The 144,179-nt window shown below is 37.2% G+C and overlaps 2 protein-coding genes and 1 pseudogene across 8 annotated transcripts; 1 reads left to right on the plus strand and 2 right to left on the minus strand.

Annotated features, from left to right (window-relative positions):
* Window positions 1–30,289: 30,289 nt before the first annotated feature.
* Apoo (apolipoprotein O) lies at window positions 30,290–83,641 on the minus strand. 2 transcript variants are annotated; one of them, XM_027927461.2, is made up of 9 exons: window positions 83,540–83,641; window positions 65,768–65,875; window positions 62,377–62,496; window positions 59,132–59,186; window positions 56,723–56,818; window positions 50,762–50,853; window positions 46,904–46,984; window positions 34,649–34,714; window positions 30,290–30,544 (listed from the first exon to the last, which is right to left on the minus strand). In XM_027927461.2, the coding sequence occupies exons 1-8, from the start codon at window positions 83,546–83,548 to the stop codon at window positions 34,679–34,681; spliced, it is 597 nt and encodes a 198-aa protein (XP_027783262.1). In that variant the 5' UTR covers window positions 83,549–83,641; the 3' UTR covers window positions 30,290–30,544; window positions 34,649–34,678. The 2 variants fall into 2 exon arrangements, with proteins under 2 accessions (XP_027783262.1, XP_027783263.1); XM_027927462.2 differs by lacking the exon at window positions 34,649–34,714.
* CXHXorf58 (chromosome X CXorf58 homolog) lies at window positions 83,155–114,269 on the plus strand. Of its 6 annotated transcripts, none has more exons than XM_027927460.2 (10): window positions 83,155–83,227; window positions 83,334–83,777; window positions 86,291–86,420; window positions 88,065–88,155; window positions 95,026–95,120; window positions 95,541–95,652; window positions 100,682–100,813; window positions 107,706–107,935; window positions 110,505–110,664; window positions 111,339–114,269. In XM_027927460.2, exons 2-10 carry the CDS (start codon window positions 83,384–83,386, stop codon window positions 111,513–111,515), a joined length of 1,521 nt encoding a protein of 506 aa, XP_027783261.2. In that variant the 5' UTR covers window positions 83,155–83,227; window positions 83,334–83,383; the 3' UTR covers window positions 111,516–114,269. The 6 variants fall into 6 exon arrangements, with proteins under 6 accessions (XP_027783261.2, XP_071462313.1, XP_071462317.1 ...); XM_071606212.1 differs by having other exon boundaries at window positions 110,505–110,658; XM_071606216.1 differs by lacking the exon at window positions 83,334–83,777.
* LOC114086174 (translation machinery-associated protein 7-like) lies at window positions 91,504–91,834 on the minus strand (annotated as a pseudogene).
* Window positions 114,270–144,179: the final 29,910 nt, after the last annotated feature.

Consider the following 144,179-nt stretch of genomic DNA (forward strand, 5'->3'; position numbering starts at 1 on the left):
ACAAGATCCAGGAAGGCAGGAATCATGTTACTTTTAGGCTCACCATTCTTTGACGAGTAGGAAGAGGGCTAATATTTTGCACAATTTCTTTTTTAAAGTTAGTTTGATTTGGTTGATTGGTTTGGTTTATTTTTGTTGTTGTTTATTTGGAAGGGTGTGTTAGGGATTGAACCTAGGGCCTCATGCATGCCAGGTAACCATCCTACCACTGAGCTATGTCCCCAACCCTTTTGTGTGTGTGTGTGTGTGTGTGTGTGTGTGTTTGCTGGTGATCAAACCCGGGGCCATGTATGCTAAGCAGGAATTCTATCACTATGCCCAGCAGCTCCTGGTTGATTGGTCTGATAGTGGAAACTGGGTTTCTCATTAGGTTATACAGTAGGCATTTTCCAGGAACAGAATGAGATAAATAAGCTGGGCCAAGATTTTGAAGCAATAAGAATATATTTAGGGACTGGGGTTGTGGAAAAACGGTAGAGTGTTCACCTCACACATGTGAGACCCTGGGTTCAATCCTCAGCACCACATAAAAATAAATAAACATTGGGGCTGGGGATGTGGCTCAAGCGGTAGCGCGCTCGCCTGGCATGCGTGCGGCCCGGGTTCGATCCTCAGCACCACATACAAAGATGTTGTGTCCGCCGAAAACTAAAAAATAAATATTAAAAAAAAAATTCTCTCTCTCTCTCTCTCTGTCTCTCACTCTCTCTAAAAAAATAAATAAATAAACAAAATAAAGATTTTGTGCTCATGTATAATTTAAAATATTTTTTTAAAAAATGAATATATTTAGCTAGTGTGGTGGCCTGTAACCCCAGCTACTCAAAAGGATGAGGCAGTAGGATCATAAGTTCAAGGCCTGCCTGGGAAATTTACTGAGACCCTGTCTCAAAAACCTTAAAAAACATTTTAATGGAGCGAGGGTGTAGCTCTTGCCTAGGCATGTGCAAGGTCCTGGGTTCAATCCCTAAGTGTCCCAAAATATCTGTATAATATACAGTACTCCAGAAATTATATTCTTTGCACCCATTTAACCTATAATTTTATAAATGTTAATTTGAAATATGCGAGGGAAAAACTTTAAAATGAGATGTTTTTATTTGTTTGCTTGTTTTTGTGCTAAGGATTAAACCCAGGGCCTCACATGCATACTAAACATGTACCCTACCACTGAGCTATACCCCAAACTCCAAAATTAACTTTTTTGTTGTTGTTTGGTACTGAGGATTGAGCTCAGGGGTACTCAACCACTGAGCCACATCCCCAGCCCTATTTTGTATTTTATTTAGAGACAGGATCTCACTGAGTTGCTTAGTGCCTCACCTGTTGCTGAGGCTGGCTTTGAACTAGAGATTCTCCTGTCTCGGCCTCCTGAGCCTCTGGGATTACAGGTATGTGCCACCATACTCGGCTCAAAATGAACTTTTAAGTAGACAAAATATATGAGAGGGTACAAAGTTGCTCAAAATTCTTTTATGGCATACGTGAGCAAAACTAGTTGAGTGAAACTGAAATAGAACGATTACTACATTAACATAAGATTCCAATTTCTATTGTTCCTGGGCAGGCAGGCATCAGTCTGAATCTGCTTGGACACATTCAGTGATGGGGAAATTACTATCTACACAGTAGCTCAAAGCATTGTTTGAAAGCTGTATTTGTTAAAAAGTTCAGCAAGCTTAGAGTTGAAAGCTGTCCCTGTTGTTTCCATTCACACAATTGTGTCCTTAATTCTGCCTGCTGGAGATGGAATACCCCCTCATCCACGGAACAGCTTTTGATGACTCAAAGATAAAACACATCAGATATCTAGCCCTTCAATCATTCTTTATTAGGTATAATTTCTTGGGACAGCAACACTCCTCTTTGAAGATCTCAATTCTCTGCACTTAATTAACTCCTACTCTTCCTCAACTCTGAGCTTAATGTCACTTCCTGCACCTACAAGCAATGCATCCATTTTCTTTTCTTTCCCCCTCCCTCCCTCCCTTCCTTCTCTTTCCTTTCCCTTCCTTCCTTCCTTCCTTTCTTTCTTTGTTCCTTTCTTCCTTCCTTCCTTTCTTCTATCCTTCCTTCCTTCCTTCATTTCTTCATTCCTTCATCTCTTCTTGCTTTTTGGTGGACATTGAATCAAGGGGACTTGGATGTGCCAGGCAAGTGTTCTACAACTTAGCCACACCCTCAGCCCCATTGTGTCAATTTTCTACATGGGGAAAAGGGGAAAGCACAGAGTTTAAAAAAATAAATAAAATAAAATAAAAAGCTTTTCCTCAAATAGTTTGACCTTTTTTAAAAAAAAATTCTGAAGAAAGTAATCTCCAAGCATTTCCACCTACATCGTTAGCTGAAATGCATCAGGAGGCATAATTTGATTATGAGAGAGTCTGGGTATTCTAATATTTTCCAGTTTCTCTAATAGAGAAAGTCAGCAGTATAAAGTGAGCAAAGTGATAAAGCATACATTGCAAGAATTATAAACTACAATTTAAGACTATGAGGTAAACCAAATAATCAGCTAACCAAGTACTTATTTATTTATTTTCAGTCATAGATGGACACAATATTTTTTAAATCTTTTTATGTGGTGCTGAGCATGGAACCCAGTGCCTCATACATGCTAGGCAAGCACTCTACCACTGAGTCACAACCCCAGCCCCCACCAAGTACTTATTTTAAAAACAAAACAAATACCACCCAAACCGTTGACACTGGGTAAAGCATGCAACTTTCTATTTGAATTAAAGAAAAAAAAAACCAGTTAAAAATGCCAACTCTCAAAAAGTAAAAAGTAGTACATATAACCAGACATTACTTTGTTGTCAAAATTTTCCAGTGCTTCTCTTTCCACTTCCCACTCCAACTGCCCCAGCTCAAAAATATCAAATGATTGTTACTTGCATGTTTTATAATCAGGATGTAAGTCAGAAATTCTTAAAATACATTTTGAATGTGGATTACACCATTACATTACTTTGTCTATAAAGCAATTTGATTTTTGAAAGTAATTTAATTTTAAAAGTATACATAAATATTCAGTTGATGACATTTAAGACTGTTTTTGTATGGTGAATCAGCATGATGTCTTCATCAAATTAGGTACTTTGTCTGCTTTATGAAACATCGGCAGTTTCATTTCCCGTTAAGGAAGTATTGTCAGAACTTAGATAAACCTTTGCCTTTACTGTTTGATACTGAAAATAAACAGAATATAAAATATACACATGTATATTCAAGGAATTGTATATTTTTCAGGATCATTTAAATGTTGAGAATGGGATTATTTCTTCTGACTAAAAACTTATCTTTTAATAAGTTTATATAGAAGTCTTCTTTTTACAGCTGTTCTGGTGATGCTATTGGATTCATACCTAACTTTTTCCTATTTGTAAAATGGAATCATATCATTATTACACTCCCCACTGTACTCCAACAGTGAAGTCTGGTGTAACTATCAGGGTGATGGCCCTATTTTTCTCAGCATACATTGCATACAACATCCTAACAACTTTCAGAAGAGTTATTCATTATTAGTGACTTCTTTTAGAAAAAGTCCAAAACAAGCTAGGCGCAGTGACACACATCTGTAATTCCAGCTATTGGGAAAGCTGAGACAAGGATTACAAGTTCAAGGCCAGCCTCAGCAACTTAGCAAGACCCTTTCTCAAAATAAAAATAAAATAAAATAAAAAAACTAAAAAGGGACTGGGGATGTATCTCAGTGTCCCTGGGTTCACTTCTCAGTACTGCAAAAAAGAAAAGTCCAAAACAAGACATTGTAAAAAGTCTAACAGATAAGGAAGATGAGGAGAAAAAGAGAATATTTCAAAATAGAATCACATGACTTACAGACAAGGCAAGGAGAAAAAGCAGGAAAAAAACAAAATGTGTCATAAGAAATTATAGAGAAAATGCCCTGAGCACAAGGGGAAAAAGATGAGCAACATAATGAACATTTTTTTGAAGTATCTATATAGGGGTTGGTGTGACAGTAACATTAATGCAGAATCCTGTAGGTAATACAGGGGGACTATATTATGGGTTGCTTGGTTCCTGTATTTTATTTTGTTTTTCTGGGACATTTTGGATTTCTAGTTTCCTGCCTGGAAAGCAAATAAAATTCCAAGTATCATGACATGTAGTGGCTAGAACCTTTGCCTAGCCCACTCTTCCTTTTCCTTTCTTTTGTTGATTTGTAGAACTCCTGTACCATCAGCCTGGTGTTCTAATAAGATGAGCAATAATAATGTTCTCTGTCACTCAGTGACCCCCACAACCCGCAGACTTGGGTCAGGGATGGGTGCACTGGACCACCACAGCTCAGCTAGAAGCTATAGCCTGGGGCCATTGGCTGCCATCTTCCTTGCCTGGAGGGTACCCCTGATGTAAAATGCTTGGAAGAATATAACACCCCTTTATATGCCATTTTGATATAAGGATTACTTTGAGCTAAAGGCACCTGAAAAACAGCAGATGAAAGAAGAACATTCTAACCTCCCTTTTTCTTTTTGAACACAGGAGATAGACCACCCACATGAAAACACCCTCTGTATCAGGAGAAAAAAAACATTCTTCCTCTGGGAGTCAAAGCTGGGAAAAATCTGTACAAACAGACTTTGTTAAAATAATTACCTTTCTTTAGCATTCCCACATAATTTAGTTACTTTTCTACAATTGCCTTTGTTCAACCTAATACAAAAACACATACATTTTTGCAATTTCTTTGGGGCTTTGTTTCCTTATGAGGGCTTCTGTGTCAAGTAAAACTTCTATTGAATTTGTAGATTAAAAAAAAAAAACTTGTGTCTTCTATACTCTTCTCCTGTTAATCTATTTTATGTCAACTCAATTCTCAGACCAAGCTGGAACCCTAAAAAAGGGAAAGAGAGTTGTGATTTCCCTGCACAGCCAAGACCTGTGAGAATCAGAGACAAGCACTGAGCAGTTTGTGATATTTCTCACTCCACAAATTCCTACTGTGTTCTCAGTCCTTTAACCATCAACTCAAGGCTCCACCCCAGGCAAAGGGAACATTCCAGTTCAGAATGTAGCCCCTGCTTATAGATTGCCTCATATTACTCAATAGATCACATGGGTGTAACTTTCTTCCTGTCTGAGTCCTAAACAGCTTGCTAGCAGATCATGTTTTTTTTTTTTTTCCTTCCTCATAACTTGTATAGCACAAGCCTGGCATGTAGTAGGGTATCAGGTGAAACTTGGTCAATTCTATTATTTTATAATGCTGAAAAGTCTAATAAAACCAGAATGTTTTTCTAATTTGTGATTACATAGGTGGCTAATTAAGGAACAAATATTTACTTGCATAACTTAACTTTATCTTGTTCAATCTGTACAACCAACTTGTAAGGTTCAAGTTTATGATCTTGGATGTTTGAACTAAGTTATAAATTGAAACCAAGTATCTCTGACTCCAAATGCCACATAAGAAAACAATTGCCCATAATACCTCCTGTTCATTCCACCCCCAGCAATCAACAAGCAAACTTGTACCATATTATTATATCTGAAATCTCAGGAGTTAAAGGACATTCAAGGATAGGACCTTACATGCTACATAAATGGAGACAAATTCTCCACTTGAATTTTGTCAAATACATTTTCCAAGCAAAATACATGATTCAGCCCAGGAAAAGCTAACTACTGGCACAGACAACACTAGGCCAACCTTAATAACCCTGACTTCGAAGGATACGCCTCTATTGCAGGGTGGAGGTGGGGGGGATGGGGGAGGTAAGAGGAGAGAGGACAAGCCAGTTGTTGAACTGGGACCTTCCAAAACCACAGCTGCAGCCCTAAACAGGACAACTGACCTGGGCCTTTCATTTGCTTTGACTTCATGTGTGCATTTAATTCCAAAGTTGCAAACAACAGGAAATGAACTACAACATTAGCCAGTTAACATCAAAGGTAGAAGGAGACCAGGAGGTAGACTGTTAAAAAGAATTAAAAGGTAAACATTCCAATGAGTCACAAGCATTCAATACTCAGTAGAACCACTAGAAACAAAACTGCGTGGGAACCAATAAACAGATACCCCAAGGAAGAGCAAACCTGCAGCTCTTTGAAAAGTATAGAGTTCTATAAAATAGTAAAAAATACATAAGCCACAGTGGTATCAAACAGTCATAAAATGGAAAAATGATTTTGTTCATGGAAATTAATTTGGGGACACACTGATTTGTAGTGCATATTTTTAAAATATCTTCTTAGTTATAGATGGACACAATATCTTTATTTTTATTAATTTTTTATGTGATGCTGAGGATCGAATTCAGTGCCTCATGCATGCAAGGCAAGCGCTCTACCACTGAGCCACAGCCCCAGCCCTAGCCCTGTAGTGTGTGTGTGTGTGTGTGTGTGTGTGTGTGTGTGTGTGTGTATATTTAGTTGTAGATGGACACAATACTTTTATTTTTATTTTTATGTGGTGCTGAGGATCAAACCCAGTGTCTTCCACATATGAGGTGAACACTCTACCACTGAACTACAGCCCCAGCCCTGTAGTGCATATTTTTACCTATTTGTTTATTTCTTGTAGAGAGAATGATACTTGAGGAATCTTTGCTCTTATGCTTATTGGAGCATAAATGACATGGATTATGTGACACTTCACCTTTGAAATCAAAGTTTATGTATTGTTCTTTAATAAAAATGGTAAATTTAAAATCATTATGATAGGGTACAGAAATCAGTAGCAATCTTTTAATCTGAGGCATAGCTATTCTTAACCTTGGGGTACTTTCCAAATATACTGATGCCTGGGTCCCACTTCCTAACAATGCTCATGTCATTGCTTTTGGGGTGCTACCTGGATACAGGAATTGGAAAAAAATATCACCCCAAGTGATTTGCTTGTGCAGTTATGCTAAGAACCATTGTATTCTGGATTGCTACAAAAGAAAAGCAAGTGCTTGGAAAAAGAAGGATTTTTTTTGGGGGGGGCAGTGCTGGAGATTGAACCCAGGGCTTCACACTCGCTAGTCAAGCACTCTATCACTGAGAGCTACATCCCTACCACCCCCATCCACCTTTTCGTGGAACCCAGGAGTGCTTTACCACTGAGCAACATCCCCAGCCCCTTATATTTTTTTTATTTTGAGACAGTCTCGTTAAGTTACTGAGTCTGGCCTCAAAGTTTCCATCTTCCTGCCTCAGTCTCCAAAGTAGCTGGGATTACAGGTGTGTGCCACCATGTTGACCAGGAATTTCTTGAGGTAGGCAGTGTTCACAGCCCTTATTCTATCCTCTTTAGTCTAGTACCTTTCCTCTACCACAGATGTATCCTCAGAAATTCCAGAAATGTGGGTATCAAATAACACTGTTTAATCTTCCCATTCTTTCAGATGTTTGGGAAAAGTGGTACATAGGAAATGTCCATGGCTGATATCCGACGTGCTGGGTTTGCTCACCTCCATCATTTAGGCTAAGCATTTGGACAAAGAAAATGTTCAAAAATATACTTTAAGAAATTGGACCCCCTTTGTGTGTTCTGACAAATAATCAGAGTATTTTGGTGTGAAGATGTAGCACAGTGGGCTGGGGCTGTAGCTTGTCTAGCATGTGTGAGGCACTGGATTTGATCCTTAGCACTACAAAAAAATAAATAAAATAAAGGCATTCTGTCCATCTACAACTACAAAATTTAAAAAAATGATGTAGCATAACGCTGCTTGATGTGAAACTTTTTGATAGCAAGATCTGGAAAAAATTGCACATAATTTCAGCCATAAAAATATGTTAGGATGAAGATGTAGCTGAGTGATTAAAGCACTTGTCTAGCATGCATGAGGCTCTAGGTTTCAGCTCAAGAATCCCTCCCAGAAAATGATGTTGACTGGGGTGTAGCTCAGGGGTAAAGTGCTTAGCATGCAAGAGACACTAGATTCAATCCTCAGCAACCCCTCAAAACAACAACCACCACCAAAAAACAAAAAACAATGTAAGGTGAGCATTCAGGACTTTGATTTCTATCTAGTTTTATTTTACCTGCCTAATAAGTAAAGAAAGCTTGGAGAAAGGAAAAAGTGGATCTCTGACTCCTCATTATCTCTGAAAATTCATTCTAGTGGAGGAAATGAAGCTTAATGAGAAGAGGCCAAACACACTATAAGGAAGTGAGAATCACAGATTGAAAATGAAGTTAAATTTTGAAGAGCCCAAATCTCAAAATAAAAGCCTCACTGCTGTAACATTGCTCTAACTTCATTTTTAAATTTAGATTCTGCTCCACACTTGGTTTCTACTTGTCTGCCCAAAACATTACTGGTTCCTTGACATACGCTTCTTAATCTGCAAATATTATAATTTACATATCTAGGTTAAAACTGAAAGAAGAAAATAGCATAGGGGTTCCTCAAAAAAAAATAAAAATACAACTACCATATTATCTAGAAATTCCACTTCTAGGTATGTAGCCAGAAGAGTTGAAAGCAGAGTCTCAAAGAGACATCTGCACAGCAATGTTCGTAGTGGCACAATTTACAAGCCAAGAGGAGGAAACAACCCCAAATGTCCATTGCTGTATGAATGGATAAACACAATGTGGTATATCTGTACTATGAATGTTATGCTGCTTTAAAAAGGAAGGAATTCCTAACCCATGCTACAACATGAGTGAACCTTGAGAATATGATGTTAAATAAAATATGCCAGATGAAAAAGACAAATACTGCCTGAACAATACTGAACTATACACTTAAAAAATGTATAGATAGAGCTGGGCATAGTAGTGTACACCTGTAATCTCAGCTGCTGGGGAGGCTCAGGCAGGAGGATCATGAGTTCAAACCCAGCCTCAGGAATTTAGCAAGGCCCTAAGCAACTCAGCGAGATACTGTCTCTAAATAATATTTTTTAAAAGGGCTGGGGATGTAGCTTAGTGGTTAAGCACCCCTGGGTTCAATTGCTGGTACCCCCCCTCCAAAAAAAGTGTATAGATGGGCCAGGTGCAGTGGCAAATGCCTGTAATCCCTGCCACTTGGAAGGCTGAGGAAGGAGGATCTCAAGTTCAAAGTCAGCCTCAGCAACTAGGCCCTAATTGAGACCTGACTCAAAACAAAAAATAAAAATGGCTGAGGGTGTAGCTCAGTGGTAGAGTGCTTACCTAGCATGTGAGGCACTGGGTTCGATTCTCAGCACTGCATATAAATAACTCAAATAAAGGTCCATTGAAAACTAAAAAAAAAAAAAAAAAAAAAAAAAAAAATTAAAAATAAATCTCCAGTACCAAAAAAGGTAAATTTTTTGTTATGTGATTAACCACAGTAATGTAATATATATATATATATATATATATAGAAAAGTTGAAGTTCCAAACTTAGCCTCTAAGGACAAAACAAAAAACTGGGAGTGAAGTGGTGTTCCTTTGATGTTTGAGAGGTTTGCACGCTCCCTTTACTGGGAAACATCCAGTAATAAATTTCAGGTTTGCAAATATCATGGAAAAAAGAGGAAGCCTGCATTAAAGGAAGTCAAAGGGTTTGGGCAGCAGGTGCACCCCATCTAAGTTAGGGACGGGAAGAGTCATGTAATTGCAAATTATGAAACAATGAAAGGCAGAGGACTCACCAACACTCCTAAAAGTTACTCCATTGTGATGTAAGTATTTTGATCTAATTGTATTTGCTTTCATTGTATTAAAAAAAAAGTCTCTCTTTGGTGGGAGCTAAAAACAAAATCTGATTCACATTGAACTTTTTCCCAAAAGTTACACAAAGGGAAGTAATAATGACAACTGTGAGAATTGAAGTGAAAATCAGATCTCAGCCCAACTAGAACAACCAATGGGAACAATAGACAATAACTGTGACTCTAATGAAATTCATTTCTCAGCTAAAGGCACTGGGCTGATGTTTCTTTTATGCTATTCTTAGTAGTAAAGCAAACTTTTTCCCTTTCAGGGAAACAGCTCCCTTCAGTTTGAAACAATAGATACTCATACTGCATTCCATTTTTCTGGATTCTCAGTGTTGCCTAAAATGTCATGACCTCCTTTCTTTCCCCATAAGATATGACCGAGATTTCCCCTCTGTGAGGGGGTCACAGCTCTTTTAAGGACATCAGCAGATAGGATAAGTGTTACAAATATGCCTTACATCAGAAGCAGTACTGAACAAGTGAAGGAAGGCCCAAATTTGGTAAATTTTGCAGTTAAAATCTGCAAAAATTGTCTTGCTGTTTTAATTCACTTGCAGATTAAAATGGGAACTGGTGACAATGGAAGGCAAAGAAAACACCCTATATTCCTATGAGCAGTAACTTCCATCTTGTGGGAAATACCTAATCAGGACCAGTGGTGCCAAGTGATAGAAAATAATTCAAACCAGCCTAAACTGTATAAAGGGTAAACCAGTCCTCTATCTACCAGGCATTCCAGCTTGGGCTGCTTTCTTGTTATATTCCTGGATAATTGTTTAGGGAGTTTAACCCAACTGGCAGTCTCCTGGCTCCTGACTCTTCTCCTCTGATTCTAGAAGCCAGTGTAGTGCTATGGTGCTTGCCAAAGATTACTCTTGCCCTGTCTACTTCTCACTTTCAAACTCATCTAAGCCTGAATTTTCCATATGGCAAAATTGTCCAACACTCCCTTGTAATCCAACTGAATTAATTATTAGTAAGAGAATGAATAATAGTCTTAACCTGGGTGGAAAGGTAGGCATGCAGGCATTCTCCAAGTGTACAATTCAGAATGCATTTGTAAGAGATGGAATACATGGGGGTATTTTGGGTGTGTGTGACAATGGAACATAGAAGTAAAATAATTTGTCAAGGCCACAGAGTCAGTGAAGTGCAGACCTGGGACATGAATCCAGGTCTTCCAGCTCTGCTTCAGCATTCTTTCCTTCAAACCAGATGGTCAGGCACCTTTGGCATTGCATTTCAGAACAGGTGTTACTAAATCCAGGATTATCATGAAAAGCATGTTGAGAGTGAGACTTGTGTCTCATGAGTTCTGCTGAGTTGGAATGTGCTGGCAGAGCCAAGGCTTCAGGAAGCCACAGAGAGGGGCATGGGGGGAGGATCATGGGCTGAACTTTCAACATGAAGGCTGTGAGCAGCACATGATGTTGGTTCACGTCCTGTGCATGTGTCTTCTCTTATTTTCACAGAAGTCTCCCAAGGAAGAAATGAAACCATCTAGAAGGCATCTTTTTAAAAAATATCTTATATTTTTATGTAGTGCTGAGGCTTGAACCCAGCAACTTTCATGTGCTAGGCTAGTGATCTATCGCTGAGCCACAACCCTAGCACCTAGAAGGCATCTTTATACTTTGTTCCAGGACTGAGTTTGTTATGGGTCTTATAGCTTCTTTTTTCCCCTGTTTTTTGTTAGTGCATTTTAATTATACATAGTAGTGGAATTTGTTCTCACATATTTGTACATGCATATAACAATATAATTTGGTCAATTTCATTCCCCACTACCTCCCTTTTCCTCTCCTCCTCCATTCCCTTAGTGCTTTCTGCTACTCTGATTAATTCTCTTCAAATTTTCATGAGATCCCCCAACATTCTCACAACTTCTTGGTGATTTCAGAAATGACAATATAAGAATTGGGATATTAAGTATGGTGGCACATGCCTATAATCTCAGTAACTTGGGAGGATGAGGTAGGAGGATTACAAATTCAAGGGCAGCTTGGGCAACTTAGTGAGACCCTGTCTCAAAATAGAAATTCAAAGGGTTGGGAATGTGGCTATGTGGCAAGGCACCCCTCAGTTTGATCCCCAGTACCAAAAAAAAAAAGAATTGAGGGGCTAAAGATATAGCTCAGTGTTAGAGGGTATGCCTAGCATAGGCAAGGCCCTGGATTCATTCCCTAGCACCAGAAAACACAAAGGCAAAAGTAAAAGAGAAACTTTTTTTTTTTTGGTACTGGGGATTGAACCCAAGGGTATTATTTTACAACTGAGCTATACCCTGAGCCCTTTATTTTGAGACAGGTTATCCCCAGGTTGCTTAGGGTGTCACTAAATTGCTGAGGTTGACCTCAAACCTGTGATCCTCCTGTCTCAGCCTCCTGAGTCACTGGGATTACAGGTGTGCACCACTGTGACTAGCGAGGCTTTTTTTTTCACTTTAACTCTATAACACATATTTTATTTTCTCTTTCATTATACATTTGGTTTGTTTTTAAAAAATATTATGTTTTATTTATAGTTGGATACAATACCTTTATTTTATTTTTATGTGGTGCCAAGGATTGAACCCAGCGACCCGCACGTGCTAGGCGAGCACGCTACTGCTGAGCCACAATCCCAGCCCCTGGTTTGGTTTTTTTTAACATGATAAAATTCACATAAAATTTACTATATTAACCACTTTTAAGAGTACAGTTCTATGATACTAAGTACATTCACATCACCACCATTCACCTCCAGAAACTTTTCATCTTCCCAAACCAAAATTCTGAACCCATTCAACAATTCTCCATCCCCCTTTACTCTCAACCCCTGAAAATCACCATTTCACTTTCTGTCTCTGAATTTGAGTATTCTAAATATGTGTGTGTGTGTCTGTATACATACAGACACACACATAAATGAAGCTACTGAAAATATACTGTAGGGGGTGTTGAATTTTGATTCTGTGGTTTGTACCTAAGGAGCTATTAGTCTTGTCACACATCAAGAGAGGTAATGAGGTAATATAATGTGTGCTGTCCTCTAAGAGTTCATAGCTGATCTGGGAGGCAGATAAAAGTAATTTTAATACAAGGTGACAAATGCTATAATAAAACAGAGAAGCAGATAAAGTCTCCCTAGGAATCATCAGAATGATGTACAAAGGTTGATCTTTGATCAGGTCTTGAAAAACAATGAAGCTAGGGGTACCTGAGCTTGTAATCTCGATAGCGGAGCCCAAACTCTCACAGCTGAAAGGATAACAACAAATTATCCCCAAACCTGGAGGCATACAAACAACCACTTATTATGCTCAAGGATTCTGTGAGCCATCAATTTCATTATGGTGTGGCAGGGACAGTTCTCAATTCTCACAATGCCTCAGCTAGAAGACCTGAAGGCTGGGGGCTACAATTGCTGGAAGGCTCAGTCACATGTCCAATGGGCAATGCCAGCTGCGGGTGGAATGTCTGCATATAGCCTCCTGTGTGGCCTGGCTTTCCTCACCACATGGAGGCTGGGTTTTGAGCATGAGTATATTAAGAGAGGGGAGAGGGGCAGGCACCACACACACAAACAGGTGAAAGATTATGACTTTACCTCAAAAAGCAGGCAATGTCACTTTGTGTGTGTGTGTGTGTGCGTGTGTGTGTGTGTGTGTGGTGCTAGGGATTGAACCCAGGGCCTTGTGCATGTGAGGCAAACACTCTACCAACTGAGCTATATCCCCAACTCGCAATGTCACTTTTGCTCCATATAATCAATTCAAAGGAAGTCACCAAGGTCTGCCTGTATATAAAGGGAGTGGAATTAGACCCCACTTTTTGGTAGGAAGGTTCTGTAAGAACAATGGAACCAGAAATGTTGCTGTGGCCATTTTAGGTCCCAGCACATTTGGTAACATGTGCCTGTGACTGGAACCATCTGAGTGTGCATTGGGATCCCCTTTAGGATAATGGCTGAGTCCATGAGAATACAGCTATAGGAGTATAAAAATGGTAACCTTGGGCCACTACTCCAGCCCTTGCAATGATTAATGTTCAGTAGTGCCAGGTGGTAATGGTTATGTGGCTATCTTTCATTTAGAACTGATTCAGACCTAGTAAACCACAAGGGTTCTTAAATACAATTGGGTTGGGGAGCTGAGAGAGAAAGCAAGCATAATACTAGACTGCCTACTAATTTGAGTATGTGCATATTGAGCAATTAGTTTGATTACAGGAAACTGATACTTGTACCTCCAATCTGGTAAAGGGGTCACACAAACTACAACTTTAATGTGTTAATTTGTGTGTCTGCCTCCCCGCCTCCCCTCACACCAGATTAGATACTGTTTTGAGGACAGGGACTACCTTATTCAGTCTTCTCCAAAAGATTTAGCAACATGGGAAAAACAAGCCAGTTGGCTCACTGGGAAAAGCTTGGGCTTTGGAATCACACATTTAATCTCAACTCCGGCACTTCCCAGTTGTGTGGCCTTAGATAAGGCACTAAATCTTGCCAGACTTTAGTATCTTCACCTCAGAGTTATTAATAGGATTAAATGAAATTACTTTGCCCCACGTCCAGATGATTCTTTTATTTTAGTTGTAGTTGGACACAATGCCTTTATTTTATTATTTTTATGTGGTGCTGAGGATGGAACCCAGCACCTCACATGTGCTAAGCAAGCGCTCTACCGCTGAGCCCTCTAGATGATTCTATTTTTTAATATTTATGTTTTAGAAGTAGTTGGACACAGTACCTTTATTTTATTTATTTTTATGTGGTGCTGAGGATTGAACCCAGGGCCTCACAGGTGCTAGATGAGCACTCTACCACTGTAGCCATAACCCCAGCCCCTCTAGATGATTCTTAATAGATGTTAGTTCTTTTCTTTCCCACTCAAAATATTGGATTCCCAGGAACGTGGACTTTTCCCAGCCCACCATTCTCTATTTAGTTTTTTTTATTTCCCAAGATTTCTTCCTCTCCTTCACTTCCAAGTCTTATCTCAGTCCTGCAGGTCTGCTTCCCTCAATGGATCCCCCAAAGGATTCATTCTACTCCTCTCTCTGGAGGAGCTGGGGAGGCAGGGAAGAGCCAGAGGCTTCTGGGACTGAGAGGGAAATGAGAAGCTGGCATAGCCTGGGGGCAGGTAGGAGGCTGAATTGCTACAGGAAGTTAACTCCTTTTCATTCATTGATCCATCAAATCTTTATGTCATCTCACTAGGTCCCAAGCTCTATTCAAGAACCTGGGGATGTGGCAATGAGGAACAAGGTCTCTAATCTTTGCAGACTTTGGGGATTTTTTTCCTTTTAAATATTTTTTAGTTGTAGATGAACACAACACCTTTATTTTATTTACTTATTTTTATGTGGTGCTGAGGACCGAACCCAGGGCCTCACACATGCTAGGCAAGCACTCTTACCACTGAGCCACAACCCCAGCCCTAACTTTGGGAATTTTTATTACTCAATAGTGTATTGTACACAGTGTAGGGGGAGTTGGTATACATAAAAGATAGAATACTATAGACATACAGGCATGTCAATGTTCATAGCAGCACAATTCACAACAGCAAAGTAATGGAACCAGCCTAGGAGCCTGTCAATAGGTGAATGGATAAAGAATATGTGGTAATATATACAACAGGGTTACTCAACCATAAAGAAGAATGAAATTAAGACATTTGCTGGTAAATAGATGGAAATGGGAGAACACATGCTGAGTGAAATAAGCTAGACTCAGAAAGTCAAAGGTCAAATATTTTCTCATATGTGGAACTAGAGAGAAATAAGAAAATTTAAAAAAGGGGAATCCCATGAAAATAGAAGAGCAGTGGAGTAGAGAAAAGGGATTAAGGAGGAAGGAGGAGGGGCAGGGAAAGGGATGAACTGTGCACAGAAATTGACCAAATTATGCTATGTACGTATATGAATATACCACAGTGAATTTCACCTTTATGAGTATCTATAAAGTGACAATTAAAAAACAATAAATAAGCGGGGTGTGGTGGCACACACCTGTGATCCCAGTGACTTGAGAAGCTGAGGCAGGAGGATCATGAGTTCAAAGTCAGCCTCAGCAACTTAATGAGGCCCTAAGCAACTTAGCAAGACCCTGACTCTAAATAAAACTTAAAAAGGGCTGGGGATGTGGCTCAGTGGTTAAGTTCCTGGGTTCAATGCAATATGTATACAGGGTAAAAATGGGAGTTCATAATCTGCTTGAATCAAATGTATGAAATATGATATGTCAAGAGCTTTGTAATGTTTTGAACAACTAATAAAAAAATGAAAAAAAAATTAAATTTAAAAAAATAAAAAAAAACAAAGAACAAAAACAATAAATAGAAGGAAGACCAATTAGAGGAAAGAGAACAGGGGGAGGTAGTATGAAAGAGAAAGTGGAAATACTGTGGATTAAAATGCAGAAAATTATATTATATGTATGTACAAATATGTAAAAATGAATCCCTCTATTGTGTGCAACATAATGTACTAACAGAAACATTTTTTAAAAATAGACAAATAAATAAAATATATAGTGAAAGCACTACAAGAAAAATAAAAGTATTTTATGCTGTTCAGAACCCACCCAGCAAAAGGTCAGTTTAGGTCAAGACCTAGATGACAAGGAACTAGCCTTGCAAAGGTCCAGGGCTCACTCCTCCCCACACCCCCATTGACATTTCAAGATGGATAATTCTTTGTTATGGGTGTGTCCTGAGCATTGTAGGATGTTTGGCAGCATCCCTGGCTTCTACCCACAAGATACCAGTAGCAGTAGCACCCTCTCCCAAGTTGAGACAAGTACAAATGGACATTCAAGACCAAGAGAAGTTTCTGGAGTATTACAATCTGAGAAGAAGAAGAACTCCTGGGAAATAAAACAGCTAAATGGAGAAGGGTGGGGTGAGGAGAATGCCTGTGTGCCTGGGAATTCAAAATTCTGAGTAGGAAAAAAGGAGCTAACATCTATTGAGCATCATCTAGATTCACACAAAATAATTTCTTTTTTTTTAAACAGATACAACATTTTTATACCTTTATTTTTTTTTACCCATTTTTATGTGGTGCTGAGGATCAAACCCAGTGCCTCGCACATACCAGGCAAATGCTCTACCACTGAGCCACAACCCCAGCCCCCAAAATAATTTTATTTAATCCTATTAATAATTCTGAGATGAAGACACTAAAGTAATTGAGAGCCAGAGACCCACCAAGCCAACTGAGAGCATTCCTAGCAAAAAAGAACAACAAGTATAAGGAAGGAATAAGGCTGTGACCTGTGTGTTGCCCATCCCTGTGGGTGAATTTGTCTACTGTGACAAAGTGGCAACAGATGCTCTGGGAGGAAAGGGGTATAAATGAGGAAGTGGGACTTGCAAGGGGGATGAATACTTCCTGGTTCAACACTTCAGCTGGGGGCTACTTTCCTTATTCACGGTTTGAGCTGAGCCAGAAAGTCAGAGAATAACTCAGGACACACAGGCGGGTGGGCATCATGTGTCTGGGCTCTGATAGGTCCCCTTAATAGGACCTCTTGGTGCCCACCAAACTCAGAGAAGCATTCAAGCAGTCACTTTTTTGTCCATCAAGATTCTATTTTTAGTTGCTTTTAGCAACTATCTGAGTCAGTTGGAAAAAATGTATGCTACTCTACCTCAAAATTTTTTTTTTAATTTTTTATTGTTGGCTGTTCAAAACATTACATAGTTCTTGATATATCATATTTCACACTTTGATTCAAGTGGGTTATGAGCTCCCATTTTTACCCCATCTACCTCAAATTTTTATCCTATCAAATTCATCATCTCTATCATCAACTTCCTAGAAATAGGTTAATGAAATAAGCCACAGAGATAAACAACTGAGCCAGTACCACCCAAACTCCCAGAGTACATTTTGATTAAACTTTGAGGCAATCCTTCATTTTCATTTTAGACACTATATACAATCCTGTATAGGCCAGAAAATGGTGTCAAGGCAGAGTTCAGACAACCAGGGAGCTGCTCAGGCAATGTAGGACACACAGCCTTTGGTTTTTCTGGCTTTTTAAAAAATGTGGTAAAAAACCACTTAAGTTTTTTGTTTTTGGTAGCAGGGGCACTTAGGGTCTCGCTAAATTGGTGAAGCTGGCTTGAACTTGCAATCCTCCTGCCTTAGCCTCCCAAGTGGCTGGGATTATGGGTGTGTGCCATCATGCCCAGCTTAACATAAAATTTACCATCAACTTTTTTTGTGTGCTGGGCATAAAACCCAGGGCTCTGTTCATATTAAGCATGCACTTCTAACCATTTTTAAGGGAATATGTTACTTAAGTATATTTACATTGTTGTGCAACAGATCTCTAAAACTTTATCTTGCTGAAACTCTATGACTAATGAAAAATAATTCTCCTTTGTCCCATCCCCTAACCCCTAGTAAAACATCATTCTACTTTCTGGTTTTGTGAATCTGACTACTTTACCTCACATAAATGGAATTTTGCAGAATTTATGTGACTGGCTGATTTCACTTAGTGTCTTCAGAGTTTATCCATACTGTAGTATGTGGCATGATTCCCTTTTTTTAATATTTATTTTTTAGTTTTAGGTGGACACAATACCTTTATTTATTTATTTTTATGTGGTGCTGAGGATTGAACCCAGTGCCCCACCCATGCTAGGTGAGCACTCTACCACTGAGCCACAAACCCAGCCCTGATTCCCTTTCTTTTTTGTTAAAGGTGGAGAGAGAGAGAGAGAGAGAGAGAATTTTAATATTTTTTTTTTTTTAGTTTTCGGCAGACACAACATCTTTGTATGTGGTGCTGAGGATCGAACCCGGGCCGCACGCATGCCAGGCGAGCGCGCTATCGCTTGAGCCACATCCCCAGCCCCAAGGATACCCCTTTCTTTTAAAGACTGAATAATACTCCATTGTATGGCCATACCATGTTGTCCATCCAATTATCTGATGATGGACATATGGGTTAATTTCACCTCTTGGCTATCGTGAGTAGTTCTGCTATGAACATGAATCTACAAATATGCAGTCTTTTAATATTTTTTAATTTGGTACTGGGATCTAACCCAGGAGCACTTTACTACTGAGCTACATCCCCAGCCTTTTCTTTTTACTTTTAATTTTTTGAGACAAGGTCCCTAAGTAACTGAGGCTGCCCTAGAACTTGTGATCCTTCTATCTCAGCTTCCTGAGCCATTGGGATTATAGTCATGCACCATCGCGCCCAGCATATGCTCATAGTCGCATAATCTTTTTTTCTTTCATAACTTATTTATTACCACTTTGATGTGCAAATCAGAAACCTGAAATCTTTTCTTCTGCATAAGGGTGTTAATGTTTTATCTGGAATTCCAATGTCAAGTACAGAATTTTACACAGATTAACTTTAAAAGGGGTGTAGGTAAGGGAAATGGTAGGGAAATGTCAGTATCTTAAAGGAATGAGTTGATTCCTTTCCAGACGCAATTGACCTTTTGCTCAGTGGATTTCTTTGCCCTGCCTAGCTCAGGCACCTAGGTTCATAAAGGGAAACTATTCACACTGTTCACCCTTTTCCTCCAAGCTTTTTTTAAATTGATTTTTCTTAATATATGACAGCAGAATGCATTACAATTCTTACTACACATATAGAGCACATTTTTTCATATCTCTGGTTGTTTATAAAGTATATTCACACCAATTCATGTCTTCATACATGTTTTGGATAATGATGTCCATCACATTCCACCATCATTAATTACCCCATGCCCCCTCCCTTCCTCTCCCATCCTTCTGCCCTATCTAAAGTGTATCTATTCCTCCCATGCTCCTACTCCCTACCCCACTATGAATCAGCCTCCTTATATTAGAGAATACATTCAGCATTTGTTTTTTGGGGATTGGCTAACTTCACTTAGCATTATCTTCTCTAACTCCATCCATTTATCTTCAAATGCCATGATTTTATTTTCTTGTATTGCTGCGTAATATTCCATTGTGTATATATGCCACATTTTCTTTATCCATTTATCTACTGAAGGGCATCTAGGTTGGTTCCACAGTTTAGCTATTGTGAATTGTGCTGCTATAAACATTGATGTGGCTGTGTCCCTGTAGTATGATGATTTTAAGTCCTTTGGGTAAGACCAAGGAGAGGGATAGCTGGGTCAAATGGTGGTTCCATTCCCAGATTTCCAAGGAATCTCCATACTGCTTTCCATATTCAATGCACCAATTTGCAGTCCCACCAGCTCATAGTCTTTTTTAAGAAAATATTTTTTAGTTGTTGATCGACCTTTATTTTATTTATATATATGTGGTGCTGAGAATCTAACCCCGTGCCTCAAACATGCCAGGCAAGTGCACTACCACTAAGCCCCAGCCCCAGCCCCTGTACATAGTCTTTTAAAAATGTATTAATTAAGATATAATTCATATACCATATAATTCACACATATAAATTAAGTGTACAACATAATATTTTTCAGTACAGAGTTGTGCAACCATCACCCCCAAAAGAAATCCCACTGGAAGTCACTCCCCATGGTCAGTTCATGCGTCAACTTGACTGCAGTTCCCAGGTGTTCAAACACTAATCTAGGTGCTATTGTGAAGGTTGCCTTGTAGGTGTGATTAAAGTCCATGATCAGTTGACTTCAGTTAAGCGGGCCTGATTCAATCAGAGAAAAGGGTCATTAAGAGCAGAACTGAGGTTTTCCTGAAGAAGAAAATTCTGCCTGTGGACTATAGCTTCAGCCTAAGAATTCACTTGCCTCTTCTGACTATTTCAGACTCACTTAGCCAGCCCCACAATTGCCTAAGCCAAGTCCTTGCAATAAACTTCTTGTATGTATCTCCTACTTGATCAGTTTCTTTGGCTGAACTCCCATTGATAAGCTCCCACCCCTAGAGTCCTAAGCAACTATTAATCTGCTTTTTGCCCCTATGGATTTGCCCATTCTAGACATTTAAAATACATGGGATCATACAACATGTGCTCTTTTGTGACTGGCTTTCACTTAGCATATTTTTAAGTGTCACCAATGTAGCATGTATCAATACTTGGTTCCTTTTATGGCTGGATAATATTGCATTGTATGGAAATGTTTTGTCTATCAATACACCAGATGATAGACCTTTAATTATTTCCACTATTTGGCTATTATGAATAATACTGTTATGGACATTTATATGTAAGTTTTTGTGTAGACATAGGTTTCATTTATCAGTATATACCTAGGACTGGCTCTGCTGAGTCACATAGCTCTATGCTTAACATTTTGAGGAACTACCAGACCGTTTACTCCACATTATCGTCAACAGTTGGGTATTTCATTGTGGTTTTTATGCCTATTTTCCTGATGACTAATACTAATGATGGTAAATATGTTTTCATGTGTTTGTCACTTATGTAAATTCTTTTGAAAAATGTTTAAATCCTTTGTCCAGTTTCAAATATATATATATTACTGTTGAGTTGTAAAAGTTCTTTATATATTCTGGATACAAATCTCTTATCAGATATATGACTTGCAAATATTTATTTTCACATATTCTATGGGTTGACTTTTTTCTTCATGGTTAGTTTGTTGTGCTTTTGGTGTTGTATCTAAGAAACCATTGCCCAACCCAAGGTCCAAATTTACTTTTACCAAGATTTACTCCTATGGTGTCTTCTGATAGTCTTATTAGTTCTGTCATTTAGGTATATGATCCCACACAGACTTCTACAAGTCTTACCTATTGGTAGTGCTTCCCCAGGGAAATACCATGGCACTATCAAAAAAAGAAACGAACTATTGTGTTTAAAACAAAATGTACAATGTGTACTCTTCAGCATTCTGATCTCAGTTGAGAACAATATTTGAAATGAGCCAGGGCTCTCTGTAGGACAAATAAATGCTTTCATAAAGATGTCACTTTTGAATGGAGTGCAATCTATGACCTATTTACTTATGAACCAGCCCAAACAGCTTGCTGCCATAGCATGAGGGAAGAAAGACTCTACTGTGAGAATCGGGGGGGGGGGGACCCCAAAACAACAACAACAAAACACCCTAATCACTAATTTGGTCTAAACAAGAGAGCTTAGAGTTTTCTGTGGCTTTCATAAACTATTTACTTTTTGCTCGAGGAAGATGACTAAAAACTTTTTTAATGTCTTGTGACCTGAAAATATTTAATGTAAATATAATAGTCCTTTTATTTGTTTTTCCTGTAAAGTGGAGGGGAAGATGGAACAACATAAAACAAATACCATCTTAACAGGCTGTTTTGGGGGGGGGATCCTCCAGATTCACTAAAATATCTCACAGGATCCAGTATGTACTTGTACTCATGGCTTAGGTTTATTGTCGCAAAGGATATATGACAGGTCCAGCAAGGGAAAAAAACACAGGATTACTATGTTTTCTCCCTCCTGGCCTGGAAGGGGACATATTCAATGTGTCCCCATCTCCAGCAGCAAAACTGGAGCTACACAGGTGCACTATTTCTGCCCAGCAAAGCATATTAGAGATTCAGTACTCAAGGATTTTACTGGGGCTGGCACAATAGTCACCCTCTGCATAGCAACTACCTAATGTCCCAGAATAAAATCAGGTGTTGGCCATAACTCATGCCATTTGCACAATCTATGTTACCTGATATAGCAGAGTTTGGCACCCCAGCCTTATAAGCATAGGAACTGTTGGGAAGTAATTTCCTAAGGGCCAACCCTGCCAGCAGACTGTTCTAAAGATGGCAGGCTCAAGACTGCTGTGTTAAGTATATCTCTTCTGCACAGAGGCCATGCTCTCATGTAAGCTCAAATTTTAGGTTTACTTAAGGAAACACGCAAATTTAGTTTTGTTAATATTCTGAATTTAGTATCATTTCAGAGAGCTGAACTTTTTCTTATCTAGGAACAAAAATTTAAGTATAACACTTCAGCAAATATTGTCCAATGGCATGTGTAAGTTACTAAGACATATGTTTGTCACTTGTATAACTTCTTTTAAAGGACAGTGGCATACTATATTATGCAAATCAATATTAATTCTAAGTTAAACATCCCTGTTAATTAAAGTAGGACATGTTGGCTCTCAAGCAATGGGATTCTTAACCAGACATTCCAATTCCTATCAATATATGAAAGTAATAAGAGATTATTTTATTTTTTATTTTGGGTTCCAGGAAATGAACCCAGGGGTGGGGTGCTTACCACTAAGTCACATTCCCAGCCTTTTTTATATTTGACTTAGAGACAGGGTCTCGCTAAACCGCTTAGGGTCTTGCTAAGTTGCTGAGGCTGGCCTCAAACTTGCAATCCTCCTGCCTTGGCCTCCCAAGTCACTGGGATTACAGGCCAACATGGCCAGCAAGAAATTATTTTCTTTTTTTTTTTTAAAGAGAGAGAGAGAGAGAGATAATTTTTTAATATTTATTTTTTAGTTTTCGGCGGACACAACATCTTTGTTTGTATGTGGTGCTGAGGATAGAACCTGGGCCGCATGCATGCCAGGCGAGCGTGCCACCGCTTGAGCCACATCCCCAGCCCTAGAAATTATTTTCTATATACATAACATTAATGAATATTCATGATTGAATTATAGGAATATATCAAAGGTGCCCCAAAAGCTCATCTCTGGGCTAACCCTTGCTAGACTTGCGGGGGACAAAAGGTACTCCCAAGGAAAAATACAAAGAGCATGACATAAATCCTAACTCAGTAAATCATCCATCCAAGTCAACATCCCCTGTTTTACCAGGCTTGTTTCCTCTGATTAATTTCCCTTACCTAAAAAAAGTTATTGTGCCCCCCAAATTTAAAACTCTTGCCTAGATATATTATATTCAGGTCTTAGACAAACATCCTTGGGTGCTTTTTTCTCATAAGATCAATGCATGAAACCATTACCTATCATTGATATTTAATTTGTACATTATGATGTTGCTGCCCTGTAATTATTCTGTTTCATGCACTTAACTTTTGTCTTCAAATCTGAACTGTGAATGGTATTTCTCTACCCTGCCCATGCTAACAGATCATCTAGACCATGCATTCAGTAGATGCTTAATAAATTTCAGGGGTGAAATTGCAGAATAAGAAGGCTTTTGAAGATGCACCTAAGCCAACCTCCTGTTTTCAGATTTGAAGTCAGAAATAAAGGGACATAAAACCTGACCTTTGTGGCAATCAAACAAATCAAATACCTACAGATACCTTCCAAAGGCTCTGACTGAAACAGAATCATAATGCAATTGTGAACTGTCAATAATTCACTCAGCACACATTGGCAACATATGCACCAGTTACATCAGGTCAGCACTGCCGGAACACTAAGAAGACACTTGCCCTGGCCTCAGAATTATAGTCTATGGAGGAGATAAGGTGTGAACTAACAAGGGGGAAACATCCATGAGGCCACTAGAAATCTAGAAAGTGATCAGGAAGTTCAAGAGTTGGGGGAGATTAAATTCCTTGCTTTTTGTAGAAACTGTTTCTAAATCTTTTCATTATTTTTTATTATATCAATGTTACATGGACACTGAGGTTTTTTTTATTTTTATTTTTTAATTTTGAGTCAAGCTCTCCCCAAACTGTTCTCCTAAGTCTGTTGCAAAAACACAGAAGTCCTATTGTCTCCCTCTCCCCATCCATTTCTTGTATGCTAATTATATCTTTTAAAATTTAAACTTAAATGCTAAGCAAACACTCTACTGAGTGAAGAAGTTAATATTAAGAATCTCATATTTACTTTGTAAACTTTGGTTCCATGTGTCCACAGGCACCCCTCCTGTAATGAAGGCATCTCTCTCTCCATTCCCATTTTTCTTTAATTTTTATTTATTTTGCAGTGCTGGGGATCAAACCTAGTGCCTCATGCATGCTAGACAAGTACTCTGCTATAGTTTATAGTTAACTATAAAGTTCTATATTTAGCTATACATCAAGCCCTATTTAAAAAAATATTTTTAGTTGTAGATGGAAATAATACCTTTATTTATTTTTATGTGGTGCAGAGGATTGAACGTGATAGGCAAGTGTTCCACCACTGAGCTACAATTCCAGCTCAAGTCCCATTTATTTTTAACTGATATATAAAAACATAAAAGTTGTACATATTTATGGGATACCATGTGACATTCTGATATATGTGTCTAATGCTTAAGCCAGGGTAAACATATCTCCTCAAGTATTTATCATTTTTCTTTTTTAACATTCACCATTTAAAAAAATATTTTTTAGTTGTCAATGGACTTTTATTTATTTATATGTGGTGCTGGGAATCAAACCCAGGGCCTCGCACATGCTAGGTAAGTGCTCTACCACTGAGCCACAACCCCAGACCTGATTCACCATTTCTTTATAGTGAAAACATTCAAATTCCTATTTTTTAGTTTTTTGAAATATATGGTACCTGTTATCTCTAGTCACCCTACTGTACAATAGCACACCAGAATTTCTTGCTCCTATCTAACTCTAACTCAATACCCATTGATCAACCTTCCCCCAGGTGCTAAAGCCATCTTAAAAACCCATTTCCTCTTATCTTCCTGGGGTTCCAGGAGAAACTAATGTATATATAATTCAGACACTACCATTACCTGAGTGCTATTTTCTCAAAACTTAGAAGAGATATGAAAGATAAATTTAGATGGCTAATACTTAGAAGCTGATGTTTTCCCTGTAGTGAACAAAACATTTAAGATCATTCTCCTGATGATACACAAATTTGGGGTCACTCCTAGTAAAATCTCAGTATTATATCATCTAAGCATTTGAAGGATTCACTATGACTATTTCTGAGTGTGGGAAGCAGTTTTTCAATTCCATATTTTTCTCCATCATTCACTCATTCATTCATTTGGTGTTGGGGATTGAATCCAAGGATGGCATACCACTGAGCTACACCCACAGCCTATTTATTTATTCATTTATTTACATCCATAGCTTGCTTATTTATTGCTTGCTTATTTATTTGTTTGTTTATTTATTTATTGGTACTGGGGATTGGACCAAGGGGCATTTAACCAATGAGCAACATCCCCAGCCCGTTTTTTAATATTTTGAGACAGGATCTTCAAAGTTGCTTAAGGCTTCACTAAATTGCTGAGGCTGGTTTTGAACTTGTCATCCTCCTGCCTCAGCCTCCTGAGCCACTGGGATTATAGATGTGTGCCACACATCCAGCTTTTTAATTTTTTTTTATTTTTATTTTTTAATTTTGAGTCAAGATCTCCCCAAATTGCTTAGAGCCTCGATAAGTTTCTGAGGCTGGCCTTGAATTTGCATTCCTCCTGCCTCAGCCTGCTGAGTCCCTGGGATTATAGGTGAGCATCACTGCACCTAGCTTTTTTTCTATCTTTGCCTTTTACCTTTTCTTCTGTCTTCTACAATGCCATCAATAGGGCAGCATTGGAGGGGGAGATTTACAAGGTTGTTTTTTTTTTCCTTTTTCCTTCTTTCTTAAGATTCTGGGGATGGAATCAAGAGCCTCATATTTGCTAGGCAAGCACTCTACCACTGAGCTACTCCACCAGTCCTATAAGGACTTTGATTAAGGTTATTTCAGTTTGAGGTAGCCAGGGAGAAGAGTCACTCCCTTGGCTATTCTTTTGTCTTTCAGAGTTCAGCAGCAAAGCACTACACTTGATTAAGAAAATAAAAGCCCCTAAATATGAGACATAGGTGATTTATTCAGTATGTCAAAGGAACAAAATGTGAAGTGAAATGCTTGCTTATAAAAACAAACTTTTCTTTCATCCAGAAATTTCCTTGGCCATAATTTCATAAACATAAATAAGACTGAACTTCAGTCACATCTGGAGTTTGACCTGATTGTACCTTTACTCCTGTGTGCTGGCTAATTACTGATCTGAAACATGAATAGAAGGATATTAGACAGGAGGTTTACAGAGTGAAAACCAATACCTTAACCAAGTTTCTTTCAACCCACGGTGAACAAAATCATTATTTCAAATATTTGCCTTTAATGAAAATTAAGCTTGAAAGAGAATTTAGTTCCACAAATATAATGCTGATCCCCTCAAAATTGTTTTTGCATTAGACTTGGTGAACTAAAAATTGATAACTTTCATACTCATGGTTTATTAGTCAGTTTATACAATAGGAATGAATACTGCTGGCCACAAAGAAAAGTGTTCTCTAAATATTTAGCTTTTCTCAAACGATAAGTGCAAGGTGCATTCATTAAACATGACAATGACAACAAAAGTCCCATCTATTTTCTCAGAAGTCAAGGATTCTAAATTATAGTTTCACACTCATAAAAATCAGTAATACTCACTACATGGCCTAATTTTAACATTCATTGACTTCCTGTTTGACCTCTAGTAAGTCCTATTTTTAACACCTGTATATGCAAAACACACATTTCACCTATGCTTTGGATTTTCTTTGGGGTATTTACATAATTGATTTATTCATTAGGGTTAGGTGCTCTGCATTATGTGGGCCACTACTGGGCTGGGTACCAGCATTGCACTTGGAACAAAAGCTGCTGACCCACAGGCCTAGACACCTCTACCCTAAACTCTGGGTGGTACTGTCAGTCAGCTCAACTGGCTCTGGGTTCTGCTATGTACTACTGCTTAGCTTTTGTCTCAAGGTGTGATAAAGGTGGTAAGATTGGTGAAGGCATTCTTTAGTATTCCTAATCCTTTCTTTCCTCTGGTTGAAGCAGAGGAAAATCTTGATGTTGTTTGTTTGTTTGGTATCAGGTATCGATCCCAGGGGCGCTTAACCACTGAGCTACATTCCCAGCCATTTTTATCTTTTATTTTGAAACATGATCTCACCAAGTTGCTTAGGGCCTTGCTAAATTGCTAAAGCTGGCTTTGAACTTGCAATCCTCCTGACTCGGCCTCCCAAGCCTCTGGGATTGTAGGCATGCACCGCCGCCCCTGAACCAATCTTGATTTTTTACAAAGCACTCTTTCTTGGGAATCTGTCATCACAGAACAAACCAAACCACATTTATCTCTTCAGAGGAGTTTAAGTCAATTTGTAAGGTAGATAACATTCCCTCCAGAGTCCCTGAAGTTCTTCAAATAGAACTACAGAACTATGTTGATTATGTTGCAGATAAAGTAGATGGAGAGTCATGGTTTTTATTATAAGGAGATATGACCATAAAAGATGGAATAAGAAGTATAACAGTAGATAGAAGTATCTTGGGACAGAAAAAGAATAACAAGAATAAAGCTGGCGGCTGGGACTGTAGCTCAGTGGTAGAGTGCTTGCCTATCATGTGGGAGTCACTGGGTTCGATCCTCAGCATCATATAAAAATAATATAAAGGTTATTGTGTCCAAAATTTAAAAAATGCTTAAAAAAAGAATAAAACTGGGCATGATAACCCATGCATGTAGTCCCAGCAACTCAGGAGGCCAGCCTCAGGAATACAGTGATATCCTGGCTAAAAATAAAAAATAAAAAGGGATGGGCATGGTGGCACATTCCTGTAATCCCAGTAGCTCAGAAAGCTGAAGCAGAAGGATTGCAACTTCAAAGCTGGCCTAGGCAACTTAGTGAGGCCCTGTCTCTAAATAAAAATTTAAAAAAGGGCTGGGGATGTGGCTCAGTTGTTGTGCCCCTGGGTTCAATCCCTGGCACCAAAAATTAAAAAAAAATTAAAAATAAAAAATTAAAAGGGCTGGAGATGTAGCCCAGTGTAAAGCACACCTTGGCCCATTCCCTAGCACCCCAAACAAATAAAGTACAAATGTACCGAATTCAGGAATAAGGCAAGAGAGGAGAGAGAGAAAATGGCACTTTGAAAGTATAAAGAATTGGAGAAACACTTTAGGGACTTAAGTACTTATTTTTTTGGTGCATTATATGGGCCACTACTCAGGCCATTGAACTCAGGGCCTTGTGCATGCTGTCTATGCTCCCCCACGGAGCTACATCCTTAGCCTCCAAATATGCATTTGTTTTTTGTTTTGGTACTGGGGATTGAACCCAGGGGTACTTAACCATTGAACCATATCCCCAGCCCTTTTTGTATATTTTATTTAGAGACAGGGTCTCATTAAATTGCTTAGGGCCTTGCTAAGTTGTTGAGGCTGGCTTTGAACTCACAATCCTTCTGCCTTAGCCTCCCAAGCCACTAGGATTACAGGCGTGCACCACCATTCCCAACCCCAAATATGCATATTTTATATTCCCTATAGTTTAATATACATAGGAGGCATGGAAAGTATTAAATATAAAAAGAAAGCTGCACTTGAATACAAACAACCAGGAAAAGATCTTTGGGCCACCATCCATAAATCAAAAATAGTTCAAAGGGTAACTAAGCTATCTGTGTTGGTAGATAATTCCTCTGCTGTACTAAACACAGATCAAACAATAGTAGAGCTTGGTGATACCTAACCCCACCACCAAATGGAGGAGTTAAGAGGTTTCAAAAAAACATTTCAATAGTGACTGAAGGATTAGCAATGAGAAGTAATATTGTATATTAAGGAGGCACTCAAATACCTATTGATTAATCATCTCCAGAGCATGCTGAGGTATAGGCCATTTCTTCTTAATATTCTATAGATCAAGCAACCTCAATGAAGAAACTCATGGAATTTCCACTTTGCAGAGTGACAGAACCCTAAGACAAATGGAGAAAGCATATTTATAATTTAGGCACAGCTTTAATATATTTGTATGATTTGTCCAGTAACACAAAAAAGTAAGATTTCTGGGTGACTAGGATTATCCCATGTACAACTTTGCTTTAGCTCATTGAATTCAGTAACAATACCAGCTGTGTTCCTGCCATTTTGGTTCTATTAAAAGTATTTAATACTAATACATGCATTTCTATTTGTGCATGGCTATCTTCCCAACCATTATCGATTCTGGAAGATCAACAATTAGGAATTATACTGAAGACAAGCATCAAAGGCTTACAGTTTCCAAAACAGTCTAAAATTTGGAAATTTTAAATTCTCTCATATTGCCCTTGCCATCCTTCCTGGCTAGTTGACAACTCAAAAAAAGAGACTCCTGCTGATCCTTGCTCTAGGAATAGAGAAATCCATCTGTGGTGCATTCAAGGGCCACAAAGTGGGAGGACACAAGCTATACAAAGAGCTGATACACATAGCCACATCCCCATTCATCCACTGGCAGAGCACATATACTACTTCATTATGAATTTCACTTCCATTCAAGATCTGGAAGATCTGTATAAACTGGGAGATGACAGTCACAACAAGGGTTACTATTACAGTTTTCTTCTGTTATGTCTTCTAATTAGTACAGGCATACTGTGTTACTTATTGTTCCTTGTGTTGGTTTTTTCTTCTTCCACATTTTTTATTGGTGTTTTGTAGTTGCATATATTGATGGGATCTGTTGTTACATATTCATACATCCATACAATATAACAATATAATTTGGCCAATATCACTCCCCAGCATTTCCTTGTGTTGATTTTTAAAGCACTGTCTCTTACCTAGAGTCCCTCTCCTCGGCCCTCCTTTGGGTTTGGGGAATCAAACTCTGCAGACTGCTATCTGCTACTGTCCAAAGAAGAGTTAATGTTGTCTTTAGCAAACAACATGCATACACACAGAAACATGCACCACGCACACTAACTATGCATATATGTGAATACAAGATATGCTTAAACTATCAATGATATCGGTAAAGAAAGCAGGACACCTTTTTTTTAATTTGGATTTTAATTATGTACATAAATAGTGACATGAGAATAAGAGTTCTAAGGCTTGTACATTATCTCCAGGTAAAAGGATTTCAGCTTAGTCCACTTGTAGTATGGCATTACCCAAGATAATGAAAAGGCCTACTATAGATTTTCCTGAAGAAGAAGGCCAGTTTACTATATTCAATACTGACTTCTCTGCCATTTTTCTGTAGAAATACTGATTTACTGTCTGGAGTTTCCACTGTTTACCTACAACTAAAAGAAAAAAAAAGAAAAACATAAGCAAACTGTGCCAGAAAAAAATGACTCTAAAATTTAATATTTTGAAATTATGAAACCACATAAAATATTATGTTATTATTACATGACCTTAAGGATCACGAGCCAGAGAAAACCGTAATTATTCTCATTTCACAAATGAACACTCAGATTCTCAACTGGCTGTGTCTCTATGCATAATTAAACAGACAAATGGATGAATATGAAGTAGAGGCCTAAATGGCACAGCACACACCATACCTCTCTCTCCCTCTAAAGATCAAACAACTACATTTCCATGTATCTGCTGGAGGAGAGAATATTATCCTCAGTTAGATATATACCTCTCCTCATATCACCTCATCATTGTCTTTCAGAATGAAACATGTGATTTCAAAGACATGTCAAAGCCAAACTGAGTCTTCTCCAGATTGTTTTTTTTCCTTGTATGTAATGAATACAAAGAAGTAACTGGAGATTTATAAATATTTTATTGTTTTTGAAATTCTGGGAATTGAACCATACACATGCTAGGCAAGCACTCTACCACTGCACTACATCCTCAAAACCAATATTTTAGAGGCCAGTGAATATTCACTTGATCATTTAATACAAACCCCCAAAATTGTAAGTTAAACATATAGACCACTAACATCTTTTCTATGTCAATTTATTAATCTGTTTTTGGCTTCTCTAAGAATTTGATACATTTACTACATTGTTAAACTCTAAAAACTGGAAACAACCTATATTAACAAGGATTAAGCAGACCACAATAGTAATCCAGACTAGGAAATCATTAAATAAATAAAAAGGGAATGAGGCCAGGTACAGTGCCATACACCTGTAATCCCAGCCATTCAGGAGGCTGAGGCAGGAGGATTGCAAGTTCAAAGCCAGCCTCGGCAACTTAGAGAGACCCTGTCTCAAAATTTAAAAAAAAAAAAGGGAGGGAGGATATTAAATTTTTTAAAAAGTGGGCTCAGTGGTATGCATTCAAACCCCATTACCAAAGAGAAAAATAAAAACAAAAAAGAAAAAAAGAAGGAATGAGATGGATCTATAACTATGACAATAAACTATGTACATAATATATTAAGTAAAAAAAAGTAGGGTCATTCATTCATTCAACATAGCTAAACATACTACCATCTATGAAGTATTCTTACCAAAAAATGGAACCTAATATGGTTAAGTCTTTGGATCTAATTATCTATTTATGGGAAATAGAAGAAAAGAACCAAGGGGCTGGGGCTGGGGCTCAGTGGTAGAGTTGTGCCTAACATGTGTGAGGCACTGGGTTCGATTCTCAGCACCGCATATAAATAAATAAAATAAAGGTCCATTGATAACTAAACAATAAAGAAAAGAAAAGAGCCAAGAAACAATGGAGTGACAGTAAATGGATGTATTCAATCACAGCCAGAACATGGTAAATTCTAAAGGACAAATAAACCAGGTTTTCAATGAAAAAAATGGTAAAGGATTAATGAGGCAGAGAGAACCATCACAATTTAAAAGTTATACTCCATGTATGTAGAATATGTCAAAATGCACCCTACTGTCATGTATATCTAAAAAGAATTTAAAAAGAAAGTTAATGGGTAATATCAGTACCAACTAAAAAAGAGACTTAAGTCAAGCACAAGGGGCAGACCTTTTTTGAATCCTGGTTCAAACAAACTACAAAAATGTTATTAATGAGTCAGGTGCAGTGGCATATGCCTGTAATCCCAGTGATCTGGGAAGCTAAAGAAGGAAGACAACAAGTTTGAGGCTAGCCTCAGCAACTCAGCAAGACCATGTCACAAAATAAAATATAAAAAAGGGCTGGGCATGTAGCTCAGTGGTAGAGTACCCCTAGATTCAAAATTCCCACTACCAAAACAAAAATTTATTAATGAGACAATCATGGAAATTTGTACACTGATTAGGTATTAGATGGTACTCAGGAATTACTGTTAATTTCTTTACTTGTCATAATACAATTATGATTATGATCTCATTTTGTCAAAAAAAACAAAAGCATGCATGTATGCATATATATGTATTTATATAAACATGCGTACGTACACACATACACATATATTATATATAAACTAAAAAGTACAAAATGATACTAAAATTATGAACCAAAATTACCTCTTGGAAAGGAATAAAGATAAGAAAAGCTTTGAAAATATTTATGTGGGACTGGGGATGCAGCTCAGTGGTACAGCATTTGCCTAGCAAGTGTAAACTGTGGGTTTGATCCCAAAGGAAAAAAATCTGATTAGTTTATAAAAGAAAACGCATACTATTTGCAGAAAATTTTAAAAATACAGAAAGTTACAAAAAACTTAAAATTCATCCCACTACCTGAAAGATACATGCTTTAATTTCCTGCTATATATAAATTGAAAGAGGAACTGGATTTGTTTTCTATGACCCAAAGCAGGATTAGTACCATTGCATAGGAGTCAGAGGAGACTTCACTTAGTAAAAGAAATAGCTTCCTAAACATTAGAACTGTCCAAAGACAGCTGTGCTGTCTGGTGTTTCCTATCAGTAGAGGTGTAAAAGGGAGAACACACAGGGTTATAAGGAATTCTGCTTGAGGCTTAGGTTGGGTCAGTACTCCCTCAAATTTTAAGTTTATATGACTTTCTGGCTCTCTACAAATATGGAAATAGCTTGAAGAAAAAAAACCTAAAATTCATCATTCTCATGAATTTTAAATAGTAACCATAATTTTCAATAAATATAATACAAAAGTTTAAGAAATTTTCTGATTATATGGGCTGGAGATATAGCTCAGTGGTAGAGGCCTGGGGATCAAACCCCAGAACCACACATGTGTGCGCATGTGCATGCACACATAGACACACACACACAAAAAAAATTTCTCATTATAAAAGGAAATTCATATTCATTGCAGAAAATATTAAAAATACAGAAAAGCTGTAAAGAATATAAAAATAATCCTACTACCTGAAAGATGCACACTTAAATTTTTTATGTATCATGGTCTAACAATGTAACATATTACCATTTTCTTTTCTCCACTGAATAATAATTGTACATATACTCCCATGCAAACACATATATTTTTGAAACAGAATAATATTCCTCTTTATGAATATACCATAATTAAACTATTTTCTAGGTTGTTTACAAATTCAATATAATCAAACTATCAGGATATCATAAGAGCTATTGTAAAATTTTTTAATATATACACAAAGTAATAATATAAATAGTGTTTTTGTACTTAGCAGGTGTTTGATAAGTAAATATTGATTAAAAAATGAAAATAGGGACTTAAGATAAAAAATCACACTTATTTTCTGCCTTCATCTGATAAACCTTAAGTTTATCTAGCCTCAGATTATTTAATCTTCAAAGAAAATGATTATGCCTAATAATAAAGAAAGAATAAAGAACTTCCTATGTCACTTAATATTGCTACATAATCTTGAGCTTCCCTACAATAGTAATGTACTTAATAAATGTTTACTGAATTAGTATTAGGTGAATCCAAGTATGCTTATTATAAGAAAGGGCTGTTTGAAAAAATAAACTAAAAAAAATATGGGCATTTTTTGACTGTTTGAAATGGATTTGTAGTTGGGCACTGTGGCACATGCCTACAATCTCAGTGACTTAAGAGGCTAGAGCAGGAGGATTGCAAGTTCAAGGCTATCTCAGCAACTTAGCCAGACTCTGTCTCAAAATAAAAACTAAAAAAAGGATTGGGAATCTACCTCAGTGGTAAAGCATCCCTAGGTTCAATCCCAAGCCAAAAAAAAGAAAGAAAGAAAGAAAGGCAGGCAGGCAATAGATTCATAGATAAATCCCAACTCTGTGGTTCTAGATTGTCCTAAAACAAACAAACAAACAAACAAAAAAAAAAAAAAAAAAAAAAAAAAAACCCAGGTGCTCCTCAGGAACAAATGAAGTTAAGTCATGGCACCTAAGCTCAGAAATTAAAGATGGAAAAAATAAGCCCTATGTTTTCCACATAAGGTAAAAATTGCTATAATATATTAAATTAATTAAAAAGAAATCATTTCAGCTGGCCTGAACAATGCCAAAAATAACCAGAAATTTCTTGTTCTTTACCTGATTAAAATGGGCAGAACATGGAGTTTTCTACTTATTTCCAGGTGAATTCTTCACATTTCCTGGCTTGTAAAACAAAAGTGAAAGCTTTAATGCAGTTTGAAAAGTAATAGAGAAACTCCTCAAAGTGTTTTTTTCAGTATTTGGCTGAATACAAACATTAAGTGTCATTATTTTCTTGAGGGGTATCAAGCCATTTTTTTGAAGGGCTCGAGGAAATCAAAGAGGGCTGAGGAGGACAATGAGATCCCAAATTCTCAGCCGGACTTGCAGTCACTGACCATTAAATATCATAATGCAAAGTGACCCATTTCTCAGTAAACTGAAGGATTACTAGGGCTCCCTGAGGGCCCTGCTGTAGAAAGTAACTTAGGCACAAAGAGCAGTAAATAAAGCTCCATTAATCTCCATTATGCAGATTCAGCCAAACAGTTGATTCTATAAAAAAATCAAATCAATAGTGAAAAGATTTTGTATTTCCTGAAAGATTTAGATTTACTTCATACCACTGAAAGATTTAGATTTACTTCATGCCACTGTCATTGCTGGAGAAGGCTTTATACCTGTGGGAGGGCTTCCTGTAGGTACTCCGTCCCTGCATTAGCCACCATAGGGGCCAATTCACCAAACACACTTAAACTGAAAGGTTTAAAAATAGACCACACCCAGTCTGCCTGGCCACCACCCAAGAACACATAACTAGGTCATATCATCCATGAGAAGTGGTGGAGGAAAGTTTCTAGTGGGAAAGGTTAATATGCTAAATGTTTAAGGCCTTAATTTCTTTCCTATATGTTTTTAAAACTTTAATTCTGAAATCTTGTGAATAAAACCTACTTGACAATAGTCAAGCTTCCTTCCACGAGCTGGCAGTCTGAAAATCTCTAGGCTGCTGCTGAGCATGCAATGGGGCTGTGCCCCTTTGGTCTGGACTTTGCACAGTTCTCCTGGGGGCCTTCTTTCAGAGGTATTCATGGTGAAGCTGGGGTGGGGGTGCATAAGAAAGCAGGAACACCCAACTGACCCTGTAATTTCAGGGTATAGTTTCGAAGCAACTTTGTGGCTTCCTGGAGTGATTGAGAACTGGTCTATAAGTATTGCTTTATATCCACTGTTGCAGCATGATTAACAGTGTCCGCTTTCAATCTCAATAGTATCCTACTTTGGATGATAAATTATATTATCACCTTATCTATACACCATATTCAATTGATGATGGAATTCTGGGGAACAAGGCCATATGCACTGCTTGATGGTTCAACATATAATACTCAGATTTACTTAATGCTCTGAACAGAGCTCTACAGGACCCAGCACCTCTCTGTTTTCTTGTCCTCTCTCTTCCTTCTCCAGAGCCACTCCCAACCCTAGCCCCTACGTGTGCACACACGTGAACACACACGCGTACACACACACCACACCACAGCCCAAGGCCTTTTTGCCATTGTTCAAACTTGCCAACCTCCTTCCTGGACATGACTTTTGTACAATGTATCCCTTGGATACATTGGAGTGGTCAATCTCAATTTTTGCCTGGATAAATGCAATTTGTCCTTTGGGTCAAGGATTTCTTCATGACCTGCCTTTCAACTGAGACCCTTTTATTCACTTTCATAGCAACCATGTCCTTCTTGATTTGTAAAATTACTTCCTTCATGTTTGAATCCTCCATTAATCTATAAGCTTCATGAGGACATACTATCCCTGGGGCCTCCTAGCATAGAGTATTAAAATCTTTGGTGAATAAACAAATGGAGCAGGGTAGAACCTGGAGATATGATGAATATTTTAAAAGTATGGGTATGTGATTCATGAAGAAGACATAAAAAGAGGCTTATGAAGGTGAGGAAGAGAACCATGGCTAACAACTGGGTCTGACATGAAAACAATGTGATTCTATATTCAGTTAAATATATTTAGGTCTCAATTAACATAATGCTTGCCAATACGTCTAATGATATTCTTTGATATTCTACTATCTATTCCCAGTATCTCAATCTCCAAAAATAATATGCTAAATTTAAAGTGTTTTAATCTTTTAGACAATAAGAAAATAAGCACACAGAACATTCTTCTGATTAAGGAAAACAACTCTGCTGCTAGGAAAATTTTCTTGTTTGGTTAATGTATTACTTATAGAACAATAAAACATGAGAGTCAAATATCTACTAAAAACGGATTGAGCCCATCCACCTACCCTATTACAAATCAGACCTCTCCTGGCAGAGACTGCCAATGACCTCACAGAAAATAACATTCTGACTTCAAACAGCAGTTTGTGATTTAGCACAAGCCACAAATCTTTTTTTTTTTCATTTTCAGACAGAAATTGTTTTAAAATATTTTATAATTCATTTTCCATATAATATAATTTTAATACATACTTGGTTTTGGTTTTTAAAAATTATTTTTTAGTTGTAGTTGGATACAATACCTTTATTTTATTTATTTTTATGTGGTGCTGGGGATTGAACCCAGGGCCTCACATGTGCCAGGCAAGTACTCTATTACTGAGCCACACCCCAGCCCCTCTGGTTTTGGTTTTTAAATTTATCTTCTTACTACATCCATGAACATGAATAACAATTTCTGTTAACAAAACTGAACCTTTTTTTAAAAAATCAAAATATTGATTTCTAATTAGTATACACTGCCATATGAAGAGGGTTTGCAAGGCAAATCTTTGAGATATAGCAGCCTACTGAAATATTTTAGTCCCTCATCCACCAGTTGAGTTATTTTCATCAATAACAATTCCTCTGAAATGCAGTTTCTTCACTCATAGAATGGGGATATTAATAGACTCTGCCTGAGCAAAAAGCATTGTACCCAGGTCAAGTACCTACCACATAGCAATTCTAGTTCACTGGAATGTGGTAAGCAGAACAATACTTCTGCAAGATGTCTGTGTCCTCTAATTCTAGAACCTGAGACCACACTACCTTACATGACAAAGGGAAATTGAAGCTGCTTTAGAATTAAGGTTGCTAGTCAGTTGCCCTTAAAAATGGGGAGATTATCTTGAATCCTCTGGGTGGGCCCACTCAAATCTTAAGAGTTAGTAGGGTCTAACAAAGGAGGCACAAGAAGGAGTCAGAGAGAAGGGGCTTGAAAAGGACTTGGTCTGCTGTTGCTAGCCTCAAAAATGGAAGAAGGCTGTGAGGCAATGCTTCTAGAAGCTGGGAGAGCCTCGGCTGCCAGCCTGCAAAACAGACCTTGATTTTATAGCTGCAAGGAACTGAATTCTGTCAACAACATAAATGAGCAGGAAATTCTCCTCTAGGGCCTCCAGAAAGGAATGCGACCCTGCTGACACCTTGATTTATTATTGGACTTCTGACCTACAGAGCTGAGGTGATAAATTTGTATTACATTCAGGCTGAAAATTTATAGCCATTTATTCAGAAGCAATAGGAAACAAAAATAATTATATAAGGCTTCTTGACTGAGGTGTATAAGCCATATGATTCCAGTTTCTCCCAACAGACTATCTTCTCGGACAAATGCAAAATTATGCAGTGTATATAAGTGGTGATTAATGGATATCAAGTGCTAAAGTCCATTCATTTTATATGCTCCTCATCTGGATAAGCTCCTTTAATCCTCAAAACAGCACAGGAGACACTATCCCTATTTCTCAGAGGGCTAAAGTAATTTCCCAAGGTTTCAAGGCTAGGATGACGTAGAGGCCTAGAGGGAGTCTGGTACTTTTGCTCAAGTCTACCCTCTTAGCCACCAGGCCATGTTACATTCTGCCAGCTAATCTTCTCTGGTACCAAAAGCATATACTTTACTCAAGAGATGATTACCCTCCACCCCTCACATTTTCTAGCTTTTTATTTTACTAAGGATATTTTTAAAAAATATATAAAAATCATGGCCTAGTACTTTCATTTATTAGAATTTAGATTTATAAGAAAGGTACAAATTCAGAACAAATTTGGCTTTATGGAGAACCTACCATTTGTCCTAACTTTAAAAAAAAATTATAGTGGTAAGAACATTTAACATGAAATCTACCCTCTTAGCAGATTTTTTTTTCTTTTGCAGTGCTAGAGATTGAACCCAGGGCCTCATGTATGCTGGGCAAGCACACTACTGCTGAGCTTCATCCCCAGCCCTTAATATACTTTTAAATGTATGATACAGGATTGTCCTCTAAAGGCACAGTGTTGTATAGCACATCTCTAGAACTTATTCATCTTGTTTGACTGAAACATTGTACCCATTGATTAGCAACTCCCCATTTCTCCCTCCCCCAGGCCCTGGTAAATATCTTTCTATTATCTGTTTCTATGAGCTTACAATTTTAGATACCTCACAATAGTGGAATCATGCAGTATTTGTCCTCCTATTACTGGTTTATTTCAAATACAAATATTTTAAGATCACATACCTTTCTTTTAGCTAAACTGTCCAGTGTGTTGAGAGAACTGAGGAATTTGGAATAGAGGAAGAAAAAGCAGGGCATGTTTACTCAGGGTGGTGGTTGTTGCTTCCCTTTCATTTTCCTGCTGAGCTAGCAAAGGACTGAATAAAACTATTAAAAGCTCAGCTTTAGAAATTCTGCTCAGTTTTCATGCTGGGAACAGGTTTATGTATCTGTATGTGTTTTCCTGCCCTTTAAATAATTAGTTATTCTTGGCCTTTAACAGTCATTCCAGAATTCTTTGAAAGTAATTTGTTGCATTGTTTAAAAGCCTAGTGACGAACTAAAGTATGACATTTACTGAGACATGGCATTGTTTTTAGCTCATTATAAAACAACTCCAAAAGAGCCATCTGTGATACTAAGGACTGACACCTACAACTAGCCTCCAACTCTGATACTCAGATCTTAGGCTAGACTATTCTGAAAAGTTTTCAGATTAGCAATGGACAATCAATAAGTATTATATCCATGCTTATTTTAAGCTCCTAGAGTAAAAGAGTGAAACCACAATACAGAAGATCAATAAAACAACTTTTGATTATCATCAGAAGAAAACTGAAAAGACAAACCCCAAATTTAGGAAACCTCTGTAAATATGTAGTCAAAAATATTGATATCTAGGAAAAAATAAAGAATTCCTTATAAGTCAATAAGAAAGGGATAAACAACCCATACAAAATAATGGCCAAAAGACATAAACAGGCATTTCAAGAAGAAACTAATAAATATGTGGAAAAATATTCAATCTCATTAGTAACCAAGAACATGTAAATGAAAACCACAATGAGAAATATTAGGAACATTCTGACATGCCAGGTAGTGAGGAAACTATCCCAGACAATTTGAGTCATGTTCAAAAGGACTCAGAGCCAACTACCACTACAAAATGGGACAATTTGAAGTTTAATAAAGATAAGAATTTCAAAGCATTTGAAATCATCAAATATTTCTAAATCTACAAATTCATAATGATACTTAAAAAACTAATTGGTGACCTTCTGAGGATGAGAGGAAAGTGATTCACTATTTTGAATTTGGATTACTTATAAGAGAAAAAATCAAGTATTTATTCTATTTTCCTATATAAACTATGAACTGGGCAACTAAACAGTAGATGGAAGGAAGGGGTTCCTTATCAAAATATTACAGCTAATATGTGAAAATGAAATGATAGAGTAGAACATCACCATTTTCCAACCCCCATGATTCAATGAGTCTTGGTACTGGGTTATCAAAAAGGCAAACCAAAAACAAGACTTATGTGCCTACATAAACCTACAGCCTTGCCAAAGGATCAGAAATGAACCAGCTCAAGCAGCCTCATGATGCAGCTGCCCATTTTCAGGAAATATAGAGAACATGTTAACTGCACCTTAAGTGTATAATCAGCAAAACCCAAACTGCTAAAAACTCTATAGGCTAAACGTGCTATGTTTTTTTAAAATTTGATTTATTTTATTCATTTTAGTTGTTGACAAACTTTTATTTATATATGGTGCTGAGAATCGAACCCAGTGCCTCAGACATTCAAGGCAAGTGCTCTACCACTGAGCCACAACCCCAGCCCCAAACATGCTATGTTTTTTTAAATTTTTGTTTTGGTTTTTTGCAGTACTAGAGTTTCAACCAGGGGCATGCTGCCACTGAGCTATACCCACAGCCCTTTTTATTTTATTTTTTTATTTTCAGACAAAGTCTCGCTAAGTTGCTGAGGCTGGCATTAAACTTTTGATCCTCCTGCTTCAGCCTCCCAAGTCACTAGGATTATAAGCTTGAGTCACTGCACCAGGGTACCAGATTCTTTTAATAATTAAACTGTAATGAAAATTTTAAAAAAGGAGGAAAACCTTTAGATGAAGACCTCAAAAGAAAAGAAGTTAATTAAAAGGCATAGAAGTAAAAACTAATGGGCAAGACTAAAGTGACAGGGATGGGTACTTAAGTAAGAAAGTCCTAAACAAAGACAAAGCTATTACAATAAAAGTCAGGAGAGCAGTGATTTTTGGAGGAAAGGAAAGGTCTTCCTGAAATGAGCTACATGGAGGAATTGTGGGGGGCTGGCAAAGTTCCTTTTTTTATTGCCTTAGACAATGGCTTACAAGGATGTCTACCTTTTAATAATTCACTTAGTTACCCCAAATTTAAAAGCTTAGGAAAGCCCATTATTGGGGCTGAGGGATATGTAGAAGGATATAGGCAGCCAGGACAAAATGGCGAATGAGGAAGTCAGGGGCAGGTGTAGACCAAAGAAACAAGAAGAAGGTCCTCCAATGAGGTCAACATCCTGGTTGGTGAAAAGTGCTCATGGACACAAGTAGGGGACGATCCAATAGACATACTAAAATACACAAGTGGACATGTAGAACACCAATGAACAATAGAGAGAAGAGCATGGACAGGAGAGAAGATTTTTAAAAAAAAAGAAGAATTAGAGAGACCATAAAAAGAACAATCCAAAACTTTTCTTATGGGCCCCAAGCTCTGGGGCCCCTTCTCTTCAGAGAAGTCTGTTGCTGTCACTTGCTATCTCTGTATCCTGTTCTTTAATTCTTTGCTGAATGAAGACAACAAGCCCAAGAACCCTAGACAGTAACAAGGCAACAAGGGAAATTTGAATATAAGCCATATATTAGATAATATATATATCAACAACAAAATGTTAACTTTCTTGAGTATGATAATGGTATTGTGATTATATAAGTAACTCTTCATGTTGTTTGGAAGTACATGCTGAATTAGACATAGGTGGAAAATACAATGATATCTACAACTAACTTTCAAATGGTTCCAAAAAAGAATACATAGTACGTGTATGAGAGCACTATGCAAATGTAACAAATGCTAATTTGTGAATCTAAATGAGCAGCATATTCATTGTACTAGTCCTGTAACTGACCTAGTTTTGAAACTTTTTCAAAATAAAAAATGGGGAATAAAGTAATACCATATGTGCACACACACACACATCCACAATGAAAAACTATTTTAAAGTCACCAGACTGGCAAAAAGTGGAAACAACCATTTGGCATCATGTAGAAAAACTGAAGATGAGCACATCCTAGGAAGCAGCAATCAGAAATACTGGACTAGAAAAACTCACAGATCATAAAGTAGGTACAGAAATGCTCACAGCTGTATGTTGTAAAAACATTATGTTGAAAGTCACCCAACTAGCCATCAACATGGGGTATTTTCCCAGAAATACCCTATGTGTGTACAGTACCCTATGTAAGTTACAGTAGTGAGAAATGAACAAACTAGTGCCATATATAGTCCATAAACATAATGTTAAGGGAATGTTAAGGCAAATAAATACAGAAAGGCTCCTTTGAGATAAACCACACACACACACACACACACACACACACACACACACACACACACATATATATGCATACACAAACACATATTTGGTACATTTATATTATAAAGGCAAAAGACAAGCAAGCTAAACCATGGTGTTTTAGAATATATACATATGTGGTTAAACAAAAAGAAAAGTTTAAAGAGAAACAAGGAAATGAAATTACAAAATTCCAGATAGTTGTTGCCCCTGGGAAGACAGAGGGGCCCCATGGAAGACTGGGAAGGCATTGGCAATTTCCTATTTTCAAAGGTAGATAGATGGTTTTCATATGTGTGGTCATTACATTATTGAATTTTAACCTGTATACATGTTATATATTCTTTAATAGAAAACATAAAAAAAAAAACCTTAGACCATACAATGACAGTATTTCTGGACACCCCTATTTTTGCTTCACAGTTTGAACAGAAGCCATTTTAGCTGAAGCAAATGAAATCTCTTAAATGACCAATGACTGAAACGAAAGACTGAAAGACATTCTCATCAAAACTACTGGTAGAAGACATAGGTCAAACATTTAGAATCAGTTAGAAGGGAAGTGGCTGAGCAGCATAATGCCAGACTTGTTTTTGGGTACTTGAGAGTACTATGATCACATGGGAAATAATACAATTAAGAACTGAAACATCATTCATAATATTTAAAATTTTAGGGCCCTGTTTTAAACATAATGTCCACAAGCTTCTTTGCATATAACCCAAGGGATGTATATCTGTTATATCATTAGAGTAATAAACAATTATAAATTAGAAAATACTTCATTGAGACTATAATTAAACTTGACTTGAAAACCAACTTCCAAACAAGCCAAGAAACAAACAAAAGTCCCCCCTCATGAAGTGTCCCCTAACTCCCTTCAAAGAGCCTTTCCTCTGGCACTTTATCATGTTTTGCCTTGTATTTTGGTTGTACACTTTATCTCTTTTACTAGATTATAGATTATGTATGTGTGTATATATATACACACACACATACATACACTTTTAAATTACTTGATATTCTATGAAGAAAATGTACTCTGCCCAGGGCCTCCAAATATTCCTGTGCCAGGGGAATTTGAATCTTTGTTCTCATTAACAAAATAAAAAAGCCATAAAATCTATGAAACCCAACAAGGCACTGGGGGCGGGGATATGTCACCAAACCCCAAAGGTACTTCCTTATCAAATAATTTCTGAAACCTACGTATATCGATTCTTAGGGCTTTCTGATATTTTTCATTTCAAACTTGTAAATGTTTAACAAGCCATTCAACATAAATTTTATTGCCTTCTACCGAGAACAAACAGCTGTCAGGAAAATTATGCCTTCAGGGTAAACAAATAGGACAACATTTTAAGTTCTCATAGACTCTGAAGAGGACAAAGGTAGAAAAGACTGGAAAGAAAAAAATGCACACCAATCTTGAGCTAATTAGAAATCTTTACCACCCCACTCCCAGCAGACTCGCATAGAAATCTGAGTAGCATTAATCACCACATAATGCTGGCCTGTTTAATTTGTGTTCCAACCACAATCCTGCCAGCACTGGCTGAATTCTCCCAGCAGTCAGAGAAAGCTGCTTGCAAGAGGCCCTCACTTTAGCCTTGATGTGCGTGCACAGCTGCAGGCACTACAGTGAGGCTTAGAGGCTACTGGGGGATCCCCTCTGGCTTTGGTGTGTCATAGTCTGCGGTCACAACACAGCCAGCACTAGGAATTGAGACTGATTTAGTCTCACTTTCCACATTTCTTTCTAGGGCTGTGGATAGTTTTCCTGATATTTTATTTCCTTTCCCATATAAAAATCTGGTGTGGACTTGTTAATGAATTTTTTTTAAATAGGAAAGAAAGTATCCAAAGAAAATGTCAGAGAAATGAAAATAAAACTGTGTTTATTTTTTAAAAGGGATTGCCAGAGTACACTTGATACTAATATAGAACTTCCTACTCGAGAGCTAGCTTAAAAAAGGCTCAAGAAGGCCTCATTCCTTTAGAAACCACCAATGTAAAAATTAATCTTGGGATTTCATTTGGCTGAGTGTGTGTCCAGTGACTCAGGAGGCTGAGGCAGAAGGATAACAAGTTCAAAGCCAGCCTCAGCAACTCAATGAGGCCCCAAGCAACAGCAAGATCTGGTTTCAAAATAAAAGGTCTGGAGATGTAGCTCAGTAGCTGAGCGCCCCTGGGTTCAATCTGATACCAAAACAAACATAAATAAAAATAAAAGGGAATAGGGATGTAGCTGAGTGGTTAAATACACCTGGGTTCAACCCACAGTTCAAAAAAAGGGGGGGGGGATGGGAGAGACTCATTCTTTTACAAACTACGAGTGTAAAAATTAATCTTAATTAATCTTAAGACTTCACTGGGCTGGGTATGGTGATGTACACCTGTAATCCCAGTGACTCTGGAAGCTGAAGCAGGAGGATGGCAAGTTTGAGGTCAGCTTCAGCAATTTAGCAAGGCCCTAGGCAACTTAGTGAAACCCTGTCTCAAAATAAAAAGGGCTGAGGATATTGGCTCTGTGGTTAAGTGCCTCTGGGTTCAATCCCTGCTACCAAAAAAAAAAAAAAAAGTTCACTGGAAGATTATTTATGTATACAATGAATGCTATAATTTACTTTTATTTGTATATGTGTATGAGTATGTGAACCCAGGAGTGTTTTGCCTCTGAGTTATATCTCTAGTCCTTTTTTTAATTTTATTTTATTTTGAGAACGGGTCTCAATAAATTGCCCAGGCTGGCCTTGAACTGTGATCCTCCTGCCTTAGCCTCTCAAGTAGCTAGGATTATAGGTGTATGCCACTGAGCTTAGTCTATAATTTGCTCTGTAATGTTACTTTGCACATTCTAGCTCAAAATTCTGAATTTTGAGACAGCTGTGCTAGGGATTCAATCTTTGCACATGTTAAACATGTGCTTTTATCACTGATCTACATCCCCATGCCACTTATATATACATATATACTTTTTTTGTTTTCTTTCTTCAGTGCTGGGGATCAAACTCGGGGCCTCGTGGTAGGCAAGTGCTCTACTACTGAACTACACTCCTAGTCCCATATATTTTTAAGAGTATTTTCATTTCAAATCATTGGAATCTAAATGAATTTTCTTTAATCTAAGATGCAGAAGATATGTTAATAAAAGAACCTTAATTCTGGGCTGGGGAGGTGGCTAAATAGTAGAGCACTTGCCTAGCACATGTCAAGCACTGGGTTCGATGCTGAGCATCACATAAAAATAAAAGTATTGTGTCCATCTACAACCAAAAACTATTTTTAAAAAAGAACCCTAATTCTGCTAGGTGTGGTGGTGCAGGCCTATAATCCCAGTTACTTGGGAGGCTGAGGCAGGAAAACTGTAAATTTGAGGCTGCCATGGGCAATTTAGCAAGACTCTATTATCAAAACAAATATTTAAAAAGAGATGGTGAGGTAGCTTAGTGGTAGAGCACTTCCCTAGCCAGCATGAAGCCCTGGGTTCCATTCCCAGTACTGCAAAAAAAAAAAAAAAAAGAAAAGAAAGAACCCTAATTCTCCCTTAGCTGGCTAGCTGTGCCTCTGAATGCTTAGAGGAAACATGATACCTTATTGTGTACTCATTCTTCTTTAACAGGAGAAAGGGAGAACATACTAGCAAACACAGGCCACATTCTAGCTATGTAACTGCTAGGAGAGATGAGAGGTAACATATCCTTATGATTATACAACCCTTCCTTCTGCCGTTCATCTACCAGATGGCACAAAGAATGTGGCCTGTAGCTGGTAGCTAGTCCCTAACACACCATGGCTCACACCCTTAGCTGGGTGATCAAAAGACACAGTACGGGCAAAGGAAAGAACAGAGTTTATGATAAGTAAAAAAAAAAAAAAAAAAAAAAAAAAGGTGGGGATTTCAATTATGTCTTTTGGGGGAGCACGGTATATTCTCTTTGAATCCATTTTTTTTTCCAAATTATTTTTTCTTTCTTTTTTTGTCTTCAGTACTATGGATTGAAACTAGGGCCTCACACATGCTAGGCAAGATTCTATTACTTGGCTAAATCCCTAGCTTTTTAAGATTTTATTTTAAGACAGGGTCTCATTAAATTACCCAAGCAGGCCTCAAACTCAAGATCCTTCTGTCTCAGCCTCCTGAAATTAAAGGTGTGTATCACAATGCAGCTCTGAATCCAGTTTTGATAAGACTTTAGGATAAGGTGCTACACTTTGAGCAACAATAAATAGATTAGAGTGGAAATTAGGGTCTAAGGCTGCAGTGGAATGCATTTTATGGTCACCATTGATTTGGTCCTGCTGATAATAACTAAGTGCTCAGAAATTGTATTGTTCCTCCACTAAAAAGTCCGAGCTGGAGATGCAACTAAAAACAAACAGAAAAAGCAAGTAAAACAACAGGGTTATCAAATATTTTACAAAACCATAGAGAAACCACACATTTAAACCAAAAGAAATAAAAATGATGTTTCTTACCTTCTGAAAGTTCTCCTTCCACAAATCTTCTATGACTATGTATCCTCGTAAACCCCAGTCATATAACTTCTCTCCAGTGACCTTGAAATGAAATGGAAAAGATCTATTGCTATTCCATACATGACTGGTGAGGAAGAGAATTCCCTGTTTTCAGGAAGAGCTGCATTTAAGCACATGACCACTACAGGAAGTCTTAGGACATACACATTAAAACTGAGTAACATAAGCAAGTAAAGAGTAAGAATGAAAAAAAAAAAAAAAAAAGAAATAAGAGGAAAAAATTAAAACAAAAAGGTAAGAATGATAGTATAGGAAGAAAAGTAGTCTGGGGCTGGGGTTGTGGCTCAGTGTTAGAGGCCTTGCCTGGCATGTGTTGAGGCCCTGGGTTTGATCCTTAGCTCCACATAAAAATAAATAAATAAAACAAAGTTATTGTGTCCATCTACAACTAAAAATAAAAATAAAAAAAGAAAAATAGTCTGGTTGTATAAGTTATCTTTTTAAATAATTTGCTATAAATTACAGGTATATATATTTTTGTGGTACTAGGAATGGAACTCAGGGCCTCATGCATGTGAGGTAAGTACTCTACCACTGAGTCACATCCCAGCCCACAAAATGTATATATCCTAAACTTTTGAAACTTCAGAGAAAAAAATAAGAGACCACTGTTAATATTGAAAATTTCTGAAAATCACATGCAAAAAGGTGTCTATGTATCCCATCTAGCACCCTGCCTAGTACATTACAACCAAAAAAGTCATATCTGCTAAGTTGAAAGTCAATCACTCATTTTAGGGACTCAGAGGAACAGTAAATGAACCCAGTGAAGATGATCCTAGTTTACCCAGCCCCCCCTAAATATAAAGTTTTTGGATTTGTACAGAGCTTTTGAAAGTAACAAAATCCAGAATTGTTCCTCTAATATCAGAGGCAAGCTCAGGGAGTTCATGACCTTAAAATGCACTTGTCTACCTTTGGCTAGCTGACTTGAATTGCTGGAAACTTTTTTTAAAAGTACTGAGCCTTCAAAAAAAATGTTTCTAGTAATTTGCATTCATTGGTCCTATGAACGTTGATTGCTCTTCTCTATCATACTTCTAATTTCTGAAAATGTTAGCCTCTTCCTAATTTTTGTAATTAATATTTGTATAATAGTGCTTGATTTACAAGCACTTTCACATGACTTATCTCTATCCTGTATAACACCAAGGAGACAAAAGGAGACACTTAGAGGCCAAGTGAATCATCTAAAGTCAAATGCAAGTAAATTCAGTGTGTTTGCAATATGCTGATTCCTTATAAATCATATTCTTTCAGTTGCTCCTACTGTTTTTAAAATATATGATATGATTCTTGGACCCATTGGTAGATGCATTGAACATTTATTACACATATGGGTGGTGCTATTCCTTGTATTTTACATTTCTGAGAAAAAAATAACATTCTCCATGAATCTGAGAATTTTCCTATAGTGCACTTATCTAAGTGCTACTGAACAGAAAATACAATATAAACCATTAAGGGGCTTGTCCAAGATCCAAGTATTCATAAAAAAGAAAACAAACTGTGAAATAGGAACTAAATGACACTGAAACAATATCAGAAAATTGCTTTCAATCACTGATGTTCATTTGGTTGTTTTATTCTGATAATATATGCAATGCTGGGCATGGTGGCACACACATCTCAGCAACATAGCAAGACCCTGTCTCAAAATAAAAAATAAAAAGGGCTGGGGATGTGATTCTGTAATAAAGCACCCCTGTGTTCAACCGCTAGTACCACAAACACACACAAAAAAATACACAATATATATATATAAAACACATTTTTTTTTTAAAGAGAGAAAGAGAATTTTTTAATATTAGTTTTCGGTGGACACAACATTTTTATTTTATTTTTATGTGGTGCTGAGGTTCGAACCCAGCGCCCCACGCATGCCAGGCAAGCACGCTACTGCTTGAACCACATCCCCAGCCCAATAACACAATTTTTTAAAAAAGAAAATAAAAATTTTAAAGTGACCAAACATATTTACAACACAAAGTTGATCACTGTAACCATTTTTATGTGTACAATTCAGTGATAGTAAGTTTATGTGCAATGTTGTACAACCACAACCACTTTCCATTTCCAGAATATTTTCATCATTCCAACAGATCCATAATTTTTTAAAAAATTTTATTAGGTGTTGATGGACCTTTATTTTATTTATTTTTAAGTGGTGCTGAGGATCAAACCCAGTGCCTTACACATGCTAGGAAAGTGCTCTACCACTGAGCCACAACCCCAGCCCCATAAAGTTTTATATCTAGTGAAAATAAAGTTAATATAAAAAAATTTTTTAAAGTATATTGTGACTTATTTTTACTTATTTATTTGTGGTGCTGATGATTGAGCCCAGAACCTTGTGCATGTGAGGCAAGCACTCTACCAATTGAGGTATATTCTCAACCCAAATTAATTGTTTTGTTCAGGTTCATTTTAGGTACAAAAAAAAAGAAAAAAAGACAAAACTACTTCTCACTGACTTTAAAAACAATAAGAATCAACTCAGATTTACATCCTACTATCTTGGTTGTAAACATAAAAGATGTTTTGCAACATGCTGTAACACATTAAGACAAAAAAAAAAAGACCTCCACTCTGGGGGCAGCTATATCTACTTCTCAATCAGCAGCCCAGCCTCTTTCCCCAACCCAGCCATTTACTATTTAAATCATAATAGACTGAGATGATGTTTAATCATTCTTTTAAATCTAAGGCAATCAGAAGTCACTCCCTGTTCCTGAGCTGGGACTGGAGCAGGGGCAAGAACATTACCTACTGCCTCCCAGGACCTTATAAACAATATCAAACCTATGCTGGGAAGATCATACTGGCCCTTCCAATGCCATCAATTTCTCACAGTTGGGGGCCACTGGAATCCCACCTACAACTACAGTCCCATCCAGGAATTTGTCATGCAGAATCCAGGGAGTTCATTATCAATCTATCTAGCTCAGAGCCTAATACTGGTGACTGCACTATTGTCCTCTTCTGGGACTTAGTATCCTTGTGATATGGCAGTTCTGGCAACTGGGTCTCTATCTCCATAATCTGTTCAGGACCTAAAAACCTACAGCCTGCTTTACTCTTACCAGTTTTCCTAGGGACTCCTATGTTTAGAATTCCCTTCTCCGAACAATAACTCCTAAGCCTGGCCTTTATCCTCAGAGTGTCTGATTCAGTTGATATGTGGTGGGGCCTGAGAATCTCCATCTCTAACAAATTCCCAGGGGATGCTAATGCTGCTGGTCCAGGAACCACCCTTGGAGAATGGTTTAGTTTACCCATGTTGTCTACCACTGTGATCTACCTCCTTCCAGGATACAATCAAGCTGAGGTGTGAAGGGCAAGAAAGGAGCAACAGCAGAAGGGACCACATGCCCTCAAGTCCCCAGTGAGAAAATTGAGGCTGGCACTAGGGAGATATGGAGGCCAAAGCACTGCCTGTGCCTGCAAGTCTATTGAAGAGAGGTTATGACCAGACACATCTGAACCGAGTGACCCATAATTATCAATTTAGAATGGGTCTTTAGACTTCTGTGTAAGTATACAGAAATATTGCCTTACATTTTCTTGGCTTAATGTTTAAATTAGCATGCATTATTTGAATACTGGCATCATAAATGGAGAGCCAGTGCTGAGGCACACAATGGAGAAAAACATTTCAATTTGTTGTAGTTCATCTATACGTTCAGCCAAATTTTAATCTGGTGTTTTTGTAACTACAAAATAAAATAAAATTAAGCAGCAAATCCTTATATCACACACAAGAATGAAGGACATCCTAACTTACTGGGTCTATCTCACCTGAGCAAATGCAATGGCTTGTTGTGGGTAATAGATAGAGGCAGCTAATCCCATGAAAGCAGGTGGATACACAAGCTTCTTTATTTTTGAACCTAATAAACAAAAGGTTGTACACACCATCAGATGATTCATTATCTGTCTCACCATTACAATTTACCTTATACATTTAATACTGAACAAGATTGTTTTGACCTTAAATTGAGAGAATGCATTTAGTAACAGTACTTACATGCCTTTCCCACAGCTTTATTAGACTATAATTCACAAAATTCACCCATTTAAAGTTCAAAATTTAATGGCTTTTAGTATGTTCAAAGAGTTGCATAATCATCATCAAAAACAATTTTATTATCCTCAAAAGAAACTCATACCTTTGGGCTGGGGGTGTAGCTCAGTGGTACAGCATGTGCTGGGCATGTGGGAGACCCTGGGTTCCAGAAAAAGGGAAGGAAGGAGAAAGGAAAGGAGGGAGGGAGAAATGGAAGGCAAAGAAAGAAGGAGAAAAGAAAGAGGAGAGAGGGAGAAAAAGGGAAGGTAGAAGGTAAGGGTGAGGGGTGGGGGGAGAGAGAAAGAAAGAGAAAGAGAAACCCACCAATATCCATTGGCAGTCACTTCCCAATTCCCCTTCCCCCCCGCCAGCCCTAGGCCACCAACAATCTACTTTCTGTATCTATGGATTTGCCTACTCTGAATATTTCATATAAATGGAATCATATGTTCCTTTGTCATTGGCTTCTACCACTCAGCAAATGTTTTCAAGAGAACCACCATTTCTAAGGAAGCAGAAAAACATTATTTTGAAATCAAACAAACAAATCAGAATTCTGGTTTCTAAGGTTTATGTTTTTCTAACAGCAAACTGGCTTCCTATTTAAATAATAAACACAATTGTTCCCTTCCTCTTCTTCCTGAGACTTCATTAAAATAACAGTAAAAGAATAAAATACAAATTTAAAAATCCACCATGAAGAAAAATGTGTGGAGAGGCCACTGGCAGATAAGAAGAATCAACTGGGGGTATAGATCAATGGTACAGCACTTGCCTATCACAGGCAAAGGCCCAGGTTCCATCCCCAGCACTGCAAAAGAAAAAAGTGTTAACCAATTTTCAGAAACTGAAGAGTGAAGAGAAGTAGCCTTAAAGTCTTGAAGAAGGGTTATAGCTAAAGAGGGAGCAGACCTGTCCCAGGCAGAGATGGCATGTACTATGGAGAGTGGAAGTGACACCCAGGAATCAAGACAGGGGACAAGTGCAAGTCATACATGGACAAAGTGATCCCTTCCTTTCCCTATGCGATCCCAGTGCAAAACTGCCCATGGCCAGGAATTCAAGCCAGGCCAAATTTTTAAAGCGCGGCAGGGTATTACTAAAGAAATGCCAGGGGTTTTCTACTAACAACCAAGATAGTTGTGTGTTTGTGCACACAGTTAGTGCTTGAGAGTAAAGCCCTTCTAAAACTGATCCTGAGTCCAGTCCAGCTCACCCTGAGGCAGAAGTGTCTGTCAGCAAGCCCCATCTAATACAAAAGCATGCTTACTAGCATTTCAATTGCCCCATTCTGAAACCTGACCTGACAACCAAGGATCACCAGTTGTTGGAGGAAAGCCTAGAACCTAAGACAAGCAAGGGAAAAAACCCCACGGGAAACAGAACTTCAAAACAAAACTAGACCTGTTATTAAGTATCATCAAATAAATTCAAGAAGCAACTACATTAAAAGAAAAAAGAATTCTATGAAAAAAGGAACATTCAGGGAATAAGAAAGAGTTCAAGGAAAGGAACAAAGTAAAAAAAATCTAAAAGGAATGAAACAAAACAATCAAGAAAATATAAGATATATAGGGTCATTTTTAAACAACTCAACTGCTAATTAATAGAAGTGCAGCAAATTTTCAAAGATGTGCCATATAGATATCATCCTTTAGCTGAAGGCTGGGAGCCACCCAATGTCCAATCAAGGAAAGAAAACATCTATATAGTCACAGCACCATAGAAATTCAGAAAACAAAAGATTTAAAAAGATCCTTAAAAGTTCGAGGAGGGAAAACAAAGAATGACTTCAGAAGGAACAGGTCTGGCTATTGACTCTCCCATCTATATGCCAGATGCTACAAGACCCAGTTTTCAAAGTTTTAGTGGAAAACAAATGATATCACTATCTAAACTATCACTTGGTATAATGGCAGACATGCAAGGTCTTGGAAAGTTTGTCTCCCATATATTTTTAAAGAGACTCTTTTTTAAAAGAAATTTAAGCATATGGTTGAACAACATGGCAAAATAAACCAAGGAGAAGATAACCCAGAAGATAAGAACAGGGGGCTCAAGCCCAAGAGAGCATAAAGGAAGTCCTAAAACAACAGCTGTGTTGAAGTCTGAGGTCAGGCTGCAGAGGATGGGAGCTATGGAGAAAAGAGGAATTGATAAACAACAGGATGCTGAATTTGGAGAAACCTGAGAATGAGGTAAAAACAAAAAGTGGCAGAGGGTGAAAAAGGAGAATGCAGGTGGACTTAACATTAGAAATAGTCACTGAGGGCTGTGGTTGTAGCTCAGTAGCGGAGCGCTTGACTAGCATGTGTGAAGCACTGTATTCAATCCTCAGCACCACATAAAAATGAGCAAACAAAATAAATGTATTTTGTCCATCTACAACTGTGTGTGTGTGTGTATGAAAAAATAAAAAAAAAGAAGTAGTCTCCACTGAGAGGCATGGATGGTGTTTTTGATGGATACACGTTAGGGCAATGTGTATTAATAATATACAATTCTACCAATGCAAGTGCTGCTTATTAATTTTATACTTTATTTTTCTTAAAAAAAAAATTTTGTGGGGCTGGGTTTTCAACCCAGGGCCTCAGGCATGCTAGGCAAGCACTCTACCACTGAGCTACACTCCAAGCCCCTGGTTTTAAACTTTAAACAGATAAATATTCAAAGATAAAACTGGGGCTATTGAGAATATGAGTATTATCGACTAGACTATTAATAAGTTAATGTTTCGGGGCTGGGGTTGTGGTTCAGTGGTAGAGCGCTTGCCTCACACATGTGAGGCACTAGGTTCGATCCTCAACACCACATATAAATAAATAAATAAACAAAATAAAAGTATTGTGTTCATCTACAACTAAAAAAATATATTAAAAAAAATGTTTCTCTCCAAGTCCTATTGCCTGGGTTAAAAGGATATAATTATCCTGGAACAGAAAAATCTGTTATTCCTCAGGTCTTCCCTGTCCACTTGAAGCTTTATGCCCAAGCAGGTGGGGACTAGCTGAAGAGACCAGCAAAACTAATGACACTCATTTTTCACTTCTCTAGGGAAAGCTGATAAGTAGCAGCTCTTGGGTTTTTGGGCCCTGCTGGTCTACACAATGAGCTGGAAGGTCCACACACACACCTTAGGAAGGAGGTATGACTGCATGCCCGCATGCCCACCTTCATGCTCACCCCTCCCAAAAAGCCAGTGGTGTAGGCAGTGAGTATCAGCGTTGCAAAGGACAATTACTCACTGGCTGTCAGTGAGGGGAAGAGCCACCAGAAGCACAGCTCTCACTCTGGGAGCACTGTGTCACCATTATAGTCGCAGGCCTCCTCATTAACTTAGGCACACTACTTAGCAGGTGTGCTCAAGAAACCCTACCAGGAGGGACTTCTGAGCCCATCCTGCTGCTGCATAGGGGATTATCTCCCTGGAGGGGCCTGAAAACCACACTTGTCACCCATAAATGAGTCTACCATCCCATTTATCTTGCTCAGTGAACCCCTCTGATGCTTTTCACCTCAGGCCCTTCTAAATGGCCATGAAAAAAAATTTACTATCACCTGTGAGTGCATGAATGTGTGCATGCACACATGCATGTGCCTATGTGGACATTTTTTTTTAAAAAAAGAATGAAAGTTTCAAATTATTTTAATGCTACCAGGCCCTTCCAGGAAGGGAAAAAAAAGCTAGGAACAAATAAGCAAACAAACACAAAGGGATAGGACCCATGGTAGCAGGTACACTTTGCCCAGGAGAGTGCAGTCTCCAACCCTCCTCAGGATGGAAACCCTAGAGGATGGCGGACAAACACCTGATAGGACAGGAAGTTACCCATAGCACTGAAAGCTTTCTTTGGGCTTGCAAGACTCCCCCACATGCTCAAACAACAGAGAGGGAGGTAGAAGCTTATCTCACTGGATTCCACATTCTAGTCATAGCCACAATTCCAATACCCCTGGCCTTGGGATGTTTATAAATCCCAAGCACTATTTAAATGACAATGGAATCCTTTTCTGAACAGCTTTGCAGGAAATAAGGGGAAAGATATATGAAAAATAGTGTTGCTTTGCAAATTGGTTACTAAAAAAAAGAAATGGAAATTTAATTCTCATTGCTTAGTACAAGATGAGAGAAAGGCAAGGAGACTAAGATACCGTTCATTCAGCAGGTGAATTGGGAGTAGCACTAGGGCTGCATTTACGCTCCAGATTCTAAAATAACACTTAATGCATCAAGAAGAAAGAGTTCTAAAACTGGTGAAATAGGTATCAAACTATGGTTCTGTTTTAGGGGGGTCAGATTACAGGGTTCTTTATAGGAATTTCTCTTTAAGAATTTAGGTTTGAAGCTCAGTTGTAGAGCGCTTGCCTTGCACGTGCAAGGCACTGGGTTCAACCCTCAGTACCACATAAATGTAAAATAAAGATATTGCATCCATCTAAAACTAATAAATAAATATTTGTTTTTAAAAAAAGAATTCCTGTAACTGGAGCTGGGGTTGTGATTCAGTGGTAGAGTGCTTGCCTAGTATGTGTGAGGCACTGGGTTCGATTCTCAGCACCACATATAAATAAATAAAGGTCCATTTACAACTAAAAATATATTAAAAAAGAAAAAGAATTCTTTAACTGAATTTTATACCATAAGCATTCATTTTAGAGTCAGCAAAACTTCAAGAATTTCACAAAAACTTAAACTCATCATAGTAAAGTCTTTTATCATCCTTTATTTTTTATAAATGTTCTGTAATCTAATAGTGAGTGTAGTGTTATTTTGGGGTTGGTGGTGCTAGAGATTGACCTAGGGCCTCATATATGCTAAGCAAGTGCTATATCACTGAGCAATGCCTTCAGTACCTACATAATATATTTAAGTTGACATTTGTTAGCTTTTTTTATTGAGATGGGGTCCTGCTAAGTTGCCAGTGCTGGCCTTCAACTTCTGATCCTCCTGCCTCAGCCTCCGGAGTAGCTGGGATTACAGGCCACTAAACCCAGCTTTAATTTTAAGCATTTTAAAATTTTTTACATCATTACTGACTGAAGCCATGACACATCAAAAAGTTAATAAGTTCTCTATTAAGTTAGTGCTCTATTTACTGTGATTAATAGCCTGACAATAACAGTGAAACATTTAGAAACAGTTTATTTCTCAGGTATGAAAGACTGAACAAAAATTCACTCTAGCCAGGCATGGTGGCGCACGCCTATAATCCTAGAAACTCCAGGGACTGAGGCAGAAGGATCCCGACATCAAAGCCAGCCTCAGCAAAAAGCAAGGCACTGAACAGCTCAGTGAGACCCTGTCTCTAAATAAAATATAAAATAGGGCTGGGGATGTAGCTCAGTGGTCAAGTACCCTGAGTTCAATCCCCAATGCCAAAATAATAATAATAATAATAATAATAATAATAATAATAATAATTCACTCTGTACCTAAGAGCAGTAAAGAGTTGAACAATAAATGTACTTATAAGAAAAAACTAATTTCTTTTCTACAAAGAGTACAAAATTTATATTTGCTTAAACAGAATGGAGTGAATGACTATATTAATTACATATTAAGAAGTCAATGTTCAGGAACCAACTCATTATTCTGAAAACTGTTCATTGAAAGTAAAGAACCAAACATACCCTATCTTTCCCACAAGAACTGACTGTTCAAAAAAAAAAAAAACCCACAAAATTGCACCCACCTCTAGTGAAAAGGAGTCCAACAAGGCCAGCAAAACCAATAACACCAAGTCTTGGAAAAAATCCAGGAGGTGCATTTTGGAGATATTCATAGCTATCTATAATAAAATCAGATTGGAAAAAAAATCATAAATTACTCATTAAAAACCAAAGTCTTACATACAAGTAGTACATAACAGTATCAAAAGCTTTTCAAACCACATATTGTTTGTATGCTGCTAATAAACTTCTTTTATATTCTTTCAGGAACCAAATATATAAGCCTAGGAAAAATAAGTATCCTTTGCCATCTGAACTCATTATTTGAACTCAAGAACAATAAATTTGGATAATGAAGGAAACTTGTGGGGAATAGCCACTGTTGGTGGTGACAGAATAAATAAAAATAAACATAACACATAAGCCTATTCACCATGCCTTGTGACTCCATTCACATAATGCATCCTCTCCTCTCCCCTTCAATGAGCCAGTCTCACCCAGATAAGACCTAGCTTGGACCCTATCGCCTCAGAAAAGTGTTTTCTAAGTTCATCAGCCCAGACCTTTTGTCTTCATTGGGAATCACATATTTATTCTCTATACCATCACTTGGTACCTAACTCTATAGCACACTGCACTTAACTATTCAGATGTCCCAGGAAACACACATCTGAATAGTTAAGTGCAGTGTGCTATAGAGTTGGAGAATATAAGCTCCTAAATGGTGGATTTGTGATACTTGTTACATGTTATCTTCCCTCAGTGTTAACAGCGGATAGTCATTCCACAGACATTTATTAAGAACACTGACAGGAGATGAGAAATACTGGATGAATTAACAAATGAATTTCAGCTAGCTCATGACTTACAAAGCCATCCTGTATGTCTCACAGCCTCATCTTCAGCACTCTCTATCTCCTTATAGTCCCACCTCCAAGTCTTGATCACACTGTGTCTGCAACACCCACGTGTTGGTGTGGCTAACACTGGTCCTTGAAGAGTCATCTTAAAAATCCTTCCCCTCACTGCTCCCAACTCCCCAATCACTATTCAACTAGTCTCCTTCCTCTGTACCTTCAATAGTGGTCTGTAATTATTTCTGTATTTGCATTAGTATTGAATAATTTATTATATGTATCTTACTGGTTGTGACCACTTTCTTAATCAACTTTGATCTTCAATGACTGGCATGATGTGACTTGACAAACATATGCTGAACTGAACCAATAAGCTAGAATACTGAGTAAATCTCTCCCCCAGAAAACACCAGATACTTAAAATTTTCCTTTCATGATTCTTTGGGAGATGTGATAATCATTTTAAACACTATTACAGGGCTTGTGTTATACATTTGCATTAACTTCCACCTGGTTAAAATTTTTACTTATTTTGTCTTCAATCTAGTCTTGACTTTCTATCCTCTCAACTTGGTTTTCTGAGGCAATTTTCTACTTTCCTTTATTTTTGCCTACCAGCATAGTGTTGTTTAATTCTAGACATACACATAAGAACAGTTGACAGGAGGAGACCCAGATGGCTTTTCGTGAGCTGAGCAGAAGTAGGTAAATTACAAAGAAATAGGGAAAATGATGTTTCAAGATTGCTCTTGAAGCCAGAGCCCAGCTTCTGGTAACATGCCTTCACTGTAGCTTCTGGAAAATGGTCTGAGAGCTTTGGCAGATAATAACTCATAATGGAATGTTTCTGCTTTAGAGTTTTGCAGTAACTGAGTCCAGGAAAAGAAAAAACAAAACAAATACTGCAAATAATGAATGAAAAGGCTTCTTCAGTCCCATTTTTTTTTTGTTATCATGAAAACACATCCTTTTAAAAACAAGATTTTGATTCACCAAGATGCACAATGAGGGGAATGAAATATGATCAGTCTCTGTTTTACCAGTTCCTGACATTAGTCAGAATGTAGACTGTGAGCTCAGTTTATGAGTACAGGTAGGTGATAAGTGGCCTATATATGAGAAACAATCAAGGACAATGAAAAAAAAATGTAGGAACACTACTAATTATGCAATAAGACCTTTCCCAGGCACAGCAGCTCAGTTCCTTCCTGCCTCTAAACTTCTATAGCATGTAATAATAGCAATGTAAGTTAACTATTTTGATTCTAGGAATCTACTGATGAGTTAGTGTGCTGTACTACATTGTACCTGGAAATCCATTTTGTTAAAAACACAGTGTATCTGCACTTGCTAACCCTATAATCTTAATAATGTTGAAGAAACTTAGGGGATATGAGCCTCCTGAAATCTGGATGAAAAGAACAGATTTTCTTTCTAGAAAAATTCACACAGTTCTAAAATTCTGCGTAAGATTTAAACAAATCCATATATCTCTAGATTCCATTCATAGAACTCCAGTTAAACAGTTCAATATTATTGAAGTAACTGATTATGCCTAATAACAAAATGACTTACCTAGCCCCCATTGAACCAAACTTTGCATCTTGGGCTTAGTTTTGGAGTATGTTTCCTAAAAAAGTAAAAAGGAACAGAATGAGTAGAATTTGCTGATTATAAAGTAACAATATATATATACTTTACTGAACATTTTTGTTTTTGATGCTGGGAACTGAATCCAAGGCCCTGGGAGAGCTAAGAACATGCTCTACCACTGAGCTACACTCCTAGCTATTAACAGATTTTGAATAAAGAGATACTTTCTGGGTTCTTTTTTTTTTTTCTTTTGTAATTTTCCCTTCACTGCAAACTGCTTAGCAGAATGGTTTCCTATTGCCACAGGGGCAAAGATTCCAACTACAGTGCTTTTAACAACCCAGCATTCTTACTCTTCTCCTAAAATGGAAGAAAATAGACTAAAGATCAATCCCCTTGATAATTTAGAGGCAATCCTTTTCCTATGAAATTAAATTTGTGTTTCATATTGTCTATTTCCTGGTTTTGCCATTATTTTATAGCTTACATCTGGAAAGTACCCATTTGAAGCAGAAAATGACCAGCTTCAATGAGACAAAGGATCAAATGACTCAGTTTGGAGAGATACCCCAAAATTCTGAAGCAAATGAAGTAACAACATTCTTTTAATAACAATAAAAAAAAGCTTTGTAGCCAGGCAGTGGAACAGGCCTGTAATTCTAGCACTCCCTGAGGCTGAGGTGGGAGGATCCTTAAGTCTAGAAGTTTGAGAGGAGCTTGGGCAACATTGAGATTCCATCTCAAAAAAGGAAAAAAGAAAAAAAAAAAAAGCTTTGTATATGAACATCAGATGATCCTAAAGGAAACCAGGGACTAGCTAGAAGATATCCACCTTCAAGACCTCTACAGCAAAGATGGAAAAGGAGACATTAGGGTATTAGAAGGATCAGAACTGCCATTTAAAAAAAGGATTTATTTTAGATAATTCAGTTCAAGCCAGAAAAAGTTACTCTCATTATTTTAAATGGCCTTAAATAATAAATGCTGAATTTGGGGGAAGACAGAAAGAAATGAATATTTCTTCAGTAAAATCCATTATAGGTTTCTCTTCCACCCATTAAAGAGAAAGAAAACCTACAGGTTGAAATACAGAGTGACAGTCCACTTCTTTTACTAGATTAATATTTTACTATTGGGGCTGGGGTTGTAGCTCAATGGTAGAGTGCTTGCCTAGCATGCGTGAGGCACTGGGTTCGATCCCCAGCACCACATTAAAAAAAGTTAAAAACAAATAAAGTAAAGGTAAAAAAAATATTTTACTATTAAAACAAATTAGATCTTCAAGGAAGGACTAGAAATTGGTGGTCTGAAAAAGGAACCAGGAATTAGAAATATTTCCATTCATGAAAACTTCATTCCACCCAGGAAAATAAAACCATTACAATTAGAAGAAAATCATTTAGAAGTAGTGCAAACAGATATGCTGATAACTACTTTATCATCCAGAGAGGTGTTTTACTGCACTGAATATCATGCATAAAAGGAAAAGGAAAAGACAAAAACAACGTTAGGTTGTTGAAAGGTAAAAAGATAAAACACTTTCATTAAAAAAATATATTGGGCTGGGGGTGTAGTTCAGTGGTAAATCATGTACTTAGCATGCACAAGGCCCTAGGTTCAATCCCCAGCACCAAAAACAATACAAAATCAGACATACCAGAAATAACAATAGTCAAGCTTACATGACACAAAAATATTTACACAAATTTATTGACCTTATGTTTTTTCTTTCTTTTTTATTTTGTTTTGTTTTTTATTTGATTTTATGGTGCTAGGGATTGAATCCAGGTCCTTATACACGCAAAACATGCTCTCTATCATTGATCTACACCTCAGCCCCTTGCTGACTTTATCTAAACTATTTACAGACAGATTAAAAACCTAGAACAAGATAACAAAGTCTAAGCACTTTACAACACAATACGTATAAAGTCTTTAGGTATTTCATAACTCACTTAAGTATAAAGGCCCAAATTATATTATTGATAGAGGTCATGGGCAGTACTTTTTTATCTCACTTGGTAAACAAAAACTCAGCAGTGGCACATGAAACTTTCAAATTTTAAGACAAGCCCTGGATAAAAATTGAACTTGTAAATCTCAAGCAAAGTAAATCTGACATTTCATACACACCAACATATTAGTTTTTATTCATTTTTTATTAGTTTTTATTCAGTTTTCAAAATCAAGATGAAATATGGCAAACATGTATCAATACCTACAAATTCTGTAAATTGCAAACTTTGGTTTCAGGTGTTAAAAAAACACAGAAATACTTTCACTCCCATCATGACAAATGTCTGACCTAAAACATAAGTTAGAGACAGAAGCCGACCTGTACCTGTAGTTCATTGGGACAAACAATTCAAATATGTAATTCTACCCTATTTTGGCATCTACCTTTCTGTTACAGCATTTTAAATGCACTAAAACCATTTGTTTAAAGTGACACAGGTGTCATATACCTTATATAAAATGCTTAGGACTAGAAGTATTTTATATTTTAGAAGTTTTCTTTTTATTTTGGAATACTTGCATAAACTATACCAGTTGAACATCTCTACTCTGAAAATCCAATATCCAAAATGCCTCACGATTAGAGATGCTCAGTTTATAGAATCTCTAAGAAAGAAAAATGTCCCAGTTTTAGTATGTTTACATTATATCCGTTTACTTTCATTACAGTCCCATATGCTCTCTAGTAAACACAATGTTTTCATAACCACAACCAACAAGGCAATTACCAGCCCTCTTCTCTCTAGTCAAGGTACAAACCCCACCTAGGGAGAGGAAAATTTTCCCTGCAGCTACAGCAACTGGTGCCACAAGGAATCCAGGGCACTGTTGCACCTGCTCTCCCTGTGGCACTGATGAACATTTGTAAGCAGAGAACTCTTAACCTGGACCCTTTTATTATGCCTTTTTCTAAAATCATGTATCCAACATGGACTTTTTTTCTTACCTTTTTGTTATTGTTGTTGTTTTGGTACCAGGGGACTGAACCCAGTGATACTTTATCACAGAACTATGTCCCAGCCCTTTTTATTTTGAGACTGGGAATTGCTAAATTGCTTAAGGCCTTGCTAAATTGCTGGGGCTGGCCTCAAACCTGCAATCCTCCCAAGGAGCTGGGATTACAGGTGCACTCCTGAGTCACCAGGATTACAGGTATATGCTACCATGCTGGCTCTATATAGACTTTTCATTATTGACTCTAACAGCTGTACCTGACACCAACTGGTATACGGCTCAAAATGATGTCGGAGCTGTGAGATGCTTTCTTCAAGTTGAGTCCTCGGCTCCTCCACATATTTACATTGACCCTCGGGAGCTGAGTAGAGTGAAAGCTGCACACATTCAAACAAAAATAAAAAAGCATACACAGTAATGAGATCATGTAATAAATTATCAAATTTGTAGGTGCAATATTTCTAATAATTTATAAATTACAATGACTCTAAGGGTTACACACAACCTAAAACTTTACTTCAGATGATCTTTGCACATTATTTCCTTAATCATAAGGATAATGACAAGGGGCTTGGGTTGTAGCTCAGTGGTAGAGCACTTGCTTAGTATGTGTGAGGCACTGTGTTTGATCCTCAGCACTACATAAAAATAAATAAATAAAATAAAGGTATTATGTCCATCTACAACTAAAAAAATAAGGATAAGGATAAGAGGGCAGAGCTACATGGTATCATTTCCCTCCTCATCCACTGATGGAAAACAAAGCACCTTTCTTTCATCCATTTACACTGGTATCTGGTATTTCACCCCAGGTTTAGTTTAGAAAAAGGAGTCTATCGCTCTAAAGAGTAGGTTGAGGGGTTGGGGTATAGCTCAGAGGTAGAGTGCTTGCCACATACGTGTGAGGCACTGCGTTCGATTTCCAGCACCACATATAAATAAGCAAATAAAATAAAGGTTTATCAACGACTAAAAAAATATTTAAAAATAAAGAAGTAAAGATATTGTGTCTATCTACAACTAAAAAATAAATTATAAAAAAAGAATAGGTTGAGGGGGGTGTTTAAAAATGCTTGAGAGTAACTGAAGAATAACTGAATACATAGTTCAAATGATCAGTCTGGTGCTAATCAAAGGAGAGCAGGTTTGTTCCCCACCCAGAGAATAATTTTCTTAGACACTACTGGCTGCCCTCTTCACTCTCAACAATGCTATTGTCCCAAAGCCTGAGAAAAGAGTAAAGGGCAAAAGATAAGCTAATTAGCTTTATATAAACACCTTTCAAGTAACCCTACAAGGGACTAAAGGTAAAACTGTACCTCAATTTATTCAAAGGAAACAGAAACTGAATATCCAAATAATCAGTGGGAAGTACAGACAAAAAAAGAATCCAAACAATGTAAAGATTTCTTGTTTGATTATTTAATGTATACTAAGTATCTACTTAGGATTTTTACCAGCCAAGAAGCAGAGAGAATCAGATCTCTGATTTCTTTAAGAAAAATGTGAATGTTTTCTTGGCTTGATCAAGCAGTCCAGAATCAGGAAGGCTGCTTAGAAAAGTGAGTTGCAGTTGGGCATGGTGGTACATGCCAGTACTCCAGTGGCTCCAGAGGCTCAGGCAGGAGGATTGTAAATTCAAGGTCAGACTGATCAATTTGGCAAGGCCCTAAGCAACTTAGTGAGACCTTGCCTTAAAATGAAAAATAAAAGAACTAGGGATGTGGCTCTGGGCTAAATTCAATCCCTAGTACCAAAAAAAAAAAAAGTTAAGCTGTATTTATAATCTACTGGGACATGGCAGGTTCCCCATTAAAAAATCTATAAAATATTTCTTAATTTTACCCTTAGTTCATCTGTTAAAGTTCAATACCACCATTAAAGTTCATCTGTTGAAAAAGCCGCAGTTTACTAATTTCCCACAAAGAAAACAAACTGTAAGGAAATATATTTCTTTTTAGTTATATATGATAATAGAAATATATACTATGGCATAATTATAAAAGCATGGAATATAATTTCTTCTAATTCAGTCCCCAGTATTTCTTTCTTTCTTTGGTACTGGGGATTGAACTCAGGGGCATTGGATCACTGAGCCACATTCCCAGCCCAATTTCGTATTTTATTTAAAGACAGGGTCTCACTGGGTTGCTTAGCACCTCACCATTGCTGAGGTGAGGTGCTAAGCAACTCAGTTGGTTCCACAGCTTAACTATTGTGAATTGTGCTGGTTTGAACTCTGGGAACTCTGGGATTACAGGCATGTGCCACCATGGCGGGCCAGTCCCCAGTATTTCCCCTTCCCCTCCCTTCCTTCCACCCCCTGTTGCCTTCTCTCTACTTTATTGATCCTCCTGCTATTTACTTATTTTTTAAATTAGTATCTTATGGATGTATGTGATGATGAGATTCACTGTGGTATATTTATATATGTACATAGGAAAATTCATTCCACTGACTTTCTCTGTCGCATCTCTCCTCCCTTCCTTTCATTGCCCTTTGTTTACTCCTCTGATCTTTCTTCTATTCTTTTTTTTTCACATCCCTCCCCACCCTTATTTAGGATTAGCTTCCATATATCAGAGAAAATATTTGGCTTTTGGTTTGGGGGGGACTGGCTTATTTCACTTACCATGATAGTCTCCTGTTCCATTCATTTACCAACAAATGCCATAAAGTCAGTCTTCTTTATGGCTGAATAATACTCATTATACATATGTGTGTGTGTGTGTGTGTGTGTATGTGTATCACATTTTCTTTATCCATTCATCTGTTGAAGGGCACCTAGGTTGGTTCCACAGCTTAACTATTGTGAATTGTGCTGCTATAAACATTGATGTGGCTGCATCACTGTAGTAAACTGATTTTATTTTTAAAATTTTTTGCAGATGGACAGAATACTTTTACTTTATTTTTATATACTGTTGAGAAGCCAGTGCCTCACACTTGCTAGGCAAGTATTCTGCCACTGAGCTACAGCCCTAGCCTAGTATGCTGATTTAAAATCCTCTGGATATATACCAAGGAGTGGGATAGCTAGGTCCTATGGTGGTTCCATTTTTAGATTTTTGAGGAATCTCCATACTGCTTCCCACAGAGGTTATATTAATTTGTAGTGCCACCAACAATGTATGAGTGTACCCTCATCCTCACATCCTTGCTAACATTGTTACTTGTATTATTGATAATTGCCTTTCTGATTGGAAATGAAATCTCATGTAGTTTTAATCTGCATTTAATTGCTGGAGACGTTGAAGTTTTGTTTTTTTTTTTTTTTTAATATATCTGTTGACCCTTTGTATTTCTCCTTTTTAGAAGTGTCTGTTTAGTTCCTTTGCCCATTTACAGATGGGAGAAAATCTTTGCCACTGCTAATCAGGGCATTAATATACAGAATATACAAAGAGCTCAAAAAACTTAACACCAAATGAAAAACACAAATAATCCTTTTAAATATCTTCTAACTGTGCTGGGGTATAGCTTAGTGGTAGAGTGCTTACCTAGAATGCACAAGGCCACAGCACTGCAAAAATAAAAAATTAAAATAATTATCTTCTAACTATCCTCCTGATATACAATTTGTAAAATCTCTTCTACAGTAACTAAGTCAGATGTCCAAAATATATCACTGCATGAACAGCATGTTACCTCATCAACTTTCATGGAATTTTTGTGAGGCGCATCCTTTTTTGGTGCTGCATAGACTCTGAAGGTGAGCAGGCTCAGGCTGGCTGGCCCCACGGACCTCTGAATTATCTGAAATGCAGAAGCAATTTTCAGCCTTCTATCCATGCTACAAACCAAATATATACAACATGACATATTCATAAGCTCAGTCACTCCTGCCCTGAAAGACACATACAAGCACTTCATGAGAAGTAAATGTATTCCTGAAGTTCTGAGGAAGTCAGAACCTAAAATACATTTTTTCACAGACATAAAATTTCAGCTCAACTTTATCTTGATTTTCACAAGACAATAGTTTTTAAGTTTCTCTACCTAGGCTTTCCAGTAAAAAATTTTAAAAAACTATAGCTAGATAAATAGATATTGAATCTTTGGAACATGTTCAGAACCAACTCATCATCTTTCCCTAAGACCTGCCCTTCTTTCTCCATTTCCTCTCTCAGGAATTGTGACAACCTCATCAGAAACTCTGAAGTTAGCAATTTTCAAAAAAGTAATACATTGTTATTAACTATGTTAGTCAATAGACACTATGTTGTACAATATAGCTCTCAAACTTATTCTTCCTATGTCTAACAGAAATTTCTTATTATTTGACCAACATCTCTTCAATGCCCTCCCCCAACCCTCCCAGCCCCAGCAGACCTTTCTAATATCTGCTTCTATTAGTTCAACATTTTCAGATTTCATAAAAAAGGTAAATATATAAAGCAACATGTTAATTACCTTGATTTAGCCATTCCATAATGTACACATATTGCAAAACATCATATTTAGTACACAATAAATGATTTTTATTTGCCCATTTATAATTAATTGATCAACAATTTAAAAAGGAAATTCTGAGGTCATCTTCACCATCACCCTCATCCTATGGATCACTAAATCCTGCCATTCTGCCTATTAAATAATCTCAGTGCTATTTTTTCCTATGTATCCCTTCCTATACAATCTTTCCTTGGACCCTCATTTCTTTCCTGGATTATTTTAGCAGCATCCTTAACTGGTCACTGGCCCTCTAAGGATTAAAACCACCAAACAAGAAAGAATGATTTTTCTTTTTTTTTTTAAAGAATGATTTTTCTAAATGACAACCTTGATTATGTTCTATAATCAATAAAGACCTTAAAGCCAAAAGAAAAATGGTTATTACTTTCAATGGTATAAAAACAATTAACCCACTCTGAAGTATTAAGTGTTCATGTTGAAAGATCTTAACTTCAATTAAGATCTTTTGGTATTTATTACCTTGGACTTGTACATCAACCAAAAAGTCTGTTATGACTGACCACAGCCGCCTTCTCTAACCTCATCTGTTAGATGCCCATAAAACCTGAACTCCCTATATTTCTCTCATGCTGCTTTCCAGCTTCATGGGTTCACACGTGCTGATTCCTCTAAAAATTCCTCTACCTGCTTTGTCTTTCGGTAGAATTGCCTAAGAGCAGGGAGAATGCATGTTTTTATTTTATTTTTTATTTACCCATTTACTTACATCTATTAAATTCTCCCTACCACACTGGAATCACTTTCAGGATGAGAATGTGTCTTAAATATTGCTATGGCAGTACCTGGCACATAAGAGAGACTCAATAACTATTCACTGCCTGCCTCAATGAGAAACAGAAAGAGGTTAAAAAAAAGAGTAGTTGTCTTGTTCTATCTAGTTACGCATGACTTAGCATAAAAGAAACTATATTACTAAGATTTGCAGTGCCTGCAATGTGAAAGATGAGACTATCCTATAATACAAAATATACAATGCTAGATAATATATAACAAAATGTCTCTTGAAACACACACCTAAAGTCATGTACACACAAAAAATAAATTCTCATATTTCAGAAAAAAAGAGCTGAAAGCCATAAAGAAAGATGGTTATTACCTTAAATGGTATAAAAACAATTAACATACCCTGAAGTATTAAGTGTTCCTATCAAAGGTCTTAATTTCAAGACAATGTTCCTACAGATTTCTTTTGCTTCTGCTGATACTGGTCACTGTGGTTTGTGTGCATCACAATTATTCAGCAGGACCAGCAATACTTGATCCAACCTAAGGAAATCAATACCCCTCCTAGAAAATTGCTAAGACTTTTAAAAGGGTCTGGTTTTTTAAAATTCAGTTTTGATTAATCAACATGTAGCTCTTTACCCACCCCTGGCCTCTTTTAAAGAGGACAGGTCATCAGAGGCTTGAGTCACCCAAGAGTTCTAAGCAGTTTCCATGGAGTCCCTCCTGAGCCTGAAGTAAAGGCACACAGGCTGCTGGTATCTGGAAACATGAACCCATTGCTTTCTGCCTTCTGTGTCTGGTTGCTTGAACTGGGGACTTTGCATGGTGTTGAGCTGGTCCCACCTCAGGACTTTGTTTCCCACCCTCCCCTTATCTGCTCTAGCTGCTGCACCCCTCCTTACTCCCCCATCTAGCACTTGTACCTCAAATCACTAGGCAGCTTGGCTCCACAGTGTCCCATCTTGTCCTTGTTTTATATCTTGCCTCAGGTTGACCTTTTTCATTCTCAATTGCTGTGTTCAAACCTTACTTTTCACATGTTATATATGCCTTCTCATGGTCTACCTTTTCAGTGCTCTTTCCATTTTATGTTCTTTTTTTCCCCTCAGTGCCAGGGATAGAACTCAGGGCCTTGTACAACCTAGGCAAACATTACTACTGAGCTACACCCAACTCTCACTTTTATGTTCTTTTTTGGTACCAGGGATTGAACCCAGGGACACTTAGCCACTGAACCACGTCCTCCAGCCTTTATTATATATTTTATTTAGAGACATGGTCTCACTAATTTGCTTAGGGCCTTGCTAAATTGCTGAGACTGCCTTTGAACTCAAAGTTCTCTTGACTCAGTGTCCAAGGTGCTGGGATTACAGGCATGCACCACAGCGCCCAGCTAACTTTTAAGTTCTTAATGAATATTCTCACTCACATCTTTCTTTGATTTTAAAGCTCAACTCATTTGCCTTTTTTTGAGACAGGATTTCACTAAGCTGACATAGCTGGCCTTAAACCTGTGATCCTCCTGCCTCAGCCTCCCTAGTTGCTAAGATAACAGGTGTGTGCCACCACAATTGGCTTCATTTACATTTTTAACATTAAATTTTTAACTATTAATTTCTACTGTATTTTCCCCCTTATCTTACTCATTTTTCTAGATTTAATATTATTCGAAATCTGCCCCCCCCCGTTACTGCCTAAGTTGTTTTCTTCTTTCTTTTCTCCTATTAGTTTTCCTCCCAAGATGCCCAACTCCCATCCCACATCAAGAAGTGTAACCACAGAGTGGTAGCATGGAAGAAATCAGCCCCTGTAGAGTCCCTCTTAGCTTTAACAGGCTCTTGACAGATTAAAAAAAAAAAAGAGGAAAAGCAAACCTCAACTGGAAGACTTGGGAGATCTACAGATGCTCTCTCCATAGAGAGCACATAATTTACTCAGGCTTTTTCAACCTCAGCACTATTAACATTTGGGCTAGATCATTCTTTGTTGTGGGGCTGTCCTATGCGCTGTAGGTCTGGCCACATCCCTGGTCTCTGCCCATTGGATGCCAGTGGTACCCCTCAAGTCACAACAGTCAAAAATGTCTCTAGACATTGCCAAATGCCTCCTGGGGAGACACCCCCACATTAAGAACCACTGGTTTACTTGAATAAATATTAACTTCTGACATCTCTCATCATCCAGACTTAATGAAAATCTCCATGTTTTAACTCATGGCCTTAAATCTAACACACATAGTGAAAAGCAGAATAGTCTCCACTCAAAGATGAAAGGGAGTGAACTCAGAAGGGAATATTCTGTAGTGAAAGAAATGAACTATATCTTAATTGGGGTACGGGTCACACAAAGTGTATGCTTTTGTCAAAACTCAAATTGTATCCTCAAATTGTATATCTAATATTGTACAATCTTAAATCTGTGAATGTAAACTTCATTTTAAAAATATATAGCTTCCAGCACACCTCATCCATGCTAAGTTCATGTCAAGATAAAGATGGGAACTTTAGGCCAAGGATTATTCTTAAGGAGTCAGCCACACACCCAACCATAGTAAGGAACTAGGTAGTACTGCCCCGTGTGATGTATGGAAACCCATAGAAGCCTCAGTAAAAAGTTCATTGATGCTGATGTACTCAACACCTTGGGGGGTCACCCTTTTGGGGGGCATTAAAGGGGAGTTTTCTTGGTGGGAGACTACTCTACCCTGCCTCTGCACATGTACACCTTCCCTACTCTAGATTTGATGAGTCTGGTTTGGAGATCAAAGCCACGCCTACTCTGTTAAGAGCTGCATCTTTCATGAGTGCTAGGTTATAGACTAGATCCAAAGGCTGTGTTTCTATAGATCCAGCCCCTCTGGACTACACCCTTCAGTTACTAGTTAACTCTTGGGATTCAGATGGTGGTGGCAGGGGTCACAAAGGATGGTCCCCAATGTGCTGGTTTGTCTGAGTTTTTGAATATAGCTATGAGATCCACAGTCATAAGGAAAACTGAAATTTGGCTCAGATAGAGTTAATGACCCTCAGCTCTTCAAAACTCAGGAATGTCACTGAATTTCTTGGCTCAATGTGACTAAATCTTTCTTTCTAGTGTGATTCTATTCCCCAGCAAGATATCACTCTATCAAAGTACATTCTCTACCTTAGACTCTATCTTTCAACATTTGTTTTATTCAGCCCACAGGCACCTTAATTGTCAATGGAAACTGAGCAACAAGATTGGCCTTTGATTAGTTGTAACCCTAACATTTGCTATAAAGGGGTAGGCTGCCATTATCTTAAAAGCACTCATTTGCTTCTTTCACTCCACTGAAGCTTGGCAAGGACTGATGACTGCAAAACAAATCTAGCCAGGTAAGCAGTGTTATATATGATATAACAATTACAAGAGGTCAACTGGAATTTCATTTCAAAAACAAATGCTCAATGCATACCTACTCCATGTCAGGCAAACTAAGTATATGCAATCCCTGCTTTACAGAGCTTTCAGGAAGCTTGAGTTTATTAAAAAAAAAAAAGACTCAATTAGTATTCTAAAAAGACTCTGGCATACTTGAGTTTATCCTTCAGCTCCAGCAGCAAGGGTGGGTTCCTGAACACAGTTAACCAAGATATAACCTGGTGAGGCCGTAAACACTCAGATCATAATGGGTACCCAGAAAGCTAAACTGTTTTTGCTTTCCAAGTAAAAGAGCATTGTCCAGAATTTTCTAGCTCCAAGACCATATTCTGATTGTGTCCTGGTAAAATTGCTTTAAAAGACAAATAAAACTCCTCAATCTAAATAAGACATTCCAAAAATTATTCAGACTCTAATGAATGATGGGGCCCAAATTCCTGATAATGTGCTTTTGTTTTCAACTCTATGAAGTATTCAATCTTCTCCTCCTCCTGAGGTTTGCAGTGGATACCCTTAGCAAGCTAGGTAGTGACTTAGAAGGAATACAAGGACTACTAGAGTATCCTAGGTATACTAGCATGTTCCATTTGTAAAAAAAAAAAAAAAAAAAAAATCCCTTATGATCTATGTACTTTCATATATGGCATATTATAACACAAAAAATAAACTTGCTTTATTGATTTTATCCCCTTCTTCCTTCACTACTCAAACTCATCTAAAACTATTCTTCCCAATGCCACCAATGGCCCCACTGGATAGCTGGAATCTTGTCTGCATGCTGAAACTGGTAACCAGCATCTTCAAACTTTTTCCTTGGCTTCCAGAATTCTTCTTTGCCCCTATTCTGCAAGGTTGCTTCTAGGCATTGTGTTCCCCTGAACAGGCCCTAGGGTTGACAGACTCCTTTCCTCTTCACACTCCAGAGCAATTTCATTTAAATCTAGGTATCCTTGGTACCAATAAATAAATAAATAAATACATACATATCTAGACACACACCCAGGCCTGGATTCTGCCTAAGCTTGGGCTCATATGTCTCACTCCCTTATGGACATTTAACATATAGGTTATATGACAGGCATTTCAATTGCTACTTCAGATCAGACCTATCCAAAAGTGACCCCCCATTCTTTTCTTTTTCTAAATTTTTTTAGTTGTAGATGGACACAATACCTTTATTTTATTTATTTTTTTTAATGTGGTGCTGAGGATCGAACCCAATACCTCACACATCTTAGGCGAATGTTCTACCACTGAGCCACAACCCCAGCCCTGCCATTTTTTCTTGAGGTGATGAAAGGTACTTCATGAATATGTGTGTGTATGTATAAAATCTTCTAAAATATATATATTTAAGGAGTGCATCATGATATTTTAAATTTATCTTTTTCCAAAAACCTAATTGTCTCAGATTCTCTCCTCATTTAATGCTTCCACAATCCATACAAAAAACACCATCAAAGCAACTCTTTAGTGAAACAATGAAAACAGATTTCAAAGATAATACGAAGTGGTTCAGGCCTCCATAGGGACCAGTTATTCACCCTCAGTTGATATAACTGATAATGTGGAGAAAGAAATTATAACACCACCTGTGATAAGTGTACTAACTGACAAGGGGCAGAATTTACACAGAAGACAAACTAATGTACCACAACCAAAAAACTCTTGGAAAAAACACAGAAGGAGGCAAAATCAACAATTAGAAAGTTTATAAATTTTTTTTAAATGCAAAGTCACCCAACAGACTGGAGGTTAAGAATCAGTGCCACAGGCTGGGGTTGTGGCTCAGCAGTACAGCACTTGCCCAGCACATGCGAGGCCCTGGGTTTGATCCTCAGCACCACATAAAAAAAAAATAAATAAAATAAAGGTAATTGTGTCCAACTACAATTAAAAAAAAAAAAAACAGAATCAGTGCCACTAGGAACATCCTCTACAAGAAGGAGTAACAAAAGAAACTAAAGGTCTGGAACATGAAGATGATTTTCAACATACCACAATCTTTTCAGCTACACCCATGAGTAGAAATGATCAACACACAAAGAACACTTGGAAGACCACTTAATGGCTGCTACTTGAGTGATATAAAAAAAATTGTCAATCAATAAGTTCTGTGGCGGGGGGGGGGGCTACTGGGAATAGAACCAGTATTTACCACTGAGCTCATTTCCAGCCCTCTTTTTTTTTTAACGTCTTTAGTTGTTGATGGATTTTTATTTTACTCATTTACTTACATGCGGTGCTGAGAATCGAACCCAGTGCCTCACACATGCTAGGCAAGTGCTCTACCACTGAGCCACAACCCCAGCCCCTCCCAGCCTTTTTTTATTCTTTGTTTGAAGACAGAGTCTCATTGCATTGCTAAGGCTGTCCTCACATTTGCAATCCTGCTGAGTAGCTGGAGTTACTTACAGGCATGCACCACCCAATGTTGTTCTTTGTTAATATACCAGAAGGGGTCTCATGACTCAAAATAATTTGATATCGAAAACTGCATAGGGCTGGTATATAGCTCAGTTGATAGAGTGCTTGCCTCGCATGCACAACCCCTGGGTTCAATCCCCAGCACCACCCACACACAAAAAAATGTATAAATGCTGGGGATGTGGCTCAGTAGTAGAGTGCTTATCTTGTGTGTGTGTGAGGACCTGGGTTCAATACCAAGCACTGCAAAAAAAAACCCTGCATAAACAAATTTAATGCTTTAATTATTTCATTTAAGCTATTATTTTACTCAGCTGTCATACAACCTATATATTAAAACATGAAGTTCTTTCCAAAATTGTTGCATAATATAATTTTAAAAATCTCTGTGGAAAATAAATGTATCAGAGGATATTTTAAAAGTAAATGGCATCTAAAATTAGTCCCCTATTTACAGAAAGGGGCACAACCATATTCTTTTTTGCCCAAATGTTATACTGGTTCTTTGATCTTCAACCAACCTTTTCTGCAATAGTTTCCATTCTGAAAGCATTTTTCATTTGAAACAAAATAATTTTAGGGCTTGTGATATTTTAAAGGCTCAGTGGCAGAGCACTTGCCAGCATGCATGGGGCTCTGGGCTCAATCCCTGGAAGGAAGGAACGAAGGAAGAAACTCAGTCTCAGTATATTTAAAATAAAAATGAGAGTGCATATTAGAAAATAGCAGTTGTTTCTAAAAGGGGGAAGATAGGAAATTTGTGGTAAGATTCCAAAGATGTTAACGGTGATTGTGGTATTAAAGATGGTATGGGTAGTGATATTAAGGGTGATTCTTTGGTATTATCTGTATTTCCTAACATTTTTACAATGAATATTGATTTTTCTATGTATATATTTTTAGTTGTAAATGGACACAATACCTTTTTATTTTATTTATTTATTTTTATGTGATGCTAAGGCTCGAACCCAGGGTCTCACACGTGCTAGGCAAGCGCTCTACCACTGAGCTACGACCCCAACCCTGATTTATTTTAAAATATGCAAAGAACAAAAATGATTAGCTCCTGAGGTTATTTTAAAGAATCTGCCACAAAATATTAAGATAATTCCAAACAAAGAGGGGTAAAAATGTTTTGCTCTGTGATGTTTTTGTATAAATATAGTGACCAGCAATAGTTATGGGAATAAATATATCAAGAGAATAATTAAATCTAAATTCTCAAAATGACAGCTTTGACAGGCATTCATTTGGATTATAAATTTGGGGACACTCATATTTATCAGAAACAATAGAAGCCACAATCATTTCAGTTTGGGCCATAGTAAAGGGGATTATATAACCAATATTTTTCAGAGTTCAGACTTTAAACAAGATTATTTTATGAGAAACTCTCAATTCTGTAGTTCTGTACTAGAATAACTGATATTTCCTATTTTTTCCTATCCACTATAAACAGACTTTAATCTAAAAAGATAAGCCAAGAAAAAAATGAGGCTGTTTCAAGATTAATATTATCTTCTTCTCACAGAAAATGAAGTTCTATTTTATCTTTGGGAGATAGAATTCCCCACAAAATTAGATCAACAAAGCAAAGAAAATATATTTAATCTATAATTGTTTCATTTTCTACTTCTTAAAAATAGCTATCAAGTTCTATAAAATTTATGTAGAAAAATAATAAACTTGTGTGATAAACAAGAAACCTCAGGACTGAAAAGATAGTTATTAATTTAGGCAGGTTTTGAGTTATCCAGTTGGTCTGAATTGGTTTCAGAGACTTGGAACACTGATGAGATGTAATTTAGCAGGTTCCAAATTTATTTCGAACTTCCTCATCCAGACAGAAATTGATTGCTACTTGCCTAAAACTCCCAAATATATCCTTTTTCCCTCCCTCTTGGAATGGGTCCTGAGATCCATTCAGTCTCTTTTGAGTTCAGGGAATATAGAAAGGAAAAAATTGTAGGGGAACATTTACTTCAAGTCTTACTTTTCAAATGTGTCTATGTTTTCAAGCAACTAAAAACAATGTACAGGGTTGGGGTTGTGGCTCAGTGGTAGAGCACTTGCCTAGCATGGGTGAGGCACTGGGTTCAATCCCTGGCACCACATATAAATAAACAAAAGTATTGTGTCCATCTACAACTAAAAAAAAAATTTAAAAAAACAATGTACATAAATTAAGGAAAACAGGAATACAAAAAATTTTTTAAAAGACAATCATATGCAAGACTCAATTCAGCTGATTATAATCTGAATTAATAATGAAAATCTCTGCAAAAATAAGGCATAAAAACAAGAAAAATAAATATTTGGACTATACACAGCAACTCTAACAGAGTTCCCAAACAGTGTGACCGACTCCACAAACAGGCTCAAAATCAATATTTGCAAAGTGACGTAAATCAACAACAGACAATTTAGGAAACTTGCTGGAGTTCTTGTATCACTTTTTGCTCACTTACCCATCTAACCTATGTCATAATATGACACATTAATCAGCCTCTCCAATAGTAAAGCAGATTCATTTTAGCCAGATAAAGAAAAACAAGTTGCTATTTCAGAAGAACTGAATTTATGGAATGAGGAAAAAGAGAAGAAAAGATCCTTTATTATTTTCACATATTGTATTTAAAAAGACTGTTCAAAGGAATGAATAGACATATCTGAAAAAGAATCTACTGGTTATCCCTCCCAAATAAGGAAATGAACACACACTTGTGAATCTCTCTTTAGCTTTCACAGAGGGCTCCTCATCCTCATGGAACCAAACAAAGAAGTCCTTAAGTGGGAGCCAGTGTGGGCTTTGAATAAAACACACTGAATTGCTTCAAAGACTCAGAAAGAGTTGGAAGACAAAGGGTGACTGTACTTAAAGCATATTTAAAACAAAATTCACCCAAAATATAATTATACTATCTATAATGCATAAAGCTATAAAATCATGAAAACACAGCTTAATATTCAAACTTACAGGCATTTAGTATATTGAAAACGCTATGACCCTTACTCTAAATTCTTGCTTCTCCAAGTTTCAGTGTATAATGAACACAAATTTTAAAAAAACACCACAGAAAGAAATTGGCACTGTTGAAGTCTTCTAATAAAACTGGCATGAAGCTATGCAAAAATTAGGAAAAACCCAGAAAAAGCAAAAAATAACTTCCAAATTGTAAAACATATCGTTAGATGTGGATTTTTTTTTCTCCCTGAAAATAACTACATAAAGTTCCATGTTGTATGAACTAACTGTAAAATTTCAGTTAAGCATTATTGGGGAAAAGGAACTGATACAAACTCGATGCTTCTATTTAAAAAACATCTTTTGGCACTATTGCTGTTGTATTATAAATAATCAACTTTAAACTTTTGAAACAGATAGGTATCTTGCTACAGAGATTTCTTATGCATCTAATTACTTGTGGTAACTTTCCATACAAATATCAAAGTTCATTTCTTAGCCTCTGAGAAGTTCTGTGAAACACATCTACATATAGATGATAAATTAAACCTTTAAGTCATAAAAGTCTACAAACATGAACAGGCCTCATGGGGTAATAAATTCATTTATCATAAATGTCTACTAAATTATCTACTTTTCTCCTCCATTTTGTTTCTGATCTCCCCATTCGTTTAAAGCATCAGTCATCATTCATCTGCTTCACCTCTTCCTTCTCTTCTAGTGCTATTTGCAATTGGGAAGCTATTTGCATTTTAGAAGATGGAAGAGTGCTACAGTGGGGAGAATTCACTTCTAAACAAGATGAGAATTTATCTGAATTCAAATCACTCTGGACCTGTAAGCAAAGGGTTAACCTGCAACCATGGATCACTTTAGTGGACAGATGTGATGCGGGAGTGATGTTAAACACCAAACATTCATATAACACTTTCCATATCTGTTATCTCACATAACATTTATGTTTTCTATTTTATCTTTTTGAACCTCCCAACAACCCCATGAGATATGGAGGGGCAAATGACTATTCCCACAGTACCGTGATCAGGGTCTCAGAGAGATTAAGAAACCTCATCAAGGGTTGCTCAGCCAGAAACAAGAAACACAACAACTAGAACCTGAGCCTGTTCTTTCAGACTGTGTCCAGAGCTGCAGGGCAGTTTTTTCTTCTTCTTTGTGATCTACTGTTCAACTTCTTTGAAGGGTTAGAAAGGAAAAAAAAAACAACCAATTAATTCTGCACATAAAAAAGTGATTTATGTGAGTAAAATGTATGTACTATAATTCCTCAAGAATTCCCGCAGATATGTTTAAATTGTAAGGGGGAAAAACTCTTGACTATATTTCAAAATAGGTGACATTTCAAATAATATTCAATATAAAGAAATACTTTTAATTTATAGATGTTTTTCTTTTTCCATTTAATATTGCAATTCTCCACTCAGTTTGTATTAGTAACATGCTAGTAACATGGTAAGAAAATTAATTTCAGGAAGACAAGCAATACAGGCATTACACCAAGCCACAAAGAATGTGTGAGGTAATAATGACTTATAACCAAGGACACATTTACTCAGGCTCCTCTGTGTGGCAAGCTTTGAGTACAGGTCACATCATTGCCCTTCAGCAAGGAAGTGACTCAGCTTTCACTAGGTCACGTTCTCAAGGTAGAGGCCTCAGTTAGCAGAAAACCAGATGATGAATCTCTAATCTCCAGCCCACCACATCTCTTTCAGGAAAACTCCATACTCTCAGGTTCCATGTTAAGCTGAGTACTATCTCTCGATGTCCACAGATGCTTCAATCAAATTATCACCTCCCTACTACCACCCCAACTCAGCCTTCTTCCACTTTCTCATTTCAATGAATAGACCTGACAATCACTCAATTTTCCAAACCAAAAGTCTGGACAGTGTCTTTGAATCCTCCTCCTCCTTCCTCTGTTACATCTGATCAACTACCACCTTTTGAAATAAAAAATATTTTGGAGAGCCCCAAGATTGTACACTATCACAATACAGCCTTAACAGCCTCAAGATGGTAACTAAATCTGGGCTCACCTTTCTTGAGTACTTCCTTTGTACTAAGCACTGTTCTAAGCTTTGGGTTTGAATGAATTTAATCTACACTATTTGAAGTTGGCGCCAGTCTTACCCTTGCCTTACAGATGAAGCAGCAGCTAAAAAGACCTTTATATTTCACTTAACGTAACATGGTGAGGTTCAAGGTCTTAATGCTGTGCTGAACTCTCATTCCTATGTCCTTGCATGAGTTGTTTTTTTTTTTTTTCCTTCTGTTTGGAAGGTCCTTTTCAACCTTGTTTTGGCTAGCTTCAAAGGTCAGCGTAAGCATGTTCTTCTCTATAAAGTCTTCTACTGCCCCCTGCTGGTGTTCTTCCTTCTAAGCTGGTAGTTCTCAAGGTTGGATGAATGCTCCAAAAACCTGATACCTAGATCTCACCCTTAGAGATTTTAACATTATTGGTCTGGGGTTCAGACTGAGCATAGGGACTTTTAAAAGCTTCCCAAGGGGATCTAACATGCAAAGTTGAGACTCACTGCACTATAATACACTTTTTAATATATAACTGTGCTGCTAACCACATGTGAGCTTCTGAAATGAAAGTTTCATTATCACCTGGGGCCTTTTTCAAACCTAAAAGTTCCTGAATTCCACCTAAGAAAGTAAACTGGAAGCATGAGCAGGGCCCTGGAAGCTACTTCTGTCCTTAAATAATTCTGGTGTGTGGTCAGATTTAGCAACTGTCTTAGGTAAGAACTGGGTCATGTCACTTGTACACACCAGGGTCCTGGCATGGTACACAGCCTAGAGTTGGACAGTGATAAAATCTGAGAAATGAATGAAATATAGTAATGTGAATCTGGGGACTGGGTGTATATATTCAGTATTCAAACTTGCTGAACCAGCACTAAGAAAACTTCCTACAATAGAATGCAAATACTGGGAAGTTTTTCAAATGTGTTTTTAATCCACTAATGCCCCCTACTGACTACAAGATGAATAGCTAAATCAAAACAATGGCTATTAAACATGCACATAACTCGTTATACACATTGTACTACTATTCCACCAACACCTACACTATCAACTCTCATGCCCTCCAGTTCTATTTACTCCAAGCAGTTAACTTCCAAAGACATATCAATCCTACCATTTATTCTGTTCCCAATCAGCAATGCCTCTGGCCTGTTTGTTTTGTTCTGCAGTGCTAGAGATTGAACCAGGACCTCCTGCATGCTAAAGCAAGCTCTCTATCACTGAGCTATATCCCCAGCCTAGCTGCTGGCCTTTTTTGTTTCTTAATCATTGTGTCTTCCCAATCCCGCCAAATTCATAAATCCACCCACCTCAAAAATACAATAAATGATTCACCATCAATTTAGTTTAATTCTTAACTAATTAATTCTTAACTATTGCAAGTGTGATGGGGGAACCAGCAACATCTATAGCACCTGGAAGCTCACTAAAAAGATGAAGAATCTGAGGGCCCATCCCAGACCTACTGAATTGGAATCTGTAGAATCTGGATTTTAACAAGAGTTGCATTTACATTAAAGTTTGACAAGCACTGATTCTCAACTAATAGACCTAACATCACTATTTTAGGACAAATATTTGGTAACACTCTTGATATCCTGTAATAAAATTCCATCATCCACTAACAAACAAAAGCTCAAAAGAAGATATCAGCATACTTATTTGATGGTAATATAAAGATGACAAAAGGAATGATTTATCAGAATTCTATTTCAGTGTAAAATGTTTAATACAACCAAAGACTTAAAGAACAACCTCTTGAGTTTCTAAATTGTACCTTAAGGGGCAGCTACCATTCAGTTGAGAACCATGGGTCTATAATCACTCCCACTCTTTTCCTTCCATCTCACAGAAAGGAGTCTTTTGCCCCTTTTTGAAGTTGAGGGATTCTCTTTTTAAAAACTTCCCTCTCTACATTCCTCCCAAGACCATAAACACTGCCAAACCTCGAATGCTATTACAACCACAAAACCACTTGAGAATCTTTTATTATTATTATTATTATTTTAGTTGTAGTTGGACACAATATCTTTATTTTTATGTGGTGCTAAGGATCGAACCCAGTGCCTCACATGTGTGAGGTGGGCGCTCTACCACTGAGCTACAGCCCCAGCCCCAGCCCCCCACTCTAGAATTTTGATCCAATATTTCCTTCTAATTAGTTCTTTCCTTCCTTTAACAGTAAACTCTATGTCCTTTTATTTATGAGTCACCTACCCATGCTAATATTTTACTTCCATCGGTAAATGTACACGTATAAGGTTCATGAAAGCTTTCCCAAGAGCCCAAAGCAATGAGCATGTGTCCAAACTCAAATCTAACTTATCTCTCTGAAATGGTCATTTTTGGTTGTGTATCCAGTCTCCATTCCACCTCTTCCTTCCCCAAAGAACCCTACTGTGTTCATGAATTCATTCCTTTTCCATTAAGGTAAAGTGATCCTGTACAGTCTAAGCCAATCAGAGCATGGCATTCTTCTGGCAACTACTATTGGATTAGGTACCTGACCTAAATTCATCCAATCACACCTGGAGGAAGCATGGGAGTTTTGTCTTCTCTCTAGTGAATGAGAAAGTGTGTATGTTACTTGCAGTCATCTTGGAAGTATAAGGGAAATCAACGTTACCATGGAAAGCCAAGAAGAGACCAGTCCCTGATGACACTGAATCAGTGAGCCCTGAGTTACTATTTATTGATTAGGTTTTCCCAGACAAAAGCATAGTCTGTCCTCCTTGAAACCCTCCTCTCTTGGCTTTTCTCCCCCTCAAACCCTCCATCCCACAGCACTAGGGGTCTAACCCAGGGCTTCTTGCATAAGCTCTACCATGGAGCTACAGATCTAGTACCCCTTCTCCCTTGATTTTCTAAACATCACTCTTTTGTCTACTTCTCAACAGTTACTACTCCATCCCTGGCCTCCCTTCTTCCTCTGCCTACTCCTTACATTTTGGTGTCCTCCAAGGTTTGCTGTGATCTTTTCTACTCAAAATACATGCTCACCTGGAATAATTTCAGCTCACTGTAGCTTTCTCTTGACACATCAAAAGTGAGCCTCCACCTGGGTGTGGTGGCACACACCTGTAATCCCAGCAGTTTGGGAGGCTGAGGCAGGATAACAAGTTCCAGGCCAGCCTCAGCAACTTAGCAAGACCCTGTCTCAAAATAAAAAATAAAAGGGTCTGGGAGTATAATTCAGTGGCTAAGTGTCCCTGGGTTCAATCCCCAGTACAAAAAAATAAGTGAGCTACCAGCTGGAGTACCACTGCTGATATGCCCCAGGTTCATTCACCTGATTAAAATTCCTGTCTTTCAAAACTAAATTAAAATGTCCCCTCTGTGAAGCCTTCCCTGAAGTCCTCAGGGATTCCTTATCTTTTTTTTTTTTTTTTTTAACAACAAGGAACCCTTCTCAAAATAATGCTTCTAATTGCATAAAATACTAATTACATTAAAATAATCATATTTTAAGACTCAAACTCGTAATACAGTAATATGTGCTTGTTTACTAGCCTATTAAAGATCTAGATTTTAACTAATTTTGACATAGTGATAAGCACGAATGGTATTTTGAGATCTGCAACAACTGTAACATAAGAAAATGTCTGTGACTTGCACAGGTACTGTGACTTCTATTGATGACAGGTACCTGCAGTGGTTTATTGCTATAGGAGCTTGTTTAATCAATGGTCCCCAATCAACCAGCCCTCTCCATGTCCATGCCCTTGTATAGTCCTGTACCATATCAACTCTGGACATGGCTTGACAACAGCAAATGTGATGCAGATAAGTGTTTGTGTATTAGGACCTGCCCTCCTAGAGCCTCATGAGAAAGCCCATAGGAGGCACATGGAGGGGCACAAAGCCTCCATACACTGGGGCAAGGCCACCTTTCAGTTAAGCTACTAGCAGAACTGCCCAGCCAAACCAGATTCTGAGAATTAGTAAATCATATTAAGGCACTGATTTGCAGTGGTTCATTATCCAACAACAGATAACTAAAATGAATAGCCATAATCATAACTGAAGGAAATGCTCATTACTGACGGAGACTGGTAAAAATAAAAATTTTTCCCTCTAACAGTTTAGGGAACCCATGAGCTCTAGCTACAGACCATTTGAGGAGTTGAGGACCCAAGGTTAAGAACCCCCAGTTAGGGCAAATAGACCCAACTCTCCTTTTTACTACCATACTTACATTGTTGATACCAACACAGTTTAGCTGATTATAGCATACCCATCATCCTTGTAATCCTGTAACACAGCCGAGTTCCCAGTATTTAACAAGTGTTTAACATAATTTATAAAATGAATGCAAGTTGATTATGGGATCTGTATTCCTGACCCAACTGAGCTGCCTAAAACAAGTAAAAGCAAATACTCAGATGGCAATTCTATGTGTTAAGGCCTTTTCCATGTGCTTTCCACATACCAACTTACTCCTTCTAACAACCCTATGAGTTGTAAGCTATTACCCTAATTTCACCAACAGGAAAACTTGGAAAGTAGAATCCATGCTCTGATTTTATAGCCATTACTAGAATGTGTCCAAAGCACACTACAGCTCAATGAAACTTTTAAATGAGTAGCACAATTTCCAGACTTCATTAGCACTATTTTATGGATACTGTTTCTTGAAGACTCAATTCTGTAGATAAGTTTCCGTCAGCATGGGATTTGTTTTTTATACTGAAAATATGCTTTTTTAAAAAAGATGGTAGAATAGGGACTTTATGCTAAAAGGCAGGTTTTTCAAAATAACCTTCACTATATGAGTAGATTTCTTTCAAAGCACACGACTTCAAAGAAAACGTAAGAGGATCGACTTGTCCATATCAATACTGCTTGCTGAGGAGTTGAGCAAAGCTCCAGCTTCCCTCCACGTGCATCCATTTCATGCCAGCCTCCCCCACAACCTCGAGCAGCTTTTCCGAAGGTGACCCTCCCCCACCCACATTCCAGGTTCTGAAACCTGACTCTTCCAAGCAACCAAAGCCACGAACCCTGCAGTGTCCTGAACTGGCCTCACCTACCCACGATCCCAAGAGTGCACCGGGAAGGTGGGTACTTTGGGGGAAGCCACAACTTTTCAAAGTGTTTTATTCACGAGTATGACCCAAAGGGCCAACCCCACCCACCCCAGGGTCTCACGCCTCCGCCCCCCAGGGTCTCACGCCTCCGCCCGGCAGACGCACGCTGCCCAAGAAGACCGGTGAATGAACCAAGGGGCCGGGACGCAGCCGGCTCGGAGGCGGGAAAAGCCCAGGGGTGAGACGGGCCTGGTCCCCGGAGAGGCCCCACGAGAACGTGGGGAGGTCTCCGGGCGGCCGGGAGGGGGCGATGACAGCTGTGACCCGGCTCCAAGATCTCACCTTGAACATGTCGCTGGCAGCGGCGGCTCGGGCAGGGTCACCCCGGCCTCGGCCCCGCCCACTATAGAAAGGCAACTACGGAGGCCCGTTAGGGCCCAGATTCCTACACCGCACACGGACTGCCCTACGGTTGACAACGGTACAACCACCTTGATCCGCGAAGGCTTAGTTCAACCACCCTTGGCTAAAAGTAGCCTTGTTGAGCTGCAGCGCGTCGCGCCTGGGGCAATGGACAAGCGTAAGTCCCGCCCTCCTGGAGTCTCCGCCTCTGCGCTAGCTGTTGCTAGGCGGCAGTGTGGGCTGCACGCGGGGGCACGAGAAGGGAGGCGCTGGGAATTTGCCTTCGCGGCCACGATTGGGCGCTCCACCGTGTGGGTTAGGAATCCTGTACGCGGAGGCGGCCGGCTGAGGGCGCTCGTCGGATCTCGAGAAGCTTCGAAAGCCTCCCAGCCGGAAGTCGTTGATCAGGGCCTGGATTTACCTCACAAAAGGTTTTTTGGGATTTTTACCGTGGGCTGGACATTTCTCAGGGTTTAAATTTAAACTTATTTGCCACGTGCTTTAGTCGCGAAAGGTTCTAACATTCTTTATTCTCTTTAAGATATTTACATGGAAGTTCCTCCCTGGGACTCAAATATTTGTCCCTTAATACTTGTAGAAGTAAGTAATAATAGGAATAATTATTAACAAGAATATCAAGCACTAATACAGCAATATGTGCGCAGCTCTGATCAAAGCTTGTTACACATACTCATCTAACCCAAGTAGATGGGCAAGATTACCATTCCCAATCTATAGATGAAGAAGCTGAGGCACAGTGAAGTCATTTATTGATTCAAATCCACAAAGAGAGAGAATGCGAAACCGGGGTCCAAACCCAGGTAGTGTGCCTTTGAAACCTGTACTCAGACTAAACAACTTTTATACTCTCTAAATAATAAGGGAATGTTTCATTCTGTATTTCCATCCTAATCAGATAGAAAATGGAAGTCCCATCCATATGGACATCTGAAAGATTTTGGGATTTGGGCAGTGTCATGTCACTGTCTACCAGCCAAATGCTACTAGGAAACAACTGTATTTGAAGAAGTTGAGGTTTCTCATTGCTGCTAGAAAAACACACATCTGGGGGAAGGTGGCACATTTCAGTAAGAAGGTGTTAGAAACATTTTAGGATTTGGGCTTTGGTTGGGTGATTTGGGGGCAAGTTCAAGAAAGCAGAGCTTTGCTTTGCATTAGGCTCTGTTGGGAAGTGGGGGTAACAGCGAGGCCCAGCTATGGGTGCTAGGCTAACTCTCAGATGTTAGGACTGCTTTTCTCAAGAATATTGTATATTCTAAAAATCATCCCCATCCCTAAGAAGAAATATTGAATAGATTCTGAAGGCTCTGCATCAATAATGTAACATTATACATAAAAGTGTGAAGCATAGTGATAAATTAGAGCAGGTGTTCTAAATTCAAGGGATATGTGAACTTGGGGGAAAATGACAATTTCATTTTTGCTAACCTCTAACTGAACTTTAGCATTTCTTTCAATTGTAGTGTAGGCAACAACCCACAGTAGTATTAACAGTACCTCTGACTTTGTCATCAGTAGAAAGCACAGATATTTTCATACCATGTTGCAATCATGGCAGACAGCTCAAAATATCATTTATGCTCATTAGTACTTCAAAAGTACAATAGCTATTAGATTTGTTATTTAATGTATAAATAAGACACAAACATTACTATAATTTTGCTTTTAAAATGTTTTCATGATGTGACTAAGAATTTGGGAGCTGCATCCAAATTGGAGTAATGCTTCAAAAACTAAAAAAGTTAGAGGCAGAATCAGGTAATTTACAATACACCCTCTTGCTTTACCAATGAGGGAGTTGAACATGAAGAAGTTACATGATTTGCCTAAAGTCTTATGGCTATTTGCTAAATGTAGGATGAAAAGTTTTCAGACAAATTTGTAAAACCTCTTCACTCTGCTAGGCACCAGTTATCAAAGTGCCTCCTTCTGGGTGCAGTTGTCATACCTGTAATCCTGGCCACTCAGAAGGCTGAGGCAGGAGGATCACAAGTTCAAAACCAGCCTTAGCAAACTAGCAAGGGCCTAAGCAACTTATCGAGACCCTATCTCTAAATAAAAAATAAAAAGGGCTACGGATGTGGCTCAGTGGTTAAGTGCCTCTGGGTTCAATCCCTGGTTAAAAAAAAAAAGTGCCTCCTGCCCTCAACAGGATTTCTGGGTGATAATAGGAGAGTGATAAGACTGAATTATTGCTCTAAAAAGTTAACTCTAGCTGTAGTGTAAAGAATGAACACAAGGAGAAAGAGACTAGAGACAAAGACCAGTTAGAAGACTGTGGGGAGAGCCATTTGTCTTTCCCACATACCAAATAATATTTTTAGTACACAAAAAATGTAAAACATAAGCAACATTAAGAGATCCATGATGCCTTCCTTTTTAAAGAATTCTCTAATTAGCACAACAATTTTAGCATGAGTCAAGTCCAAGGAGTATAATAATATGGATTATGACCTCGAAAGCTTAATTTAGCCTTTAGTCCCAACTGCTATAGAGGCTGAGGCAGGAGAATCTCAAGTTCAAGGCCAGCCTGGGCGACTTAGCTAGACCCTGTCACAAAATTTTTAAAAGTTTACAAGGGCTGAGGATGTAGCTCAGTGGTAAAATGCCACTAGGTTCAATTCCAGTCCCAAAAATAAATTTAAAAAGGCTTAATTTATGTAATTTCAGATTACTTCATCATAAGGAAAATGAGTCATTCCTCAAATGCAACAGACACCCGTATTCCAAAATCAGATAATCAACAGCCAAGAAAAGGCCACAAAGCACATTTTCTAAATGTTGCAAAGGCAAAACGACTGTAAGTACCCATCTTTTGCCTTGTGTCATTCTTCACAAATGGACAGTTTCCAAACTTATCCATATTTACCCAGATAACTTCAAACACTTCTTGTGTAAATTAAAATTTTTCAAAAAAGTGTTTTAGTTGTTGAAGGACCTTTATTTTATTTATTTCTGTGTGGCGCTGATTATCGAACTCGGTGCCTCACGCAAGCGCTCTACCACTGTGCTACAACCCCAGCCCAAGTTTTTCATGTTTTAAGATTATTGTCAAGTTGAATGACAATAATTATAGCATTTTATAATTTACAAAGCAGGTTAACACACATCTATTTGATCCTGATACAACCTTATGAAACAGTTTTATTATTATATATTTTTAATATTTTGGGTTTTAGTTGAAGTTGGACACAATATCTTTATTTTATTTTTATGTGGTGCTGAGGATGGAACCCTGTGCCCTGCACGTGCTAGGCCAGTGCTCTACTGCTGAGCCACAACCCCAGCCCTTTATTATTATATTTTATAAATGAGGAATAAACAACTAGTAGAAGATAAGTGACTTGCAGAAAGTTAAACTAATAAATGGGTATCAACTAGTATTCAAAGGTTTGTTTCCATACTTCAGGTCTTCTCTGCATCTTGTATTCTGCATTTTGCCAGTCAATGGTGACATTAAACAGTCTAATTAGAAGGCTATGGGTAAATTCACTTGTCTTTCCAATATAGCACATATTCTAGTACACAAAGAATGTAAACTGTAAGCAGCATTAAGAGTCTCTCTCTGGGGCTGGGTTTGTTGCTCAGTGGTAAAGTGCTCGCCTCACACATGGGAGACCCTGGATTTAATCCTCAGCACCACATAAAAATAAATAAATAAAATAAAGGTATTGTGCCCAACTACAAGTAAAAAATAAATATTAAAAAAGAGTCCCTCTCTGCACATGGCTCTATCATGGATAATGATGGGGTGGGAGGATATTATATAGGAAGACCCTCACAATCAGCCAGTGCTGGGATATGATTAATAGAGAATAATTGTCTGACTTGACTAGGATTAGCCTAGTTGGTTCAAGCAAATATTCGAGAAGGGAGTTTCTTTTTCTAGAGCGTAGTTATCAGCTCCCAGAAGAGACCTGGGCCTCCTGTAACTTCAGCTAGTCCACATTCCATTTTCATTCCACCTGAACCAGTTGGACAGTTTTAAAGAACTGTAACCAAATCATTTTAGGAACCAAGCTTATCTCTTCACAATTCTTATTTATTATATGCCTCTTTTGGGGTATTTGGGATCAAACTCAGGGCCTTACACATAGTAGACAAGTGCTATATCACTGAACTACACCCCCAGCCCTATGTATTATATGTGTCTTAATGATAAATTTATGATATATTTGCCTAAAATGATAAGGTTTTTACCAGGACTTTTCTTTTTAATCTCAAGGGAGATATTCTCAAGTATGCATGTCTTCATTCTGACTAGATTCTACAAATTACCAGTTCCATTTCTTGTGTCCAAATGTCCCTCATTAAGTCGTTCTTAGCATGGAAGATTAAGAGATATAGGAGAAATAAACATAAATTGAGAGTTTTCCAAGACTTTACAAAAATTAAAACTTATGTCATATATATTAACCTCTTTTTTTCTTCTCATAATTGATAGAGAAATTTCAGCTCGGAAAATACAGAAATCTTGGTTCACTTATATGGACAAAGTAATATTTCAACTCCTAAAACATACAGTTTGTGCAGCGGTATGTATTTTTTTTCTTTGACAGAATTACCCAGCTAAAATATCTGTTAACTAAAGATAGAATAAATAATCTTCTTTATCTCTTTCATTTTGATCTAATAACATTGCATAGGGTCCTGAAATTGCTTCTTTTGTTAGCTACAAATGAATATTTCTGGATTTATTTTTAATATGGATGACTATTATTTCTTTTTCTGAAGTAAAAATATTGTCTTTTTTAAAAATTTTATTCCTTATTTGAAAGCATGAGACAGAATACTTCCAACAATTAAAAAATTTCTGAATTAAGCATGCACAAGGCCGAGTTCAATCCCCAACGCTGTTAAAAAAAAAGTAATTTTTTAAATGCTGAATTAGGGGGCTGAGGGTATGACTAAGTGGTAGAGCCCATGCATAGCATGTGGGAGACCCTAGTTTCAATCCCTAGCACCAAAGCAAACCAAACCAAACCAAACTCTGAACTAAAAATGCCCTTACCTTCCATGCAGGAATTTTGTTTCTTTTTTAAATTTTTTTTATTTGCTCAAATTAGTTATACATGACAGTAGAATGCATTTTCACACATCATACATAAATTGACTGTAACTTTTTATTTTTCTGGTTGTACATGATGTAGAATTACAGCAGTTATGTAATCATATATATATATATATATATATATATATACACATAGGACAATAATGTACAATTCTAGTATCCTTCCTACCCCCTTACCCCCTCCCCTCCTTCATTCCCCTCTGCCTTTTGTTCTATGGGATTGGCTTATTTCACTTAGCATTATATTCTCCAGCTCCATCCATTTACTGGCAAATGCCATAATTTCATTCTTCTTTAAGGCTGAGTAATATTCCATTGTGTATATATACCACAGTTTCTTTATCCATTCATCTGTTGAAGGGTACCTAGGTAGGTTCCATGGTTTAGCTATTGTGAATTGAGCTGTTATAAACATTGATGTGGCTGCATTACTATAGTATGCTGATTTTAAGTTCTTTGAATATAAACCAAGGAGTGAGATAACTGGGTCAAATAGTGGTTCCATTCTAAGCTTTCTCAGGAATCTCTGTACTGCTTTCCAGAGTGGTTGGACCAATTTGCAGTCCCACCAGCAATGTATGAGTGGACCTTTTTCCCCACATCCTCATTAACACTTATCATTGCTTATATTCTTGATAATTGCTATTCTGACTAGAGTGAGATGAAATCTCAGTGTAGTTGTGATTTACATTTCTCTAATTGCTAATGATGTTGAACATTTTTTTCATATATTTGTTGATTGACTGTATTCCTCTGTGAAATGTCTGTTCATTCCTTAACCCATTTATTGAGTTATTTGGTTTTTTGGTGTTAAGTTTTTTGAATTGTTTAGATATCCTGGAGATTAATGCTCTATCTGAGGTGAAGGTGGCAAAGATTTTCTCCCATTCTATAGGCTCTCTCGTCATGATCTTGCTGTGAAGAAGCTTTTTAGTTTGATTCCATCCTATTTATTGATCCCTGTTTTCACTTCTTGCACTTTAGGAGTCTTGTTAAGGAAGTCAGGTCCTAAGCCAACATGATAGAAATTTGGGCCTACTTTTTCTTCTATTAGACACAGGGTTTCTGTTCTAGTGCCTAAGTCCTAGAACAGAAATCCACTTACAGTTTTGTGCAGGGTGAGAGATAGGGGTTTAATTGCATTTTGCTATATATGGATTCCAGTTTTCCTAGAACTATTTGTTGAAGATACTATCTTTTCTCCAATACATATTTTTAGTGCCTTTGTCTAGTATGAGATAACTGTATTTATGTGGGTTTGTCTCTGTGTCTTCTATTCTGTACCATTGGTTTACATGTCTGTTTTGGTGTCAATATCATGGTGTTTTTTGTTACTATAGTTCTGTAGTATAAAGGTCTGATATTGTAATGCCTCCTGCTTCACTTTTATTGCTAAGGATTGCTTTGCTATTCTGGGTTTCTTATTTTTCCAAATGAATTTCATGATTGCTTTTTATTTCTATGAAGAATGTCATTGGAATTTTAATAGAAATTGCATTAAATCGGTATAACGCTTTTGGTAGTATGGCCATTTTGACAATGTTAATTCAGCCTTTCCAGGAACGTGGGAGCTCTTTCTAGCTTCTAAGGTCTTCTTCAATTTCTTTCTTTTGTGTTCTGTAGTTTAGATTGTAGAGGTATTTCACCTCTTGTCATATTGATTCCCAAATATTTTATTTTTTGAGGCTATTGTGATTGGAGTAGTTTTCCTAATTTCTCTTTCAGTGGATTCATCACTGATGTATAGGAACACATTTGGTTTAAGGGTGTGAATTTTATATCCTGCTACTTTGCTGAATTCATTTATTAGTTCTAGAAATTTTCTGGTGTCATTTTTTGGGTCTTCTAAATATAGAATCATGTCATTGGCACATAGTAATAGTTTGAATTCTTCTTTTCCTATCCGTATCCCTTTAATTTCTTTATTTTGTCTAATTGTTCTGACTAGGGTTCAAGGACTATGTTGAATAAAAGTGGTGAAAGGGGGCATCCCTGTCTTGTTTCAGTTTTTAGAGGGAATGCCTCCTCCATTTAGAATGCTCTTCTCCATTTAGAATGATGTTGGCATTGTATTTGGCATATATAGCTTTTACAATGTTGAGGTATGTTCCTTCTATCTCTAGTTTTTCTAGTGTTTTGAACATGAAGCGGTGCTGTATTTTGTCAAATTTTTTTTTGCACCTATTGAGATGATCATATGATTCTTTAAGTCTATTGACGTGATAAATTACATTTATTGATTTTCATATGTTTAACCAACCTTCCATCCCTGGGATTAACTCCACTTGATCATGGTACACTATCTTTTTTTTATATATAAATAAATCCCACTGACTTTTTTTTTAAATAGACCTTTATTTTATTTATTTTTTTAATGTGGTGTTGAGTGTGCCTTGTGCATGCAGAGCAAGCACTCTACCAACTGAGCTATATCCCAAGCCCCTACACTATCCTTTAAATATGTTTTTGTAAGTGATTTGCCAGAATTTCATTGAGAATTTTTGCATCTATGTTCATCAGGGATATTGGTCTGAAGTTTTCTTTCCTTGATATGTCTTTATCTGGTTTTGTTATCAGTATGATACTAGCTTCATAGAATGAGTTGAGAAGGGTTTCCTCCTTTTCTATTCATGGAATAATTTGAGGAGTAGTGGTGTTAATTCTTCTTTGAAGGTCTTGTAGAATTTGGCTGAGAATCCATCTGGTCCTGGGCTTTTCTTAATTGGTAGGCTTTTTGTGTGTGTGTATTATTATTATTATTATTATTAATATTATTATTATTTTACGAAAGTTTATTAAATTTACAACAGACTCCAACATAACACTTCATTCTAGCTATAGGTGGCAAAAGATGTTACAGCAGGGATCCAGATGTCTAAATAGGAATGGAATCAACGGTCACAATCATTTCAGGCACAAGAATCGGCTTACTTTTTGCCAGATTTCTTAATTCCACCTGTGGCCAGGGGGTTCTTCCCTGCGGCCTTCGCTTTTAGCTCCTCAAGTTTCTTCTGCTCCTCTTTTTGTTTCTGTTTGAAAGCCTTATCTTCCTCATCCATCTCCTTGCTTCTTAGGTTGTTTCAGAGGCTTCTTCTTGCCACCTTCCCGGCCGGACATGGCTCCTGCCGCCCCTACCCCAGACCTTGCTCCTCAATTGGTAGGTTTTGATGGCATCTTCTCTTTCATTGCTTGAAATTGGCCTGTTTAAATTGTGTATGTCTTCCTGATTCTGTTTGGGTAGGGAAGCCAGGTGGGTTTCTGTGACCAGTATTCCCCTCTGTAAATCTCTTTCCATTTCTCCTGGTCATTTAGGTACACTCTCTGTCATACTGCTGTATGAGTTTGCCTATCTTGTTTTTCAGGTCAGACTTTGGTCTGCCAGTAATTGGCTTCCCCAGCTGCTAGCCCCTTGTGTTACAGCTACAAAATGGTTCCTTCTGCTGTCCTCTGTGCACATTGCCAAGAGAGATGGAGCTTCCTCCCATTCCTGGATACTGTGCAGCACAGCTCACTGTTTTCTCGAGCAGTGTCTGATCTCTAAACTCTCTGTACCCCAACATGCCTCAGGCTTCCTGAGAATGGGGGTTCCTTTAATTCCTTTATTGCTTTACTGCGTTCACATAGGGACTGTTATCGTTTGTGTCTTCAGCCACTGTCATGGCTATGGGGCTGATCCCCCTTATTTTATTATACAAGATCTCCTGAGTCCCTGATCTGTTTTGAGTGACCAATATTAAATTCCAGTAAAGTCCTCCTAATTCTTTTTTTTATATTTATTTTTTAGTTTTTTAGGTGGATACAATATTTTTATTTATTTATTTTTATGTGGTGCTGAGGATTGAACCCAGTGCATCATGCATGCTAAGCAAACACTCTACCACTGAGTGGTAGAGTAGCCCTGCTCCCCCCCCCCCAGTCTTGATCATTCATCCACCTTGCTAAAAAGCTGCCTGTTTGCTTTTCTTGGTTCATGCCACTGAGCCACTAGGGAAACAACCCCTCTATTCCCCCATCTTGCCCCTAGGAATTTCACTTCTTTTTGTTATTGTTTTGTTTTGGTACTGGGGATTGAACTCAGGGGCACTCAACCACTGAACCACATCCTCATCCCTTTTTTTATATTTTATTTAGAGCCAGAGTCTCACTGAGTTGCTTAGCGCCTTACTTTTTGCTGAGGCTGGCTTTGAACTCATGATCCTGCTGTCTCAGCATCCGGAGCTACTGGGATTACAGGCATGTACCACCATGCCTGGCAGAATTTCACTTCTAAGAGTCCATTCTGTGATATATGTACAACTTCATTGCAGCATTGATTATAATAGCAAAGAAAATGAACCACATAATGTCCATTGATAGAATGTAGATTAAATAAGTGTTGCTGTTTTCATAGTGTTAAACCTTACAGCATTAAAATATTCTGCAATAGAAAAATAACCAGCATAGCTTGATAGTGAAAAAATCAAGTCAGAAGAGTATGAAGAGTATAATCCTATTTGAGTAAAAAACAGAAACAGATGCATATCCTTAATCCCCCCCCCCCCATGTAAACAACTTTGGCAACCCTAGTTGCCAAATACTCTCCTAATAAAAGAACCAATGGGGCTAGGGATGTGACTCAGCGTTAAAGAGCTTGCCTAGCGCGTGTGAGACGCTGGGTTCAATCCTTAGCACAACATAAAATTAAATAAATAAATGAAGGTATTGTGTCCAACTACAACTAAAAAAATATTTTAAAAGAAGAACCCATAATTCCAGTAGTTTACTATTAGTGATAGTCATATTACAGGAAATTTTAGCAGTGAAAAAAATAAATTCTGAGCAGTGTGTACACTTCTTCACCCTCTGATTCACGGACCCATTTATGAGGTCAGTAAAAATAGAACATCCCAAAGAAAACCCACCCAAGTGAACTCTTGACATTTCAGGCTCATTGTCCATTGTCTTTGTATACAAATCATGTTTTAAGTATTATATTACAGGTTTCCTCATAATTTTATACTCTTAGCAACAGAAAGAAGAAAATAAATTCTTTTTCATCTGTTATTCAAATGCTTCAAGTCAATACTTTACATTAATAATGCTTGGTCTTATTAAAAGCCCTTTATTATACATTTTTATATGATTATCATAGGTATAAAGATTGAGTGGGGTTGTTTAGGATAAATAGTGGGAATTTTAGAGTTAAACAGATCAAAGTTTAAATTCTGGCTTCCCTATTTGCTATCTGCATGCTGTTGTGTAAGTTACAAAAACTCCCCAGGCCTCAGCTTTCTCATTTGTAAAATGGAGTGATAATATATTTTTTAATTATTTTATTTATTATTTTTAGATATATATGACAGTAGAGTGTATTTTGACATATTATACATACATGGAGGATAACTTATTCTAATTATGATCCCATTCTTGTGGTTGTACATGTTCTGGAGTTTCACTGATCGTGTATTCATATATGAACATAGGAAAGTTATGTCTGATTCATTCTACTCTTTCCTATTCCCACCCTCACTTCCCTTTATTCCTTTTTTTTTTTTTTTTTTTTTTTTTGCTACCAGCGATTGAACTCCAGGGCACTCAACCACTGAGCCACATCCCCAGCCCTATTTTGTATTTTATTTAGAGACAGGGCCTCACCATTACTGAGGCGGGCTTTGAACTCTTGATCCTCCTGCCTCAGCCTCCCGAGCTGCTTGGATTACAGGTGTGTGCCACTGCACCCAGCTCCTTCATTCCCTTTTGTCTAATCCACTGAAGTTCTATTCTTTCCTCCCACTCCACCCCTTAGAGTGATAATATTCTAATAATATTGTTGTTGTAAGGATTAAATGAGATTTTTCATATATAAGGCATCTAACAAACTTTGTGGTACATGAAAGGTGCTTAAAAAGCTGGTAGCATTACTATTATCATCCTCATTTTTACAGCGATTCATTCAACATCAAATACTTGTTAAACATCTCATATGTTCCAGGCACTGTACTAGATGTTAGGGATATAGTAGTAAAGAAGAAAGACATTGTCCCTACCTTCATGTCACTTAAAGACTAGTAGGAGACATAGTCAAGTTTACAGGTAATTACAATAGATTGTGAAAAGTATTGTCATAGGGAAAGAATAATGCCTGTGATCTCAAAAAGGACACATACCCAAATTTGGATACCCAAAAGATTAAGTAACTGACTCCAAACTACACAGATGACAAAGTAGGAGCCAAGATAGGAGCACACCTCTTCAGAACTCCAAGCCCACTTCATCATGCTTCCTCTGTTATAGTCAGCAAATTAAATCTGGCTAGTGTGATACTTTTCATTTACAGTGCCATCATCTATTTCAGGAACATTATGTGACATATGAAATTCTGAAGAAAGTGAGCCCCTTAGAGGCTGAACTTATTAAAGATCCTAGCATGAAGTGTAAAGTCAGATTCAGGTAATGTGTCTATGCTGATTTCTCTCAAAGAATACTTAGTTAATAAGGAGAAATTTCAGAAATTAATTTTTTAAATCCTCATAACTTCCCAGGATATAATTACAATTTAAATGTGTTGTTTTTATTTGCATTTGTCATGTGAAGAAACTATGGCATAACTGTTTCACTAAAAGTTGTCATGAGGGTAGCACTCATCTCCCATTCAGTGTCCATTCTGACAGTATGAGAATAGTTGTGAGCACCCCAAAGTGCTGAGTCTCTCATCATCTTCAGTTCATTTCATTACTAGATTATTGTATGCTGTTGGCATAGCCTTTACCCTGTATTCAAGAGACTATATGAACTATCTGAAGTACGGGGGGAGAAGTAATTGAGCCCCAAAACTGATGGTAAATGACTTATTTTTGGTCTTTATTTCAGATTTAGTGGTGAAAGGTTTCCACCTTTTATCGTTTTTAAAATTTTTCTGCATACTGAAGGTCGTGGTTACAAGTATTTCAGTGGAAAAAATTTATTACAGCCATCAAATGAGGTGATGTTTCCTGATATACATTTTATGTTAATTTATCTTCTTAACATCTATGTGGTGTCTGAATTGCATTCAAAGTGTACAGACTAAGTTATTTGGACATTAAACAGCCCACTGAGCAGTTAGCATTTTTTTAAAGCACCATGTTTCCAAGTATCTCCATTTATTAGCTAAAAAATCATTTGGAATGAATTACTTATATAAGGCTATAGAAAATATCCATCAATTTTCTTTGTATTAAAATTTTTGTTGGTTAATATGGACTAAAGCAGTCTATTGGTCAGGACTTATACAGAATGTTTGATGAAATTTTGTTTGTTTTAATGAAATGTTATTCTTTCTTTGATCCTAGTAGCATATTTTTTAAAAATGTGCTGGACTATACTGTTGAAAATGAACTTTTAAGATATTTATTCCTTTTTACACGAGTTCTCATCTTACTTTTACATTTCATGAATAGTCACTACAGCACAGGAATCATCTGGGGATCTTGTTAAAATCCTGCCACTGCTGCTGTTCAGTGGACCACACTCTTAATAGTAAGGATCTACAGTAGAGGTTTTACTTCTCTGACCCTTATACCTGACTATATTTAATTGGTTTTGGAAAAAGGTACAGTTTTCATATTTAACCTTTAATAATACCATACATCAAAGGTTAATTTCCTGGGCTGGGGGATGTAGCTCAGTGGTAGAGCACTTGCTTGGCGTGTGCAGAGGCATGGATTTGATCCCCAGCACCATACACACATAAAAAACACCTACTGAGAATATTTCATACAAAAAGTGCAGCCTGTATGAAATTATAAGGTCTAGCATATGTTCAGGAGAGAGGACCATACAGCCTGACAGCTTCTCTGATCAGATCCAGCATATGTGGCATTCAGTCCCTGAAGAGCATTAGAAAAGGAGCAGGGCTGCTTTGTTCCATGTTTTCAGACAATATCAGAGAGTAATGAACTCTATTTCAGAAATGAATTTAAATGGACTACATATTTTCATTTAGGAAAATGGTGTTTCAAAAACATTAGTATTTGTTCATTTACATAGATTGACTTCAGAAGGGAAAGTATATGTTTATCTTACATTTGAGAGATAAATTCGTGCCACATTCATCTATGGAGTAAGCTGATATTTGTCTCTATAAAATATCATCAGTTGTTTCTTCTTTGAGGTTATATAATGGGGCTTTTCCAGGAACAGAAATTCTCCTGGGTCAGTTCCTGCAAGCTCCTGCTGTGCCTTGGCTTGAGAAAATGAGAACTTTAGAGGCAGTGACCGGAAAACCCTATGTGTACATTAAAACTCATTAGAATGCTGTGTAATTACTTCATTAAATGTTTTTGTTTTATTTTTGTTGCTTTCTTCACTCTCTGATAAGGAAATAATTTTTGCAAAAAAGGAAGTGATTGTTAGAAAAAAGGAAATAGCCCAGAGATTTAAAAAAGAAAATATGTATTTATGCCTTTTTTTCTCTTTGCTATCACTATCATTTTCGTGGAATAGTCACTGTTAGTTTGTTACGTATTCTTCATTTTTTTCCCTGAAAATATTCACACAGAGGTTGTATAATTTTGTTTGTTCTTATTGTAAAATGTGATCATACTCTTCATCTTGAGTGTTTCACTAAATATTATAATGTGCTTTAAGTGATCTACCCAACTTCAAGGGAACAGTTTGGGTTTCCCTTGTCCCTTTTATTCAGCTTCAAAGCAGACTCAGTAATACTTAGATTCATGATTGATAAAAACAAATTTGCAAAAGTGAAATTTTTCTCACTCTAAGATTACTCACCTCCTTTGCTCTTTGAACAAAGGTATTCTATTATATCTTTAGCAAACCTATCCAACTCTTCAAAGTTTTATCTTTTTGGCAATATTGGGAGTAGAATCCAGGGGTGTTTTACCTTTACCTCTGAGATATATCCCCAGCCCTTTTTATTTATTTATTTATTTATTTTTTATTTTGATACACTGTCTCACTAAGTTGCCAAGGCTGACCTTGAATTTACAATCCTCCTGCCTTAACCTCCTAAATCACTGAGATTACAGGTGTGCACCACCATGCCTGGCTAAGTTTACCTATTTATTAATATGACTCAAATGAGTTGGTTTTAGTCCATTTAGATATTTCATAGTCTAAGTTCACTTATAAAGAATGTAGAATTTCATACATTTTTGGTTTTCCATCTTTTTTTAAGGTGGACACAATATCTTTATTTTATTTTTTATGTGGTGCTGAGGATCAAACCCAGTGCCTCATGCATGCTAGGCAAGCACTCTACCACTGAGCCACAACCCCAGCCCTGTTTTCCATCTTTTCCTCCTTATTTTCATTTCTAGTTTCCTTTCTTGTCATTTTCCAATTACATTTCTTATATATTCACAAAAAAATACAAGCAAAACAGATGGAAGGATATAGAATAGTCTAAACAACTTTGAAAAACAACAAAGTTAGAGGATTTACAGTAACTGATTTTAAGTCTTATAAAGCCACGGTAATCACGACAAGGACCTAAAAATAGGCATATAGATCAACAGGCGAAAATAGAAAATTCAAAGACAGACCCACACATAAATGATCAATTGATTTTCTTCAAAGGTGCCAAGACAGTTCAAATGGTGCTAGAACAGTTGGATAGCCATGTGTAAAAAAAAAAATCTCATTTCAGTTGCCCACTTTAATGATCTATTTTCTGAGCAATGCTTATGTACAGAAGGTCAGTATTATTGTTAGTCCACCAGACAATATTCTAAAGCCTTGCTACTCAAAGTATGGTCTCCAGTCCCACAGCACTGACATCCATTGGAGCTTGTTAGAAATGCAGACTCTCAGACCCTACTCCAAACCCCTTGAGTGAGCATCTGCATTTTAGTAGGGCCCCCAGGTAATCCTATGCACCATACAGCTTGACAGCACTGTCTTAAAAGTGCCTTCCATTTCTTCCTATAAGGAAGGACTTTCCTGAATTTGTCCAGAGACAGGAGATGTCTGACAAAGAACATCTTGGCCATTGGACAACAAACTTTTTTCAAACCCTTCTCAAATGGGAAGAGGGCTTGCCCTATGCTGCCAAGCATGTTTTACTTTGGCCAAGGGACTGGAATGGTACAGACACAGATGAACCACACAGTTGAGGCACTGCACAAATAAGGAAATTGGGGATTGGAGAGATAGATGGTGGTGGCTGAGTGGGGCAGTGGAGGGAGGAACTGACAATAAATAACTTTTCTAAATAATTTGAGCTAATGTAAAATATACTTTTGCCTTAAGAAATTCCTAAAACAGAAATTACATGGTTTCCATACATGTTCAGTATAAACTGATTTATTTTTACCTTTAGTGTCACTATAGGATTGGTTAATTAGAACTCACAGAAAATAAATTATAAGGAAGCAAAATGGAGAGATATTCCAATATTGATTTTTTTTCTTTAGATGAATAATGTATAAAAAAATTAATGAAATGGAAAGCAAAAATGACCTACCTATAGGAAATCCCCATGTCATATTTTCACTAAACTGTTTCTGTCCCTTCAATTTATTGCATTAGAAATAAAACTACTACTATTTGGATATTTTCTTCTTTTTTCACTTTTCATATGTCTTCAGAGCTTTGGAATTTAAAAAAATAAGCAAAAAGGATTGTGGGTAATAATAGAATTGAAGTAAAAAATACTTGAAGGTGACAGGGGTGTGGTGGTACATGCCTATAATCCCAGCTACTTGGGAGGCCAAGGCAGGAAGTTCGGAAGTTTGAGGTCAGCCTGGGCAATTTATTGAGACCCTGTCCCACAATTTTAAAAAATAAATAAAATAAAAAGGGCTGGAAATGCATCTCAGTAATAGAGCACCCTGTGGTTTGATCCCAATGGTGGTGTGTGTGGAGGAACTAGCTGTTATGTAATGTGCTAAGTAAAAAGAACAGATTTTCTGGGTTTTTGGTCTTGTCCCAACCACTCTTTTTAAGGCCTTCTATCGGCATTATAACAGAGTTCCCATACTTTCATAATACATTCTGAGATACGAAAGGAAAGAGAAACTGATCTGGAATCAGATAGTGGGAATATTCTTCTGGGCCAGCCTTCCTCTTCATAAGCAGACCCTTTGTGACCAGAAGCACAGATCCAGAATATAAATATGTGTTAGAAGAGTTGGCACATTCTTAGGGAGGGTGGGAAGCACTTAAGTCTGTCTTCCCAGTGTACATATACCCCTTAGCATGAGGATAGATGTACAGGAAAAGGTATGATGCAAATAGAGCCAGACAGCATTTGAGACTGTATGTTCTGTGATTCTTCTTTCTCTGACCTCTCAGGTGCTTTCCTTGAATATAAACTGTTGACATTTGAGAGAGAAAGAAAAATCCTTTATTTGCTTGTCTTTGGCTACTGAGAATGAAATCTGAAAGGAAGAAAGGCCTAAGCAATCTGATGCCTACATGTTTCCATTCGGGGGCAATGTATTAGTTAACACATAAAAGAGCGTCAGTCTTAGTAACACCTTTCATTGCTAAGGCAACCTATTTAATAGCCAGCTAAGTTTTCTCTGTATTGACAGCACAAATGACGTTGTAGATTTGTTTTGTTAAAGGAAAATAAGGTTTTTTAAGGGGAAAAAGCAGATTTAAAAAAAAAAAAAAACTATCCTCTAAGAATTGTGGACTCCGGCTGGGGTTGTGGCTCAGTGGTAGAGTGCTTGCCTCACATGCATGAGGCCCTGGGTTCGATCCTCAAAACCACATAAAAATAAAGATATTTTTAAAAGTCTTTAAAAAAGAATTGTGGACTCAAATACTCCTCTAGCTACGTTTTAAAATTGTATAGGTATGGCTATGGAACAAATTTTAAGTGGTTTTAAAATTTCTATATGCTCCTCTTTATAAAGGTAGCCTTTCTAGTCAGTAGCAAGCTGCTAGGAAAAAGGAACCATGTTTGATATATAATTGTTAGAAAAATATGTGTAAAATGTGTGCTGATCATTAAAGGTATTATACTAGTATTTTTAAAAATCTGTTTCCTATTCTTTCCTTAGGCAATGGTTGATGCTTGCAAGATAATGGGGAAAAAGAAATTTTATCAACAAATTATGGAAGATGAACATATTTTCCAGAAGTTCAAAGTAACTGATCATGTAGATATTGTGACCATGCAAGATTACATGCAGGTAAGGAATTTAGATGTTGAAAAATATAAACAAGGGCTGAGGTTGTGGCTCAGCGGTAGAGCGCTCGCCTCGCTCGTGTGAGACCCTGGGTTCGATCCTCAGCACCACATAAAAAAACAAATAAGTGAAATAAAGGTATTGTGTTCAACTACAACTAAAAAATAAATATTTTTTTAAAAAAGAAGTGTATAATTCAGAGGCATTAAATACAGTCACAGTGTTATATAACTATCACTACCATCTAGTTCCAGGATTTTTTCATTTCCCCAGAAGGAATCCAATAAACATTCACTCTCCGTCATTCCAGCCCCTGTGAACTACCAGTCTGCTTTCTGTCTCCATGGATTTGCCTAGTATAGATATTTCGTGTAATATGATATAATGTCATATGTGGCTTTTTGGGTCTGGGGAGAGATAATAGCTAAGGGATATGGGGTTTCTTTGGGGGGTGATAGAAATATTCTGGAATTAGAGGCAATGGTTTTGCACATTGTAAATATACTAAAAACCACTGAATTGAGCTAGGCATGGTAGCCCACACCTGTATCCCTAGTGGCTCAAGATGCTGAAGCAGGAGGATCTCAAATTCAAGGCCAGCCTCAGCAACTTAGCAAGGCCCTAATCAGCTCAGTGAGACCCTGTCTCAAAATAAAAAATAAAAAGGGCTGAGGATGTGACACCCCTGGGTTTAATCCCCAGTACCAAACAAACAGAAAACCCCACTGAGTTACACACTTTAAAATGGCTTAGTGACTTTTATGGGCTGGGGTTGTGGCTCAGTGGCGGAGCGTTTGCCTTGCACGGGTGAGGCTCTGGGTTCGATCCTCAGTACCACATGCAAATAAATAAACAAAAATCACATGGCGCTAGAATAGTAAATGATGGGGATTTGACCTCATAAGGAAGGGTTCTCTTATTTTCTAGAAGCTCTCTGCTACAATAACAGAATATTCCCAACATAAGACACTTAAGCAATAAAGGTTATTTATTGACCTGTGAAAGAAGTCCTCAGATAGGTGGTTCCAGAGCTTGCTAATTCAGTAGCTCAAGGATATCAGGGTTCTGGGTCAACTACTCTCTGATCCTCTTGGCTTCTTCTCATGGTAACAAGAATGATAATCATATTCCCCCTCAGTTCCATTTGAAGAGAAGAAGATGGGAATTCCTGGTATCTTCATCTCAAGAAAGAAAATCTTTCCCAGAATTCCCAAACAGATTTCTCAGGTCCCATCGGTTAGAACTCTCCCTAAACCAATCACTGATAAAAGAAAACAGCATCCTTTCCCACAATTGAGTTAAAACATGGTGCATATGCTGGGGCCCTCCTTCCCAGAGGATATTGCTATTCCACATCTGAATAAAAACTGGGCTTTATGAGCAAAAGAGATGTGGGAAATGGTTGTCGGACAGATAATTAATAATGTAGGGAGTGAGCAGGTGGGGCAAAAGCTCTGTGGCGGAGGAGCTGCAAGGCTCCAAAACAGGTCTGTGGGGTTTAAAAAGAGCATACAAAGGGTGTGGCATGCAGGCAGGCTGCAGGGTGATAAGAGATCATGCGGGGCTATAGACAATGGTAAGGTTTTTTTTTTTTTTTTTTTTCTTGTTTATTCTGTGTGCAATGAGAAGCTGATGTAGTGTTACAAGAAATAAGGTGATCAAATCTAATGAGTGATATGATCACTCTGGCTGCAGCATAAAGAATGAATTAGAAGGCAGCAAGAGTCCTTTATTAGCCTGGAGGCTCCTGAGTATTCTAGGAGAAATGGTGATAACGTGGTTTAAAGTCTGAGTCTGGAGATGAAAGAGATAATTAGAGAAAAAGCAGTTGTCCTGGGTGACAGATACAGAAGGAAGCTAAAGGAAGGTATTCAGCATGACTTCTAGGTTTCTGGTTTGTCTAACTGGATGGATAGCAGTGCTGGATCAGTGCGCTTAAATTACGTACCTGAATAATAATAACAGAAAATGCTTCTGTAGCACTAATTCCTTTTATTCTCATAACAATACAAAGAGGCAAGTACTGTTATTATCCTCATTTTGCAAATTCTAAATAAACAAGGGACTACAAAATTATGGCTCATAATAATGATAATATATGGCCTTAACTCTGCACTCAGTTGCTTCAATGTGAAACATGAAATTAATGCAGTGCCTTAGAGACTTCTTGATGATTTTTTTTTCTTTCTTTCTTTCTCTCTCTCTTTTTTTTTTTTTTTTGGTACTGGGGACTGAACTCAGGGGTACTTTACCACTGAGCTACATCCACAGCCCTCTTTATTTTTTTAAGAGATAACCTATGAGATAGGGAATTGGATCAGGAAATACATAGTCAGGGGTGCCAAATATCTTTGCTAAGAACATGGGTAACATACTTGGAGATGTGAATATGTCAAGGATTGGTGTCATAGCTCTCTATAAATACCCAGATAGGCATATTGGAAAAGAGAAATAAGATGATTGCAAACATTTATTGAGCTCCTATGCATGGCATTGATTTTTAGCTCTTTACTAGTATATTATCTCCTTTAATCTTCAGGTCTGTAAATCATGTGACCCTTTGTTTGTTTGTTTGTTAAATATTTTTTAGTTGTAGATGGACATAATACATTTATTTACTTTATTTACGTATTTTTATGTGGTGCTGAGGATGGAACCTAGGGCCTCGCATGTGCTAGACAAGTGCTCTACCACTGAGCTACAACCCCAGCCCATCATGTGACCCTTTTTATTGTTTTTTTTTGTTAATACTTTTATTAGCTATCATTTACATACTATCTCTGTATAGATTGTAAGTAGAGTTTAATACTCTTACTATTTTCAGAAAGTTGTGGAACCTCAACTACAATCAGTTTCAGAACATGTCATGTGACCCTTTTTATACATGAGAAAATGAGGCTTAACAAGGTTCAAAAAACTTGCCCAAGGTCACACAGTGAATAAGTGATAGAGAATATCATTGACAGCTCTGTGACATTCACTTATCTTACTACTCTACTCTTGGAAAATAAACAGGCAGTCTCACCATGCATGGTAATGTGTAATCATAAAAATGACAATGCAGACTATAATCATGCAAGGAAAACTTAATCAATGGGGAAAATTGTGATTGTCCCATGACCTACAAAATTTTTTGTCAGAACATTAAAATCTTTCCCTTACTATCATATAGGAAAATGAAAGGAAAAAACCTAAAACATTTAATATGCTATAATTTAAATATTAGAAACACTAAGAATGAAAGTATTTATTTCTTTGTAAAAGCTTACCAACTTGAATATACTAACAAACCATTGAATTGTAAACTCTTGAGTGGGTGAATTGCATAGTATATGAATCTCAATAAAGTTGTGGAAAATGGACTGGGCATATGCCCAGTCAGTAGTAGAGTGCTTGCCTTGCATGCATATGGCCCTGGGTTTGATCCCCAGTGCCACAAATAAAAGAAAGAAAGCTATGAAAAACAACTTATCAAAAGTAATTTTAAAATAGTGCTTGCCTTCTTGTTTTTGTTGTTTAAGTTTACAATAGGGAGCAAGCATCTTTCATGTCCTGGTGAGTTGTCATACTCCTAAATTTAGATCAACTGTCAACAACATTTTATTCTTTGCACATTATATGTTGCAAAATATGTCACAATTCCTTTAATGTGAAGCTGTTTTGGGCCAGCATCACTTACTCTGGGAGAGCTTCATCATTTTCATCATAGCCACTTTCCTCATTTTTGTTGATAAGTTCACCTTCACAAAATTCCTCTAGGTACTCATTTGTAGTCTTTTAAATGATGGCAGTGTCAGCATTCCATAGTCACCTCTTTCTTCCAGAACTTCATTTACATTTGATTCCAATTTCCCTTCCAGTGTTACCACTTTCTGTTTCTTTGCTGGACAATTTCCTCTTTTTTCCCATTTATATTTAAACTTTATTCCTTTAACATATTCATAAAAAAAATGTCAGTAGAAGAATTAAAAGTTCTTACAATAAATCCATGTAAAAAATAAAACCACAAAATCTTTATGCTAATGTAAAAGCTAGGATACAAATTGAGCATTTTAATAATCAGAGTATAAATCAATCTTTAAGACTGACCTTTGTTGCATAGAACATTGAATCATAACAGATCCTTATCAATTACCTTGCTATACTGATGAAATGGAGGCAGTCCACTTAAGACTCATGTAGGTTCTAGAGCTTAAGGAATAAAATCAAAACAAAGAAACAAATTCTCAAATGCCAAAAATTCTGAAAAGAGCTATTTTTCCTAAAAATCTCTTATTTGAAATCACCTCCTTCTTGCTTACCTTCCTGTTCTTTTATGCAAACAAAGCTAAACATTTTTCTTCTTTCATTTACTTAGTCTTGACAAATTACTCTATTAAAACTTATATAAGGCATTATACATGTACTCTTTTTTGCATTACAATTCTTAATACACATATATACCACAATTTTTCATATCTCTGTTGTCGTGTATTAAATAAATAAATAAATAAAATCATTTAAAAATAAAAATAAATAAATAATAACTTTAAAAAAACTTATATAAGGCAAAATACTTTAATAAAACAGTACAAAGTTAATTGTATATAGGCTCTTGAATATAATTCACTACAGTCTTCCTGTTACGAGTGAACCTCTAAAAAGAAAGGACATTTTGGTCTTCAGTTGATGATAGATCCTGCTTTTCTCATAATTTTCAGCTTAGAGAATCTCTTGTTGAGTGAAAGCTTAGTCTGATTACCCAGTGCTTGAAAGTTGAAATTCAGGAATATTCCTTTGGGCTGCTATGAGAACTCTTGGTTATATATTTAGTTCTCATTTGGAAAGCTTCAATTCCACGACTCACATATCTTTCATTAGTTCTTTTAGTTTCATTGGAGTTGCACTCATTTTCTGATGTTATCTCTCAATTTATATTCAGTAGGTTATTTGTTATTTCTTTGTTGTACTTCTCTGGAAGTATTCGTTCCTTTTTTTTTTTTTTTTCCATTGCAAAACTTATCAAACTCAGACTCGGTTTCAGGTGATGATTTGAATCTTCCTCCTGGTAAGGATCTTCAATAATCTCTGATTGGCCGTAAGATAGCCCTGATTGACCATGAGATCTCTCTAATATGATATGATATTTTTCTGAATAACCATTAGGTCTCTCCAAGTGACCATGAGATCTCTCAGAGCTACCACAAGATCCCTCCAAGAGACCATGAGATCTCTCTGATTGGCCATGAGATTTTTCTGTGTAGCCATGAGATCTCTCTGATTGACTATGAGATCTCTTGGATTTGCCAGGAAATCTTACTGATCTCTAAGTGGCCTTGATTTCCTTCTGATTGATGCTGTTTCTCCGATTGGTCTTGATTCCTCTCTGATTGGGCCTTATAATTGTCATTGCACTTCTCCTGCTCAATTGAAGGCTTCTTATTCAAGGGCTTTGTCCAGACTTCACTCCAAAAGGTCCTTGTTTTTTTTTTTGTTTGTTTGTTTTTTGTTTTTTTATCATCATCTCTTTCCTCAAACTTGTTCTGGAATCTCATGCATCCTTTCTTCCTGTGATGCCTACCAGCATTTGATAGCCATCTTGAAGCTCCAGTTTTTCTATTGTTCTGTTGTTTATTCTTTTTTTTTTTTTTTTTTGTCCTTGCTGGTAGTTTCTACCTTTCTAAGGATTATAATGTCATCTAGAGACATATCCAGAAAAGCCAGCTTTCCCTCATTGTTAGGGTGTGCACTTTTCCAGAAAATGTTAGATTAGAAACCGTAGCCATCTCGACGTGTCTGCACCATACTCCGAGGCACAACATCTAATCTCCTCTTTTGATTAACCATTTTTGTAAAATGTCACGTGAGTTTATCACTGTGAGACAAAGAGGCAACACAATTACATGATTTACTATCCACATGTAAACTCAATACAGATCTGCACTAACTAAACACTGACAGATTTTGAAAATTGTGATTTGTCACTAATCATGATGCACATTTGTCATTTATGTAGTGATCTATGAATTGATGAGCTAGTAGCAGTGTTTCTACTTTATGTAATTGCTCCCAGTTACACCAGGCTAACTGAAATTGGCACTATGTTGTTGGGGGATTGGTGTGATTATTCAGTGAGATGGTGGTAATTGAAATTTGTGCATGCCCAAGTGGTACAAAGGGAGCATTGCCTCTGTGGGTGTGTGTGCATATGCACATGTGTATCCATGAGTGTGTACGTGTGCATGAAAGTGTGAGAGTGTGTGTATTTGTGCATAGGATACCCTAAAGACCTCACTATTACCCTATTTCCTAGAATTGTAGCTCCTCCTGCCCTATTTCTCTCTTAAATGCACATTTATAATATTAAATTGATTATATATATTTATATTTTTAAATTCCTAATGTGATATAATTGTAAGTTGAAAAAAGTGGAATTTCTACAAGTACACTGAATGAGAATAATGAAGGTCTACACCTAGGACCAGAGATGAACTCATTATTTCTAAAAAGGTTTTGTGCAAATGTCCTCTGAACCCAAGCATGTCATTAACGAGCACAACCGATATGCAGAACACATAGCTACCTGGGTATTAATTTTTAGACCTTTCCTGAGTTTAATTTATCTGAGTGATATGTGTCATAAAAGTGTTTATGCATTAAATAAACATTTAGTGAGCATAAATGTGTTATACTGTGTGACTTGAATCCTGCCTTTCAGCAATGGAGCTGAAATGTACAAAGATGGAACATTTAGTTGGTGATAAGAGTCATAGAAGAGATGTCAATAGAGTTCAGAGATGAGACCAAGAAATGGCTCTTGGATTAAGTGACATTTGAATGGAACCTTGGGAAATGTGTCTAAAGCCATTATAGATTGCCAGCAACCAATCATTCCAAATCATTTTTTCCCACACAGTATTCCAGTCTCCTGGATGAGACCCCTGCGTCATCTGGTGGCAGGAATAACCACTGGCGAAGATTAAACCTCGAAAACATTCCCAGGACAATGATGATATATGACATAGTTGATTATGCAGAGTCTGGAGTAATCTCAAACCGTTTACAAAAAGAAATGAAGTATCTGTTACAGAGACCACGGACAGAAGAGATGCGTCAGCACCAGCTAAAGATTGTTTCTCAAGTTAGGTAAAAGAGATCCTTCCTCAGGCTTACAATGCTAAAGACAGTTCCAAAAAATGTTCACATTCTGCCAAAGAACTCACTAAAGATAAATAATAGGGCATTTGGGGAAAATAAGGTTGGGGCAGATTGCCCAAAACACATGCAACTTCATAAACACAGCACTAACAAAAAGGACAATTGGTACCTGGGGAGATAACTTGTACCAACGAATAGGCAACTCAGGGTAGCTGGAGGCTGCCACAGCAAATATAAAAATTATACATTGATAGAGGAGAAATGCCGGTGACTCTTTAATTAGAGCAGGTAGTGTTAGGCCAGCATGGCTGCCTGTTAAGTGGACATGAGAAACAGTGCAACCTGGCAAGAACTAAGAGCCATGTAAAGTGGGGAAGAGGATGGAGGGCAGTAAGAGTGGATTGGGGGTGGGTAGGTGTGTCTCTCTGGGGAGACAGCCCTAGGTGCAAGTACTAATTTTTGTTTTCACAGATAAAATCAAAAAAGGCTCCTATTGCCTATGCAGCACAGAGCCGAAGGATTTTTTTTTTTCCTTTTGTGCTGAAGGTTATAATTCTGTTCTTGCTATTCTGGCTCCCCTTGCCTAGGATAAATTGCATATAAATTACAGTGACATTATTCCTTTCTTTACCAATAGCATGTGAACCAGTTCACCTTTTGGAAATGGATGTTGTAGCAGAATAGATGTATTATGATCTGAAACAACATGGACAGAATGTGATTGCTCCAATTACATTCCTTTTTTTTTCTTTCCATTACTAAGACTCACCTTGTCCATCCTATTTACAAATAAAGCTGACTTTTTTCTAAGATAGAGATGGTAAGACAGAAGAGGACATACTGGCAATCTATTTCCACATACTCATTTGGAATGAAAAATACTCCCTTAGTACATGAAGACACTGATGACCCACTGTAAAGCAAACATGCTGGGTTCTTTTTTTCAGGAGTATAGATGAGTGGTGCTGACCCAATAATATAATTTAACTCATTTATTTTATGATCAAGGCTATACATTTGCCAAGCAGATGGCCTAGTTTGGCATGGTCTATCACTATGAAATACATTTTTTCTAACTCATTCATTATAGGTACTGAATATAGAACTTAACCCTAATACCACCAAGGTCAAATAAATAATGTAATTTTCTTTGCCACCATATATAACCGAGACTCCCTGCTATTTGGATTCTTGCTATTGATGATCCAAGGATGAATCACTTAAGAGCCACATAAGTAACCAAATTCTAAATCAACTGAAGAGGAAAATATATTTTCATAAAGCCATCGTTGAATGCAGTCTTAATCTGAGATCTCCCAGAAGCAAGCCTTGAGATCAGGATTTGAGTTTGAGTAGTTTATTTGGGAAGTGATCCCAGGAACCACTAATGGAAGAGATAGAAAAGCGAAACAGAGAAGGGAAGGCAGCCAAAACTGTGTGTTTGCAAGCAAGTTACCACAGTGGGTAACTGGAGTTTAATCCCTCCTGGGAATATCAGAGCCAGTGTAGAACATGCAACTCAGAGCTATCCCACAGGGCCCAGAGTATCATTAGTCATTGCTTTAGCATTGTTTAGAAGGAGAGGTATTAGTTCTTGGGCACTTTCAGTCTTCCCCGAACAGGCTCTTGTTTTCAAAGACAGCTCTCAGATGAAGTGATGCAGATGCTGGCAGGTAGAAACTGAACTGATGTGCCTGCAATGGTAAGGCCAAGGGGGTTGTAGGCAGGGCACCAACTGTGTCTAATCCCAACATCAATTTTAAAAAATAGCTTGTTTTAGCAAGGTGCGGTGGCGCAGGCTTGTAATCCCAGTAGCTCAGGAGGCTGAGGCAGAAGAATCAGGAGTTCAAAGCCAGCTTCAACAACTTAACGAGGCCCTAAGCAACTTAGCAGGACCCTATCTCTAAATAAACATTTAAAAAGATCTGGGGATGTGGTTCAGTGGTTAAGCACCCCTGGGTTCAATCCCTGGTACCAAAAAAAATAGTTTATTTTTTCACTATTATGAAATATGCTGCTTTTTTGGTGTTACTATATGGTGTAAAAGAATATTCAAATGGCTACTGCACAGTACTTTCCAGGAAAGCTTATTTAAATTACTACCTCATTTTACCACTTCCATCATCATCAACATCATCACCTGTACACCTCCATAAGTGCCAGATAAAGCACAGTCCTATGTAAACTCAAGCAGAAATGATGATGTTAAACTAAAAGCTCATACACAAGTAGGTGCACACGCCTGTAATCCCAGTGACGTGGGAGGCTGAGGCAGGAAGATTATGAGTTCAAAGCTGGACTCAGCAAATTAGTGAGGCTCTAAGCAACTTGGTGAGACCCTGTCTCAGAATAATAAAAATGGCTGGAATTTTGACTCAGTGGTAAAGTGCCCTTGGGTTCAATTCCTGGTACAAAAAAAAAAATTCACACACAATGCTGCTTTATATACTGAAGTATATGATATATTTGCTAGAGAATGCTGTGATACAATTTGGAACTTGCTCCACATTTTAAATTTTTGAATGCTTTTTCCATCTATGATACAAACATTTTCTAGGTGTCCATCCTTTGCAATTATGCAGCCTTTATTACAGCCCTACCAGCAGCAAAGTGAAATGAAACCTCCAGGTCGTCGATCCAAGCAAGCTCGAATGAAAGTTGAAAAAATGAGAAAAGCTTATCAGATGGCTAAAAACATGAATGCTTCTGAGGTGACCGTAAGTTTAACTTGTACATAATTCATTGTTTTGAACAATATTCAAACTGTCCATAAGTAATTCTACTTGTGTAAGATTTTCCTAATCTACAACTTCAAGGCCAAAACACTTTTGGCATGTTATACCTCAAATAGTATAAAGCAACTTTCATCTTAGTAACACATATTGAAAAATTCTTAAACAATTTTAGTAGCTGTTCTGAAAAACACCAGCTGTTTTGGCTTCACATCAGCATGAATTGGCAAAAAAAGCTATTGTCTCCGTATGTTGATGCTGTTAAATTGAGCACATCTCGATGGTGGTTTTCTCAGAATGGAAGACATTTCTGTCTAAAATGTTGTTGTTTTTGAGAGATAGGGTCTTACTATGTTGCCCAGCCTGGCTTCAAGCTTCTGGGCTCAAGCAGTCCCCCATCTCAGGCTCCCAAGTAGTATGAGACTATAGGCATGGCTCTATCTAAACTTATAAAAGGCTATACTATGTAAAGTCTGCCTCAATATGCTTTCATATTGTCAGAATATTTATAATGAACAAGTATTCATGTATTATTTGGTAATTTTTTAAAATCTGCTATAAATTTGGGGGTGATTAGACTAAGTATAAAGAGTAAAAAAATATAAAGTAGTAAAAGCCAAATATAAAACACTCGCACTTTTATTTATAATTCTGCCTAGGAACTGCAAAAGAATGCAGCAAGTGCAAAGAAACAAGAGACAATCATCATCTCTACCCCTTCTTTTGACATTGTGAAAGTTAATGAATCTACATCAGATAGTGAATTGGAAAAAGAAGAAAAGGAATTATTTGCCTGGTATCAAGACTTGCATATTGATTATTCTCCCTCATGTTGATACACAGCTAATTGACAGAAAACCAAAGTAGTTTAACAATCTGCTTGTCTGTCTGTAAATAAAGGACAATCAAATAGAAACAGGTCCTGGGTCTGCTGTGTTAACCAAATGTGTGACATATTTGTAAGCCTTTTGTATTAACATGGGTGCAATTATTTTTTACTGACAGGATTTTAATTTAAATAAATTATTTCTACTAAAAGCCTTCAAACTAGCAGAATACAGTTTTATTCAAGAAATGATAAGTTAAATTAATCCCTGGGACTTTTATCCAATTTTGATTTTTTTCATTTTAAAAAATATCTGAACAGGCCATGCTTAGCATAAATATTAGAATTCACAAGATAAAAGAATGTTCTTGAGTCAGCCTACAGTGTCTTTTTTTAGTTACATGTTGTTTTTACAGAACAGCTTATGAATGACCTATTCTGAATTATAATAAAAATAATAATGGATTTGTTGCTACAGTAGGCATGACGTAGCATACCTAATCGTTATTGAGCATTATAAGAACCTGGGACAGAATGTTGCATCTGCTCTAATATTGTACCTTGGATATCTTTCAAGTATAAAGACTAGAGTAATATTTATCAATTTCATTTTGAATTGATAAATTCACAGTCCTGATACAGTGCAAATTATTAATTTCTTCTGTGATCCAGGCTACTGGAATATATCAAACCTTACTGGAGATTGTGATAATTTTTAAAAGTGCAGTTATTTATTGAATTTTAAAAATAAAATTTTTAAATTTTGTTTAACATTTAAAATACATGATTGCTGATCTAACTCAGACATAGTAATCTACAAAAGGATCTTATCTTCTGCTAAAATATTCTCTTTAATGGCAAAGAATATTGGAGAAAATGTGTATGATTCCCACTAGAATATATTTAACATAAACATGCATTCTTTGTTACTAATACATCTTCATTTGATATCCAAAAAAAGAGGGAAGTTGGGCTTGGTGGTGCACACTTTGTGACTAGGAAAGTAGAGGCAAGAGGATAGCAAGATTGAGGCCAGCCTGGGCAATTTAATGAGACCTTGTCTCAAAATAAAAAGGGCTGGGGTGTGGCTTAGTAGTAGAGCACCCCTGGGTTCAGTCCCTAGTACCACAAACACACATAGACACACATATTTGATAATCCCCTTGTCTTCGGCTTGTACTGGACACTGGTTGAATAGAAAAACACCTATTTGTCCTCATGAGTCATGCATCTTTTTATTAATTTGCAAAGCAGTTCCTTATCCAGTCAAATGCCTGTCAGATTCAATCCACTCATATTCCATGTAATAAGTAACAAAGCTAAGGGAGATTTCAGGTAGTAAGATGAGGAAAAGGACAAAGGAAGGGCACACTCTGTATCTCATGGTACCCACCTCTCATATTTCATTAACTGTAACTTCTTCCTCATGATATCCCACATAAACAATATAACCACGTGACTGAAAATCCTTTGAAAAGCAAAATTGCATATAATCCCAACAATATAATACAAAAATATTTTCATTTGATGATACCTTTTTAATCTGTCTAAATGCCCATATATTTTTCACATGACTATAATCATAGGTAACAGATTTAAGTTTTTCACTTAATATTATATCTTAAACATAATGCACTTAAAAATAAGTTTTAAGGGGGCTGGGATTGTGGCTCAGCGGTAGAGCACTCACCTAGCATGTGTGGGGCCCTGGGTTCGATCCTAAGCACCACATAAAAGTAAGTGAATGGAATAAAGGTATTGTGTTCAACTACAACTAAAAAAATATAAATATTGAAAAAAAAATAAGTTTTAAGGGTCACCTGGGAGCCCAATGGGTTGATAAAGCAAAATTTACTTAGCCATACCCATTTCATTGGATATTTCAGTTTCTAATTCTTTACTACTGTAGGTAATTAATAATAGGATAGATATTTTCAGTCTTCTTTCTTTTGGTTATCTTTCTGTTATTTATATTTTAAAATTTATTTTTCTGTCATTTATTTTTAACCTAATTGCACTGTAATCAGAGAACATGATTTGTATGTTATTCTGGGAAACTCGTTGAGACTTGCTTTATAGCCAAGTACATGATTAGTTTTCATAAATGTTTCCTGTATTCCTAAGAAAAATGTACGTTGTCTATGTTGGATACAAAGTTCTGTATTTGTCCTTTTGATCAAGCTGGTTAATTGTATTATTTTCTATATAGTATGCTATCTGAATATACACACACGTAATGTTTTGTTATATACTCCTAATTCTTGGTCTGTGTGACACCAATTACTGAGAAAATTGTACGTTATGTATATCCTACCACAATGGGTAGACTTGTCAGTTTTGCCTCATAATTCTGTGCTATAGTTTTGACCTTTGGTGTCCCCCAAAAGTCCATGTGAGAAAGGTTTCATCCTCGGCTACTGGGAGGTGGTAGAACCTTTAACAGGCGGGGCCTAGTGGGAGGTCTTCAGGTCATGGGGGGACATGCCCTTGAATAAGATAATGGGACCCCAGCCCTTTCTTTTTCCTTTATGTTTTCCTTCCTGAACACAAGGTGATCCATTTTACTCTGACACTAGCGGTCACCACGATGTGCTGCCAAAGGCCCAAAACAATAGAACTAATTCATTATGTTCAGAAACCTCCAAAACAGTGAGCCAAAAGTAAACTTTTCTCTTCATAAGTTGATGATTCTCAGGTATTTGTTATAGTGATAGAAAACTGACACTTTTTTGTCAATTTCGCTTTGTTATTTGAAGACAATATTAGGCACATATATAATTTCAGAATTAACATATTTTCCTTGTGAATTAAATATATTATCACTATATAGTTACTCTCTTTATTCCTAATAACACATTTTTCCTTGAAGACTGTTTCTCCAATATGAACAGAGCTACTCTAGCTTTCTTTTTTGGGGGGAGGGGCAGATTACTGGGGTTTGAACTCAGGGACACTCAACCACTGAACCACACATCCCCAGCCCTATTTTTTGTTTGTTTTTTGTGGTTCTGGGGATTGAACCCAGGGCCTTGTGCATGCAAGGGAAGCACTCTACCAACTGAGCTATATCCCCAGTCCCCCAGCCCTATTTTTTGTATTTTATTTAGAGACAGGGTCTCACTGAATTGCCTAGCACCTCACTTTTGCTGAAGCTGGCTTTGAACTCACAATCCTCCTGCCTCAGTCTCCTGAGCCACTGGGATTACAGGCATGCACCACTGTACCACAAACACACATAAGCTTCTAGCTTTCTGTTGCTTAATGTCAGCCTGGCAAATCCATATCCTTTCCTATATTTTTTTGGAAGGGGTTGGTACTATGGATTAAATCCAGGGCCTTGTGCATGCTTATAAGCATGCTTTAGCACTGAGCTACACACCCAGCCCCTTCATCTTTTTTATTCTCAGTGTTTTCATGTGACAAGTCCTGGCTAGATGCTCACTAATTCCATTTCCTCTTCCTAGGAACAAATTTCAAAACACCTGTTTTGTAGTTATGTTGGGACCTTGTGAATGAGTTCTCTTCAAAGGAATATGGGCAGAAGTGATGTATACCACTTCTAGGCTTAGCCCCTAAAATATTGTACATGGGTATGTGATCTTCTGTTCCTACTTACCCATTCCTCTGTTCACATGGTCTGAGGCAAAGAACTCCAAGGTGGTAGAAGTAGGAGTGAAGAATACTAGATTCCTAAGTCACTGATTGAGGAAGAGCAGGAACTTGGCTTGATGAACTGTGATGTGGTCAAAAAATAAACTTTGAAGCTGGGTATGTAGTGGTAGAGAATCTGTCTAGCATTCCTGAGGCCCTGGAATTGATCCCTACCGAGAGAGAGAGAGAGAGAGAGAGAGAGAGAGAGAGAGAGAGAGAGAGAGAGAAACTTTGTCCTGTTAAGCCCAGCAATCTTATGGGTTATTTGTTACAGCAGCTAACATTAATTATTCTGATAAACCATATCTTGGTATTTTAGACTTTCTCTAGGATACAGCAAGTATCTGGATCATTTTGTTTTAATCCAATCTGTACATGCTTTTCTTTAACTTGTGAATTTACTACATTTATACTTTATAATAATTTTATTTCATTGTTGATGTATTTGGAATTATTTTTACTATTTTATTTTGTGCTATTCTTCCTGCATTTCTTTGTTTTTTCCTCTTTTCCTGTTTCCTTTCAGATTATTCTTTTGACTCCACTTTTTTACCTTTACTGTTTTGGAAGTCTTGCACTCTCTTTCTATTCTTAGGAGATTACTCTTAAATTTTGTCATGTGTAGTTAAAGGCTAAAGTTACACTAATGTAAAAAATTAGAGCCAGGCACAGTGGTACATGCTTATAATCCCAGCAACTAGGGAGGTAGGAGGATTGCAAGTTCCAGGCCAACTTCAATAATTTAGTGAGACCCTATCTCAAAATAAAAAGGGCTGGGGATGTAGCTCAGTGGTAAAGAGCCCCTGGGTTCAGTCCCCAGAAGCCCCCCACCAAAATAGAAGGGAGGACATCAGAGGGAGGGAGGAGAGAGAAAGGGGATATTGGGAAATGAGAATTATCATATTATGTGCATGTACGAATATGTCAAAATGAATCCTGCTATTAAAAGTCTGAAGTTAACAGCTCCACTCTCCTCCCAGAGGCAGGCTGCTAATCACCATCCCCTTGTGACAAGTTATTGTTATAGCTGATATCTTAACATTATCTTGTTTTTAACTTCCAAATTAGATATTATTTTGTAAATCTCAGACTTTCCTTTGGGATAATTTTTCTTTATCCTTTCTTTATCATGTATTCTTAGAAGTTTCTTTAATGAGCATCTGTTGGTGATAATTCTTTCAGCTTTGGTTGTCCTTTTCTTAAATATGTAATTTCAGTATGTATCAAATTCTACATCAACAGTGGTTTGAAGTTATTGTTCAGCAATCTGAAGTTATTATTCCACTGTCTTCTGGTTGCTGCTGCCAAGCCTAATTGTTATTGCCTTTAGATGATGTCTCTTTTCTAACAACCTTTAAGATTTTCTCTTTGTATTTTGTGTTCTTCAGTTAACCATGAATCTCCCACATTGTCTAGCTTCTAGTTTCTCTGCCTCCCTCCTCTCCTTTCTTCCTTCCTTATTTCATGTTGGGGATTGAACCCAGGGCCTTGTGCATGCTAGGCAAGCACTCTACATGACTGAGCTACATCCCCAGCCCTCTATTTCTGTTTCTTTTGATCTCATTATCCTTTGAGGGTCTGACTTTATGCAGAGGTCTCAATTCCAATCTCTTACTTTCCCTAAGCCCAAGATCGTGCGTCTCACATACATAGGATTATTAATACCTGAAATTTTAGGTTTCCTGTATCTACACTGTGCTCAGGGCATCAGTCACTCACCATGCTAATATATACAATTCCCTCTTTACTTTTTAGTCCTGAAGATTTTCCTTCTTACAAGCTCAACTATGACTTTTAAAAGATTTGTTTTTCATTTTACATAGGATTTGTATGGTTTTTTTGAAGCAGGGCAGGTCAAAGCTCACACTGTCATTTAATTCTGTTGAATTATATCCTTGGGATAAAATCTTGAAAGAGATACTACTTACACCAGAGGTGTTAAGCATTTTTATATATAGTTATTTGTATCCATTGTCATATTTCTTTCCAGCCATTTTTCTCTCTGAATGGTAAGTACTAGACTGCTTTTTGTTTATCTACTTCATGGAGGCAGAGTGCTATAAGAATAGAGTGTGAATTTTGAATCAACTAATTGTGGTTCTCTCTCTCCTTCTATCCTTGCATCCATCTCTCTACTCTTCACATATAGAGATCAGAGAAATTGTTTTTCTTAAAGGCTTTGTTGTGGCTTGAAATGTGACAGAATTCAGAAAGAAGGCTCCATTTGGGAAGATGTAGAACTGGTTAAAAATACTGGCTTGAGCTTTCAGAATATTCTCCATGGTCCAGTTAAAAGTTATTTTCCTGGGTGCAGAACTTTTCATTTTTTGTTTGTTTCAGGCGTATGTTATTTTATCTAGATAAGAACATAAAATCCAAGTCCAGCTGCCTTTAAAAATATCTATATTCTTACAAGAATAACATGTTACCTCTACTGTACATGAGCAAGTTCATTCATTCTAAAACTATGTCACTCAGCACCAACTCTATGCCAAGAAGAACAAAACATAGTGGCTTATTTCATAAAGCTTATGGTTTCAGGAGAAAAGAGAGAGAAATAAATATTGCAAAGTGCCAAATGCTATGAAAGAAAATAAAACAGTATGGGGATTGGCAGGACTTTACTGGTTTATATAGATTAGGTTAAAAAAAAACTCTGATATGGTGATTTGAGAAAAGTCCTGAAGGAATTTAGGGAAGAATGTTCCATGCAGAAGGAATAGCAATTAAAGGTGAATGTGGCTGGAGTAATAAGATCAGAGATAGGGAAAAATATTGTATAGGGAATTTTTGTGTCATCCTAAGGAATCTGGATTCTATTCTGAATAATATGGAAAGTTATTTGAGGGTTTTCAGCAAAGGCAAAGCACAATTTAAGTTTCATATTAAAAGGACAATTTTGATGCTATCAGGAAAATATACTATGGAGATATAGTATACATTTTCAATATGGGTAAGGTCTTCCTAAGGCATCCTGTGAATAATTCTGAGAAAAGAAGATATTCATAATGTGCCCATCAGCATTACTGGTATTAATTAGTTCATTCATTCAATATATATATATATATATATATATATATATATATATATACACCAAATATTAGGGGAATACCTAGCACATTTGATACACAAAGTAAATCCTTGTTTGTTTGTGGTACTGGGGGTTGAATTCAGGGGTGCTTTACCACTGAGCTGCATCCCCAGCCCTTTTATTTTTTATTTTGAGACAGGGTCTTGCTAAATTGCTGAGGCTAGCCCTGAACTTATAATCCTCCTGCCTAGGCCTCCCAAATTGCTGGGATTATAGACATGCACACCATACCCAGCTTGTAAAGTGGATGCTTTTTTTAATATTTAGTTGTATTTAAAAAAAATTTTTTTAGTTGTTTATTTTATGTGGTGCCGAGGATTGAACCCAGTGCCTCACACATGTGAGGCAAGCACTCTACCACTGAGCCACAACCCCAGCCCAGGATGCTTTTTTAAAAAAATATTTCTTTAGTTGTAGATGGACACAATATCTTTATTTATTTATTTGTTTTTATGTGGTGCTGAGGCTTGAACCCAGGACCTCACAGCTGCAAGGCAAGTGCTCTACTACTGAGCTATAGCCCCAATCCCAAGTGGATGCTTTTTTAACAGAACCTCCTCTATAAAAATTATTTTAAGAAATAATGATGAGGGGCTGGGGGTTGTGGCTCAGTGGTAGAGCACTTGCCTAGCACATGTGAGGCACTGATTTCAATCTTCAGCACCACATAAATAAAATAAAGGTATTGTGTCAGTCCACCTACAACTAAAATATATATACATATATATTTAAAAAAAGAAATAATGATGAAATAAAACTAATAATTATGGCCACAAAAGGAACAAAATGAAAATATTTTGAGTGAATTTCATATATACACATACATACACATATAATAAAATGCCATAAAAATAAAATACAAAATCAATAGCACATCACAAAGAATAAAGGAAAAACACAGGTCAATTTTTTTAACATTACATTAATATGTTTTTTTCCATATTTTATTGGTGTACATAATGATGGGCATTAATGTATTTTTAAAGAAGAAAAAACATAATGGTCTACCACAGTAATGAAAAATAATATTACAGTAAAAAAAAAAATGCTGACTTGAGCCATGCACTGGGGTGCACATCTATGGTTCCAGCTACTCAGGAGGTTGAGGTAGGATTGCTTAAGCCCAGGAGTTTGAAGACAGCCTGGGCAACATAGCAAGTCCCTGTCTCAAAAAAAAAAAAAAAAAAAAAAAATGTTTGCTTGAATATCTGTGCCTCTGCTCCCTCCTCAGACCCTACTAAAATTAGAATAAAGAGGATTTTTCTAAAAACAGGGATAATTTTCAATGATAGAAATCAGAGAAAACAGTAGCAAATTTTCAATTGGAAAGCCTATGAATGAGTGGTAGTTGATTTAGCAGATCTGGAAAATGGAGTCTTAAACTGGTCTTCAAGAAAGCTAAGAAGCAAACTAGTTTATACCAAAGGATCCCCAGAGAGTCAGGAATTGGTAACAAAAGTTTACCTTGAGAAGTGAGGAGTAGGGGCTGGGGTTGTAACTCAGTGGTAGAGCCCTTGCCTAGAATGTGTGAGGCACTGGTTTTCAATCTTCAGCACCACATAAAAAATAAAGTAAATAGCCTGGCATGGTGGTGCACGCCTGTAATCCCATTGACTTGAAAGGCTGAGGCAGAAGGATCACAAGATCAAAGCCAGCCTCAGCAATGGCGAGGCACTAAGCAACTCACTGAGACCCTGTCTCTAAATAAAATACAAAATAGAGCTGAGGATGTGGCTCAGTGGTTGAGTGCCCCTGAGTTCAATCCCTGGTACCAATAAATAAATAAATAAAATGAAGGTATCGTGTCAATCTACATTTAAAACAAAAAGAAGTGAGGAGTAAAGGCAAAGGAATTTATTGAAAATCTGTTTAAGAAGTAATGAGTGGGGCTGAGTCTGTAGCTCAGTGGTAGAGCATTTGCCTAGCACGTGTGAGGCACTGGGTTTTATCCTTAGCATCACATAAAAATAAATAAATAAAGGTATTATGATTCATTCTAGAAGGCAATGGCATCATCACTGCTAACACAGGGTTTTACAATCCATTTCAGTATCCTAGAAAGTCATCTGAGTGATTGACACAGCCCCTCCTACCCAGGCCTGGGTGTCAGTCTGCCCATTAACAGAGGGAAGCAGAGATGCGTCTCTCTGTCTCATACCTACTTTGTGACTGCTCAAAACTGGCATGGCTTAGGGAATCACTGGTGCTATTCTCCACTGGCATCCAGGGCCTTTTAGACCCTTCCAAGGCAATAGTTTGTTTGTTATAACATTTGCCACTTTTCTTGTTCTGCTAACCGTGTGAAATTCTCTCATGAAATTTTGTTCTGTAGATAATGCCCTGGGAAGCACCAAAACTAGGAAATGTTCTACTAGGTAGACATGCTGTTTTCTCACCACTTGATAATAAAGAATCTGGGTACTGGGCTGAGGTTGTGGCTCAGCAGTAGAGCACTCGCCTCGCACATGTGAGACCCTGGCACGTGCAAGACCCTGGGTTCGATCCTCAGCACCACATAAAAATAAATAATTGAAATAAAGGTATTATGTCCAACTACAACTAAAAAAAAAGAAGCTGGGTACTGGTGGGAGAGTATTGTGTCCATCTACAGCTAAATAAAATATTTTTTTTAAAAAGAAGCAATGAGTGGGGCTGGAGGTTTAAGCTCAATGGATGAACACTCACCTAGCATGTGTGAGGCACTGGGTTCATCCTCCAGCACTGCAAATAAAGAGGGAGGGAGGAGGAGGAGGAATTACAACACCAAATCCCTTCCTCACCATTAGGGATTGAATTGCAACCCTAACCACCAAACAAAAAAAAAGTGTTGAAGTCCTAAACCCCAGTATTTCAGAATAGGGTTATTGCAAATGTAATTAAATTAAAATGAAGTCATAGTGGAGTACAGTGGGTCCCTAATCCTATATGACTGTTGTCCTTATAAGAAGACAGCCATGTAAAGACAGACACGTAGAAGACCATGTGATGATGAAGGCATTGGAGTTATGCAGCTGTAATCCAAGGGAGGTCAAATATTGCCAGCAAAGCACCAAAGGGAGTATGGCCCTGCAAATATCTTAACCTTGAATTTCTAGCTTCCAGAGCTGTGAGACAACACATTTCCCTGTTTTAAGCCACCCCATTTGAGGTATTCAGTTACAGCAGCCCTAGGAAACTAATATGCCCACCCTGCAGTCAGACAAATGCCCTTCCTTTACTTAGGCACAAGATTAGATTTTTTTTGTCTGGAGGGGGCAAAACAAAAGTTCTCTGGCCTAGAAAAAACATAAGGCACAACTAAGGGCCAGGGTACTGTACCAAACAGGAATTAAGCAAAAGTTTACATATTGAATGTTGAAACCCCTGCCTTCTGTCCCAACTTAGCACTTAATGATGCTGGGAGATAGAGTTATACTCTCCAGAAAGTTTAGATGAGATTTATCTCAAGAATCTGACCACCAAGTGAGCTCTCTGGGGACCTTTTTATAAGGGCACTAATCCCATTCATAAGAGCTCCATCTTTATGACCTAATCACTTCTCAAAGACCCCACCTCCTAATAGCATCACTTGAGGATTAGAATTTCAACATGTAAAGAGGGGAGAGGTAGAAACATTCAGTCTACAGCAATATCCAAAACTAAAACTCAATAAGTATCTAATTTAAATCCTAGAGACTCCAGAGGCCGAGAGGCCAAGGCAGAGGAGGAACTGCAAGTTTAAAGCCAGACCGGGCAATTTAGGGAGATCCTGTCTCAAAGGAAAAAATAAAAAGGGCTAGGGATATAGTTCAGTAGTAGAGCATCATTGGGATTCAGGTTCCATCTCCAGTAAGGCAAAAATGAAAAAAAGAAACAGAAGTATCTAATTTATAGATATGCAGGTAAATACCAAAAGAATCAGGTAAGGTGTATGCAGTGGTGCGTGCTTGCAATCCCAGCAACTCAGAAGGCTGAGGCAGGAGGATCACAACTTCTGACTAGCCTCAAGAACTTAGCAAGACCCTAAGCAACTTAACAAGACCCTGGCTCAAAATTTAAAAAGTAGGAAGGGCTAGGGGTGTAGCACAGTGGTAGAGAGAGCACCCTTGGGTTCAATCCCTAGTACTCACCCCCCAAAAAAGTAGAATCAGTTAAAATATTTAAAATGGTTGCCTCTAACAATCAAAAAGTAAAGAGGGGCAGTGTCTCGTGTTTTTTATAGCAGTCATTGTAGAAATATTTGATTTTTAAAGCTCTGTGAATGTATGCATTTCATTTCAAAAATTAAAGTTAAAAAAAAAGAAAGCAAGAGAATTGTTAAGATACAGACAAAAATGTGCTGGAAAAGCTCATAACTTAGCTTGCTCATGCTGGTTTTTAAATTTTCAGGAATTTCGTGAGCCAGTTGTTAAATTCAGCCAAAATGAAAAACTGAATTGTATAAACTTTCAACTATGTAAACCATATCAGAAGCACAGGTATTTAAAAAATATATTTTTAGTTATAGGTGGACACAACACCTTTATTTTGTTTAGTTTTTTTTTTTTTTTTTTTTTTTTTATGTGGTGCTGGGGATCAAACCCAGTGCCTCAAATATGCTAGATGAGCACTGTACCACTGAGCCACAACCCCAGCCCCAGAAGCTCAGGATTAAGCACTCAAAACTCTACTTTTTTGGGGGGTGCTGGGGATTGGATCCAGGATCATGCATATTCTAAGCACATGTAATCTAGCACTGAGCTATACTCCCTGCCCCAAACTCATCACTTCTAATTATTTTACTATGTTTGACAATGGTCTGTGCTCTTGATGTTATTTATATCTATCTGTATGGTAGAAATGCTACATATGGTGTGTTACTGGACCTCTCATTCCAACTGTGGTGCAATGTCATGTTGGTAAACTGAAAAAAATATATATATAATTTTATATATAAAATGGTTTATATGTGGTGTCCCCTAAAAGCTCACATATTATACAATGCAAGAAAGTTTGGAGAAGAAATGATTGGGTCATAGCCTTAACCTAATCAGTGGAGTAATCCCTGATGGGATTAACTGGGTGGTGACTGGAGGCAGGTGGTGTGTGGGCTGGAGGAAGTGGTTCATTGGGAGTGTGGCTATGGGATATATATTTTGTATCTAGAGAGTGGAGTCTCTCTCTCTCTCTCTCTGCTTTCTGATCATCATGTGAGCCACTTCCTTCCACCACATTCTTCTGACATGATGTTTATTTAGCCTCACCTCAAGCCCTGAGGAAATGGAGCCCTCTGTCAATGGATTGAGACCTCCAACACTGTGAGCCCTCAAATAAATTTTTCCTCCTTTATAGTTGTTCTGGTCAGGTCCTTTAGTGACAGCAGTGTAAAAGCTGACTAAAATTGTGTGTGTGTGTGTGTGTGTGTATAATTTATATATATATATATATATATATATATATATATATATATATATATATATATATAATTTTTGTTATTTATTTCTTAAACCTTTTTAAATACTTATTTTTTAGTTATAGGTGGACACAATATCTTTATTTTATTTTCATGTGGTGCTGAGGATTGAACCTAGTGCCTCTCACATGCCAGGCGAGCGCTTTACCTCTAAGCCACAACCCCAGCCCATATTTCTTAAACTTTTTTATTGATAAAAATGTATTTACTCATGGAAAACCATATAAAACAAATGTACAGTTTAATGCATTCTTGAAAGGCAAGACAATTTTGTAACTACCATCCATGTTAGAACCATGACTGACCACCCCAGAAATCGTCCACCTGCCCCTACATCTCCAAAGAGTGCTATATTTCTTGCGTTTAGGATAATCATTTCATTATAGTTTCATAACCTAAGCATGTATGATCCATATGCATTATGGTTTAATTTAACCCCATATTTTTAAAGCTTTTTTTATTTTTTATTTTTGTTTTTTGTGGTTTTGGGAATTGAACCTTATATATACTAGACAAGCACTCTACCACTGAGCTATATCCCCAACCCCAATTTCACCCCATATTTTATATTGCTTTTACCTCTTTTTATTCTGTAGATTCTCCACCCACATCTTTTTTCCTCTGAAAATTTGTTGATTTTCCATTCATCCTGAAGCATCTCTCATGATCTGGATTGTGCTGTTTGAATTTCCATGGTATAGCTGATGTCTTCCTCTGTCCTCTGTATTTCCTGTAAATTGGTGATTAGATCTAGAGATTCGATCTTTATTATTATAAACAATGACAACCACAAAAATAATAATTCAGCAAATGTGTGTTGAATATTACATACCTGAAAAGAATAAAAACATAACATAATGATTAAGGATTTTCATCATTTTGCGGCAACTTGACAGAATCTTCTTGAGGGACAAATTGTTATATTTCACTCTATACCATTAGCTTTGTCTCTGCATTAGTCAGCTTTCCATCACTGTGTCAAAAATACCTGAGATAATCAACTTATAAATAGGAAAGATTTATTTTCAGAGTTTCAGTCCATTGTCACTTGGTTCTATTACTTTGGACCTGTAGCAGCACAGAACATGTGGTGGAAGTCTGTGGCAGAGGCCACCTATTTATCTTATGGCAGCAGAGAAGCAAAAAGAGAGTCAGGAAGGGGTCAGGGTCATAATATCCCCTTCAAGGGCACTCCCCCAATGACCTAACTTCCTCCCACATGTCCCCACCTCTTGAAGATTTCACCACTTCCCAATAGCAGCATAGTCTGGGGACTAAGCCTTTAACATATGGGCCTTTAGGGGTCACTTCCAACAATAGCAATCTCCAACTCAGGAACCATCTTCAAAAATGTTAGACATTATATGTGAAGTAACTGACATTAACTGACAAAAGAACTCTGATAATAGTATAAAAGTAGTGCAGCAATGCCTTCCTAAAGAAATTATTAACTGTCATTAAAATTGAAGGGAGATCAGTAGAGTAGAGGAAAGGGACCTGGGAAAAGAGGAAGGGAGTAAAAGGGGAAATAATGGGGAATGACATTGGCCAAATAATATTGTTATATTGTGTGCATATATTAATAAATATGTAACAGATCCCACCATTATGTAGAACTATAATGCACCAATAAAAATAGGGGGGAAAAGTTATTACCTGCATAATCACTTGTATAAAAGCTGCTGTTTTTCAAGACATTTTTAACAATGGTACATTGACCAAGCACCACTGACAACGGCTGCAGTTTTCATAGGAGCAATTTGCAGGAACACAATCAAGAATTTTGAAAGAGAAGAAAAAAATGTCATCTCACATTTCTAATATTTTTATTTATTTTTTTATTTGTTGATGATCCTTTATTTTATTTATTTATTTTTTATGTGGTGCTGAGAATTGAACCCAGTGCCTCACACATGCCAGACAAGCACTCTACCACTGAGCCACAACCCCAGCCCAGCATATTTCTAATCTTATGTAAAAATACACAGAATAAGATTCTGTCACTTGAGGCTCTCTGCAGCTTTTTTCTATGGTGAAACAACAATACAATTTCCCTAAATAATGCTAATTATTTGTAGAATAATGTTGAATAACTTTACTTGGGAAGCTGAGACAGGAAGATTGCAAGTTCGAAGATATCCTGGACATCTTAGTGAGACCCCATCTCAAAATTTAAAAAAAAAAATTGAAAGGGCTGGGATGTAGCTAAGTAGAGCACTTTTGTAGCATGTTCAAGGCCCTGGGTTCAATCCCTAATAATGGAAAAAATGACAATTTGAAGAAGTGTTGATTTGCTTAAAATCAAACATCAAGTCTTCATTTTCATGAACAGTACCTGACTAAATTATTTTAAGTGTGGCTTAAATTGTTTTGTGCTCAGTTTCATAATGTACTGGTGAAAAAATTTACTGTTTATAAAATTAATGAAGTTTTACAACATGAGAACTTACTTCATCTCTACTATTAAATCTTTTGCTTGGAAGTAAGGTGAGAGGCTCAGATTTGTGGGCCAAGAAGATGTGAAAAAATGAAAATTGCCCCAAATCCCCAAATTTTCAAACCTGGTCTATAAATTTACAGTATTTTATTCAGCTATGATTCATAGAAATGACATTAAGTTTAAAATATTCATGTGTATCATTTTTTAAAGTTCTCCAAGAGTAAATCATTTCCTTCTGTATTTTTGGAAAAGTGAATATTCATTTTTCCCTGGTAATATTAAATTATGACAGTCTTTGGCACTCAAATTAACCTGTCAAATTATATTCTCCAACATTTGCAGAAACATGAGAAACATCTAAAAGTGAAAATATCAAGATATGATAGGATATGGATCAAGTAAAGAAATACAAAAATTATACCATTCTATAGTAGAATTTTTTAAAGAATTGAATACAACTTAATCATATTTTAGATCAATAATTATTATAGATTTCTATAAATAAGTCTCCAGTGTTAAAAAATGTTGGATCAGCATTTCCAGAAATCTCTGACTAATGCCATTATACTATCTGTCCCAAGGAGTTTTATTATGACATCATCTCTTGAGAAACTTTAAATATTAATCCATAGGTTATTTTCAGCATGCAATCCATTACTTTTTTCTTATTCATGGTACTTTCTCATTTAGCATTTTACATTAACAAATAAGTTAATGAAATTCTTTTAACATGCTAAACTAAATTGGATCAGATGATGATCTTTAGGTTTGCATTAATTTAAAATAAATTGCAATGCTCTGTGCAAAGACTATGCTTTGCCAGTCTCTTTTTGCCTTCACAGTTTACTTCTAAAGGCACAGCATAAAAGGAATTTTTTTAGATGAGGTCTTGCTTATTACCCAGGCTGGCCTCAAACTCCTGGGCTTAAGCAGTCCTCCTGCCTCAGCCTACCTAGTAGCTAGGACTACAGGCATGTGCCACCATGCCCAGCAGGAATATTACTTTTGACAAAAGGTTTACAGTGTCACCCCAGGAATGTATTTCTACAGTTCAAGTAATTTTGGAATAAACTAAATCAAGGTATTCATATTTTTCTTCTCAGATCATAAAAATCTTTCTCTGGAAAATAATTTTTCTCACTATGTCCAAAATGTAATTCTCTAATTACCCTGCTGTGGCAGATACTGTGGATGGGCTACCCATATCTCCTGGCCTTTGCCACTTGACTTCCAACTTACCAGCCTCTGGAGTCCTTTGTTTAGGGTATCTCCTGCCCCTGGTATTTATGCAAGCAGACCCAAAGTGTCAAGGACTAATGGCCCTCAAGGGTAGCTCTTACTCAATGCCTCAGAGAACTTGGTATATAGATGTCCCAACTCCTTCTGCTTCTGTAGAACAACTAAGGGGTATATGTGTATGTGTGTGTGTGTGTTTTATACTGGTTCTCAGACTTTTCTCAGCACAATTGAGTTCCAGACACCCACAGTGGTAAGCAACTTAATAGCACACAGTTTATTGGCTGTCTTGCTTCCTTGAAGGTATCACTTCCCCACTAATTTCCCCAATCTCTTACTGAGGGATTTTGTTTGTTTGTTTTTGTATGGTTTTTGCACCTTCTACATAAACTATCTGCACCAGAATCTTTGCCTCAGGATCAGCTTCTGGACAAAACCAACCTAAGACTCATCAGCCCTTACTACTTAGGTTCATTCTTTCCTTTGCATTTGAATTCATTGTCATTTCCTGGTTTGGGTGCAATGAAGAGAGAAAATGTCAACTTTGTTAGGAAATGGCTTTTCAGCTACTTCTGAACATACTGTCTTCTTTGTACTCTGTGTCAACAATAGTCACTTTATTCCTCTTGCTAATACTCCAAGATATAGAAATCTACAATTGGTTTTAGCTACGTGGAGAGAAAAAAAATGGGGTCTCTGGGGTCACTATAGTCAAATCAAGGTTCCAATCAGTACTGATTCCAAGGGTGTCTTTCAGCTTAAAATTCTATGAGTTTTAGCACTAATTCTACAAAAACTTTTCCATAAAATTGAAGAGTAGAGACTATTTCTCAACTCATTTTATGAGGACAGTATTACCCTAATACCAAAAGCAGACAGAGGCAGCACAGATAATGAAAACTATAGAATATTATCAATCATGAACTTAGACACAAAAACTCTTTCAAAAATTTAGCAAATCAAATTCAGCAATATATAAAAAGAATTATACACCATGATCAATTGGGGTGTATTCCAGGATATAATGGTTTGATATTAAAAAAATCAATCATTGTAATTTTCCATATCAACAGGCTAAAGTAGAATAATCACATGATAACATAATTGATTCAGAAAAACACCTGACAAAAGTTAACACCCATGCATGATAAACACTCTCAACAAGTTAGGAATACAAGGGACATTCCTCAAATTGATAAAAAGTGTCTACCCAGCTATCTAAAGTTTTAGGTAACATCATACTTAATGGTGAAAGACTGATGATTTCCCCTTAAGACCACTGTAATAGTTCCTTATTCAACATAGTACTGAGAGTCTTAAAAGTTGCAATAAAGCAAGAAATGGAAATAAGATGCATATAAATTGAAAATAAAGAAAGGAAACTATCCTTATTTGCAGGCGACACAATTGTCTATATAGAAAACCCTCAGGAATCTACAAAAAGCTTGTAAATCTAATGAGTTCAGGAAGATTGTGGAGTATAAGAAAAATGCATAAAAATCTATCCAATTTCTCTATAACTAACAATGAACATGGAGATTTCATGGCCAAAATTAAAACACAATGCCATTTAAAATCACTTTTTTAAAAAGATACCGAGTATAAATCTAACAAAATATATGCAGGATTTATATGCTGAAAATTTTTAAATATTGATGAAAATAATCATGATTTAAATAAATGGAAACACATACTGCATTCATGAATTGGCAAACTCAGTACAGTAAAGATGTCAATTCTCTCCAAGTTGACATACAGGTTTAACAAAATTCCTATCAGAATCCCAGCAGGGCTTTTGTGTAGATATAGACAAGCTTATTCTAAAAGTTATATGAAAAGCTAAGGCTCTAAAAATAGCTAAAACAATTTTGAAAAAGAGGAATGAAGTAGGAATAATCACTCTACCTGATATCAACATACTATGCAGTTACAGTAATCAAGACAGCGTGGGCCCTGGGTTCCACCCCCAGCACCATACACACAAAAAATGTGGTGGAGAAATAGACACACAGATCAATGGAACAGAATAGATCTCAGAAATGGACCAAAACACACTAAATTTTTTTTTACAAAGATGCAAAAGCAATTCAATGGAAGAATAATAGTCTTTTTAACAAACAATGCTTGACAGCCATAGACAAAAAATAAATAAAATTAAACTGCAACACTGCAAAAAAAAAAACACCTAGTTTGAACTGTATACAAAAATAACTAAAAGTAGATCATGGATTTCAGTGTAACACATAAAACTAAAACTTTTAGAAGAAAGCATAAGAGAAAATCTTCAGGAACTAGCGCTCAACAGTATTCTTAGACATAACACCAAAAGGAAAATCTATAAAAATTAATAAATTGGACATCATGAAAATTGACTTTCATACTGTGAAAGACCCTGTTAAGAGAATGAAAAGACAGCTGGGTGTGGTGGCGCACACCTGTAATCCCAGGGGCTCAGGAGGTTGAGGCAGGAGGATCATAAATTCAAAGCCAGCCTCAGCAACAGTGAGGTGCTAAGCAACTCAGTGAGAGCCTGTCTCTAAGTAAAATATACAAAATAGAGCTGGGGATGTGGCTAAGTGCCCCTGAGTTCAATTCCAGGTACCCCCCACAAAAATGGGAGAGAATGAAAAGACAAGCTATGTACTAGGAGAAAATATTTGCAAGCCACATACCCATCAAAGGACTTGTATTTTGAATATATAAAGAACTATCAAAACTAAGAGTAAAAATATTTTAAAAATTAGAAAATGTACAAAGGAAATCTACAGAAGTTTCACTGAAAAGTATATGCAGATGGCAATAAGTACACGAAAATATGTTCAAGATTTTAGCCAAATTAAAACTAAAATGAAATACTGTCATTCACTTATCAAAATGGCTACAAGGTACAATGGTAAAAATAACAAATGGTTGGGATGGGGCTATGGTTCAGTGGTAGAGCATTCGCGTAGCACATGCGAGGCCCCTGGGTTCAATCCTCAGCACCACATAAAAATAAATAAATTAAATAAAGGTATTGTGTCCAACCACAATTAAAAAATAAAATATTTATAAAAAAACAAATGGTGGTGAGGATGCAGAGGAACTAGACCATGCTAGTGGGAATGTAAAGTGGGTACAGCCATTCTGAAAAGTAGGTTAGCAGTTTCTTCAAAACTAACCATTTACTAAACACATGAGTGAATATTTCCACTGTTGAGCATTTATCCTGGAGAAATGAGAAAACCTGTGCATGAATGTTCATAGCACCTTTGTTTCTAATACTAGAAAATACTAGAAACAACCCAAATTCTTTTAGTGGGTGAATGGTGAACAAACTCTGACTCATCTTTAGAATGGAATAGTATTTAGGAAGAAATGAATTTTTGATACTCAAAATAACTTGCATGGGCCTCAAGGGCATTATTGTCAGTGGGAAAAAAGTCAATCTCAAAAGATTATATACTGTATAATTTCATCTATATAATATGCTTGAAATAACAAAACTATAGAGGTGGAGAACAAATTAGTGGTTGCCAGGCAACAACAAGAACAGGAAGATAGGATGGAGACTGGATGCAAATACAAAGAAGTAGGGAGAAAGCATTTTTGATTGGTTATGGAACAGTTTTATATTTTGATTGTGGTAGTTGGTACCCAAATCTATATGTGGATAAAATATACACCCACCTAAAGATCTAGATTAAAATGACTGCAGATTAAAAATGATTGAAAACTAAATGTCTAATGAACAGCATAGTTAGTTAAGAGTAATTGACCAGTGTCATTTTCTAGGGTTTGATAGATTATACTATGACTGTATAAGATATCACTATTGGGGGGCTGGGGTTGTAGCTCAGTGGTAGAGCGCTTGCCTAGCACAAGTGAAGCACTGGGTTTGATTCTCAGCACTGCATTTAAATAAATAAATAAAGGTCCATCAACAACTAAAAAATTTTTTTTTAATATCACCATTGGGGGAAACTGAGAGAAAGGTACATGGGACACTTTATACAATTTTTGCCACTTCCTGTAGGTTTAGTTATTTCAAGGTAAATTTTTTTAAAATTCTGAGTTTAAGCTGGGTGTGGTGGTGCATGCCTGTAATTCCAGCAACTCAGGAGACAGAGGCAGGAGGACTACAAGTTCAAGGCTGCCTCAGCAACTTATTAAGATCCTCAGCAATTTAGCATGACCCTGTCTCAAAATAAATAATAAAAATGGCTGGGGATGTAGCTCGGTGGTAAAGCATCCCTGGGTTCAATACCCAGAACCAAAATTTTTTTTTTTTACTTTTTAAAAATCTTCTGAGTTATGTGATTATAACAAAAGAGGGAAAGGCACTCTAACTATTGGTTTTGTATTCTTGGTTATCATCATTTTTCAAGTGATTAAAGTATAGACTGACATAAAACTAGTTAAGGCTTGGCTACAGCTAGAACCATTACTTCTACTCTATTGAGTTTTCTACCACATCGCAGTGCCTCATTATTCTTTCTGCCAAGGAATGGGAGTGAGATGAGGGAAAAAGGGGCCTGGCCCATGTACTCTGCTATGCTTTTTGATCTCGCCTCACTTGGCACACTAATAAGACTGAAGCAGGTGTTCTTGCAGGAAAAGCCATGTTATTGCCCTGCCTTTCCCCAACTAACTTACATGGGAAATTCTCTTTAATCAAAGAAAGAATCTTTAAGCCACAATTAGAAATAATATAAGTACTTTAAAATATAAGCCCCTGGGACAGTAAACACATTGGTATGCATAAATTTCTGGCAAATGCAAATTACCAATCATTATAAAAGCCATAATAGAGTGTTCAAGAAGCATAAAGAAGAGGAGTTTGTCCTGCCCATTGGGGTGGAAATGCTGTCACAGGGCAGGACCTTTCTGCCTTTTCCATGGCTGTATTCTTGTGGTTCTACCTGCTCTTCTATATTTTGCTACTATTGGGCATACATAAAGGTTCATGGATTATATATTATATAATTGTAAAATATCCATCTTTGTCTTATTAAAAGTTTGCTTTCTTGAATTCTACTTTGCCTATTATTAAAATTTCCATAATGCTCTGTTTTTGCCAGAATTTGCTTGATATAGCTTTGCTCAGATTTTATTTTATTCTTAAATATTTTTAGTTATAGATGGATGCAATATCTTTATTTCATTTATTCATTTTTTAATGTGGTGCTGAGGATCAAACCCAGTGCCTCACATATGCGAGGCAAGCGCTTTGCCACTGAGCCACAACCTCGGCCCCAGATTTTATTTTTTAACTTTGGCTTTATTGATGTGTCTTTTTTAAGTATTTTTTTTACTTGTCAGTGGACATTTATTTTACTTATTTTTTTATATTTAGTTTTTAGTTGTAGTTGGACCCAATACCTTTATTTTATTCATTTATAAGTGGTCCTGAGGATCAAACCCAGGGCCTTGCACGTGGTAGGTGAACACTTTACCACTGAGCCACAACCCCAGCCCTATTTTACTTATTTTTATGTGGTGCTGAGAATCGAACCCAGTGCCTCACACATGCTAGGCAAGCGCTCTACCACTGAGTCACAACCCCAGTCCAATGTGTCTTTGATAAATAGCATACAACTATGTTTTATTTTCTTTGCCCAACATGAAACTCTTTTTTAAGAAGAAATTCACCACATTATGCCAACTTGCATAATAATTATTTATATTATTTTCTTATATGTTCTTTTTTTTGGGGGGGGGATATCAGGGATTGAACTTAGGGGCACTTGACCACAGAGCCACATCCCCAGCCCTCTTTTGTATTTTTTATTTAGAGACAGTGTCTGACAGGGTCTCATTTAGTTGCTTAGTGCCTCCCTGTTGCTGAGGCTGGCTTTGAACTCGCAATCCTCCTGCCTCAGCCTCCAGAGCTGCTGGGATTACAGGCGTGTACCACTGTGCCCGTTCTCTTATATGTTTTTTTTTTGTGTGTGTGTGGTGCTGAGGATTGAACCCAGGGCCTTAGTGCATGCGAGGCAAACACTCTACCAACTGAGCTATATCCCCAACCCCATCTTATATGTTCTTGATGCATAAATGTTTGACAATGTGTGGTTTTGCACACTACAATAGCTAGAACAAAGGTTGAATTATGCAGTCACACTTCTTTTCTGACAAGACTCCATTTTTTTCCATTATTGGTTCCAGACTAGAAGCTCCTCACTCTTGAAATCAATAATACTTACTAGTATTTTGTTCATACTGAGAGATCAACAATAATAATGAGCAACACTTTATGATAGAATTTTTTAATTAAGTTTTGTTTTCTTATCTTTCATTGATTTCCTCCTGCCTTTATTAAAATTCTCTCTCTTTCAGCCCAAGGTTGATCTGTACTGATTAATCAGGATCGAACCTGATTAATCTGAAAGTTAAAAGCAAATAAATCTAGCAGCTTGGGAGGCTGAGGCAGGAGGATCGAGTTCAAACAGGCCTCAGCAACTTAAGGAGGCCCTAAGCAACTTAGTGAGACCCTGTGTCTAAATAAAAATTTTACTTTTTTATATTTATTTTTTTAGGTGTAGATGGACACAACACAATGCCTTTATTTTTATGTGGTGTTGAGGATCGAACCCAGGTCCTGCCCGTACTAGGCAAGTGCTCTATGGCTGAGCCATAATCCCAGCCCCATAAATAAAAATTTTAAAAGAGCTAGGGATGTGGCTCAGCAGTTGAGAGTTCAATCCCCAGTACAAAAAAAATAGAGAGAATAAATAATTTTCAGAGGAGAAAACTAACTTAGGCCTTGAATCCTTGCTGCGTGAATGGTGGGTACCTAGTCAAGCATGACTATGGTTATAAACTGCACATAGAAAATTGGGCCAGATGGGAGTTCATAACCCAATTGAGTCAAATGTATGAAAGATGATATATCATGAGCTTTGTAATGTTTTGAACAACCAATAAAAAATATAAAAAAAAAAAAGAAAATTGGGCCAGAGAGGGCTAGGGATGTAGCTCAGTGGTAGACCACTTGCCTAGCATGTGCAAGGCCTTGGGTTCAATCCCTAGAACCACAGTTGTTATTATTTACTTTTGAGAGTTCTGTATATATTCTGCTTACAATTCCTTTATCATATGTGTGGGATTGTTTGGTTTGGTTTGGTACAGGGGATTGGATCCAGGGATGCTTTACCACTGAGCACTGAGCTACATCCCCAGCCTTTTTTTATTATTATTTTGAGATAGGGTGCCGCTAAGTTGCTTAGGGCCTCCCTAAGTTGCTGAGGCTGACCTCAAACTTGCTATCCTCCTGTCTCAGCCTCACAAGTTTCTGGGATTATAGGCATGTGCTATTGTGCCCAACTATTAGATATGTGTTTTGCAAAATATTTTTCTTAGGCTGTGGTTTTCTTTTCTTTCTTTCTTTCTTTTTTTTTTTTTTTAGTTGTTGATAGACCTTTATTTTTTATTTATTTATATGTGGTACAGAGAATCGAGCCCAGTGCCTCACACATGCCAGGCAAGAGCTCTACTGCTGAGCCCCAGCCCCAGCCCAAGGCTGTGGTTTTCCCTCACCCCTTAACAGTGTGTTTTGCAAAAAAGCAGAAGTTCTTAATTTAACTTTTTTATGGATTATTCCTTTAATATAAGAAATAAGAAGTCTTTGTCTAACCTAGGTTAAAAAATATTTTCTTCTAGAAGTTTTATTGTTTTAGGTTTTATATTTAGATCCCTGATCCATTTTTAGTTCCTTTTTACACAGGACATGGGGAAGACAATGTGGCTCTTTTGTTTATTTGTTAGGGATGTCACCAGCAACATTTGTTAAAGAGGTTATCTTTTAAAATTTGCCTTTGCACTTTCATCAAAATCAGTTGGCCATGCTGGGGTGGTAGCTCAGTGGTAGAGCACTTGCCTGGCATGTGTGAGGCCCTGGGTTTGATTCTCAGCACCACATATAAATAAATAAAATAAAGGTCCATCAACAACTAAAAAAAAATATTTTTAAAACATCAATTGGCCGTATATGTGTGATTCTATTTCTTGACTTTCTGTTGTATTCCATGGACCTTTGGGCCTATTCTTTTTTATTATTATTATTATTAAATTTTTTTAGTTGTTGACAGACCTTTATTTATATGTGGTTCTGAGAATCGAACCCAGTGCCTCAAATGTGCCAGGCAAGTGTGCTACCACTGAGCCCCAGCCCTAGCCCCTGGGCCTATTCTTTTGCCAATACCACACCATCTTGATTACTCCAGTTTCATTGTACATCTTGAAATCAGGTACTGTGAGTTCTTTGCTTTGTTCTTTTTCAAAGTTGTTATAATTAGTATAGATTCTTTGCCTAAAAATATATTAATTTTAGAGTTGGCTTGATAGTTTCTACAAAGTCTTTCTTAAAGGATTTTGGTTGGGGTTGCAATGAATCATTAAATCAATTCAGAGAGAATTGACAGTGTATTGTTTATTACTGCATTACAAATTAGCCCAAAATTTAGCAGCTTACTTATTTATTTATTTATTGGTATAAGGATTGAACCCAAGGGTGCTTAACCACTGAAGCACATCCTCAGCCTGTTATAATTTTTATTTAGATACAGGGTCTCACTAAGTTGTTTAGGGCCTTGCTAAGTTACTGAGGCTGGCTTTGAACTTGAAATCCTCCTGCCTCACCCTCCCAAGCCACTAGGATTATAATTATTCAATAATGATTCTGGCTGATAATAGCCATTCTAACTGGAATGAAGTGATATCCATTGTAACTTTGATTTGCATGTCCCTTATGATTAGTGATGTTGAACATTTTTTTATATACCTGTTGACTATTTGTATGTCTTATTTTGAGAAATGTCTATTTAGGTCTATTGCCCGCTTTTTAATCATATTAACTATTTTTTGCTAGCTAATTATTTGAGTTCTTTATGTATTTTGGATATTAAGCTCCAGGACAGTTTTGATAGTCTCTTATTTTCTAATTCTATCAAATTTATCTTTAATTCTTTATATACAATATCTGAAAATCCCACTATCTATCATCATTTTTCTGTGCCTGCTTCTGAAGTTTGATGTTTCTGCCTTAATGATGGCTTCTTTCTTCATGGGTTTGATAACTTTTTAAAATCTGAATTTGTAACTTTATGGGAATTTTTTAAAGTCTGTAGGATGTATATCTGCAGAGAATTTTTTTAATTTCCTGTAGGCACTACTCAGGACCACTTTGAACTCTATTTTTGGCATTGAGGTTACTTTGGACCTGAGATTGAGGTTTCCATCTGGCCACACCCATGTGAAATTGCTCATGCTTGGTCTCAAATTTCTGATCTTCCTGCCTCAGCCTCCTGCTCAGTCTCCTGAGTCGCTGGGATTATAGGAGTGTACCACAGACCCCAGCCATGGATGGGCTTTTTCAAATTTAACTTCCTGAGAGTGTTGCTTTTTGGTTCCTGATTTCATGTGTAAGGGAAAAAGGGATTTTTTTTTTACCACTCCCCTCTTAGTTATTCTGTGAGCTCTTTGACTGGATCTAGGAACCCAATTAATACAAGTGCTAATTAACAAGGAGAAAGCATAAAAGTTTTATTAATTTACATATATATGGGGATCTTCATAAGAGCATGGAGTCTGATGACATAACTCAAGGAAAGAATATACATTTGTGAAGGAATGACAGGACAAATGGATATCTGGACTACAGTAGTAAATTCTATAGATGTTACTAAGAGATATATGGGGTACAGTGTAGTAGAAGATAAGGGTCACTTGAAAGAGTTTGTTTATTCAGGTTCTTTGAAGCCTCAGTTACCGGTCTCTGGTGATCAAGGCTATTTTCCGGTCTTTGTATGTGAAGAACATTCCTTCCAAAATAATTTTTATGGCTTGCTGCATGTAGGGAAAGATAGGCCAAATGGCTCTTCCTGAGACAGTTACAGTTCCTCAAGTGAATGCAGCTTGAAATAATCAATATACTAATTTGGCATATTTTGAGATGGTATATCCTTGACTCTCACATGCAAGGGTCTCCAATCTGACCTTGACCACCGCCTGAGCTCTGGGCTTCATTTCCCATCCCACACAGAAAGGTCTCATTAAAACTTGGCTCTAAGCCAACAGGTATCAGTAGATAACTCCATAGTAAATATGATTTCTAGCTCTTGTGGATTTGTGTTTTCCTATTATTTGTACCTTGACAGGAACTCCCTTATTTTCTCACTATTACCCTATATATTAAAATATTAAAACTTTTGGGGCACTTAACGTGTTCTGAACTAGAAGTTTCTCTGAACATCTAATGCAGTATATTGTTGGAAAAAACAAGTCCTGCTGTTAAGATATAAATGTATTTCTTTGGAGAATTTTTTCCATGCAGATATGTAATCTATATAATAAAAAAATACCATTGTGCTGCTTTTAACCAGTTGTGTCATTCAGCAATATATTTTGAAGATAAGATCTTTTTTAAAATAATTTTTTATTTGTTGATAGACCTTTATTTATTTATTTTTATATGTGGTGCTGGGAATCGAACCCAGTGCCTCACACATGCCAGACAAGTGTGCTACTGCTGAGCCATAGCCCCAGCCCCGAAGATCAGATCTTTTGCATGAATAAATGTGTCAGTAGTGCTATGGGTGTGGTTCCCCAGGAAATAGATTGAGATAGAGATTTGTGTGCAGGAAATTTATTAGGGAATGTTCTGTAGATCAACACTTATGGGGGAAGAAAATAAGGTAGGATAAAGCAGTAGGGGAAGTTAGGTGATGTAGTAGCCAGAAGATCTTCAGCTTTGGAGTTGAGAAGACCCTACGGAGTGGTCCCAAATGGAAGAAAGAAGGCTGGGCTTTTATACCCCTGTGTAGGTTAATGTGGGCTGCCTCTGGAAGGGGTTAGGAAGACATTGGGCAAGACAGCTAAGTACAGCTGAGTACAATTCCTGAAGTTAGCTAACAGGGTACCTGGGAGTTTTTGAAGAGAGATCCAGGGTGGATCACAGAATCTACCACATTTAGAGACAATTTTGGTTCCACATAACAGAAAAGCTACTGACCCTTGCTTAATAAACAGTTCATTTTTCTCATGTAACACAAGGTCTGCAGTAGACGATTCCTGACATCAACAGCATTGGTCCCTCCTATTAGGAAAGCCAAAAACTTTCTCAAAAAGGTCCCCATTAGAACTGGGGTAGTGGCTCAATGGTAGAGCACTCACCTACCACATGTGAGACCCTGGGTTCGATCCTCAGCACCACATAAAGATAAATAAATAAAATAAAGGTATTGTGTCCATCTACAACTAAAAAAAAAAAAAAAAAGCGGCCCCTATTAGACCTTTCCATACATCTCATTGACTAGAACTGGAACTTGTGGCCACTCCTAGTCACCAGGGAAGCTGGGAGACTGGGATCAGGATTGTCAAAATTTTGTGTAGGGAACAGTGAATATTGCTACCCTGAACAACATCTGCATTGTTAGCATAGAAGAAAGGAAAGGATATTAGTAATACAACTAATGGGGTCTGCTGCAAAATAAGCCTCTACAAAATTATTTTGAATAATTTCATATAGATATAATTTGCTGAAATCACTGTATATTGCTGGACATCATGGTTCTTTCCTACATTTTTCTGTTATTCATGCTTTGCTATGCTGTAATAAACATCCTCGTCAGCCCTTAATTGTTTCCGCAGGATGAAAAGACAAATATGTAATTTCTGAGCATTGAGAATGTACCTTTTTAAGGATTTTGATACATATTGCCAAGAGGTACCTGAGAAAGTTTCCATAAATTTGTCCTAGAAGCAGTAAATAAAGAGGCTAAGTTTGCCCAGATCCTTACAGATACTGAACTAACATTCTTATTCATTTTCATCAGACTTACATTGTTAAAAAAAGTACCTTGGTTTAATTTTCATTTTGATTGATTTTATTCATCATGCTTATTCATTTTTTGAATTGTGGTCTAAAATGGAGCTTGTATGGTTTTGCTTTTTAGAAATTGTCGAGATTCAGTGCTTTGGTACTGTAAGGGTTAATCACAGTAGGTCTGCAATTCGCATGAGATGTTTGGTTAAAAATTTTTTCTTGACACTGACTCCTGGTCAAAGCATGAAGCATATTGATTAATAGTGTCTCTATGTAACCATGAGTCCAAAGAGTTTCAGGGCAGTTTGACCCAACTTGTCAAGATTGTTTATTGATAACAATGAGATGTGATAACCACCCCCATCTTATCCTCCTCCCCAGGAGATCTGCTAGTTTTGCAGTAGCAATATGCCTAGGTGACCAGCAACATATAAACAACCCCAGCAAATACTTCCTTTTATCTTTTCCTCAGTTCTGAAGTGTTCTCTACACACAGCATTGATTCTCTATCCAGGAAACATCTGGACTGCCCTTCATAGAGAGAGGACATTAGAAACCATCACCTGACCTGTAGCCTGACTTTCATGCTCTTGACATAGTGTGTTTACTGTTATAAAGTGTAGATATTTGAGGTCTTGTGAGTCTCCTTTAGCAATTGAACCCTGGTTTAATTTTTTTTTTTAATTTTTAGTGCTGGGGATTGAACCCCCCGCCTTGCACATGCTAAGCACTTGCCCTACCACTGAACTGCACCCTACTTGAACCCTATTTAAATGCCACTGTTAGTGCAGCTATATATTCAATTTTTGTAAACACTGTGCAGGTACTAGGAAAAAAAAGTGTACTGTCTGCTATACATGTTTCTTTCCAGGAATCTATTAAATAAGACTGACTAATCATATTATTAAGTGAGTCCCCATCATATTTTACCTTTACACATTTCAATGACATTGTGTTCAGATTGGTTTTGGTCTCAAATCCTTTCAATTTAAGTAGATTGATCTTTGATTTCCCATAATTTGTGTCTAATTTGTATGTTTTCATATTTTCTTACATTGTCTCAAAATAAAAAATAAAAAGGGCTTGAGATGTGGCTCAGTTATTAAAGCACCCCTGGGTTCAGTCCCTAGTACCAATAATAATAATAGTAATAATAGTAATAGTAATAATAATTAATAATAATAAATAACATAGAGTTGATTTTTTTAAAAAAATACAATCTTGGAACTTTTATTTGTAAACATGGGAATTCATTTATATTTATCATTATAACTACTACATTTAGTTTATAATTTTTATTTACTATTTTAAATAGTTCATTGCTCTTTCCTTTTTCTAATTTTTTTTCTTTAATGAATATTTTCTTTTTAAATGTTTTCAAGGGCATATATACTCTTTTTAGGCCTACTAAGTATGACCTTGAAGCATTGTGAGTCTGGGGAAGAACACACACAAGGTGTTATGACAGTAAGAAAGCTACCAAAGACAGCTATCTCATGGCAAAATGACTCAGGAGCCAAATTAAAGAAGTTCCCACTAGCCACATTGGGATAATGCAAACATCAGTATAGATAATAGCAGTGGGCTGAAAAACAACAGAGAAGTTTTGATCTGTGAGTTCATCATATTATCCAAAAACGAAATCCTTCCATTTACCTTAAAAAAAAGAAGGGAAAAAAAACCCTTATTGTTTTCCTTTAGAGGAGTTTATGACACAAACTCTATTTGGAAAACTTCTAAATAAAAAAATCCAAGCAGGACAACAATTTTTCTGGTGTTGGGGATTGGATCCAGGGCCTCATTCATGCTAAGTATACACTACCATTGTTCTACACCTTCAACCCCAGATAACAATGATTTATTTTAAAAAAATCTATGCCCTATACTGCTTATTAGAATTTTTTTAATGAGATGGTAGCCTTTTTTTTTTTTTTTTTTTTTATTGTTGGCTGTTCAAAACATTACATAGTTCTTGATATATCATATTTCACAATTTGATTCAAGTGGGTTATGAGCTCCCATTTTTACCCCATATACAGATTGCAGAATCACATCAGTTACACATCCATTGATTTACATATTGCCATACTAGTGTCTGTTGTATTCTGCTGTCTTTCCTATCCTCTACTATCCCCCCTCCCCTCCCCTCCCCTCCCCTCCCCTCCCCTCTTCTCTCTCTGCCCCCTTTACTGACATTCGTTTGTCCCCCTTGTATTATTTTTCCCCTTCCCCTCACTTCCTCTTGTATGTACTTTTGTATACCTCTGAGGGTCTCCTTCCATTTCCATGCATTTTCCCTTCTCTCTCCCTTTCCCTCCCACCTCTCATCCCTGTTTAATGTTAATCTTCTTCTCATGCTCTTCGACCCTACTCTGTTCTTAGCTACTCTCCTTATATCAAAGAAGACATTTGACATTTGTTTTTTAGGGATTGGCTAGCTTCACTTAGCATAATCTGCTCTAATGCCATCCATTTCCCTGTAAATTCTATGATTTTGTCATTTTTTAATGCAGAGTAATACTCCATTGTGTATAAATGCCACATTTTTTTTATCCATTCATCCATTGAAGGGCATCTAGGTTGGTTCCACAGTCTAGCTATTGTGAATTGTGCTGCTATGAACATCGATGTAGCAGTGTCCCTGTAGCATGCTCTTTTTAGGTCTTTAGGGAATAGACCGAGAAGGGGAATAGCTGGGTCAAATGGTGGCTCCATTCCCAGCTTTCCAAGAAATCTCCATACTGCTTTCCAAATTGGCTGCACCAATTTGCAGTCCCACCAGCAATGTACAAGTGTACCCTTTTCCCCACATCCTCGCCAGCACTTGTTGTTGTTTGACTTCATAATGGCTGCCAATCTAACTGGAGTGAGATGGTATCTTAGGGTGGTTTTGATTTGCATTTCTCTGACTGCTAGAGATGGTGAGCATTTTTTCATGTACTTGTTGATTGACTGTATGTCCTCCTCTGAGAAGTGTCTGTTCAGGTCCTTGGCCCATTTGTTGATTGGGTTGTTTGTTCTCTTATTGTCTAATTTTTTGAGCTCTTTGTATACTCTGGATATTAGGGCTCTATCTGAAGTGTGAGGAGTAAAGATTTGTTCCCAGGTTGTAGGCTGAGATGGTAGCCTTTTAGTTGCTCATGATTCTGCCTAGTTGAGCTCACTTTTACTTTCCTACCTTTTTATTAATAAAGCCTTAGGTTTAGATACAGATAAATTATTTGACTTTTAAAAATTGCCTTTGTAGTTATCACATGAATTCCCCATTTTTTAGATCTTTGGTGGTTTGATCTTTTGTAATGCTTTGTTTTGGTTTTGAGACCATGTCTCACTATATTGTCCAGGCTGGCCCTGAACTATGGAACTCAAACAATCCTTGTGCCTCAGATTCCTGAGTAACTAGGAACAGAGGTGTGTGTCACCACATGTGGCTTGATCGTTCATTACTAGAGTGGTATATTTTTACTAGATTTTTTTTTCAAGAAGTGTGCATTAATGTTATAGGGTTTTTTTTTTTTACTTTCATTTGCATTTATTGTATGCTGAATTTATTCTCATGCCACAAGTTTTTGCTTCTTTAGTTTCTTCTGGGATATCTTTTTCTGCTGTGCAAACTCCTCTTCTGGTTTAGAAACAATTAGTTTCTTTTCAGTGAGGATCATATCAATGTGGCAGGGGGAACTTGTGTATGGGTTAATCCGACCATGAGTTCTGTAAGTACCTTGGTGCATCTTGGGTGCTTTGTTCACCTGGATATGTTCAGTGACCAGAGACTCTACATCTAAACCCTTAAGTTCAGCATTACTGCATTTTTAAGCATGTGCAGCAAAAATTCAGCGTTCTTTTTGGGCCACCATACCTGTGTCCAGTCCCACTGTTTGGCCTGGGCACACCTCCCAATGTCACCATTATAATGCCAAAATGGTACACATTGCTTCTTTAAAATGACATCTTTTAGGTACTTGGTGGCTTTTTGGATATGCACCCTTGATGGCCTATGCAGTTTCACAGGTGTTCTTAAAGTTAACATGAAGATTTGAACCTTTTGATTAGCATGATTTTGTGGGGTTTTCTGGGTCAAGAAAGTAGCTGACCACTTTCACAGATCACCTCAGGCTGCTTACAGGAAGAGGAAGAATGTTATGTTTTTCTTTTTTTAAACTCTGTTCATATTGAAGAGCAGTTGACAGCATGAGCTTAGAACATCAGCCTGCCACGGCTCTTTGATAAATTACTTAACCTCCTTGGGTTTCCGTTTTCTCTTATGCAAAATGAAGATAATAAGAAATCCTATCTGATAGGGTTATTACTGAATGACTCAATATATGTGTATATCATATAAAACACTACCTGTCATACAGCATGTGTTTAATATTGGTTAGTAAAAGATAATTGGGCAGGGCTAGGAATACAGCTCAGTTGGTAGAGTGCTTGCCTTGCATACACAAGGCCCTAGGTTCAATCCCCAGCACCACGCACACACACAAAGATAATTGGGCAGAGCATGTGAATCTTCAGTTACAATCTTTTTATCCAACAAATCTAGCTATTGCTCCATTTTCTTCTGAAAGCTAATTATGCAGAGAAGTCTGAAAGCAAACTGGATCTGTTTGCTTACAGAGGATCAGTTAAGAGCTCTGGAGTTAGCCTGTCTTGGTTTGTACCCTGGCTCCCCCACTTACTGGATCTGTGACCTTCGGCAAACTACTGGACCTCTAATCTTTACTGTCATCATGTGTAATATGGGGGCAACTCATAGGCCCTCTCTGTCATGCACCCTTTGCATTTGTTGCCCAAACCTTCCTTCCTTTTTTTTTTCCCCTCACACCAACCTTTTATTTCTGGTGGGATTTCCAATCTTAGAAGCTTTGTCCCATGGCCAACTATCATGCTCCACTCTTTTGGCCATTATGTTGGATATAAGTGTGAGGACATAGCTGAGACCTTTTACCTAATTACCATACAGTGGGGGCTCCATTTTCTGGGCAGGAGTCTTATGCACATTTGACACTTCATTGAAAC

Source organism: Marmota flaviventris, chromosome X (assembly GCF_047511675.1).
Source record: "Marmota flaviventris isolate mMarFla1 chromosome X, mMarFla1.hap1, whole genome shotgun sequence".
Taxonomy (NCBI): domain Eukaryota; kingdom Metazoa; phylum Chordata; class Mammalia; order Rodentia; family Sciuridae; genus Marmota; species Marmota flaviventris.

Coding starts and splice junctions, on each gene's coding strand:
- CXHXorf58 (XM_027927460.2), top strand. CDS start 83,384: ATGAACCAAGGGGCCGGGACGCAGCCGGCTCGGAGGCGGGAAAAGCCC. Junction 86,421..88,064: donor GTTGCAAAGGCAAAACGACT/GTAAGTACCCAT, acceptor CATAATTGATAG/AGAAATTTCAGCTCGGAAAA. Junction 88,156..95,025: donor AACATACAGTTTGTGCAGCG/GTATGTATTTTT, acceptor CATCTATTTCAG/GAACATTATGTGACATATGA.
- Apoo (XM_027927461.2), bottom strand. Junction 59,187..62,376: donor CGTATACCAGTTGGTGTCAG/GTACAGCTGTTA, acceptor TTACTTTTTTAG/GAAACATACTCCAAAACTAA. Junction 56,819..59,131: donor TTTGGTTCAATGGGGGCTAG/GTAAGTCATTTT, acceptor ATTTTATTATAG/ATAGCTATGAATATCTCCAA.